At 36.6% G+C, this 144,179-nt stretch overlaps 5 protein-coding genes across 7 annotated transcripts; all 5 read right to left on the reverse strand.

Annotated features, from left to right (window-relative positions):
* Positions 1 to 9,515: 9,515 nt before the first annotated feature.
* On the reverse strand, positions 9,516 to 56,083 carry LOC139696210 (uncharacterized). Of its 2 annotated transcripts, XM_071594870.1 has the most exons (15): positions 55,648 to 56,083; positions 52,066 to 52,145; positions 47,962 to 48,940; positions 45,925 to 46,210; positions 41,398 to 42,366; positions 37,392 to 37,671; positions 35,613 to 36,589; positions 32,130 to 32,367; positions 29,690 to 29,951; positions 27,749 to 28,023; positions 26,062 to 26,430; positions 18,584 to 18,746; positions 17,859 to 18,049; positions 15,738 to 15,912; positions 9,516 to 12,002 (listed from the first exon to the last, which is right to left on the reverse strand). In XM_071594870.1, the coding sequence occupies exons 2-15, from the start codon at positions 52,066 to 52,068 to the stop codon at positions 11,836 to 11,838; spliced, it is 5,334 nt and encodes a 1,777-aa protein (XP_071450971.1). In that variant the 5' UTR covers positions 52,069 to 52,145; positions 55,648 to 56,083; the 3' UTR covers positions 9,516 to 11,835. The 2 variants fall into 2 exon arrangements, with proteins under 2 accessions (XP_071450971.1, XP_071450970.1); XM_071594869.1 differs by lacking the exon at positions 52,066 to 52,145.
* Positions 56,084 to 61,111: 5,028 nt separating this feature from the next.
* On the reverse strand, positions 61,112 to 69,787 carry LOC139696744 (neuralized-like protein 4). Of its 2 annotated transcripts, XM_071595581.1 has the most exons (5): positions 69,457 to 69,787; positions 65,119 to 65,239; positions 62,992 to 63,156; positions 61,720 to 61,810; positions 61,112 to 61,358 (listed from the first exon to the last, which is right to left on the reverse strand). In XM_071595581.1, exons 1-5 carry the CDS (start codon positions 69,782 to 69,784, stop codon positions 61,197 to 61,199), a joined length of 867 nt encoding a protein of 288 aa, XP_071451682.1. In that variant the 5' UTR covers positions 69,785 to 69,787; the 3' UTR covers positions 61,112 to 61,196. The 2 variants fall into 2 exon arrangements, with proteins under 2 accessions (XP_071451682.1, XP_071451684.1); XM_071595583.1 differs by lacking the exon at positions 62,992 to 63,156.
* A 4,043-nt stretch (positions 69,788 to 73,830) lies between these two features.
* Positions 73,831 to 84,004, reverse strand: LOC139696673 (neuralized-like protein 4). The gene is made up of 5 exons (XM_071595496.1): positions 83,695 to 84,004; positions 81,203 to 81,323; positions 79,378 to 79,551; positions 78,120 to 78,210; positions 73,831 to 74,594 (listed from the first exon to the last, which is right to left on the reverse strand). Exons 1-5 carry the CDS (start codon positions 83,975 to 83,977, stop codon positions 74,433 to 74,435), a joined length of 831 nt encoding a protein of 276 aa, XP_071451597.1. The 5' UTR covers positions 83,978 to 84,004; the 3' UTR covers positions 73,831 to 74,432.
* A 38,067-nt stretch (positions 84,005 to 122,071) lies between these two features.
* On the reverse strand, positions 122,072 to 125,260 carry LOC139696861 (neuralized-like protein 4). Its single transcript, XM_071595740.1, has 5 exons — positions 124,978 to 125,260; positions 123,619 to 123,733; positions 123,312 to 123,482; positions 122,783 to 122,873; positions 122,072 to 122,321 (listed from the first exon to the last, which is right to left on the reverse strand). Exons 1-5 carry the CDS (start codon positions 125,258 to 125,260, stop codon positions 122,166 to 122,168), a joined length of 816 nt encoding a protein of 271 aa, XP_071451841.1. The 3' UTR covers positions 122,072 to 122,165.
* A 10,365-nt stretch (positions 125,261 to 135,625) lies between these two features.
* On the reverse strand, positions 135,626 to 139,650 carry LOC139696862 (neuralized-like protein 4). Its single transcript, XM_071595741.1, has 5 exons — positions 139,449 to 139,650; positions 138,999 to 139,116; positions 137,844 to 138,014; positions 137,393 to 137,483; positions 135,626 to 135,900 (listed from the first exon to the last, which is right to left on the reverse strand). The coding sequence occupies exons 1-5, from the start codon at positions 139,648 to 139,650 to the stop codon at positions 135,742 to 135,744; spliced, it is 741 nt and encodes a 246-aa protein (XP_071451842.1). The 3' UTR covers positions 135,626 to 135,741.
* Positions 139,651 to 144,179: the final 4,529 nt, after the last annotated feature.

Raw genomic sequence — 144,179 nt, forward strand, 5'->3', positions numbered from 1 at the left:
CCTAAAATGTTATCAGGGAACAAAACTCTGTCCATCTTTGTCTATTTTTAGTGTACACAAAAATAAAAGTCGGCAATTTCGGAGGCATTTAATGTATGGAGTGAAGATTTTCATTAAAAATCTGCTGAATAGGAATAACACAGCTTTTATGAAATTTATAAAATAATTGCTGCATAGGCCATAAATGATAACTGTATCAAAATGGGATAGAATTTAGTGCATAATATCTTGAAAAAGAACAAGGTATTTGAGAAGACTATGTAAAAAGTGCATACAGCAACATCTATAGTCGTATATTATTGATTTTAAGTGAATAAAGACATTAATAACACAACAGATATGCAAACTGGCTAATCTGCTGTTTAGCTATCTGTGTAGCCATCTACAGAGCCTCTGCAGTTGCCCACACATGCTGTGAAGGCACTTCCTCTTGGGATCCAAATAAACAGCTAAAACAAATAAACTTTAGATTCTTTTTAGCCAATCTTTAAAATAATACACATTTGCAATTTAGAAACATGGCCCTATTTTTTTACTTGCAAAATTCAAATTCATGCCACACATCCTAAGCATGAGCTTGAATGCTTGTTATGAACTATATGCAAATATACACCTCTGATCTTAAAAATAGAATATTCTAATAAAGATTGTATGTACCCTGAAATATTAAAATAATGAATTGGTGCCTGTAATTAAATAAACAAAAATCATTCCTTGAGGAGAGAGAAAAAAATGAAATTTCTGAATGTATCATGCATAGTTAGTGTTAGAGGAGATGTGAGAAACAAGATGTAAAGTAAATACAACCATTGAAAAAGTGTTGCATATCATAAATGTGCCCACTGATAAATATTTCCAGAATGTGATATAAAAGCATAGCTGAAGTAAAGATTATACTTTTTGGGCATTCCAAAATAAAAAAAATTCCACATCAATTTTTATTATGACATAGCTATTTTAAATGGCAATAGCATAATAATAAAAAGACTTGGAAATGGGTAATCATTCTATTTTCTATTAACAGTAGGCCCAATGTTAGGGCACAGTAATTTTTGAGTGATCTCAAGGTACAACATCAAATATGACACTTTTAATAACACTCATTGCATATGAAGTAATATTTAACTATAAGAGAAATATTTCTCACTAATAATAACTACACATTTAGGCCATATTCAACTTCTTTACATTCCAAAACATATATATAATAATGGAAAATGGATAATTGAATTGATTATAATTTACATTACTCTAACAGTCACACTGTTGATGTATAGTACTTCATCATAGTTAATGAAAAAGTATTACAATATTTCAAGTTCAATTTAGTCAGTTTGAACTCTTGATTTCTCCTTAAGTTTCATTACTATTTTAAGTCTTCACAGCCACAAGCTTTCTCCATTTCCTTGCTACTAATTACATGCTTTATCACCACCATTAGAAACATCAATAAATGCTCACTACATCATCATAAGTAGTTAAATTTGTATTTATTAGAAAACTGCATATAAACTGAATTAGTATTACGTAAGATTTTGGTAGGCACCCAAAGAGGACGTGGACTGCATGAGCATTAGACAACAGAAAATATAGAAAACAGAAAAAAAACACAAAATCCCATATGAGACCCACAGATGACATATGCTGACACATAAGACCCATAGATCTCAGTGTAAATTATGTTTCCTCGATAGCTGAATTTGGCAAAATGATGCTTTACTGGGTAAAATAATAGTCAAGCCCCACTTTTCTACTAACATTTCACCAAATGGGTCATTATGATCAAGTTTCCCCCTTCTGAGCTAACAATTGACCAATCAATTTTCCAGGGAATATAGCAATGCCCTTACCCTTATCCTCATTTATCCAAGGTTCTCCTTAAGAGGGAAACCGCTACACTCTCCTTATACAATATTAGTTCCTTAGATTTTAGAAGAGATGGCCAATAGCTAAAGTCATATTTGAGTGAAGGGAATTATATAATTTTCAGCAGCGCTATGATTCATCTAAAGTATAGGATGAAGAGAAACTTGGGACCTTTCAATTAAAGTTGCCCACAGTTTCATAATCCTTCTGATTAACATAATACATAGATGACTTGAAGTGCTCTCCATATATGGAACGGAATGATAATGACAAACCCAACACCACTAATATTTGAACCTACATGTTATTCAGTCATTAAAAAAAAAAAATACTGAACTTTTCAGGCTTTTTAGGAGATTTTTCCTATTATCTGAAAAATTAAGGGTTTAGCAAAACAATGAATCTTGACAAGAATTTCAACAGTGGTATGGGAAAATTAAGTCACCTTGAGAATTTTTTTATAGACGAAAGTTATAGAAAACCTTAATGCCACTAACAAGTAAAATAATATCATTTAAAAGTGTCTCAGATGCAGAGTAACAAAACTAAACATATTATTTTTATAAAATGATTATTTAATCATTTGAGATAAGTAATTAAAATTAATATAAAACTTTTAGGATATAAAATTAAAACATTGGTCACCATAATCCATCTATGCCCCTAGAGGATTGCCACTAGCATGCTGTTCAAAATAGCAAATGGTATATTTTTCCAAAGAAACATGAACTGCAGATGTATCCTGAGTATCATACAATCTGATCTCCTGCCAAGATCCAAGTATCCTAATCAATCCATCCAACTGTCTTTACCAAATAACCCATAGTTGCCATTCTTAACGACATCAAGTACTTTACTCATACTGGCTTATTATGAATTACAGTTTATGACTAAATAAAATAAAGCCCTTGTGTTCTCCTCACCTGAGGACAGGGCTCGGAACTAAATATTACCCACTATATCAATATGATAATCAGCTTGATGCTGTTGTAAGAGTTTACAATATTCCATTTCCAACCCTGCAGCCAACTAAATTTCTTTTCTTGCACACACATGTAAATTATCTGCATTTTCTCCAACAGCCCTTCTACAAATATCCCACTTGATATAATGATATCCCTCATCCTCTCAATATCTTCACCCCTTTGCCCACAAACTCTTTTCCTCTTATTCTGTACAGGTCTGATATGAATATTTGTAGCAACATATTCAGGAACCCCTAGGTTCTGTTTTTTGGGGAACCCTCTACTTAATTTGGAAAAGAAACACTGTAACAGTGACTGCAATAAAAATTAATAACATATCACAGAATTTATAGAATTAATAATAAGCTGATAGGCAACTGCAACATTGCTTTACTTATTTCCACCTTCTGGACCCTAAGATATGTCCATAATAGTTTGAGCAAACCACTATCATGCCAAATTATCTGTAAAAAATTCTAAAGCTCACTGTAAAATGCCACTCTGTAATGAAATTAAATAAAATTTGCAGAGTTATGGAGTGTTTGACTTCTTGAAGCATCATGAAATTGAGTGATAATGAAAATCATAATTTTGTGGGCATAACAGGTTATCAAAGGTTAACTCAGATGTATATGAAAGATAGTAGTATAAGTTGGGATTGTAGCCTTATGAATTACCATACTATTGTTTATATTGAAATATCTACGGAAAGGAAACATAAATCATTATCCCAGAACATCAATCCCAATTCGGAACAGATCTTCTTTATCCAATGAATGTTTAATACATATAATAAAATGAATTCAAACTCTTATCATTCATTCCAGCCATATTGAATGTTGGTATGGCTTGGTACATTCTCTGAAGCTTCATGAAGATTAATGAATACCCTATGATGGTTTAAAGAATATATCAGTCTTAAGACATATCTACAAGGATTCTAAATGAAATTCAGGGAATAAGCGATTAAGTCAATCAAAATACTTGCTAACTTCCTGCATTTTGATTTGTAGCTGCCATGTAATACTGCATGGGAGAATATTTTTCCATTTAAAAGCTAACAGTGCTGTTTTAAGAATTTCAGCTACACTATTATGAGATACATAAACATCAAAAAGTCATGAATGCACAATTATTTCAATTTAATCACAGTTCGCCCCCCAATATCATCACCACATTATTACAAATGTGTATATATTCTAGTATACCTAAGCCTTCATGATGGGCATTATGTTGAGGTTCTGTTTAAACAAGAGAACCACACACAAAAGACATTTTACTGAAATTAAACTTCAATTTAAAAAATGATCTTAAGTACTTCATTAGGCACAATTCTCTTTGTCATTTGCTCTCAGTATTCTTTGTAAATCTTGAAATTATAATAAATTTACAGAATTTGGCCTTACACATTTTGAGGTAAGTGTAGATTTTTGAGATATAAGAATGTAAAGCCTACCTATTAGTTAACCATCAATTTCATTAACTATTATTCACATCAGTGAGTAGAATAATTACACATTTACATTAAAACATGGATCAATTTTTAAAATAATTTTCAATCTCTAACATATTATTTATGATATCTAAATATGTCTAACACACCCATGCTCTCAAAATAAACATGCATTCTGCATTATTTATTTTTTCACAAATATTTTCATTCACAATCCTGAAAACACAAGAATAGAAATTGTCATCTCTTTTAGTCAACAACTTTTATGCACACATTGATCATATTTAGGCCATTTCTTAAAAATAATATAAAAGTGAGAGTCTTGAAAACTGACCATTTTAATTATCCCACAATGATAAAGTTACTACTTGATGAAGAATGGACATATACCAAGAATATGTAGACCACAATTTTAGTTTATGAGGAGTATTTAAATGAGTGGCTCCCTATAATTCCCTAACCCTTCCTAATATCTCGGCTGCAAAACTACTTTACCAAACTACATTTTTCTCCATAAACACAACCAAGAAACTAAAATTTTAATAAAAGTTATTCTTTTCCTATACATATGGATTCTTTAACTTTTATTATTATTTCTCAATAGAACACATCATTCAAGTAAAGACTATTACTATTCCTTTCTTGTTAAAAAGTTAATATCCCTGATCTAAGGAAAATGGATACTACCAATTTCAGCCTCAGTGGCGAGAAGGGTGATATATTGAGGTCAAAAGAATGTGGTAACTGCTTACATTGTCGACTACTATTGTCAGTAAGCAATTAGACCCCAAAACAGGTATAGGAGGTGATCCCATTTCATCATTTTGTATTATTTTCAAAGGCAGTCCAACTTTTTCAACTCATACCATAACCAATATCTCATTTCTAATCTGTTTTATACACATATTTAAGAACAAATTTTTCAATCAAAATTGTATTTTAATCAAATAAATGGTACATTAACAATGTTTCTAGGATGCCATCATTATGAATAGGATTAGATTTTTATATGGAAGAACAATCAAATTTGATGATTATTACTCTTATTCAACCTTTTCAGTGATAAAAAAAAAATTTGAAATGAAATGAAATAATTGACTTCGTAATTCCACACATTTGATTTAAAAACACGACCTAGGTTTCCACATTGAACGTAATCATCAGGTCTTTCATTTCAATATGTTATGCGAATTCCATAAAGTTACGCCAGAGACAACAAACTTTTGAGTGATTATTTGTATAGTTGAAAGTATTAACATTGCTACTAATAAGAATATTTCATGAATTAATTACTGGATTTAATATTTGATTGCCATCAACAGTGATAGAGTGTTGCATGCCTACTAACCCATAAATCATGGGTTCGATTCCCACTTGGGTGGTTCACATTTACCAAGGGCTTGGGTGTTTGTGAATGTCCTTGTTATTTTCATGTTAAGAGTTCATTGTTATTAGGATGTTTTTGGAGGCCCTAAAAATAAATACTATTACTATGTGTTACTCCTTTTTGGATATTCACTGAGGATAATTGGATATTCCCTTTAGCATTATTATTTATTAAATATGGCATGACGACATGTAAAGTGCAAAACCCAGTGTGTAACCAGTGGCTGTTGAAGTAAACGATGGTATATATTTCATCACATTTGATGCTATATTTAATGAAAATATCTCTGATATGATAAATATCTTATAATTAGGTTGGGTTACATCATTCAATCCAAAATGAAGCAAGCTCATGTGCATACTGATTAGTAGCTAAATATCAAGCAAAACATGGTTTTGGATCATAAGATGTCAATTTCAATGTCATTAAAGATGAGATAGAAGATTAAAAGTAACGTTAATATGCAAAATTTTTGATTAAACATTCTTTGGAACATCCTCCTGGATATATCTCGAGTAGGTAATCAAATTATACAAACTCTGTCACTTTACTGCAAATGGGGGTATATCATCTGCATTGACACCTCCAACTGGTAATGATTTGAAATTAGCTACATCCAAGTTACAATACAGCAAAAATTCTCAATGTAGCACATTAAGCGACGCAAAATTTCTCTGCATTTTTATTGGCATAAACCCCCAACCTTATATTCCCACCTTAGGTTTAAATATTTGTGCTTGTCCTCGCAAAATTCCGCTCTATTTCGATCAACATTAAATCTGCTGGCCTTAATTCCCACCTTGTCTTGATGTTATTCCATGTTAAAAACTTAATTAAAATATGCATTCTTGGGATTGTCTTGGTGTATTTAATAAATTATTATAATAAATATAAGCTTATCATCTGAGAGGAAGTTTAAAGAATAATGGAAATGAATTATCCATTAAGCAAGCATATAGTTGTTAATATCACACAGCTGAAACAATTTCTGAGTGTATCTCTAACTATTGTCACTCTATTCATCATTTGGAAAAAGATAGTATGCCTGTCAACTAATAACCATATATTTTAATCCCATATGTATAGGGACACCCTTTTGAATCTGGAAAGCATACATAAACACACAAATATATACAAACATAAATGTATATGTATTTATGTTTGTGTTGATTACCGTTTGTGTGTTTTTCTATATATCTGCCGATCTATATTGGTTTTGTCCAAATATCAAATTGGATAATCTCATTTAGTTCCTCTGAAATAAGATTTTTATGAAATAAAATCTCAATGATTATTTTCCCTCTAGCATAAACAATGATTCAAAAATCCTTTCAGAGAAAACTAATGAAAGGTGAAAACTATCAAGAGATACACTTTAGTATGAGCCTAAGGGGCAAGTTTCTAACATAAGCATGTTATGTGTAGATACACACGAAGTAGAATAACATTTTACTTTCCACATTTAATATTCTTTCATAAATTTTGGAATTTTTGCACGAAATGATATTAATTGTATCATTGATTTCCATTCATATCTTTTTTTAAATTAAGTTTACAGTTGGAACACTTTCAAATGGGGTGTAACCCAAGATGTATGCATTAATGTAAATAATAAATGATGATTCTTCCTTAATTAAAGATAAAAATTATCCCTTAAATTGTGTATTATCTAATAATCAGCACCTGATTTTAATCTCTGGTTACAAGATTTGAGAATTTGTTCAATTTGGTGTAGCCAATCTTACAAATCCTTCCCTCTCTCCCAATGCATTTTATAACTATGATACTATCTTCAATGGCATTAAATGGGAGTGCTTTAGTCCTGCCCCTGAGTGTTTTGTATTAATATTTGAAATTAAGTTTGACTTTGATTGGCTAAATATGTGCCATCTGGTTACGCATAGCTTCAATTTTGGGAATCACTGTTTTGAGTAAACAGTTCACACATTATCAATGCATGGGATGTGTACATGTTAATGCATACTTTACCCCTGCTCTGTTGACACAAGTTCAAAACATATGTTACACACGACTACACTTAAGTTATATGCAGTTGAAGATATAACTGTTGTCATATTTTTATGTATTTCCTATGCCCATACTTGCACCCTGGTTAGATACAAATTCCATATGTAATATCACAGGTCAAACCTGCGTTTGAGAATGTTTCAGTACATCCTCTCATACAGTCAGGTCAAATCCTTATAGTGCCTATTCCTAACTAGATACAGATCTAATTTTGACACAACAGGTCAGATTCATCAAAGATTTACCACAGAACCAGAAGAGCCAATTTATAATGGGTAACTGTAGATTTCACCCAAGAGTCTAAACATAATTGAAAGATTGAAATATAGTCCAATTTAGGCAACTAAGTTGATATTTAAGTAACCTATGAGGGTATGCATTGGAAAAAACCAAAGACGAGGTTGGGTCACCACACTCTTGGCATATGCAACTCATTGCAGTAACTTCTGCAGACAATAAAGTTCTAACTTAAGGTGGGTACAATTTAGAAATAATGCATATATGCATTAAAGAAAATACATTAAGACTAATTAATGTTACCAAAGGACTCAAATGCTTTTTTGAGTGAAATTATCATTTTACTCTAAATGTTTGAGTCAAGAAAAAATGCAATGATAGGCCGATATTTTTACATTGTACTGATAACCTTTGGTATGGAACAATACAGTTGAGTGTCGATTATCCAAGGTACCTCAAGGGAAAGTGCCAGGAGTTAATGCTAAATTCTAGATGATCTGATGCATGCAACACCAACTTTCCCCTTGCAAAATCAGATAAAACACAGCTGAGAACATGGTAGAGAATAAGCACATTTGGCTTCGATGGAGTGTGGTGTATGACCCACTGTGTGATGGCTGTTTACGAGGTCTCTCAGTAATTTCACCCCCTAAGTCTTTACGTTGACCTTCTCCCCACTCAAAAACTACAACTAAGAGGTCACCTACCCCAAACCCAAACATTTAGTAGAGCTAACTTCTGCCTAAAACTTCATTAATTATATCAAGTGAAGATTTAACATCTCCTAGAAATTTTAAACATAAATTAGCCATTCATTTTCATATTTTTCCATCAATATTAAGTAAACTCAAATAAGATTGCTCAAAAATCAGTTAAAGCAAAAAACAAAGTTGCCTGCAAGAGTTTTAAGGATCCTGAGAAATGTATTCTAACACTAATGATATGGAATTGTATCCACAAGTTAAGCTAGTAAAACTGAATTAGGCATAAATAATGTTTTCAGGGTATTAAATCCCATTAGCCGCTAGCACTGGGTAAAGGGGAGGGGTGGGAACAGGATTTCACAAGGAGAAATATCTCCAGGAAACAATGGGTCACTCACCATCGGGCAATGGGATGTAGGATAATTGGCACTCAACTATATATTTTCAGTAAAATACATCAGAATGTAGTCATGACATTTTTATACATATTTTAGTCGTTTATAGTATTTATTTCACCATGGTGTAGAAAAAAGCAGAGCCAAAAACCACTGTGAATGTGGTCAAGTACTACTGAGTTACATCTAGTGATAACTCTTCTAATCAACTTCTCCTATTCTTTAACATTTTGTTAATATCACAAAAATGGGTGTGTGATAAATTTCCCAGCAAGTGACCAATCGCATCATATAATGATACTTTACACATATGGATTATATAACTCGTCACAACATTTCCAAAACATATACATACAAAATCACGACCTGCCATGCATGATAGGATTACCTAAACATAAAATTTATTAAAGAGGGAAGTAACAATGTGTATACTACACATGCAACTACTTACTACATTTTGCATTCAAGTTTCAAAGCATCTTCAACAGATTAGCACAGCCATTTTATTAACAATTGTCAGTACATCACAAGAATAATCAACTAGCTCACATGGTACAATAACTAGAAAATCATTTTATGACCACCAAACAGAAGAAGTCATTCCTCATAACAAAGGGAAAAAGAGAAATTATGTAAAGAGAAGAAATCTGAAAAGAGATACCCAAGTGAGATTATAAAATAAAAATTTACTTTCTCTCAACGGTGAAGATTTTCGCCAATTGTAATAATTCTTGCAAACAAAAACTCTTTGCAGTTCAAACAGTATGGCTGATTACAATCAAAAAGTGATAATCAAATGCAATATACTTAAAATTTCCATACAAACTCATTTTTCAATCATAGTATTACTTTTTAAATTCAAAGATAGTTAATTTGCATTCATTCAAACTAAGTATTTATGCACTCCAAATGATTTTAATTGAAAGGATCTAATTTTACAGTAAATAATATTAACACGGTAGTTTCCAGAGAATAGATAACTTCATCTCCAACTGATCCTATTTCAGGGCCAAAATAGTTAAGTCAAGATAGAAAGGAGATAAATTTAATTTAAAGAGGAACTATAGCCCAACAATATTTATTCCAAATGTCAAAAAAGTAATCATGACAATGAAAAAATAAATACAGATCTATTATAAAAAATCCCTTCCAGTTTATAAACTCCCAAATTTAATTCTGTAAATTTGATAAAAATATCAGATCAAGCAGACAGCAACATCCAAACAGCTCAGTAACTGCTGATTACTTGAGTACAAGAAATGTCCGGTCTAATAACAGGGAGAGTATCACAATTTAGCACAGATTGACATGCATTTTTTTCACAAAAGACAGAAGAGGAAAGTTTTAAGTCCTCTACTTATCTTCCTTAAGAAAGTAACAACACATTGTTTTTGCAATCCCACCACAGATGAACACAGCCAACATGACACAAGAATAGATATTTTACATGTATATGCAGGTATAAATATATTTACAAAGTAGCCCATGCATGCTGCCAAATATGCCCGAATCAACAGAAAATAATAAATGGCACAATTTAAAATACACCTGATTATCACTGTCAATGGAATATGATTAAAAACAAGGGGTTACAAACCCAATGTAAAAACATAAAATTTTGTAATGTTTGTACTTTAACAGAAGGCTAAACACTTGTAACAGATAATGACAGACACAAATTAACATGCATACCATCTAATTGGGTTTGTAATTGCACTTTGAATCACTACAGAAGACCACAATTGAAATTTAACTTGCAACTATAGAGTATAATATCCAATGATTGAAGTGTTTGAAGGGCTGATTTGACTGTACTCATTTTGCGAAAAATTCAAAGCATAAACATATATAGCAAAGATATTACAAAATGAGTGTCATATGAAGTGCAATTGTTCTATTCCACTTCTGTGACTTGAAATTTCATTTATCAACAAAAAATTCTTACAATTCCCAAATTAACATTTTCATTTTGTATTAGAGCATATTATCTCTGTCTAATTGGTACTATATAGCTTTTAAGCTACATGATTACACTTTAAGTATTATTTTGGCAGCTTTTTCTTCTTGAGCAGCTGCATTGAACCTTTAAGGAAGATTATGGCTAGCCTTTTTAAAGTAACCCTCACACATTTATCAATTGCAGTGAGAAATACTTCGCAAACCTACCTAAATACATATAAAGAATAATCATCATGAGCAAGTCAATATTAAGCATTTCAAAACAAAATAGTTACCTTTCATTAACAAACTGATCTGATTGATGAATTTTAAGTTCTTCGTACAAACTTAATGTTGCTAGAACCACATTAAATAGACCAATGAAAAGAAGAACATATTTAAATAATGCCTACTCATAGATTTTATGAATAATACTAAATTATCAAATATCACTGCTAACATTTGCAGTATATTCCACTTGAATAAATGGCAGCACTAATGGACACAAATAACAAAGTTAAAATATATAAAAAATATCATTTCATCTACTGACAACTTGAATCATTCACTGCATTACTGAAAACCAGCAACACACTCACACTGTAACCAAAATCCAATTCCAGTTATTCTCCCATCTCTGAAAACTATATGTCCAACAAAATGTTATGAGATCCTATTATTCGCATGGTAGAAAAACAAATGATAAATTCTTGGAAACAACAGAAAAATTCAAGCTCACAGATATTTTCAGCAAATTTTGCCCAGTCAACAAGGTAAGTGACCAAGACTCTACTTTGGTAGATAGCTCACACAAATGACTCAAGAAGTCTAAATACAAAGTTCTTCAATACAATCCATGCAATCAGTTTTCCAACATACGCCTATTTCCAGTGGAGATGAGATGCATGATGCATATATGAAGTACTTGTAGAACTAGTTCCTTTAAGATGACCTTATTCTGAAGAGACTCGGCAATGAACTTTGCAGCTTCGAATAACTCTCGTTTGCCGATTACTTGCCTAAATGATGCTGAATGAGCAAGAAAGAGCAAGATTAAAGTTTATTATCAGGGTTGATTTCTTCCGATTATACAGTACAACCGCGTATGAGTAGCATAAAATAATAACCAATACATAAGCCATCATCGATTGAGATGAATGCAATCATGATACACTGTTTATGCATAAGGCACTTAAATTATACTCAAGCAATATACTATATTTAATTTGGATTTTTCACAAATATTCAGTATAATAACTCGTGGATAAGAGCAGAAATTACCCAAAATTTGATAAGAAAGCCTCGAGTTATATGTGTTAGTAGACAGAGTGAGCCAAAGAAACTTTTTCTCAAGAGCCTCTATACATCACGGGTCCACAAACAGCGAACAGGACTATCAAGGAAGTAGATTTCACAAGTCTATTTATTTTTTATTATTATGAAAGTCTTTCACAATTTTAATGTTTAGTTTCCTTATATCACTGTAATGTGCATACAATTACATATGTAAATGAGTCTCATGTCATAATAAGAATAAATATACAAATCTATAAAATAAGGTATGATTTCCTAAGTATGTACGTAGCAAGACACAAAATGCCTTTACATATGCTACTATTAACGCACTTCGGTGCACATGGAAGTTGCATACAGGGAGTCCAAATACATAATAAGCAAGAATAAATAAGTAAGATTAAATATACAAATCCATAAAATAAGGTAGGATTTCCTTAGTAAGTACGTAGCAAGACACAAAATGCCTTTATATATGCTACTACCAATGCTCTTCGGTGCACATGGAAGTTGCAAACAGCGAGACCAAATTCAAATGATCCACTGAGAAATGAGGCTCCAGATAGCACAGGTTTCATTTGGCTCTTTGTATGCAAATTTTATTCAAATGACAAAGCAGGTATCTTGTTTATTAAATGAAGAATACAATGTATCTTTCCACTATACTTTATTCACGCACAACTAGTTTCAATGCTCAAGCATCATCATCAGTTGTCTCTTTGGTACATTTCAAAATATGGCACTTCATTTTTCCATCTCTATTGGTGGAGAGTGATAAGCTGAGCAACAAATTGAGTGAATGACACAAACTAGACATGAAGTGTCCACTACAAACCATGTATGACAGTCTGTAAAATCCCACAGTATTGGAATACAATTTAGATTTCACAACCTGGATAATTTGCAGTAGATATTTGAATAATCAAATCGGCTTCTTTTCCAAAATAATGCCTTATGCAAACTGATTTTTAACTTCATCTTTCCCTTACAATTCATTGTAAATTTTTCAGTATGTTTATATGAAATTCTAGCAACTATGCACCTGGGATAGGTGGGTCATCTATTAAGAGTCGGATGTTTAGGGAATGGAAGAAGGATGGAGAGAAACACTGCATCTGCATTACCCTATTCTTAACGAAAGGCACTAAGGGATCCACAATTTAACATCAGATCTGACAGACAGTATACTCACTTAGAGTGTTCTCTACATAGCACCCCACGTAGGGATTGGGATATCACTGAAAACTTAGGCCACCACCTGGATTTGAACATTTTTTTCTTTCTTGATCACTAAGTTAATCAATTTTTACAGAGAGAACCGATTGTACTATCCTTTAACTAACTAAAATCATTGGACAAAAACTGACTGCCTGAGGATGAGGTAAATTCTAGATAGTATTAGGCAGCCATTATAAAAACAATTAACCAAGAATACCAGACCAAAAGATGTGCACAATAGATAAACAAAGTGAAGCCAGTCACCAGGTGCGGCAAGCTACTAAATATAAAATTACGAGGTTTTATGATTAGTCTAAATTAAGAAAATGGAGCGAGCCCCGGTAGGTGAAAATAATGCCCATTGCCAATAATGCACAAAGGAGGGGAGGGTGTTTAGTATATCTTGGTTTGAGTTTTTATTTGCATTAAGTTGATCACTCGTACACGTACACTTCTCGGCAAATCACATCACAAAAGCACTCCATTGGTACCCTCCCCCTGAACACAATGGGCAAAATTATTCACAGCTACAGGGATTTTCCCTATTTTATTATGAATCAAGAGAACAACAAGAGTCACACCACTTGTACTGTATGCACTCACCATGGTCAAAAATAATTATCCTCTAAGATTATTATTGGTATTCTACAGGTAAAGGTAGGTATAGGATGAACACAGACTACACAAATGAACCATGATACATAATCTAGCTTCTCCTAACAAAATATCCTGACATCTGACATTCCAATACGGCTTCAATTCTGCATACTTCCATCATTCTGTCCAACATTCTTATCCTATTCCTTCATCTTCCTTGTTTGCCTGTCTTTCCACTAACACAGATTTGAACATGCCATTGCCATTCAAAATGCCCTGCATCAATCTTTTCCCTCCTTCCCCATACCCACATTTCAAAACCCTCCAAACTATGCCTATCACACAGCAAAAAATCATGGTCTGTATCAAATAAGTCCGTTTTAATAAGTCTTTCCTTTAGATTCTTACTCGATGTCCCTGCTGTCGACTCCCACCTTGTGAAAGCTTCTTCGCCTAATGTAATTCTCCTTCTTATGACCTGACTACTTTGGCCATTTTGGTCAAAAATTCTTTCTAAGTAGGCAAACGGTTCCATCTACTCTGATTTACAAACTCTTACTTTAATATTTAACTTGGCTTTTCTATTTTCCAAAAACTGCAGGACTTTTGCTTTATTTACACTAATTCCCATCCTATACTTATCGCACTGATTTCCCAATGCACTCGGCAAGGCTTGCAATTCCAGCTGCCTGGCAAGCTAAAGCTTGATCATCCTCACACCTGATTTTATTAATACCTCACCAACTTTCCTTCCTATCTCAATTTCTTCCCATACCTCTTTAAACATTAATGGCATAGTTTGCCAGTGAGACAAAACCTAACATAACCAGTAAAATAACTAATAATAATGACTGAACAAATCTCACTGGTGATTTCACATTCCTACAGAAATGAAAGTACCTCCGAGCATGCCAGTAAGGCAATGCCCATTTTCATTTCCTCAAGTGCTCATCTATGATGACCAATACCAACAGTTATATATTCATATGTATTCTTATGCACAACATAAATTTCAGTCCCATTGTCACTGTTACCTAAACTCCAACCAACCATCCAATGGGTGGGTCAGAGGTGTTCAACTCTGGACCAGAGTGTTCATTCCAAATACTTCTCTCTGAAGTAGAGAGCATTCAGTTACAAGAATGGCCTGGCAGTCTGATACCCTAATCCTGGTCCATTCTCTTCAGAATGGCTGAAACAGAGTGCCCATCTTTGATCCACCACATGGAGGTGAGCCTTAGAGATTTTTTAAGTTGTCCTGAGCAACATGGATCCAATACGCTTCAAGTACCTGATCGCATGTGTGGCCATAGCTATTCAGTCAGCTCTGCCCCTTACCCTTCATTGTAGGTTGTTACCCAAACCAATTTTTTGAGCATGCACTGTTTTATCAATTGACCAAGTAAATACTGACAAACTACATCGATTACAGCTATCTCATATATAAAAGTTTTTCTTTTATCAGTCTTCCCAATCCAGATGCACATTTTATTAAAATTCAAGTTTTGTCTTTGGATTATAAAATCTTTCACACAATCATTATAAATTCTAAATTTTATAAAAAATAAATTTTGTGGCTTTAATATCATCTGGATTGTTTCTAATACCCTTTATCATTAGGTAATGGGGTTAAGTATAAATCTATAAAGCACTTACTTGGAAAAGCAGTAAAAATTGCTATAGCTAATTGCTGTCCTGAAATATTTCTGTTTCGATTTTCTTTCAAACCAGACTGGTTGAGGGCGGCAGGTGGGGGATGGAAAAGGACCACCCTAAGAGTGTGTACATAATGATGCCACATATCCTTAGTGGTGACACTCCTCAAAAATTCCTGCAATTCAATAATGAAAACATGCTTAAAGTTTTTACATCAATTTATGCTATCCAGCGCTTTCATTTTTAATAGAATTATTGTATTTATCCCACAGAAAAAAAATAAAATGAAACGTGGAAAAACAGCAACATGAAAGTTTCCATATATGTTTCTTGTCACATCACTTTCCTATATCTCTCATTTGGGAAAAATATTCTTTTAGAACATTAATTTTCATGATTAAGGTTACTCTGAAAAAATCGAGAATCAAAATTTTTTTTTCTTGCTCAAATAGTTTCCCATCATCTAAAGAAATGATTGCCTCTGCCTTAAAGAATATAAACACTGCTTATAAAACAAGCATACCACTACAAACAATTCAACAACTACATTAAAATATTATGTTTGGGAAAGTTTGAAAGGGATGACTTTGGGATAATTGAGGGTGACTGATGAAAGAGTATGGTCAGAAAATTGAGAGGTGATGTGTGGTCGAATGAAAAAGAGACAGTAGTAATGAATGCAAAGAAAGATGGATCGAGGATGAATGCCACTAAAGAGTAAAAAAGAAGCATATTTGGCGATGAACACAAATGGGAAAAGACATAAATGTCATGAGAAGAAATTGTTTTGGAAATGGGGAAAAAAAGAAAACCATGGTAGGAGAAAAGGAATAATTGCAATGAACAATGAGAGTAGTGATGCTGTTATGGAAACACTGAAGGATTGTATACTGTTGGGAGTATTTTATTTATTTAGAAAAGTGTCCACACACAGCAATATTGCCAATTTATGGTGACGAACATGACAAAACGTAGTATCAAAAACTCAGTAGAATAAAGCTGAAAATGGCAGTTCAAAAATCTGCATTACAGGGGTGTGGATTTTGAAATTTGAAACGCATTAGATGGCGAGTTGATTTCTGAGAAGTTCATACGTGTAAAATAACATTGCAACATTGGTGAGAATTTGGAAAATTGGATAAAATGATGGTTGATCATGTGAAAAGCTGATGCAATTTCAGTGATGCATGAAATTAGTCATGCAAATTTCAGGGAAAGAATTTGAGTCATCAGTTTTGAAATAAACAAGAGTGTAAAATGTGGATTCAAATATGAAATAGATTTAAATGATTACATTCTTTAATAGACCAGTTACATTTCAAGGACTCTCATACCTCTTGCAAGGTATCAGAGGAGATCACATTGAGGGTGTGTCCAAAATTAGTTTTATTCGATATGGAGATCATGAAGAATGACTCAGCAATGAGCATAAAATTAAAATAAACTTTTGGATGTGCTGGTGCATTTAAATTGAATGCTAGTGGATAATGGCAGTTAAAAGAGATTTAAAGGAAAACAAAGGCCAGCAACAAAGCTGTTTCTATAATGCAGTGTAAATAAAACATTCAACCTTTTGTCTACGGCACCAAAAATAGCAGTGAGTAAAATGCGCATTCCAATTTGGAAGTGAAACTTAGATAAGAATACATTTTAATAAATACAAATTAAGCTCTAAATATAGCCCTTGGAAAGTTTTGGGAAAAATGGAATGGAGAGAGAGATAGGAATGAGTGCATTATGGAAGACACATAGACACATATAAAGTCAGTGTGTTATGCTGGTTCGACATATTAAGTAAATGGATGAGAATCTAATTACCCTACTGATTTTTAAGAGAAGAATAAGTCATTTGACAGGATAGGGTAAATGACGAGCCATGGGTGAGAGCGGTCAGAGAATCTCTCAAAGAATATTATAAGTCTCAGGAACAGAATACCTTGTATGAAACAATTTATACATTTTCAGAGGTGAGAGGAGTATACAAAGGATAGGGTAATATGGAAGATATTAGTGAACTTGTTGTATGATTCGTAACCTAAAATAAGGCTTTGTTTGACTGCACTAATCCCAAAGGGAACAAAAATAAAGAAATGCATTAAAATTTCCAAAAAAAAAACTCACCTGCAGTGTTTCTTCAATGAAGGAACCAAAAATGACCTTGCTTGCATGGACAACAGTACCTTGAGAAACCCATGAGCCAGTACCACGCAATGCTTCACACAGAATATTTATGGCCATTTTGCTCAATGGAAGAAATGCATCCAATTCTTCTTCTTCGCCATCCTCATCAGCACTATCAACCACATACTGTCCTAGATTAACAAGAAATATACTATAGCAAAAGACTTAGCATGTATTTGCAATTGAAAAATTACCAAATTAAGCATAAAAGTTATTTTTAAAATGCATCATTGAAATAAAGATGAAGAACTGCGAGCTAAAAAAAAACTAATTTACTGTTAGAGAAGTACATGAATTCAAATTAAGCAGCTTAAAAGCTAAGTCTTAAATGGAAGATAAGCATATTAAAGTGTCTTCATGATGACCACAACTTTAACAGACTAATAAAGAAGAAAATTGCTAAGAGAGATCTCAATTAAATAGCTTATTCTTAAATAAATCACAAAGGTCCATCCATTACATCAAACATCAATTCTAACTGAACACAACTGAGCTGTCTAATTTCCAAATAAATATTAATGTGATATACATATTGAACACATATGAAAAACTATTAGATTTCCCAAATTGAATAACTGCAACATGAGATGCTTCACAAATTATCCATATTGACTCAAGAATATCATTACCCTCCAGTGGGAAAAATAAGTTACCTCTCAACTTACTTCCAGGTCCTTTAGGTAAAGGGTGCGCATCAAAAGTTTTAATATCATCTTCAACATTAACAGGATCTAATGCTTCAAAAGCAAATTCTGCAACTTCTTTGACAATTGGAGATTTCCCTAATCTCTCTAAGAATGCTTGCACATCCTCCTCAAGACTGAAAGTCTGTAACAAAATGCACAGAAATGTAAATCCATTTGTTATTTAGGCACAACAGCTTTAATAAACGAAATATATATATATATATATATATATATATATATATATATATATATATATATATATATATATATATATACACATATATATATACACATATATATATATATAGATATATATATATATATATATATATATATATATATATATATATATATATATATATATACATATATATATACATATATATATACATATATATACACATATATATACATATATATATATACATATATATATATACATATATATATATACATATATATATATACATACATATATATATACATACATATATATATATATATATATATATATACATATATATATATTTTTTTTTTTTTTTTTTTTTTTTAAGGTAATCTACCGGTTAAGGTAGGTTTTTGGATGGACACAACTACCAAACAAATATTTTATTTCTCCTAACAAAACACAATATCCATCATCCTACTCTATATCAGGTCCCTCTTCATCTCCGCGTACTTTCTTCCTCCCTTCATCCCGTCCAACATCCCTATCCTGTTCCTTCCCTTTCCTCTTTTGCCCAACATTCTACCCTCCATCACAGTCTTCAACATCCCACTGCCGGTCATCACCCCCTTCATCCACTTTTCCTGCCTCCATAGGATTTCTCCCAACAAACCCCTCTCTTCGCCCACCATACCAAGTACTTCCTCATTTGTTTTCTTCTCTGTCCATTTCACCTTCTCCATTCTTCTCCACACCCACATTTCAAAAGCCTCCAATCTACGTCTATCCTCCTGCTTCAATGACCACGTTTCCGCGCCGTACATAGCTACGCTCCATATCAAAGTTTTTACGAGTCTTTTCTTAACATCCTTACTCAAAGTCCCCGTCATCAACTCCCTCCTCCTTGTGAAAGCCTCTTTGCCTAGCGCAATTCTTCTCCTTACGTCCCTACTACTTTGACCGTGTTGGTCCAAAACACTACCGAGATACGTAAACTGTTCTACCTGCTCTAGTTTTTGCCCTCCTATTTTAATGTTAAGCTTGCCCTTTTTCTTTCTAGAAAATCGCATAACCTTTGTTTTATTAATATTGATTCTCATCCCATACCTGTCGCACTGAATTTCCAATTCACTCAGCAATGCTTGCAGCCCCTTGGCTGACTGACAAACTAAAGCTTGGTCATCAGCAAACCTAACTGATTTTACGAATCCCCCGCCCACTTTCATTCCTACCTCGAGTTCTTCCCATGCCTCTTTGATCATTTCCTCTGCATACAGGTTGAACAGCAACGGTGATAATGGGCAACCCTGCCTTACACCCCTTCCTATCACTGCCCATCCTGACTCCCCGTTTCCCACCCGCACCTGAGCAGTCTGAGACATGTACAGGTTGCGGATTAGCCTCCTTTCCCTCCAATCTATTCCTATTTTCTGCAGAATACTCATTAGTTTTTCCCAATTCACTCTATCAAACGCTTTTTCGAAATCTACGAAACAGGCAAATACCTCCTGGTTGTGTTCTATATTCCTCTCGATTAATAATCTCATTACTGCAATGGCATCACGCGTACCTCTCCCCTTCCTAAACCCAAACTGATCATCCCCTAAGTAATCATTTGCCCTACTCTCTATCCTTTTGTTTATGATCCTGAGAACAACTTTAGCTGCGTGGGATATCAAACTAATTGTCCTGTAGTCCTCACATGACGTGGCCTTTACCTTTTTCGGAATCGGAACTAAAACTGCTCTCACAAAGTCTTCCGGCCAGATTCCCTCCTCATAAATGCTACGGATCAGCCCATATAGCCTCTTCCTCCCACATTTCCCTAAGCATTTTAAAAGTTCCACGGGAATGTTATCTACCCCCACGGCCTTATTTAGTTTCATCTCCCTTAATGCCCTTTCTATCTCATTGTCTAGTATGCCTGGACCTAAGCTGTCTTCCTCTACGTCATTTTCTTTTTCAATGTCTAACTTTGTAGGTCTGAGTTCTTTACTATACAGTTCTTCTATATACTCCTTCCATCTCTCTTGGATCTTTCCTGCGTCAACTATTACCTTACCCGCCTTATCTCTAACTGTTAGCATAGCTCTTCCTTTCTTACTTCCCGATAACGATTTAACTTTGCTGTACAGCGCACCGATTTCACCCTTCCTCAGCAGACTTTCCATATTCTCGCACTGCGTCTTCCACCATGCGTCTTTTGCCTTATTTGTTGCCCGCCTCAATTTATTGTTCAATTCTTTGTACTTCATTTTGCCTAATTCTGTATTTATATTCTTCCATTTTCGCCGCTCATCCATCTTTGTAATCATCTCATCCGTGATCCATGGTTTCCTAGTCCTTTTAGCGTTAACGGTTCCAATAGTGTCTTTTGCGGCTTTAGACAACCCTTTCTTGATCATTTCCCATTTTTCTTCGATAGTACTAAGCCCCATGCCATCCTCCATGATTTCCTCTACCGCCTGTTTGTATTCCTTCCTTTTCAACCCATTTAATGCTTCTACATTCCATTTTCTAATTCGCCGCCCCTGCCTTATCTTTTTGAAACGTACGCTACATTTCATAACAACTAAATTGTGGTCTGAGTCCGCATCCGCCCCCGGGAAGCTGTGGGAATTTATCACACTGTTCCTAAACCTGTGTCTAACCAGGATATAATCTAGCTGATATCTTCCTGAGTCACCTGGCATTTTCCATGTATACCTGCGTCTTTTGTGGTGTCTAAACCAAGTGTTGGTGATGACTAACCCCTGTCTCCTGCAGAACTCAACTGCTTTCTCCCCGCGGTCATTCCTCGTGCCTAAACCGTAGTCGCCCACCTCATCACCATCTCTTCCTTCGCCTACCGTCGCATTCCAATCCCCCATCACTATCAAATGTTTCCCAGCAGGAACACACGCGATCATGTCCTCTAACTGATCGTATATCCTATCGACCTCTTCTTCCTTATGGTTGCTCGGTGGCATGTATACCTGAATAATAACTAAGTTCGTCGGTTCTGCTTTTATCTCCACTAGTAGTATTCTATCCGTTACCTGCTCTATGTTGACTACGCTTCTTCCTACCTCTTCATTTAATACTATGGCAACCCCTCGTTGGCTCTCGTCCCCACCGCTGTATATTATTCTATACTTATCACTCCAGTAATCCCCGCTATCTTTCCATCTCACCTCGCATAGACCTAAAATATCTATATTTCCCCTTTCCATCTCTCGCTTAACATTCTCCAATTTCCCTGTCCTCATCATTGTCCTAACATTCCACGTTCCTATTCTAACTAATTTTGTCTTCTTCTCCTGCGTCTTCTGTCCTGCTGCTGCTGGTTTTCCCCTGCAAGGGTTTCGTGGGATGACGACCGCGGAAGCCTTGCCTCCCCCGCTGCCGGGCACGACACACGGCCGATTGGGCCGAGCCCCGTGGTTGCCAGGACTCAAAATATCTCTATTGTCCATCATATTTTTCTAGGGAATGATAATTGAGGTGGTTTCCCGTTGCCTTCCTCAATAGTGTTTTTAACGTGACACCATCACTTACTGGCCGCCCCACTGGGGTCAGACGCCATTGCAGCCGCCTCACTGAGGAACAGACGCTGCGTGGACTACCTTTCGTCTGGCTCCTAACCTTCGATCTATCTGGCATGGGTGACCCTACCAGGAGCAATTTTTATTACTCCTGCCAGCACAGCTCTAGGGGTCATCGGAACGCACAAGCCCTTCCACCACGTCAAGGTTGTAGTCCGGGGAGGGATATATATATATATATATATATATATATATATATACACATATATACATATATATACACATATATACATATATATACATATATATATATATATATATATATATATATATATATATATATATATATATTTGCATTGGTCAACATTTAAATAAAATAATGTCAATAACTAAATTCAAGGGTGCCCACAAAAGAGGTATGTATAGAACATTGAAAAAGATGGTATTAGGAATGTGAATTAAACTTCTACAAGGGCTACATTCTGAAATTTACTGTGATTACCGCCTGTAATACTAGCACATATTTATGAGTACTCTTACTGCTAAAACTGATGCTGCCTGCTTGTTGTAGTATAGACATTTGCAGCAGTGCCATTTGGACAGTACTTGCAGCATTATGGTGGTGAATATTGGATCCCACTCAAAACCTCACCATTGATAATAATGCTCAATACTTTCAATACAAAGAAATAATTTAAATAAAGTAATATCTCAATTATTTGTGTGCAGATTATCCATTTTTCGGACCACCTATCTCTACTGCTATCTTTTCCTAGCACCTCAAAATTTTGATTTAATCACAATTGCAAAGATAATAAAATGCTTAGAAACCTCATTATACATTTTTAGAAAACAAATTTGAAATACCTGGATTTTTCAAAAAAATGTTTTTAACTTGAATTACAAAATCAAAGGATTTGTAATCCAAATTTAAAAATTTTCCTTTTTTTTTAATAAAAAAAAAGGAATATTTGGATTATCAAAATCAATTTACACATTTTTGTACCATCCATACTTTCTTCCCATTATCACATACCTCACATTCATTAGCCCCGAGAATTCCACATTCTCTTATAAGATACGCAAACAAAAGTACAGCTTTACTATGCAGCAAATAAGTCACTAACTGTCTAAAAAAAAAACCATAAACCCATCATCAACACTATGGTTGGTTGGACAGGTGAGGTAGAGTTTCATCAAGTGCTAAGTCGGACGGCATTTGAACACACAAGTGGCACACATCAGGGTAATAAGGGGGGGCCAGATCCTCACCCTGCACCACTTTTACTTTCCCAGGAAGATCTGGTACCTACAAAATCACACAGCTTGCGTGCAGCTGAGGGTGCCCAGAGAGGCTTGCCTGGGCCCTCCAGTCAGTAGTCCGACATTCTACTCCTGGACTACCACCTCCCTACTAACTACACAGCACTATTTCGATTGGTATTATAAGAAGAATATGAATCAGTGATCACTTCTCAATATTTGCCCTGCACCATCCTTTTGCCTTTTCTCAGTCACTTGTTCATTTGAACCCTTTCACTCCAGCATACTCTCCGGAAACCTACTCCTCACATACAGCAAAAAGGAAGGGTGTCATGTCTCCGTATCCTTTATTATTCCCAAAATAATAAAATAATCTAAATAATAGAAATATGGACATAATAAAAATAATCTACATTCACTGTTTATTTAAACGAAAATTTTTATTTATTTATTTTGATGATCATAATGTCAATAAAATTTCAAAGTATTAAACCAAATCACAGATAGGATGAAAACACAGCTGCCTACCATTCAAACGTACTAGGTACGTTCATAGAAATTAAAGGGTTAACTATAGTATTTCCTGGCCCATGGGATCCACTGTTTTAAACTTTTAAATGTGCTCTAAAAGCTGTTTCTTATGGGCCAAGGGTATATGGGTATGACTTTGTCTTATTAGTTGCAAGCAGATTTGTCAGGAATAATACTTTCCATTTAGTATTTTTTCCAACATCAGGCATAGAAAATGATTGTCTTCATTATGAATTTTGATTATGACACTGTCTTGAGCCAGTAGTAAGCAATTGAGCTTTAAATCTGCCTCAAAAGTATTTCCTAAAAAATACCCAAATAAATCATAAATGTAAACAATACTGGACATTTAGTTTCATCTCACATTCGGTGCTGCTGCAAAACTTATATATCCTGGAGTAACGGGGATGTTACCTCTGCTAAAACATTGCATCTCTCATGATCAAACTTGCAGTCTACTACAGTATCATATTTGAACTTAAAGGCGTGAATTATGCTCTAGAACATGGGAACAGAGCAGCTGAACAGCATACATTTTAGCCCACCTCCAACTAAGAAGATAATATGAGAATGGCGGAAACAGAAAATTGATTTAATGAATAGGAGTAAATACAACTTAACGCTCATGCACTCCTAAATGGTCAAAGCTTGAGGAACATGTTAAGAACTGGATAACACACAGGAGGAACAAGATTACTGTTCCCACAAAAATTATCTTAATTGAAGCGAGAAAATAAATGATAGGAATGTCTATTGCAGATTTTTCTGGGAAAGCATCATGGTTCGAAGGATTGACAAAGAGAAATGGTCTCTACATGCATACCAGAACTATAATGGCATAAAACCTTCCACTTGAATGTGAAGGAAAGATTTAGAGAATTACACATTGAAAATAACCGAGTACATGATTTTAGCAGCAGTTATATGGAATTTTTGGGATTCTGCAATGAATAAATGTTTATATGGTAGCTAATCTTTTAACGTTACAATTCTATTTTCTTCCTGTAACATGTTAGCATTAATATACTTTTTGGTCTAACCCAAAATTTTTTTGCATATTATAACCTTATAAAATCATAGCGAATCTTATGCACTATGCACATCTCATTGGCTGGGAAATATTTTTATATTTAAATTCTGATTCAAACAAATTGAATCCATTTTAATCACAACCATGTTTTCCATGTATTTTGGTTCCCATGTCTAAGGATTACTTAACAGCATTTAATAATTATAAAAAAACTAATGTACACTTGTACATGAGATATGCAAAAAATAGAAATTTAAAGCAAAAATTCAGGGGTCAACCTATACATGAATATGCACAGTAGTACATCAGTAAATCAAATAACAATTTTAACATTTTATCATATTCAAGTGTTATAGTTAACAATAACAAAGATGAGTGTAAGCTGTAACTTTCCTATTTTTTAATGGTGAAAAAACCACCAATTGGCTCATTGCTTGGATCACAACTTGAGGGTGGCTAAATTACTGATGAATGGCCAAACACTGTTTGCCTTTGTATCAGCAGGTTAACATCGTTGCAACCTTAGTTTTTAATTAGATAATATACGTGCATTCAAAATTATCATCTAAAGATGGGCTGATAAGGTTTTCATCATGACAATTATTCTCACAGCCTTAGTTTTTAATTTGGCTATATAAGTGCATTCAAAATTATGATCTAACTATGGGCTGACCAAGTTTTCATCATGTCATTCATTGCAAAAATATTTGCTTGTCACCAAGGGCCAAAAACAAAATATAAATTAAAGAATTAAATCTTTTGATACAGAAGATGCTTAAATATTTTTCGCTTCACACATTTTACAAACCCCTAGCAATAAAATCCTACCGATAAATTTCATAGACACCTTTGTCAGGCTGGAATGAAGAGCTTTTCATCCTGAATCAAACCCGAACACCTCTGACCTAATTCACCGATGTGCATGCATCAAAATACATCTTACCTTCACTGGCATACCCTCCACACTGCCTGATGAGTTATAACATCCAGCATCACGCTCACTGTAATCCATATCCCAATCAACTAGGTCCGAATATGTTGCAATATTACTACTGCCAAACTGCAAAAATGCTGGGAGTTGCATCATTGTTCCTTTGATTGTTCCTGGATGGCCAAAGGTGGTTTTCACTTCACCCAATGCTGCTGGTGCTGATGAAGGATCCAAATGGGAGCCTACCAACGATGATGGCAAAGGGGTTGACGATGCTGAAGTATGACTGCCAGAAGACTGCTGAGTTGATTCTTGGGAGTCAAATCCTGGCAGTGCTGTCTTAAGAGTATTGAACATCCCTGACACAGTGCGAGCAAAAAACTAAAAAAAAAAAATAGCATTGGTATGCTAGTAAGATGTCACATAACAGACATTCATCTAGAATTAGAAGCATTTTATAAGATACTGCCTCAAGCAAGCGTTAATTGGTGGAAGTGTTTCACACTAGGCATAAATGAGACTAACTTGGTTGCAAATACTGTACAAATTTTCATTTTTAATGACCATGGTTGTGAAAAATAAAAATTCTAGTAGAATCTACCAAATTAGCCTTCCTTCATTTATGCCAAGAGGTATTTTCAATGAAATCATTTGAAATTTTATAAATGCTATGTAATATTTTGTTGATGAATTTATAAATGACACATGAAATTACATGAAACATATTGCATCATATCTGATTTGAATAAGTCAGTACAACTGTAAAGCCCAAATACAAATTAATTACTGTGGTAATTTTTATTATGTATATAACAAGAATCTCAGCTAAAAACAAAATCCTGAAAATTATTAGATCTTTCAAAAACACATTCAAATACAGGAAAAAAAACTTGGGTTTGCAACATTGAAGTTTTCCTTTTACTTAAAACCAATTGATTGTAATGACATATTTTGCATTTATTTTGGTTACTGAATATTTTTTACGAATTTAAAATCACCTCCAAACTCTGAGCCAGATTATAAGGGAAATGACATGTCATTTATTCCAAAAATCCTTTATGATACCCTGAATTATTTCCATATACATAAAAGATTGATGGAAAGAGCCTATCTTCTCAAGACTCTCTTGTGAACCAGTCAGCATGTAAGTTAACTTATATGGATCCAGAATGGTCCAGAGTAGACTCGGTAAAGCCAATAACTCCCTCTTGGGCAGATGCTTGACCAATTTGCATAGGTCACAATAACTGAATCAGCCAATCGCCAGGCATGGGAGGCAGAATATGGTGATGACCTTATTGGGTCCCTATTTCTCGTGTGATTTGGCTAACCCTTAGGGGGAACCGAGCAAATTATCAACACAGTAAGGCATGTGACAAAATAATAATACAGGTTTTTACAAGATGAGTGATTCCAATAAAAAATCCAAACTTCACTCAAGCTGTGATTTTATGGACACTTATACATGAAAACTTAATTACTAGAACACCAAGGATGTGGCCAGAGATGGACCAACTACTAACCTTAACTGTTGCATGAATTTCAAATTATATAGGGCTTGGTAAAATGTCAGCTCTACCTTAACCTTTCAAACTTGATTACTATGTCAGCTGCCAATTATTGAGGTGGGTATTTGCTTTTCATGATTTGCTGATGGTTCTCTGATAACATGATAATTGTGGTTGAATATGGCACACACCTTGTCAATTCTTGGGACAGGTCCTTCTCCTCCTTCAGCAGTGATTGGCAGTACCCGTTCAACAGAAGGAGGAAGAGCTTCACCTGAGGTCAAAGCCTTTGATGCACCTTGGTAAGCCATAAAAATTCTCAAGGCTTTAGAGCATGATGCCAGCTGAGGCATGGTTGTGCATACTCCCCGAAGGTATGCCTGGAGCAGAGTCCTCCTTCCGGCTACTGTTGATGCACTTGCCTTTCCAAAAGGTAGGTTCAGCCATCGAGTGGGTCCCTTAAGTCCTTGGATAAGAAGTCATGCCAATGCTCTTAATCATAATAATAAGTATTCAGGTTACAAAAGAGTTTTACAATTCATCTTCACCTGCAAATATCTGCCTGCACACAAACTTCACTAATTACCATTAGCAATTATCAACAAAAATTGCCAAGCCGATTACTTAAGGCTTGGGCTTTTGTTTGAATGTCTTTTTTCAGGCTGAAGACATTTTTCTCCAATTTTTACTTTGCACACACTAATGACCGGCTCCATTCAACAAACACCTGCCTCTAATCATGAACCGAGCTGTACATACTGTCAAACAAATAATGCCACAGGATCAGTTGTCTCTGGATTTTTACTTCAGTAGCTCAAAAACATCACATATTTTAGAAAATGATGATCCAAAGCTGGAAATAAATATTAGTATGCAAAATGTTTAAATGTTTCCTTCGATTTTTAAGCAAATTATTTTTTATTCTACCTTGCATAAAATCCCAAAATGTAATTACTATTTTTTCAACATAAGCTACATTTTGTTTGTAAAATAAGGATTTTTTAAAAATAAATTGAAAGAAAAAATTTATACTGGATATCAATATTTCTGTGCATTAAAATGCTACTAACAAAGAAAGAGCATTTTTAGGTATTGTAAAAGACTTGGGAAATGATGTGAGGGCACTGAAAAATGAGTATTTCAAGATGCATGTGAATTGTTCAATTACTGCTGAATTCTCAAGGGAATCGTTTACTTTGGTAAAATTGATTGGATGCTTCACCCATGCACTAATGCTGTTTAATGCAAAATCGTCATTAAAATTTACATGCCATCAAAATAGAAGCCCATAGGAACAAATTAGAAATTAGTAATTTCCAATAGAAAACTTGTGCAAAATCAGACATAACATTAGGAAATTACTGCATTAAGTGATTAACGCTGACCCAAAGTCAACTGGCTCTAAAAATTATTCTACTCACATCCCATTCGTATTTTTTAATTAATTCAACCACAAATTAGGACATCATAGCATAATGTAACACGGGGAATGTCTTTGCTGAAGGAAGGACAACTTGGGGATTACCTTGCAAACTTTCATTTCAAGCCCTTGAAAAAATCAATCAATTACCTTTATCTTCGATTAATGTGACCCTTTCTAGTCCTATCATGTCTGACCTACCTCATTAATAAGAGGTAAAAATAACTTGGTAAATTACATTTCCAATTTAAACAACCTTATTAACAAAACCCGGTCACAAAATTATAATGTTCCTTCAGATGTATTTTAACTCAATTTTTATCCGTTTTTATCCAAGTTGGGAGAAAAGAGGAAGAGGAAGTATCCACACGGTGATATTACTGGTAAATGGGGGGTGATGATGACAGACATCAGAAAGCAACAAGTGGATACATTACATGGGAGTACCATGCAATTAAAACAATAGTTTTATGGGAAAGGGAAAGTAATGAGACAACCCAGGCAAACACTCACAATTTCCACTAAGTTCTGGCCAAGCGTGTCAATGTTACTACCACATTAATTAAGAAGCTTTATGCTTGGACGTTACGTGGTTATGTGAGAACTCTGGAGACTTTATACTATGTGTACTTATTCACAGGGTATGTTGCAAGTTCGTTGCATTAAATATAAAACATTAATTAAATTAGTCATAATCAAACATTAAAAATACCTTTTAATGCCTCTCTCCAATGAGGATCTGATTCAAGATGTGCATGAAGATCAAGAAACTCTTGGAAATGGCGCTTCACCACTATGTGACTGATTACTGTTCCAGGGGAAGGAAGCACTGCTTCGGTACTCTCTGAATTTTGTCTATATTCTTCACCATGTAAATTAGAACTATTTACTGCACTTATTGAACCTTCCACATTTTCTCCAGTGAGGCCAACAATTGCTGCATCTGCTCCTTCTTCAGGATAAGCAGCATCATACTGAAAGAGATTACTAGATTAATGACATTTGTACTTCCATGTCTTTTGGCATACCCCATTATTTCAATGATATAGTAAGATCTTAACAATTACTCTGTACAACAAATTCTAAGAACTGCTGGAGATATCTTGACAGTAACTTTTAACAGAATCATCCGTTAATATGAATTAAAATGCAGAAATTTCAAAGAGTAAAAAATCATTTGCCTTGACAGGGATTTGAACCTGGATCCCTAGATGTCCAGAAAAGTGCTCCAGCCAGTTAACCTACAGAGGCATCCTCTAACACTCCAAAATTTTGTTAATTTTTGCCCGGTTTCAATGTAAATCAATTGCCTTGACCGGGTTTGCCTGGTCAAGGCAATTGATTTTTACACTTTGAAATTTCTGCACTTTTCGCAAAAATTCAATCAGTATCCTTGGTGATAGAGAAAGTCTTTGCATGTAGGAGTACATTGCTGCAATGAATCCTTGATATCACATACTTTTATTAACTGGGTCTTAGGACTATCTTAAGGGACAATCTTGCTGGAACAAATTCCTTCCACTTTATTTCGCCATCTCATGCCATAGAACTCTTAATAGCAAGGATCAATCAAATATATCATTTGAATATTAATGCTCTTATGTACAGCTGCGGCAACATAATATCCTTTTTTAAAATGCAAAACGCTTTCAAAAAAGGCAGTTATGTTGCTGCACCTTGCACTAAAATAGTGAAAAACAGCTTCTGCCAAAATTACAAAGCTTAATTTAATTTTTAAGTGAGAAATGAATCATTTAAAGTTGGACATGAGCTCCTGCCAAGTTCACTACAGGATATTCATTTCCATTGGCTGAAACCTTCATGAGACAGATATTATGCATGTATTATAGTAGGGAGATGAGCTACATTATGAATGGAAACAAAATCAATAATGAACAATTTTTTTTATCGTTAATTATCAAAAACCAATGCAAAATCCCAAAATCTATTGCTTCATAAACATAAGAACCATTCTTTTAAGTAAACGCTAACATTGTTATCAAAACCTTGGCATAAAGAATCAATTTCTCCAGTTGTGAGATATTTGCTTGCCCTGGTGGAAATGGGGTAACCAAGACGTTATGGGTTCAATTACCACCTAGTTGGGTTTACCTCCACCTGAAACTTAGGTGTCTGTAATTGTCTTCAACGTAATGTTTAGGGGTTAGGTGGAAGAAGAGACTACAAAGTCTTGATCTTGCCTAAATAAAGTCGTTGAATTAATTGTGCTTCAATTATCAATTGTATATTTCATCACAAATCCCAGATATTCATCATCACTGGACCAAAATGCTTTTTGGCGGCCTTGTTCTGTCGGTATTTTTTTGGGAAGTGCTTTCAATGAAATACTAAAACTCTTGTTGCTTACTACTGACTCAAAACAGTGATATTATCGATATCTATAATAACGGAAACCATTTTCTATGCTTGATGCCAGAAAAAATACATAATTGTAAGTATTTTTCTGGTAAATCAGCTAGCGCTTTTGGTCAAAATTATACCCGTGTATCCCAGACCCATTAGATGCAGGCTAGTTTTTAGAGCACATTGCAGTAAAAAAGTACATTTTATGGGCCAGGAAATACCATGTGTTCTGGGCTCTTATGGCCATATTATGGCACTTTGTCCTGCATGTATGTATTCTAAGTGAAGTATTTACAATGGGATATATATATTTACTTTCAGGGACTAATGGATATTTATCCACCCATCATATGACCAAATGTCATATAATCAGCACTCCAATGTCTCAAGGTTTAGCTGTATGTAATTTACAACCCACCAAATTTGACTTTAACTATAATTTATGATAAATACTTATGCCTGCATATGATGAAGAGATGAGCACAAAGAATATCTGAAAATAGTATTAAATACCTATGACAGGATCTGCTAATTCACAAATTTATTCAATTAAATTTATAATGTAAACGGATCATTTTACTCTAATTATATTATGTTCTTCTACCCCTGAGAACAATGTTTTTACTAACACATTGGAAAGTCACTTACTGGATTCAATAGGTACCTTTTGGATGCATATTTGGAACAAAAAATCATTACATTTTTACACGTTATAGACACCTGTGATATCTGGATTTTCCAGAAATGTCTTACATCCAACAAAGACCCGGAAAGCAGAAGTAACTTACCTCTATACAATAAAACACTTGTGGACTGTTGTGCAATAGAGAGTTGGAAGACTGAGACGATGCAGTCCCTTTGCAGATTTCTGTGTAGGGTATGCGGACATTAAGAAATATCCCACCATCAGCAGGCCATGTGAATGGCCGTTCTTCTAAGGGTGATGCCTGAGGTTTAGGCATTTGCACAGAATCTTGCTCTAGGGACAGATCCAAACTAGAGAGACTATCAAATTCTTTCCTTCCCCTGTAAAAGATAATCAAAATTGAACACAAATGATTCCTTTTCCTGTGAGATAAGTTTTGATCACTCAAATGGCATTGCCACCATCTGGTGTTCAATAGTTTATGTAAAAGGTTAAGTGATTTCAATAGCTCATACGTAATGATGATTTTGGAGACTTTTTGCGGTTGAAACGAATGGTTTTTAAGTGTGTTGCAAACTGGGAGGGGATCACATGAGGAGGAGAGGGGTAGATGTTTGGTAGATGACACCTATAGCACTTTTTGTATAATATGTCACTTTAGGAAATATCAGAAGGTGGGAAGGTGAAAGGAGAGGGAAGGTTGATACAGAGTGAAATCAGGTGCCAATGGAGTAGGAGGGTAGGAGAAGACCAGAATGAACACCTTTTTGCAATCACTCCATGAATTAATCATCATTTTTCTCCCAACAGTAAATTTAGCCTAATGAAAAAAGATAACCGTTTCAGGTTTAACTTTGTGGAATTCCTTCATGATGAGGGTAAAGAAAACGACACAGCAACCATTCGATTCCCTCCACTATTTCTCACGCAACATGAAAACGGAGGTTACTTTATGGAGATCCCTCCTATTTTCTTCAAACACAACTGCAATTATTCCTCTAATCAATCATACAGCCAGTTGACTTCTTTCTCCCAATGATTACTTGATAGTATGCACACCTGAACAAAAACAACTCAACTTTTACTTTGACAAACAATATTCTATCAGTTGCTTCCTCCATTTTTACTATGCTTCTTCCCAATTTTTGTTCAACATTATTAACATCCCTCACCGGATCTCTTACCCTCTGCAGTATCTTAGACTTATAACTATTACTCCAGTGATCCCCACAACCCTTCAATCTCACCTTACACAGCCCTAAAATATCTATATTTACCAGCTCCATCTCTTGCTTTATACATAGGTCCTTCAAAAAGTCCTTAGATAATGCAGGAGATGGCCCTTGTAGCATGGAAAAAGGTTTGCCGTTAGTAAGCCTAAGTTCTCACTAGACTGCTGTTTAAGGTTCAGTTAAATTCATCACGTGGTTATATTTTCATAGTTGATTGGAGAAACAAACTTTTGCAGTTTATTTAGAAAAATGAGTTTCATGAATTGATTGGACACTTCTTTTTAAAGTGTAGTTGGATGAAGTTTGTGGCACATCTGCTATGCCCTGTGTTTGCGACTGTTTACAACTGGATGTAAGAGTTCAAAAGTGGCCATGCATCCACAAATAAAGAATAACGTTCAATACATCTAGCAGAAGCAAAACCCTCCAAAATGATTGTTAAAAACCATGATATGGCTTTGAGTGATCGAAGAATCAAAGTTCACAAAATAGTTGGGGCCATAAGCATATCACAAAAGTGTTTTCAATTTGCACAAACAATTGAGTGTGAAAAAAATCTAGGCAAGATGGTTGCCATGTTTGCCCTCAGGGGAGAATAAACACAATTGTATCACTTTGGTGACTGACCACTTTTCCATCGCTGTAGATGAAACATGTCTATACTAACATGCCCCAGAGACAAAGGAACAGTCAAAACAGTGGAATTCCAACGGTGATCCGGCTTCGGGGGAGGCAAAGATGGTGACATTGGCCAACAAGGTGATCGCCATGGTTTTTTGGGATGCATACGGATTCATCTACATTGATTAATTGCAAAAAAGGACAAACGATAATTGGAGAATATTTATTTTATTGCACTGGTTGAATGAAGAAATCAAGAAAAAATATCCTCATTTGGCAAAGGAAAATATTTTCTTCCATTAAGAATGCATGGGCGCACATCTGCACACTTTCAAAGGCAAAAACTATGGAATTCAAGTTGTATTATTGCAACATCGACTGTATTCACCAGTTTTGTTGCCACCAATTAAATTTTTTTAATTTCCAAACTTGAGAAAATGGCTCAGCAGAAGATGATTCATACTGAACAAGGAGGTCATCACCGACAAGGATAAAAAGAGATGTTTCAGGCGTGATATGGTGGAATATCAAAAATTATTTAAAAATTGGCAATTTTTCAAAATTATCTGCTAGATGAGTGCTGTGACTCTTGATGCAGGATCACAAATGGAAATTTCTTAGCAATATTTGACCAGTTTTAAGCGCACTCAACAAGAGTTTTAGAGGCAGTTGGTAACCACAGAAGAAACTTGGGTTCACTACTATACCCCAGAGACAAAACAGCAATCAAAGCAGTGGAAACATGTTGATTCAGCACTACCGAAGGCAATACAGTTGGTCGAAAAGGTGATGGCTTCAGTTTTATGGGATGTAAAAGGGATGCTGCTGATAGATTATCTTATCACTGGTCAAACAATTGCTGGACAATACTACAATAACCTTCTGGACCAACTACAGCAAAAGACACTGGAAAAAAAGGTCAGGTTTGGCAAGGAAAAAAGCCATCTTTCATCAAGAAAATGCACGCCAACACACAAGTGTCGTTGCCATGGCAAAAAAACATGAACTAAGATATGATTTGTTGCCACACCAGCCTTATTTGGCTCCATCAGATTTCCATCTCTTGCCCTAGCTCAAAAGTTTCCTCAGTGGTTAGAGATTCTCTTCAAACAAAGAACTAACAGCCCAAGTAAATGGGTATTTTGCAGGCCAGAAGGAATCTAATTTTCGAGATGGATCAAGATATTTGAACACCAATGGACCAAGGGCCTTACTGTGCAGGGAGACTACAAATAAAAATAAAAAGTTTCACGGAGGCAAGTCGTTTATTTCAATTCCATTCCGAGAACTTTTCAAACTAACCTTGTACTTTCAACTTGATTTTACATCAGAAAAACGTAAAACGCCCCCGGAAGGTAAACATCAACAGTGGAAATAATACCAATGACTAATCAGTGCATATAAAAACAAAAAAACAACCACAAAACCCAGAAGAGTATGATGCCCTCATATAAATACTTTCATACCCCCTGAGAAAGTAATTCTAGGTTTGCAAAGAACTATTCTCAAAGTGTCCAAAAGATTACAATTTATCCATTGCCTCTTAACAAGGATATTTATTCATTTATTTTTTTCTGGGCATTATTAAAGCATGTTCTTCATCATGCCTTTGATTTAAATTCACACAAAGAATGTGGATAATATTTCATGCTTACATGCAAAGTTTACTTTGACATTGCTGAGCTATCACACATGGCAATTGAATAATTTCTAATCTAGTAACTTATATATTTAAAATTAACTTTAAAAAAATACTTTTAGACTACACATACCCTTCAGCAGATGATGGAGCACTCTCTTCACTCTTTTGACTTCCATTTCTTTCCTTCAAAAAAGCTTTTAACTTTGCAACAGTTGATGGCAGATCTTCTACCTCCTCATACACAGGGGAAATATCTTTGACAATTTCTTTTGCACTACCATCATCTACATCAGTCACTGGTGAGGATGGCAAAAGTTCATCCGACCTCTTCATTCCATCCAATTCCATTAATGAATTAGTGTTGTGGTCCATTGTTTCATTTCTGACTGCCCCTGCATCATCCCCGGCTATAAGGAGCCTTTCCTCACTTTTTGAACCATCAGAAACATAATCATCCGAAAGAAATTTCACTTGATTTCCGACAACAATTCTCTCACCCCTCCCCACCAAACTTTGGGATGAATTCAAGCCCACAGCATCATCTTGAGCTGAGTCTTCCTCCATGCTATCTCTAATGATATTTTTTCCTGTGGAGTACTTCACCCAATGTGTACGTTTACCCTTCCCCAGCTCAATGGCATCATCATAGAATACCTTATCATTTTCTTCACCTAAATTATCCTCAGAAGAAGTAGCCGTATGCATTCTTTCCCGTTTGGAATCAAACTTCAGGATGATACCACCATCATCAGCATTGCTGTTAGCTTTGATTCCTTTTTGTTCAGATTCCCTCTTTAGATATCCTTGTTTTTGAGCAAACCTTGCACGAAAGGCTTCCCGTTGCCGACTATAGTTCATTCCATGGAATGACCTACTGCGTGCTGACTTTCGACTGAAATAATCTCGGTCCTCTTTGCTCCCATCCAAGGGGGATCCGGCATCATCACTGAGATAAACCCCCTCGATCATCTCTGAGCCTTCTTCAATGTGCCAATTACCATCATTTGATGCCTGGACATCATGACTAGACTTGCTTCTGAAAAGTCCACTATGTGGGGTAACATCAGCAGGTTTCCGTGAACTCAATGGAAGACCTAGGAATTTCTTCTGTGTGGTGGTATGGAAAAGTAAAAAACGTTCATTTTAAATTCCAGTTCATAGAAAAACAATGCACAAACATTACTGAGTATTTAAGCAAGGTAGGTTTTTATTAGCTCATCCAATTACTTCCTCATCATTTAGTAAAATTACTAACTTCTCCAATTTTAACTTCTCAAAATAAATTGAACCAATGAAAAATTTAACCATATGCAAATCATTCATGGACAATAAAATTGCAAGTGAAATAAAATTAAAATTAACGGAGCATTTACTGATGAAATGCTTTCCATTTTTTAATAATGACCTGGTGAACTGTACAGAGACTGTTTTAGAGTTGGAGAGCTGAGCTACAAATGCAACCGTGTAAAGTCATAATTAATTTTCATTAGTATTTCAAAAAGTTAAAGCAAAGGTGTAAAGATAAGAGACAAAATAATTTTGGAAACTACTTCTGTATCACAGCTAGTAAAAGGAAATATATGTATACACATTTATCATCTTTGCATACACGTACCTATTACAGGCTGAAATATATACGTAATATGAAATATATGTAATGCTTGCTTGAAACAATGGAAACAGACAAAATAGTAAAAACATAACTTAGTATTCTTATTCCATGCTTCAGAATGAACAGACTTTCCCAATACAGCAAAGACTACTTATTCTTCCCATAAGAGACTAACAAAAATAGTTTACCTTAAGCAAAATAAATAAACTAAAACCCTAATACACATGATGGTCAGAAAATGATATTTCAGAGGAAGAAAAATTTTTCTAATTCATGAATCTAGTAACAAAAACCAACCTTGGCGGGCTTTTTAGTAGTTGAGCTAGATTTTTCATGGGCACTCTCATGCAAGCTTTTGGAAACAGCTGCAGTATGAATTCCTTGCTGCCTGCCATCACTCGGCCCTCCAACATTAGATGTTGCCAAGACAGCCCTTCCTGAGAGTGCAGTGCTGTAGACAGGGAGGCCATCAACAATATGCCGGCCAAATTGTCGGACTTTCTTTTTGTATTCAGGTTCTTCATCCAACTCTTTTCCCTCCTCAACGCTTGGGCTGCTCCACATACGCTTGACAGGCCTGAAGGAGCATCCATTTTAGTGGCAAATCTATATTAATAAAACTTCCCTCAAACCATTATTACTGTCTTTGATACACACACAAGAGTGCATGAATGCATGCATGTGTATTTTCCTCTATATATTTAGACTAATTCCCTGAAGCGCCAAGCTACATGCCATTGCAGCAGTCTGCCAGGTATTTTACTAACTAAATGCAATTATTTAGGCAACAAGTAACGTCATGCAATTCTTTTCAAGGTGAGTCATTCATCAATAAAGAGTGGTAATGCATAAAAACCTTTAAGTTTAGGTGGACAAGGGGTTTGAAGCTAAGCTTCATTCCATAATGCTGAATTGAGATTTAGATATTGTTCCAAAGGCCATTATATGGTGAATTAGGTACTTGAGAAATCTAAAATTACACTCCTGTTATCTTCCACCTTGGCAAAAATGAAAAATGAGAAGAAACAATAATAATGCCAAAAAGGTATTTTTAATTTTTCAATTGATGTCTGAATAGAAAGTATTCTTGCCATTCAGAATCAATGATAGACGAGGCATATTCGTTAGGAAGAAGATCAAACTGAGCCTAGCATGGCCCAGTTTGATGATTAAAAGATTACATTCATTTGAAAAAGTTTTTATTGATGGTTTTCACTTCCTACAAACCTAGTTAACTTTCCGACATAATCGCCATTTACTTGAAAGCATTTTCTGCAATGGTGCACCACCTTTTTTTAATCCCTTAGCACAGAACTTTGCCAACTGGGTATTGAACCAGTTGACAATGGTGGTCTTTGAGTTCCTCATCATCTTTATAATATTGTCCACCAAGTCACTGCTTCAAGTGCAAGGAACAATGTGGGAAAAAACCAGTGATCTCCATCTCTTCCAAAGTGGTTCAACACTCATCCACTCAACATTCTTTGAACTTTGTGTTGGTCAATATGCATTTTTGGAACCCATCTTGTACACAATTTGTGATATTCAACTTTTCCGTGGCAATTGTCTAAAAAGTGGTGCGTCCACAAAGAGGAAATTTATCAACCAGAGCAATTACCACCAATCGTCAATCAAATCGCATTTCTTGTCCCACTCCTTGAATGATTTCGTCAGTTAGGATACTCGGCCAGACTATTACTCATATTCTACACATTAGGAAGAAACTTGCACGAGCCTTATTTCTGCTCAGAAAATTGAAATTATATGTGAGTAAGGACTACTTAATTAATGCCTACTATGCATTCTTTCACTCACATATTACTTATGGCATTAGACTTTAGGGGCATGCATCTGATATTAAGCTAATCTTTGCGATGCAGAAAAATGCAGTCTGTACCTTATCTAATTCATGTTCACCTGAACACTGTAGACCTCTCTTTTTAAATTTAAAAAAATATGACTGTCTACAATTTATATATATTCTATTCATTAGTTCATGTGAAAGAAAATACGAGTAGGTACTCCAATAGGGCTGACGTTCACAGCCATAACACCAGAGCAAAGTCTAATATGGATCTTCCATACTGTAGGCTAGATAGGACTTACAAAGTTGAAGGTCTACCTATCAAATTGTTTAATATGCTTCCAAAATCTCTAAAGTCAGCCCACAATGTAGTGTTCAGCAGGGTGCTGCGTGATTGGCTTAACTCCAATCCTTTATACTCAATAGAGTATTATGAGCTCGACTTTACTAGCCTAAAATTATAAGGTCTAGCATGAGTAGAATACTAGGTGTATGTATGCAAATATTTTCAAATCAGTATTTTATGTGACTGTATATTGTGCTGTATATTATATTATCTATGAAGAACTGTATGTTCCTAAATGACGACATCTACCACATGTGAATATGATTATAAGATGAATAAAGTTTATTATTATTATTATCTGTTCTTTATCATGCACATTTGTGTGGCCATTTTGAAGTCTCTAGACACTTGTTCAACCTTTCCTTCACTCAATACAGTAGACGCAAAAACTAGACACAACTCCTAATGAATTTGGAGAGCAGAATATCCTTTTGCACACAATATTGAAATCATAACATGTGCTTTGCAACAGGCAGGAGCACTGAATTTTGTGGATATTGCCATCTGAATTTACTAGCAGGCAAACAATTACTGAAGCAAAACAAAAACTTCAGGGGCTTCAGAAACAATTAATAGATGATACCTCATATGTGCAACTTTTTTTCAGACCCAAAAATTTTTAAATATAAGAAAATGGCCCTTATTTTTCGAATATGCCTTGTATTTTACCTCTCATAAATTTTTACTGCAAATCCAAGTGAAAGTATTTACTACAGATATCTACATGTACAATGAAGTATGATGATAGATAAGTAATAAAAGCAAGCATCATTAGCATCACTTTGTGGCTAAATATACAAACATGAGACTTCATAGTGGATTTACACTAAATGCTTCACATTTTTAAATTTCAAAAAAGACCCAAAATAATAAGATTGCTCCATCAGTGCCTAAAAATTAAAAAAAAAAAAGAAAGAATGTGTAAAAAAATATGCTTTTAGTACTAAAGTTTTTGTTTTTATGGGGCTCTCAAGGCTAAGGCCATGTCATTGGTACATTTTGCTACAGCCCTAATTGACTGTAAAGCCACAAATTGAATAAAATTTTATTTTCCTATCAAAAGAGAAAGTAATAACATTGATTAAGACAAATATGACATGCATGTAACATGTTGGATAACACTAAATGGAAATATGAAATTACTAGCATAATGCTAACTCAATGGAGCCTTGTGTTAGTGATAATGATAAAGAACATTGGTGCAGCTCAAGAAGCAGAAAGATCCACTTAAATTAGAAAAATTATATCTTAAGAAAAAGACAAATGAAGAAAGATGCATATTTTAGTGATAAGCGGCATTTAGATTTTTAGCGGCATTGATATCTACTCTGAAAAAAGTAGTTTATGTTAATTTTGTGGCCTAAGGCAAATGGTCAAGTCAGTGGTGATAGGTCCACAGTTTGTCAATGCACACCATGGATTTAAGCATTCATTTTCATATTGTTTCAATAAATAGTCACGTAAATCACAGCACAAGAGTCACATTGATCACATAGTCACAAATCACCACAGCAAATTCTTAAACATAGAGGAAAGAACCTGAGAACGGAACTGTAAGAATAATGTTTTCAAAGTTTTTTTCATTTTTAATCCAAGTATTAAAAATGTTTAATTGTTTTAACCCAAGAATTACCAAGTAATGAGATTTAACTGTACATGCAATAAGAGAACTAATTGAAGATGTGCCTCTTGCATCCTTGTCCATCCCTTAAGTATATTCCTTACCTCTCACACCCAGTTCTTCCCTTACACACCCCTGCTTCCAAGATATCCCTACATTAAATACCAAATTTCATAGACCCTTGGCTATGGAAACTATGAGGGTTGAATTTTAAAGTGCATTTTAGAGAAAAAAGTGCATCTTATGGGCTGGGAAATATGGTACCTCTTCACTTTAATGACTAAACCGCCACCTCCATATACAGATGAATACAACTTTAAAAATTTTTTCAGCTGAAGCCTCATTAAGGTGAAATTGGCACAAGAGAGTTTTAAAAGTGATTCCGGTAAAGTAAAGAGGGACTAATTTCAACTGATTCTCAGTTTTAGTGCTGAAATAAATATAGGTAGGTAATGCAAATTAATTAACCTTAAAAAAAAAGCAAAAAAGAGGATTTAGTCTACTTTAAGGATAATTTTGGAAGGTAACATACTTGTACGAAATGCCAACATTGTCAGGGAGAAGTGGCCCGGCTGTTGTAGAAATGATTCCACCGAGGACAGATGATATTCGTCCATCTATTGGGTTGGTAATACTGCTACTGCTGACCTCTAGCGGCAATGAAAGACTCTTCCTTCTCTCCTCTCTTGAGTTGCCATCTTCATTCTTTGCGCGTACATCTTCAAATTTTTCAACATTAACAGCCACATTAGAGTGATGGCCCACTGATAATACTTGACCACAATCACTCTTAACGTTGGCTACGCAACTGGTGGAAGTTGAAAAATAGGAAATGTTCTCTCCTTCATTTTCAGACGAACCCAGAGAGACACTTGCTCCAACGTGATCAATCAGCAAAGAGGTTACCCTAGCATTCAGCCACTGAGGGTCACTAATGGTATCCACAAGAGGGAGGAAAACTTTCCGAGATATCATGCTTACAAGTATTTTTCCAGGTGAAGACTCGGCCAGACTAGATCCAAATTCCCTAAAATAATGCTTCACCTCTGGATCAATTGGTAACCTTTCCACCATACAAACAAAATCTTTAACTATGAGCATTGCAAGATTCACTAAGTAATTCCCGTGCACATTTTTCTTACGCGTACTTGAACCAAAGCGGAGTCGGTAATAAGACTCTTCGCCCAGAGAACCCTCAATCCATATCTTTGGCCTTGTTGTGCTCGGAGCAGGACTATCTTTCGGGGAGGTGCTAGACAGTTTTGGTGAACCTTCTCTTAAGTTTTTACCACTGCCCTCTTCCACTGCCATCACTGCATTTCTACACTCTGTTCCTGCCACATCTGATCCGTCAGGGGTGCAGGGATGGGACCCAGAGCCATCACCCAGAGCAGTTTCTTCTCTGGTAGAGTGGATCTCCATAGGTTCTTCAACTTTTGGTTTAGTCTCCTCATCTTTAGCAGTATCATGTACCAAGGCTTCAGCTGCACGTTTTTTCCGTCTAAAAAATTAATGTATGAAAGTCTTACTCTAAGAACAGAAATAGATTTATCAAATGTCAAGCTTCCCAAAAAGGGTAAAATAATTATCCTCATACTTTCCACAACATGAGGCATAAGTTTTAACTCATGTAATTAATTAAATCATAAGTATTCATGATTTGAGTCACTATAACAGGTAAATGTTACAATTTCAAATCCCAACTGAATCTTGGTATTTCTTCTATGAATGAGAGTTCAATAAACTTAAATCCATGAGGAACATTATGCATGTAATATAATGAATTTAAATTTAAGTTAGAAATGTTTCTCACAGGTTTTTAAGGCACATCAATTCACAGGATTTTGGCCAGCTAAAATTAACTGGAAGATTCAATTTTTGGATATTTTGGTAAAATAATACCATTATTTTATATAAATGAAAGAGTTTCATAGTGACTTGATAAATAAGTAAGTTTTAAATACAAAGAAGATGCATTACATTTTAAATGGCAAATAAAATCAGGTGGCAAGGTTTCCTTCCAAGGTAGTGCAAAACTACATCACATTTATTGGAGGAATTTATGCTTATGAACCTTAACCTTTACTGGAGCTATTCTGTTAGGCATAGCATAGAAAATGGGAAAAGTTGTAAGAAGACATTAAATAAAGAACAGATTTAACAAAAGTAACTGCAAAGAAGAAGATATTGATGCTGGGGATTTTATGGACCACATCACACAACGAACTACCTAGCAAATAATTACACATAACTTTATTCGCTAATTAGTTCAGTCTTTGACCAGTAGAAATATTAAATATTAACAACGTAACAACATAACAAAGTAAATCAGAGACAGTCATTTGATAAAATCATGCCCACAGTTGGAGAACCAAGCTGATGGGCAATGACTTTTGACAAACTTGACAATCATATTCCCCTGAACTCCAAGCACAGACATAACATATTTGATGACTGGGTTTTGTTCATCGAAAACGCACAATTAAAATAAAAATAAAGACTGCTAAGAGTAATATGGATAGATAAGTTAATAAACAAGTATATAATAAAGAAGATGAAGAGACAAACAACCAACACTAGAAAAAATTGCAGTAACAAAGAAATGAATTAATATGGCTCACAATGGAACAGGAGAGCCTCTTAAGGATCATGAGAATCGAAATGACAGGAAGTATGAATTGTAGATGAGGCCCAGGAGAGGAATACATGAAGCATATGACGTAAGATACAGCGTGAAGCTCATGGGTGGATATGAAGAGGCAGGCTGAAGGTAGAAACTGCCAGAATAACTTAACAGCCACAAAAAAATTAAAAACGTAGATAATTAATTTAAAAGGTGCATATAAAGTGAGGAGGAAAATCAAGAAATTTTGAGGAAGAATAAATGACTAGAAGAGGGACTTACACATTGTAAATATGCAAGCACGCTGTAGGCAACAAAGGATTATGAGTCAATGACTGAACTGCTTCAATACAGGCAGGAAGACGAAGGGATTGAATTTTAATCTTTTTCTTGATCATGCGAACGGAAGCCTAAGGTGCAGGTCAGGTTCTCTAATTTAGTGAACATTGAACTACCTTGTTTACAGGCTAAGACAACTGGAGTTATTCAACCAAAGGACCATGGATGAAAAATACCAACACTCTCACCAGTTGATGTTTGATCCAACAAACGCAGATATAACCATTCCATTATTGGTATAGAACTGGCTAAGGTAGGCTTTTGATGGACACAGACTATACAATGGTACAACGATACATTTCTAGCCTCTCCTAACAAAACGCAATGTTAAGTCCAACAATACAATTGACCCCTTCTCAATTTTGTTTACTTCCTTCATTCCATCCAAAATACCTACCCTATTTCTCCTCATTTGTTGCTGACCTAACATTCTCTGGCTTAAAAAAGTAAAAGAAACACTGGGAAATGTGTATTAGGCTATAAGGAGATTACGCTGAAAAATAAAAAAATTTATCCAGGCTAAAGTTGCTTTTCTATTTTTTCCAAAGGGCTTATTGAACCCATGCACTTTTTCAATTATTCTATCCTCAACATTGCCCTGACATTCCAAGTCCCTATTCTAACTAGTTTGGTCCTCTGTGTCTTCTAGACCTCCACTATTTCTTTCTCTTCGCAAGGATTTCTTGAGATGATGTCCTGAGAAACCTAGCCTCATCCAACCAACAACACCTGGCCCAGCAGGTCAAATGCCATAGTTTCCAAGCATCATACTCTGAAACGCATTCATCATAGTAGCATAGAACACTTAATTGAGGTGGTTTCTCATTGCCTTCCTCAATAGTGTTTTTTATGTGACATCATCACTAAATGGCTACTCTACTGAGGTCATGTGCCTTTGCAGCTGCCTCACTGAGGAACAGATGCTGCATGGACTAGCTTTCGTCTGGTTTCTAACCTTTTATCTATCTGGCATGGGGGGCGGGAGCAATTATCATTGCTCCCGCCAGCACAGCTCTAGGGGTCATCGGAAGGCACAAACCCTTCCACCACATTATAGTTAACGTCCATAGGAGGGTAGAGGTAATATATTTTGTCAAAAAACCTTTCTAACCTATAGAGGAATTTAAATATACAGGTACATGAGCATAATACAAGAATAAAAAAACAGTATCCATGTTTCCTTTTGACGATATGAACAAAGCAGCGAAGGTCCTTACCACTATGGTATCAAACTATACCAATGTCTACCCAGAGCAATAAAAAATGTAGATTCTGATTCTGGCATTTAAACAAAAACTTGAACTTTTCTTGTTGGAACCACTGCTGTATTCTGTTGATAAATTTTTGGAACATAGCAGGATATATTTAGTAAAATAAAGAGATGAATAGGGAAACAGTATAATGATAAAAGTACAATAGGAAACTGAATTCTACTGATGTTTATACAGTTAGTGATGCATGCAGGATAAACTGTATTCTATTGATTATTCATAGAACATTGCAGGATAAACTCCTGCCTATAGATTTTGTGTGTCCATACTTGTATTCTGATAAGATCTATGTTATGACCTAACGCATCAATAAATATTATTGTCATTGTACTTGTATAATTTTTGCCAAATATTGAGTAAGGTCTAATAAAATATAAAGAATTGAGATACCCCTTTTCAAACAACTCAGTATTATGGTTTAATCTCCCTTGCAATATTGATCTACGTTGCACTAAGCTGAAAACTGTCTTATCCACAAAAATGTCTTGCTTCAATCAGGTTCCACTCAGACAAATTTCACTCTACATTATTTCACATTTAAATAGAAAAAATGATAGCACAAAACATTATGCAGTCTAGGTATCCTACGTAATTACATCACTGGTTTTACTTCAAGGACTAATGCTACCACTTCGACAATAATAATTATATGAACAGCATTGTAAGTAATCTGTTAATTTCACTAAATTGACAGATTATGAAAAATTTTATGTAGTTTCAAAATTGGTAATTTGCATGGAAAGTGAGGACAGATAAGGGAAGCTTGGGTATCATATAATACAATCAAATTTCCAAGGATATGTTAAGAATGCTTTGTTACACTTACCTTGACTTTCGAAATTCCCGGAGATGACACAAAAACAAGGATCCCAATTTCAATGAAAGAGTAGAGACGTTACTTGCTTCCCCAAGAGAAGCTGCTCTTTTGACACACAAATCCAATAAAGTTTTAAATTCAAATGGGAAGTCCTCGTTTGTGCTCAAGGATGGATACCAACTCTCCAAACATTTTGAATGAATATCCTCAACAAGTAAGGATAACTCCTCTTCAAGATTTCTACCCTTAACACACCAACTATGAGAACTGCACCCTGGAATACATCTTTCTTCACCTGAAAATCAAAACCAATAGACAAATTGAAGTATGTTTAGTCATTTTCCCATATCCATCCTAAAGTGATTGCTCCCTGTTTTAATGATAAATGTATGCTTAAGCTGTACCTTCCCAAAATAAATCTGAATAAGTCATTTACAATAATTTGAAAATTTATCTTGTCCACCAGATTTTTAATCTACCAACTGAATCTGAATAAATCATTTACCATATCTAAAACTCTCAAGTAATACTCAAGTTTGCTGCATACATATATTTTCCTTTACAGGTAATCTGGCAGTCCATGTATATAGCCCATAATACTAAGCCTTGAAGCTTTGCAATGGTGGATGTGGAGGCTGCATGAGAGACATTGCGTAACAACTAGCAGGGGAGATGACCCTCTAAATTTTGCATTCCCATAGATTTTAGGTTTACAATAATTTGAAAATTTATCTTGTTCACCAGATTTTTAATATACCAACGTTATGTAACAGTAGAAAATGACATCCTAGACAGAGAAGTGCGGGGAAGATGAGGCAAAAGGAAGAAAATTTGTTAGTTTTTAGTCCCCTATGAATTTCAATCAATTGGTGACCAATAATAAAAGCTAAACTACTACAGCTGTTGTCAACAAAAATAGGAATAATTTATATTATAGCTCAGGAATAATTTGACAATGTTCAACTTAGAAAATGTTACTAAGAATTTTTGTAATCAACATGTGGAGGTGCTTAATTGATTATGATGTAATGTATGATATCACATTGATTACCACAACAGTAGAAACAATCATTTATTACACAACTAAATCCACCCAAACATAAAATGTTCGCTAGTATTAAAAATCATTAATTACCCAAAATACTGTCAGCCTAACATCACTATTCTCTTGTGGCATATTGTAAGCTAAGATGTAAATGTAGATAAAGAGGTATTTTTTTATCCCTGGGTATGTGATTTCTTTTAGTGCTGAAGAAGTGGACAATAGCATGGTCTTACAAACTTCATGATGAGACTGCTAATAAAAATCTGCACATGTGTAGACACATTTACTGATGCAATTAATCATAATGCATACATTAAGCCTAACAAAGGAGGACAAAACTCCATCTTATATTTCATACAAGTACATGCACGTAGTTACCACATTGAAGAAGTATGAACTTGGGCTTTGCAATAGCCAATACCATGGCAGCCATGACCACTGAGAGCATATCAAGCGGTGAGTTACCGGAACAGTAAATACTAAGGTTTATCATGTGCACTGCTTTCATTTTACCAATGCTTTCTTTCCATAAGACTGACAAGTACTCTGCAGCCCACAATTCTAACACCTACAAACGCAGTAGATGGTTTCTGCAATTACTTTGTTGAAGCAATTCACAGCAAAACAGAATATTTACTTTTTCCCACATAAAATACTAAGTGGCTTTAAGTTCTAAGGCATCCCAATTTTTTCTTTGGGCCTGAGGAGTAGACAGAAACGTATGGTTGAGCTTAAAATATCCAGACACACTGAATGCAAGATAATGATGGCTGAACTGTACAGTGCACAGGGTTTATATAGCCACCATTCGACTGAGAACTTAAAATAGCATAACTAAGTGTCCAAGAACAACAAGCAATCGTCCGTTTTCTTTAGTCATCACCTTTTGATTTTAGAGAATTATGCACATGCTTTCAGGAAAATTGACTTGGGGAGGAATATTGACTGAAATTTTCCCACGCCTGAGCCATAAGAAGATACACAAACAATTTTCAACTCACCCATAATCTCCCTTGGTCCCGCATGAAAACTCCAATCATCACTCTTGGTTGAATCCACCAGAGAATCTGTTTCACTGATGGCCTTCTTTTTAGGCTTCTGCAAACTCGCATCACTCAAAGACTCTGGCTGGTAGGCTCCCTTGGGTGAATAATCGTTGGGCGAAGATAAATTACCAGAAATATTCACATTACTAAGATCTTGTCTGCCTTCCCCACATTCCATAACATCTGTGAAAGGCTTCCTCTCTCCATCTTCCTTTCCATTGCCGGAGATATCCATTGTTGACCGATTGCTATGACCCCTGGAGAAATGCACAACATTTCTTCTCCCACCACTACTTCTCTTTATGGAAGTGCTACCTGCATCTATCTCACTCATGTCTAACATCCTCTGCCTCTCTAAGCTTTCCACATCTTCCACTTCACCACTGTCATCCGTTACCTCTCCAAAAGCCACTTGACCTGCTTCACTGAAGTTTGGACTCAGCAGGCTAGCTGAATCTACTCCACCAATCAATACTTTCCCTTCGGGAACCATACTGCTACTTGGCGCACGACTTGATATAATTCCATGGGGTTCTCCAACTGCTTGAGAAACCTTAGACTCAAAAATGGTTTCTGTGGATGAAAACCAAGCCCTTGGAAGTCTGTTAATAAATGGAAAGGTTCTAAAAATGTGGACTCCCATAGCTTTTATAAGTAACCTGAGGCATGAGGAAAGTGAGAGTGGAAAGTGTAGAGGGATTGTGTGCTTGAGCACCATTCTGGAGGCTTTCACAGAGACCCATGCAGCAAGAGTACCAACCATCGTGGCAGAAGACAGGAGGAGGAGGATGAGTAGGGGAGATAAAAGGAATGGTGAAATCAACAGAGGTGGGATTAGGATGGTCAGAGAGAGCATGAAAGCCTGTTTGTAAGGTGCTGACTCTATGAGCCAGCAAGGAAGACAGAGCTTGATAATGGCCCATGGCGTCCTTGCCTGAAAAAAGATAAAGATTTGAGATCTATGAGTAATTAAATGTTTAATCAAATACATTGAATATTTTTAATGCAGTGCATACATAGTTTGATGAATAACATTTATAAAAAATAAACAAAAAATATGAACGAAATAAAATTAATAAAAATGAAAAGAAGAATAGCAAAAAAAAACCAATATTTCAAATCATTAAAAATGCACAGTTTTAATGGTTCAAGCCATTATATGGCTAAAAATAATATTTTTGCACTAGAGCCACAATGCATCAAAATCAATATCATTGATCTAATTTGCAAAAATTTTAATTCTAGATTGGAAATTGTGAAAACCACAAATTGAAGAAGAGGTGATATATTTTGAAATGATAATTTTTATAATGATAAAATTCATAATTTTCCTTCTCTTCCCATGCATAAGCACACTAAATACCAACAGAGTCTGAATATGGAGTACTGCATGACATTTTGCATTCAAGTTCACATATATCATTATTCATTCAGTATGTCACATTATTTTTCCCATCACTTTCACCTTGAGTTAAATGCATGAAAGGGAGACAGACAACCAAGCAACTCTGGACATAATCAAACAAAAAGAGTTTGGCAAATAATTTTTAAGTAGTTAAGATGCCTAAATTACAACTAGATCATTTCCACTAAACAATACTGTAGTATCGTATATAAAAATAATTACAATCAAGTTTTAAAGTTAATAGCACCATGACATATTATAAATTGGCAACATATGTTCTCTTTGTGAAAATATATCTTCATGGAAAGCATTACCCATCATCTGTTATAATTTATTCCAACACCCTTGCTCGTTTTCAGTTCCTTTCCATTGTATTCTCTTTTTTGGCTAACTTACTTGTTGACTTAACATTTTCACAATTTGGTTATTACATGAATTCTTTCCATATTGTTAGAATATTTTCTGATTTTTAATACTTTGCAAGAAATATCTCGAATTAATTGTTACCCATTTTCCTTCCTCATTTGCAGATAGCTCTTTCCCTTTCCTATGCACCTGTCTAACCTTGTTCCTGTAAAATCTTGATAACCTCACACTGCCCTTTCCACCATGTTTATTTCACCCCAACAATTTCCCATCTTAGTTTATTACCTCCATACTTTTACCTACCCAATTCTGATTTTACATTATCCTATTTCTATAACTTATTGAGCTATCTAACCATCTCTTCTGTAATCCATTACTTCCAACTCCTTTCTCTATTTACCATTTTAAGAGTTTTATTTGTAGCTTTTGTTATGCCTTTAAGATACACATTCCTATTCTTCCACTATACCCATCCCCGTGTCTTCCTTCAGGTTTTATCTACTGATTTCTGGCATTACTTCCTTTATATCACATCTAAAACTTCTACATTCCATTTTCTTACCTCCTCCTTCATTCTCTCAAATTTTACTTTCAACTTAGAGCATTAAATTAAGATCCAAGGCCACAAAACTTTCTTTTTGACCATGTACATATGCGTACTATCTTTTTCTTCCTACAATCATCCATTTTTCCTAAGCCATACTTTCATACCCATTTCTCTCTTCACCCACCACCTGTTAGCAATTTCCTATCACTACCAGGATTTACTACAAGATCACCCACAATCATTTAATTAGGTGCTTATGCTTATTCCCAGTGACTAATAGCTGACATACACATCTGCATTACAACTAAGTTAGCTAGATCTACTTTTGTAAATACAATAGGATTATATCACCAATTTTCTATGTATTTCGCCCTCTTCATTCTAGTTCCCTGCTCATTACTACTGCAAACTGACTCTTCACATTACACGACACTCCAAATTAGAAATCATTCTATCTCACATAGCACAGCCCTAACATATCTATATTTCTCTTCCTCATCTCCTACTTCATATTTTCTAACTTCCCCATCTTCAACTTTGTCCCAATGTTTCAAGTCCATATTCTGTGGTGTTCCTCTTTTATTCTACAGTCAATTCAGCTGGGCAAAGATCGGACTAGATGAAGACTCCAGGGGCTTGGCCATCCCTTCTGCTTGGTACAACAACCTCCTTGGCAGGTAAGGTTTAGTAGATTTCAGGACTACTTCCATTTACGTCAATCATGATTTTGCAGAAGAAGTTATTGATGTGATTTCCTACTGTCTTCCTTAATAGTGTTCTTAACAAGACACAATCACTTTTACTGGACATCCCACTGGGATTTGATGCCTTTACAGCCAGCTCATAAGGAACAGATACCACCTTTTGTCCTTACTCCTAACATTTGATCAATCTGCAATGGGTGACCCTTGAAGGATTAATTATTATCGTCTCAACCAGCAAAACTCTACGTCATTTTACACCACTGTTCATCAGAACATGTAAATCTTTCCATTATGCAAATATGGTAACCCATGGGGAGAGAAAGCAATGCAAGTTAGAAGAGTAAAATGGGGGAATAGGCTAAAAGAATGGGCAGAATTTCATCGGACTAAGTCACAACATATAAGTACACCTGTATGAACCCTGCATATGCATAGAATCTAATGCATAGAGTAGTAATAGCTGGCTAAATATTTTGTGATTGCGCTGACGTGTTTCCCAAGAAAGAGTATAGCTTGAAGCATTTTTCTATGTCTTTGACAATTGTACATTTCTTCTCTCGTTAGTTTCTATGTCTTTGCCATCACACAACTTTAAATGCAACATTTTTATTTGTTAATGGGAAATCTTGGTCCCAAAATAAGCATTTATAATTTTTAAAATTAAAGCTCAGCTGCTTTACTAAAAAAACTTCCTTTGAGTCTTTATACGAAATATTAATGTCAACAATTTAAATCCTAAGCCAGCTGAAATAATTTTCTAACAAAATTTATTTAAGTTTGTTTTTTTTATCTTCTTGAGCTATTCATAATACAAGTATTTTCTTATGCACAATTTTTGCCAGGAACATAATTACCTATGGTAAAATGATACAGCCAAAAATTTTGGCATTCTTCAATATCGTTTTTTTGTAGGGGCTTTAACTTTTCAGGTTTTGCAGCCTGAACGTTTTCTTGCCTATCCGTACAGAAGAAAGGTAACGGACCACATCCTTCTCTTTCATAGGTAAATGCAAAGTACGGACGGAGAGGACCCTTACCATCCCCGGGGTACCTTTTCTTTTCTTGCATCCGAAGGAGCAGTCACCACAGACTGCACTTCAATGGCTCATCGGTGGTGCTTTAAAGGCAATAAATAAAATTTCAATATTTATATGACTCTCGTAACATGTATTTTCCTTGTAATAATCTAACCCATTTGACACCAAACCACATAAAAATCTATAGTTTCAGCTACGCAATGTTGACTCAATGAAAGTGATGGACAGATGGAAAGAGTGGTCATATCTCACAATAGTGGAGAGCAAGTCATTATTTATTTATTTATTATTTACATAATTACGTTGCAATTAGGCGAATTTCCTGGTGGCAACGGTCAAGTTAGGTCAAATATAGCTCTTGCAACGAAAATTACATATGAACACATAAAAACAGATAAGAGACAAAATATTTTTACATAATGACACTTCCACATCACATACAAAATGCCGTCCACATCACATACAAACAATATTTTCATGACTAAAATGAAGTTTATTACTCAGCGGCTGCTTTACATTTCAACTTAAAACTTCTAAAATTAGATGGAAGGGGCTCAAACAAACCTCCAGGCAGCTGATTCCAATCAATTATAGTTCTATTTAAAAAAGAGTATTTTTTCTTATTTGTTTTTTGAGTCCTTATTTTTATTTTGAAGCTATGGTCGTTTTTCCCTTAAAGTTAGGCTTTTCTATCCCTTGCCATAAATCTTCCCACGCTTTGTCCTTTATAACAATTCTATACATCGCGCCTAACCTACTCCTTTTTCTTCTATTTTTCAAACTCTCCCATTTCAGTATATCTAACATTTCTGTGACACTATCTGTTTTTTTGTACCTTCCGAGTACATATCTTGCTGCCTTTCTTTGATCTTTTTCTATCTTTTTAATATGTCCCACCTCATATGGATCCCATACTATGGAGGAGTATTCTAGGATAGGGATAACCAGTGCCTTATATGCTTTTTCTTTTGTGGCTACGCTACTTCCTTTTAAATTTCTCAACACCCAATGCAATACTTTAAATGCCTTCCGTGTCAAGTTATCTACTTGGACTCCCCACCCAAGATCCCTAGTTAAATAAATGCCTGAATATTTGCATTGACTGGTACATGGGATGCGCGAGGGAGGAACCATATTGGGGTAAGGAGGGAGGAGTTTACCCTCTCTTGTTAACAAAGAGTTCAGGCCTTAAAGATAAGAAGGGGCTCTGGGCCCTTATTCTCTAGCTTAAGGGTTAAATTAAAATGCAAATTTTTTCTTTGTCCTCCACGTAATAATTTTTGAGGAATGTACGCTATAACAGAAATCCATCTTATCTTGAAAATCAGCAGCTTGCTAACTCTTCTCTAGAGGTAATGACAAAAGAATTAACTAATTCTCACCTAGTAAAACGTTTAAAATAAAATAATTTTGTCTCACACTTCATCCATCCATAGGGGGATACTTGAAAAAGCACATTATGCAAGAATAATAAATGTTTTAAGTTTGGAACCTGGGATAAAAAGTTAGTCCATATCAATGAAAGCAGGAAAAATATGACAGTGAAGATACAAAAAAATGAGTGATGTATACTAGGCATTAGTAAATGAAATGGCTGTGGGCAGAAGACACTTTGATTGGCAACTGCAGGGTCTTACTTTCAACGTCAGCAAATGGAAATGATTGAATGAGGACCCGGAGAAGCACTCATACTTGAGTAATGGCCTTATGCTAGGGACTACACTTTTATCCATCCTCAGTAGTAAACAAGGAAGTATATAAAAAAGAGCAATGCAAAACTTAGGGAACAATTCCTTTCAGCCATTATTTTCAATATTTACACTGTAAGAAGAATAATTAAATAGCATATAATGCAGCAGGTCTACACATCCACTGAAACATGCTAGCATGTTTTGTTATAATGTCATTTAGCTCTAATGATAAAGAATGATGAGGATCCAAAAATGAAACCACATTTTCTATGAAAGCAGTGATCAAAAGGTACCACCTGAATAGAAATAAAAATAAAGTGAATAGCCAGGGAATGTTACTCAGGCAGCAGGGGTATCAGAAAGAGAATATGTAATGAAGATGTACTTAAAGCAGAATGGTACAAAAAGCTTTTCTTTAAGAACAAATATTCTCAGGGATGAAAAAACATACACCTCAACAAAAAACCTCTTTAAGAACTGGAAGTACAGTTCTTTGAGGATATGAGACATAAGCAAAAGGCAAGAACAGATATTGAAAGCAATGGCAACTTTGATCACTGGAAATAAAGATTATCAAATGGATAGATCAAATGACATTGGAAACCAATTTCTAATGATTGAAGCATATAAAGAACCATGCCTTGGAATGGAAAGTCAGGAAGGCAGCTTAAGAAGGCAGTTGAATGATCAACTAGCCTTGAAACCTGAAGGCAATGGGTTTGAATAAACAATGTATTCATCATTGGATCCTTTACTTAGGTCAAATGGTCAGCAACCTCTGCCATTGGAAAACCTTACATTGAGTTTAATATCTGTAACTTAAAAAACATAAAAACCCATTGAGCATATTTTTTAGGCATAACTGCTTCATGACACTTTTGGAGGGCAAAGTGAAGAGGAAAACCCATAATTTAGAATAAAGGACAATAGGTGATAGGAAAATTATGAAGATGTGAATATTTGAGCAGATATGAGAGTCAAGTGGAGAGATGCATCAAACCAATTTTACAACCGACATGTATTAGCGATGAAAATTGTGATGCATTAGTGACGAAAATTGATGTTGCAGGATTACAGTTAAGGAAAAAAATATCTTGATCTTCTTCACTAGAATGGCGCCCCATTCATCTTTAACATATGCCAACAACTATTCTCAACAAGGGACCCAAATTAATCAATATCTCACATGTTACCCTCAATTATTGATTAAAACAGTTTAAAATAGGTCAAAAATCTAACTTGAAGACTCACCACCGGTGTAATTGAATAAGATTTATTGGTGAGATTTTTTAAAACAAACACTGACTTCTTTTAAGCTGCCGTAAAAACTGTGACATATGAGACCAAGATTTATGCGGGGGATAGGATATATCATGATCAGCGAATTAAGAAAGTATCAGGTCCAGCCAAATTAGATAACGGGAGGTAAAGTTTTTTCTGGCTTGATGGCAGTCTGTAGATTATCTTCAGTTCATTTCAATTGCATTTAACTGTCCATCAAATATATAATGAGGGAAACTATTTTCAACAAGCTAGAAAATTTTTCATAATAACCCTTAAAATATGTACGGTTATTACTATTTCCTTAGAGCTGAAATCGAAATTCAAGACAAGTCGGCAGAACAAGATTGGAATATTCTTTCCACTACTAAGTACTGAACTATCACAGGCGACAGCTGTTATGAATGTTAAAATACTTAACTTCCCGGTCGAGAGCGGAACATTCATTCAACGTGCAAATATCAACCAGCCTTAAATTGTAACACAATAAAAATACGAATTAGTTGATCATACAACCTAGTCACTTCTTTTTAATGAATAAACCTATACCATATTTGGGGACAATCAGTAAAACTCCATGCACACACAAAATGTTCTCACGTATACGTACCATTTATTGTCAGTTTCAAAGAATATTCTCCAGCCTCATTTTAAATATCACAGCCAGTGGCAGTCATGGAGCTTCCGCATTTTGAAATATCTTCTTAAGCATGCTCTATTCACACACTAAATTAACGCTGAGATCATTTGAATCTACAGAAAATGTTTTCACTGCCTGTGAAACTGAGATAAGACGAAACATTTCAGAGGACAATTATCAGTTTAACCCCGCGTACTTCGGCGAAGATAGCTCGCAGGTGGGTGGATTTCGTAGTTATGAAATCAATCCAATGCTACGAAGCGCCACTTCTTGAACGAAATCACAACATTCTGTTCCCTTGCAGCGAAATAGGAAAAACAAATTTGGCGATATTCATCACTAACAAATCGTGGGAGGTAAATAAGTATTTCATACCATTGAACAAGGACTATCGATAGAATTTTGCGTTTCGTCCCTTTACAATTATGAATGTGACGGCTTGCGTGCGGCAATTCTCAATTAGGTCATATCATTACCGCCAAAGTTCAAATTAGTAGATTCCGTGTACAAATACCTTGGGCGTAGACAATCAATACTTGCGTGTATCTATATTTCATTATATGTATATGTTCCATTTATTAGTCAAAATATTGTAAAAATCCTCGCTTATCCTTCCGCTTCGCCAATTGAAGTCAAACAATAGGGTCGTGAGCATTTTGAGGCGTATGTAATAGACACTTCTTTGTGAAGTATTTAATTGAATTCTATATTTTTCCCAGGAGAGTCAACAGTCAATCAGGAGAGAATATTTCTTCCTCGTAAAACTTATAACATATAACCCTAAAATATTGAAAACTTTTGCACTGGTTAACCTTCTTTTTCTATGTGATTAAATTTGTAATTTGTACAGTTAGAGTCCGTTATTGGCATTAAGCCTATGCCACTCCAGAAAAAAATACAGATGAATAGATAGACTTTTTCACTACTGTCTTAATGGCAGAACTGCACATTTAGGAGCACCACCATTGTGAGCACTCTTACATATAAATGGAAAAGAAGATCTCATTTTGAGAACTATACACGAGTATATTTTTGGACCAGATAACTTATAAAACACTGTGAGAGATTGCAATTTTTATATGAGACAAAGTGTGGTGTTGACATGGTTTGTGTTTTACAGCATCTTGGCCATAGAAAAGGTAGATACATATGACCCCAACAAAATTGTGTATTAGTCCAAACTATTCAGATGGCCATTTATCCTTAGCGTTATTGATAATTATCATTTTTGTATACTCCAGCAGGCTTGAAGCAAAGGTAGGAGGAGGAGTCCAATTTCAAAGGACTGAAATAACATTTAAGTAATGTCTGACCCTTGGCTAGATAAGCTATAAAGCGAAAAAATTTCCCAAGTAAATTAAAATCATACCAGTATAAGTGAAATTCAAAACAAAAATTTATGACTAACTTGAATTAAGCTTTCTTCAAATGTTTTGAACTTTAATTAGCTCAAATCAAGTTTCCAGATCAAGCTAAATTCAAATAACCTTCATGGAGACTAGGTGCCCAATTCAAATGACACAGGTTCAGGTGTAACATGGTGGAAATCCTTCATGATGAAAGAATACACTTTGCTTTTCGACATAGACTTTTTTTATTAGGACATAGGTTTTGTTACAGCACAGAATCTTCAGGTAAATTGGAAATTTTTCAACTCACACATACAGGGTTCGTCCGGAAAATAAGTGTACTGATTTTTTCCCGCCGCTCCAGGCGCGCCCAGCACCGCTCTGACGGGCTGCGATTGGAGGGGGGTATGTTGGCAAGCGACGCTGAAAAAGGCAGTCGGCTCTGAGCTGTGGTGTAGTGAGGAGCTCTGTTAACGCGAACCTCCACGCTCGACCCACGTCACGGAACGCGACGCCGAAGTTTTTGGAGCAGCGTTATTCCATCAAATTTGCGGTAAAGCTTGGGAAATCGTCTACCGAAACTGTCGGTATGATTAACCAGGCTTACGGGGAGTCAGCCATGTCCAGAAACATGATCTTTCGGTGGCACAAGATGTTCGTGGAGGGCAGAGAAGAGGTCGACGACGAACCACGGCCTGGACGCCCATCAACGACACTCACCGACGAAAATGTGCGAAAAGTTCGCGATGTACTGAACTCTGATCGTCGTCTTAGTGTTCGGATGATAGCAGAGCAGTGTAATGTGCCATTTTACGTCCAAGTGCTCGACAGGCTTCGAAAACGAGTCGCCCGCGTCCGGCCAGCGATCAAAAACATCTGGCGGCTGCATCACGACAATGCGCCGTCTCACACCGCGCTTGTCGTGTCGGACTTCTTGGCCAAGCACGGCGTGGCAACGCTGCCGCACCCGCCCTACAGCCCGGACTTGGCACCACCGGACTTCTTTCTGTTCCCGAAGATAAAGAGGAGTTTGAAAGGAACGCGATACGGGACTTTGGACGCCGTCAAAGAGGCTGTAACGACGTGTCTTCGAGAGGTTCCCGATGATGCCTTCGCGGGAGCGTTCCAGGAATGGGAACGCCGCTGGAACAAGTGTATCGACTCACAAGGGTCCTATTTTGAGGAATATTAGCTTAAGATATGTAAAAGTGTAATATTTTTTTTTTTTCCTGAGCTCAGTACACTTATTTTCCGGACGAACCCTGTACACACCCAAATGCTGGAAAAGAGGGGAGGGGAGGAGATAATAAAAATAACTTGATCAATGTTTTCTACTATTTACAAATGTGATACTGTAATTGAATTTCCTTGTGATAGATGATATCAAACCTCTCTTAACTTATGAGGGAAATATTTGCGCTAACTTATTTTCCTGCAGAGTATGCTCGTTGATCATAAGAGCAACATTGGTTTCACACTTGGGATGGAAAAATATTTCATCTGGTTCTCTTTCCTCCTCAGGGTTGTCAAAACTCAGGTTCTTCTCTGGAGAAGAGCAGAGAAAATGATCTTATCACATAACCATCATGAACATGAAATAGAAAATTCATGAAACTGACAGGGAAACAACTTTCTAAAGCCACTGATTTCATGCTGATTCATTTCAGCTACCATTGTGAATCTTGAGGAATTAACTTATGGCATTAAAAGAATGTAACTTCAAGGAAATTATAGCATTTCATTTTAAGAAATAGTTACTAGTACTATCATAAAACTCATTTCATGAAAAATACATACGCAAACAAGACAAAAGTGACATTCCCTTTCTCTATTGCCTCCGACTGGCTTCCGGAATAACGAAAACTTCAGTTTAGCTGGGAATTACCTGAAGCACAACCTGAATTTTGAGGTTCGTAAACAGTGAAAAGATGACTCATGGGGCCCAACCACTCATTGGACAACAACGATTGGCACATGCAGGACCAGCTGAATATTGGTGACACTTACTCTGTGCCCTTGCTGCACAAGATAATGGATGGTCTGTTTGGGATGAGGTGTGGTAGAATGTACATAGCAAGGGACAAAATCTATTTAAGGAAGGATCAAAGGAAGGGAAAGGAGAGAGAAAAAGAGGGAGATGCGATACTGTTTTGATGTCAAGGTCATTATCATCTGGTAAAGAATGGATACTGAATGGATGCACAACAGATTGTGGGGAAGTAAGACAAGACGAAAACAGGGTGAGGTAGGGGAGGGGACGGGAGAGGAGGAGGGTTAAATCCATGATGATAAATGGAAAAGGGTTGAGAATAGGGCTCAGATCTGAATTTAAACTATTGACAGATTTGTGGTTGAAAATGTATTGCAGAGGCCAATGAGATGCACAAGGGGTTCTTTAAGAGAGGTAAATCTGTGGGAGATATAATAGTCTTTTTCTGGTGAGGATTTGGTAATGCTGTATTTTTATGATCTATTGCATTTGAAGGGTACTAAATGGTTCTTGAATCTAATGAGGCGTCGGCACTTATTTTGTTTGGTAAATGTTTTGTTGTAAGGAAGGGCACTGATTTTGGTACATGTATTAGATTTCAAAAGAATTGTGATAGCATTTTTGATATGGGAGAGATGGTTTTCATTAGAATTTGTTTGGAAAAAATTAATGTCCAAAAATATAGGGAAGTCAATAGGTTAACGATGGATAGAAAGAATTTTAAAGTATTTTTTGTCAGAAATCAGAGACTGAGGTGGTAGACTGAATTAGTTTTCTGAGAAATTGATAAATCTAACAGGATTGGTAACCTAGGGTGATGGTTAGGTTTTCTATGAGTTGGGGATCATTATAAAATGTGTGTACATTAAGTGGGATTGAGAGGAGATGGTTTACAAGGAAACGGAAGGTGGTATTTTTGTTTCCGCAGTGGTCATGGGAATCAGAAGAGGTTTAAAGGTCTGAATTAAATGACTTTCAAAATATTTTGTGGGACAATCCTTTTTTGGGGTTCTTTTCCATTAAAATGCCTAGAAAGGGTAGGAAATTGTAGGATTCCATTTCTATGGTGAAAGAAATGCATGGGGAGAGATTCTTAAGTTATTGAGGAAGTCGTTTAGGTTGGTATAGGAAGTGTCAATGATAAAGTACGTGTATGTCATCAATGTAGCTGAAGTAAGTCGATGGGAAATAATTGAAGGAGGATTGATGGTGTTTTCAAAATTATTCCGGAAAAATTCAGCTTAGAATGGGGCAAGTGGGTTGCCCATGTCAGTGCCAAAATATTGCTTGAGAGTGTAATTGTTGAATTAGAAATCAGTTTGAGACATATAAGAACTGGTAAGGAATTTATACTCAACTGTTGTGGTGGTATAAATGATTTTGGATTTTGACCAAATTCTAAGGAGAGGAAGAGTTTCATTAATAATACCGGGGAATGAATTTTAGCATTGAAAAAGGAAAGCATTTTTGGGTATTAAAGAGTAAAATCCTTAAATTTAAGGTTAAATGAAAAAAGTCAAAAACCATTTTAATTTCGGAAATAACCTCAATAATTTAGAAACATCAACGCATTCTGTGGCAGACATTATTACATTTAGGGGAAAGAAGGTAATCAAAAGCAATGCTGGGCAAAATTAATATGTTCATATACATGCACACATAAAATTACTGACCCACTTATGTCACCCCCTTGTATTTGCCCCCCTGCATTGAGTATGTAATTTCCAATGCTTTCAATCATTTTCCTGATTCCAATATTATTCCCTCTCATTTGCCACCATAAAGTAGCAATTCCCTTTATTGTAATAAATTGAAATTCTTCCAGACTTCCAATTTGTAATATAACTTTTCTACTGGTCAGATATGTTCTTTAACAAAGGTAATCTGATTATTATTAAATTCTTGCTTCAAATAAAAACATCTTCTCTTCTTATAGCTGTGTGGGTTGGAGCTTAACATTTACATGGTAATCAGTTAATTTTCCATAGGCTAGTAATGGTGGAAAGGAAATACAATATTTCAATCTGTGACAAAGGTATTGAAAAAAGCCTTTCAAGCTATTTCAATCAAATCAATTTTCATTAGGAATAAATAATGTCTAGGAACATTTTTAATGGACATTATATTACATTCATTTTTAACAGATAGCATGATATAATTCAAAGCCGGTGATAAAAACGTCAGGAATCGACAATGGTTGCCTTGCCGGCATTTCCCCAGAGTTCAACCAATCCATAAACTGATTGCGGAATATTAGATGCTGCTGGACCTTGATCAACTCCATTAACAAAGAAATGTAGGCTGCCAGTACTGCTCCTCATTACACCTATTCGATCACCCACCTGAAAAGATTTTTTATAAGAGTCACTTGCTAAAATATCAATTCGAAATTGGGTTGTGCAATTATTGTGTGTGTATGCATGTACACATAGTCACATGCAAACACATGCATGGAGACTTGAAAGGTTGTTCTTGATGTTTTTAGAGTAAGAGAAATGCTAGCAGCATTTAAGCAGTTCCACGTCATTAATACTAAATTATGATGTGAACCTGCATCCACTTACGGGAAACTGTGCAAATTAATAACTCTCTTCCTAACCGTAACATAGCCCAACTGATATATTTCTGAATCCTCAGGCATTTTCCATGAATTCAAGAGTTATAATTAAGATTAAATATAATACAATAATGCGGGATACATACCACTAGGCTATTTAAATTTTTTCCATAGTTATTTATGTTTACTGCTCCATTTAGGTATGTGTTGCCATGATACATTCCCCATGAGGTTTTTCTGAAAGTAAACATGCTCATATAAGATAATTAAGCATAAGAAATTATATTTCAAAGTATATATTGCAATGCAAATATTTATCAAGTTTAATTAAATCTATTACAAAGAAATAAAGAGTGGATAGTAGCAGTTTTGCTGTGGAAAAAATTTATCTAGTAGAAAATTGCTACTGTAAGTTGTTTATTATGTTCTAATTCCACTACATCACACCTAAAACTACTCAATGATAAAGAAAGTTATGCCAAGAAATTTTATCATCATAAAGAATAAAAACTGAACATATGATTTGACTGACCATGATGGCAGTGAGGTAACGTCCTCGCCTGCCAACCTAGGGGTTTCCACCACTTAGAGAATGACTGTTTGTATTTATGTCCATTTATTCAAACATCATTGTTAAAAGTCCAATGTAAATGCCAAAAAGTGCTGCTTTTGGATTAATGCTACACACAGTCACATGCATAGAGACTTGTAACATTGTTGTTGATGTTTTCAGAGTGTGAGAAATACTAGCAGTATTTAAACATATTTTCACATAATAATGATGAATGCTATAAATACAGAAAGTAAGTATAAAGAATTTAGTTGGTGAATTTGCTGTGAAAAGTTTTATAATTGTGTAGTGTAGCTATCCTTTAAGTATGATATGAATGATGTCTTCTACCCATTCATCTGGAACAATGCCATGCTCAGCTGATAGGGACAATACAAGGAATTTTTACAGCACGGGTTTCCATTTAGGTTGGAAATGAGTACAAGTAATGAGTTACGAGTATGACTAAACCACTGGAATTACATTAATTCATTACAAAGAACAAATATAAAGGAAAGGTAAACTATCATATTAAATGGTAACTAAAAATTTAGTGTTAGTAATTCAAGCCTAAGGATTAGAATTCAAAATGTAAATTTGTATCATTTCAAAAGACATCAATGTTAGAGCATTCTTACCGTATTTCCAAAGATTATGAAAGTGCATTTGGTTCATTCATTGAAATTTGGGAAATTCCAAAGACCACTAAAATTATGCTTCTTAGAGGACAGTGACTATGAGATACACCAACTCTTCAGTGAAAATCATGTTGAAATTAACTTACCACTGCTGATATTTAAATATGGGTGAAAAATTTGCAATTATATAATTGAGAGCTGGTTCTTGCATTACAAATATAGATACTCACGAGATACTGTTGATATGTTGGTATTGAGCTGGAGGCACTGTAGTTAGACCAATGGCAAACGAATGATCAAATTTAGCATTCTTTTCTTCCAACTTAACTTCCAGTAATTCATCAACCTCTAAAGGCCGATGAGTAAATGCAACAGAATGCCCATCTATCTCCGCGCTGCACATGCAGAATAGAGGGTTTGCAAAAATAAATCTATGTTCAAAGATTAGTTCATGTGACGGTTATTTTTCCAGAAAAAGAATTTTCTTAATTATTCAGAGTAATGTAAGAACATTTAATAAAACAAATTTCTAGCAATACTCTATTAAACATCATCCAGATACCAAATTTTACATGGATTTTGAAAAATATAACATAATACCATGTTTTCCTGAGACGATTAGCAGTTATGAGCACAATTCAAAATAGAAATCACTCAAATTACACCAGTGCACATCATTTATACATCCCTACAATCACCACAGTAATCAAACCAAAAGGTGGTTTGATAGATGTGGGTAGAGCTCATTTCATACCTCATACCATACAAACTGCCAATTAATTTCCCTACCCTACTTCACCCTACACAAGTTCACCCATGTACCTTCTATAACATCCTCAATATCTTAAGTTTTCTACATACTTCTATCACACACCTTCACGACCATCTTCAATGTTCTCCAACAACATTAAATCTACCCCACCATGCACACACACATACAGTCCCTATTTTTGGTCCATTTCACTTTTTAAAATCATCCATTAATTAACCATGTAATGCCTAAGAAGTGCCTAAGCTCTACACAACTTTTCCATTCCAAAACCTTAGTTTGGGGCCATCAAAAGCTGAATACCTCTTTTTGAATTATACCATGCCTTAACCATCATCGCTTTTTAATTGCTTTCTTACCTAAGGTGATTCTATTTTCAATGAGCTTGTTAGAGTTTCCCATTTTTATTCAAATCACTATATGAATATGTGGACTGTTCAACCAACCTGAATTATTGCCCTCTTCTTTAGATGGCTAACTTCACCTTATATATGGAAGTTTCTTGACTTTCATTCTACGTATTATGATTTATTTTCATAAGTCATGCAGTCATGCTGAATCTATCTATCATTACTTCTGTACCGATGGCCTTCTCTTGGATACCTTATTTCCCAAAGCTTTATCATTAAAAACATGACATTATCATTCTCCAGCCTACTTTTATTTCTAACGACAGCACTTCCAATTATTCTCTTAAAAGGATGAGGATGTGGATCCTGTCTTGCTCTGCCCATTTTCTTGAATGGCAGTAGTAGTGGTATTTAGGGAAGGCAACTGACAGCTGCGGTCAGTTGCACCATTAGGGTTGGACAGTAAAGGATGTAGGGTGGAGAGAAACCCAGCCCACCACAAAGCATCTCAAGTAGGGATCAAAATACCACTGGAAAATATTCAACACCGCTATGGCATTTGAACCTGGGCCCTTTGGGTGGGAAGCCAGTACAATAGCCACCACACCATCTTGATCCCCTTCTTGAATATTTTAATGTGGGGACGAAAGTTTCATAAGTTCGAGGAATCAAAAATTTTTAATTACTAAAAAGGACCTCTGACTTTGGTAAATAAGGAATATTATTAAGTAAAGGACTGCAATCATTTATCGTTGACCACTTAAATATCTCTAAAACATATGATTGATGGATGTAAAATGAAATATATTGAATAACACTTTTAAATATAAGATTTTCACATCCCTAGGATGATCTTAAATTTTATGAATTAAAATGGGAGCTTATATTTTATGTTTATTTTACATTACAAAGAAATATGCATTGAAATATCTTTGGATAGCTTTGAAATACAGGTGCGAAAACTTCCTGTCATGGAAAAAAGTCTCAATATCCAATGATCACAAGTTCCCCTTATTGTATCTCAATATGAAATTTTCCAAAAACACCCTTAGGTAAAAACACCCAGATAATTGTGGTAAAAACATATAATAAAGTTGGGAATTGAACAGTTTGCATGAGATAGCATTGATTTTTTATGCATGACACATGTTGAATACTTGCTCAAGAATAAAGAATCATAGGGTAAAGTCTTGGGAATTTCCATGAAATACATAATAGTAATTTATACAGATACTTACTTGATCTTCTTTATTGTTCGACCATCATTTATTACTGCTACATTGGTTCCACAAGTTGTATGAAATAATAGCCTATTCTTCCAACTTCCCTTTTGTTCATCAAAGTGTTGGGATGATATTCCTGAAAACAAGAAATATTAACAATAATGTAAATCATTCATATTACCAACAAAAATCAAACAATTATCATCTTACTTAGATAGAGTATTAATTGATATATTTGCTGAACACCAATTCATTCATGAAAATATAAATCCTTTAAGAAAAACTAATGCAAAGTATATCAAATGTGTTCATATAAATATGTGAAGCTAATGCAGAGTGAAACAGAATAGGCTCCTCTAAAATTTTTCAAAGTAGATGATTCCCGTGCCAACGGACTGACGTGCTGAACTAAAAGTAGCAGTACACAATGATGGGTAGAACAGGTAATACTCTTAGCTATTTGGATTGATTGCCGAATTAGATTGCGTGAAGCATCGAGGAGCTAGATTTGTAAAACGTTGTTATGATGAACTTAGTAGCGTATCCAAAATATTAGAGCAGCTAGGCTGGAAATCACTCACGGAGCTAAAGTTAAATTATAGATTGAAGCTCTGGCATAAATTGGAAGGATGTCTCCTTAGAAGTGATGTCGAAAATGTATTATTACCCCAATCATACTACGGTAGGAGAGATCATGTCAATAAAATTTATTTATTTATTTACACAATTACGTTGCAATTAGGCAAATTTCCTGATGGCAACGGTCAGGTTAGGTCAAAGATAACTACTAACAACGAAAATTACATTCGAACACATAAAAACAGATAAGAGACAAAATTTTTTACATAATGACACTTCCACATCACATACAAACAAACTTCCACACCACATACAAAATGCCGACCACATCACACACAAACAATATTTTCAAAACTACAGTGAAGTTTATTACCCAGTGGCTACTTTACATTTAAACTTAAAACTTCTAAAATTGGATGGAAAGGGCTCAAACAAACCTCCAGGCAGCTGGTTCCAATCAATAATGGTTCTATTTAAAAAAGAGTATTTTTTCTTATTGGTTTTTTGAGTCCTTATTTTTATTTTGTGGCTATGGTCGTTTTTTCCCTTAAAGTTAGGCTTTTCTATCCCTTGCCATAAATCTTCCCACGCTTCGTCCTTTTTAACTATTCTATGCATCGCGCCTAACCTGCTCCTTTTTCTTCTATTTTTCAAACTCTCCCATTTCAGTACATCTAACATATCCGTGACACTATCTGTTCTTTTGTACCTTCCGAGTACATATCTTGCTGCCTTTCTTTGAACTTTTTCTATCTTTTTAATATGTCCCACCTCATATGGATCCCATACTATGGAGGAGTATTCTAGGATAGGGATAACCAGTGCCTTATATGCTTTTTCTTTTGTGGCTACGCTACTTCCTTTTAAATTTCTCATCACCCAATGCAATACTTTAAATGCCTTCCGTGTCAAATTATCTACTTGGACTCCCCACCCAAGATCCCTAGTTAAATAAATGCCTAAATATTTGCATTGACTAGTACATAGGATTCTTTCTCCGAAGAGAGTGTAAATTTCCTTTTCTGCATTCTTTTTATTTGAAAATTTAATATGCTTACTTTTACTTATATTAATGCCCATATTATTATTTGTAACCCAGTCACCAAGGCGATCGATATCATTTTGTAATATTACGTGGTCATTTACATGTTCTATCCGTCTGTATATAATGCAGTCATCAGCAAAGAGTCTTATTTGGGAATGTAAGTTGTTTGGTAGATCGTTTACGTAAATTAGGAAGAGTAATGGCCCAAGAACACTACCTTGTGGAACTCCTGCTAATACGCTCGCCTCATTTGAAAATGTATCCCCTAATTTTACTTTTTGAGTTCTGCCTCTGAGAAAATTTTTTATCCATTGTTTTACCCTCAAGTCCAATGGTAACGAATCCAACTTTAACAATAATTTATCGTGAGGCACTCGGTCAAAAGCTGCCGAAAAATCAACAATTACTGCATCCACTTCCTTTCCTTCGTCTATTGCGTCGCCGATGTATTGACTTAAACCCAAAAGCTGCGTTTCACACGAGTATCCCGTTCTAAACCCATGTTGGTGTTTGAATAGCCATCTATCTCTTGCCCACCATTCCCGAATGTAGTCAGCGATTCTTTTTTCCATTATTTTGCAAACAACTGAGGTTATGCTTACTGGTCTATAATTGTTGGCTATTGTTTTATCCCCTTTCTTGAAAATTGGTGTAATATTTGCTTTTTTCCAATCATTGGGCAAGGCATCATTATTTAAAGTTACTTTGAATAGATGACTTAGGTACAAAGCTATTGCGGTATCACCCAGTTTTAGAATGTCAATTGAGATATTATCCGGTCCCACTGACTTATTTTTCCTCATCCTCCTTATTTTTTTCACAAAATATGAGTCCTCCAAGATAATACCGTTTGTCGAGGGCAGTAGGCTATTTGGTGCTGTTATGTTGATGAAGTTCTCTGTCGTTTCTGAGCAATTTAGGCAAGCCTTATTTTCCTTTTGTTTTCTATTCCCGGAAAAACATCCGTAAAGCAGGAGTTGAACATATTTGCTATTTCTACAGTGTCTGTTACAATACCATTTTCCTTAGTTTTTAATATAGTCACGCGTTCCCTGTTATCTTTCCTTGTTCTCATGTATCTATAAAATTTCGTTGCGTTGTCTTTTGAAATTGCATTGATAAGAAATTTTTCCTTTGCCTCCTTCTTTTCCCTATTTAGGTTCCGGACCAAGGTCCTGTAATGGTGTGACATTTCTGTACTTTCATTCTTTAATCTGTGTGCCTTTCTTACCGCTATCTTTAGTTTTTTTATGGTTTTGTTGTAGCACTCCGGATCCGAGTTCTGTTTCAAATTTTTTATGGGAACATACTTCATTTGCCCTTCAAGAATTATTTCTTTGAATGTTTCCCATATTTTCTCCACGGTCGCTCCACTAGCTGCCCATTCAGGAAACTTGCCCCTTAAAAATTCCTGGAACCCTTCCCTATCTGCCCGGGTATATTGCCAAATTTTCTTTTCATCCCCCATACCTTTTGTTGATCTATACCAGTCCATTTTAACACACACTGCTGCGTGATCACTTATTCCCGGAAAGACATCTACACTAATGATAGGGTTTGGAGGTCTAAGTAGAAAAACGTCGAGGGTATTTTCTCCCCTAGTGGGCTTATTTACTACCTGGGTAAACCCTTCTTCGTTAATGAGGCGATTTACCAGATCTTGTGCCTGCCCGCCACCCGCTGTTTTGCCCCCCCACCCTATTTCTGGAAGGTTTAAATCCCCGGCTATGATGATGTTATCTTGGGGGTTTTCAGAGCAATAGTCAGCAAGGATCTCCAACGAGTGCATACCTTCGCTTGGACTTCTATACAGAGCAATTATTTTTAACCATTTTCTACTTTCTGCTTCTCGTATCCTTACACACATCATCTCACAGTTACTTTGTTGCCAATCTAAAAAGCTTATTATGTTGCTACAAACACAAATGAATACTCCTCCGCCCCTCCCACCTCGATCCCTTCGATAGACATTGTAATTTGACGGAAAAATTTCGGCCGATGTAATGCTATCGTGAAGCCAAGATTCTGTGCCAATTATGATGTTGGGATTACAAGCATCTATTACTGTCTCAAATTCCCTAGATTTGTTGTGAAAATGTGAGAGAAAATGTGAGAGAATAAGTGCAGAACAGATAAATTTAAGATGCCATTTTTTCCAAGAACGATAAGGTATCAGAATAACATTGTTCAACCACAGTAGGGTCATATTCGAGTCAAAATTAGTATGGTGTGTATCCACCCCTTGCTACACACCCTAGAGATGGCTTTCGGGGTACTGAAATAAATAAATAAATTTTGCGGAATAGCAGTGTTACCTTTTCTACGCTTGCAAAGAAAGATTTCCCGGTGTCCTATGCCAAGTGTTTCCGGGTGCTGCAAGTTGTTCAATTTGGCTGGTTGGCCTTAAAGCTAGTAGTACAGTCAGCATCTTCAGGTCCAAAGGATCCTTCAGCACCCTTTGATATTCCGACTTGAAGATGTTAAATATAGCGAAACCATCGCCCAACAAGCCGGAGCAGTGTTGGAGTAACACGATAACCCCAGTGTCAATATTGGCTTCTCTAATGTTAGCGCAAAAAGCTGCGTTCACACAATCGTGTGACGAATTCGCACGAAAATTCATTTGATCAAATTGGTGTTAAATTCTCTGTGATTGATTACCAAAACGGTTTCTTCAAAGGTTTACGCAATGTTGATGCTATCATTAAAAAAATAAAAGTTGACCTTACCAGTCAGAACGCCACGTATGTACACTATCTTTTTTCCTCTGCATTCCGACACATCCTGAGAGAGGAGCAGTGTGACATTGTTGTGTTCGTTGTTGGGTGAGTCACCCCTGCTGAGGGAGAATTCAGTGACCCAGTCTCCCGTCCGATTTCTCTTGCTGCTCACGAGGAGGTCAACTGCCTTTCTGGAGTCGCTGTCTTCCCTGCATTTCCCTTCGCTGGCTAACGTATTTGGGACGCAATACAACAAGAAGAGAAGCACAGTTGTAGCCGCTGAGAGACACATTCTGCAGACTGGTTTTCCAAAGCTGTATTTGCGATTTGTCACCATAATGCCTGGTTTTATATCCGAATCGACATATCGGGACTCCTTTTATACCCATCAGTACTGTTATTACGAACAAATAAATCGTATTTAGGAATATCAAAACCACTCCACTTTAGAAATAGCGTTGACCTCTCTACTTGGCGTAAAATTCACTGGCCTCAATAAATAGGACAAAATTCAATAGACTCTTTTGTAAGCATTGATTTAATCATATAAAATGAATGGAAATGAGTTACATCTATTTCGATGGCATCATCAACTATCGTTATTTCGATAATATAACCGGAAACTTTTATTTCATAGCTTAATAAAAATATGCCCTCTTTCTTTGGGTTATTTCCAGACGACATAATTTTTTTATGTATATCACTGCTGATGTCATAGGGTATTGACGTAGCGTTTGGGTATTCCAGATCAGCTTTCATTGAGGTCTTCATTTTAAAAAAATTGCTCAGGAGATGACGCAATGTCATTTAACGTTCGTGCTAGGCACTAAGTCCACGTGTCCAATCGTCAGCATGCATGTCATCGTCGTGAAATACTTGTTGACGCATTATGATATCATTTTACTGCACGCGAACAGTGACTCTTCGTTTTCCATAATCACTAAAGAAAATGTCCAAACGGATTCCGATATATTATTATTCAGAGATTACGTTCATTTAGCTTTGAGTGACACCTGTCCTCAACCTTAAATGTCCCAGTCGCTGAAATCAAGACCAATTTAAGATCTCCGTGAACTTGATTCTATGGATGTTACTTTATATGTTTGACTCAAGGGAAATATATCTCATGACTAACTTCGTTATTTGGATGGGCACGAATAGCTACCTTCCGTTTTCCATAAAATATGCAGATTATGGCACAAAGGATTTTGCTTTTGGTCTCTTAACCAGAAATACAATACAATATTTTGAAACGGCCCGTCGGCCGAAATCTGAATGAGAGCAACAGCCAATGGAGGACCACTTACTCTCGGCTGGGGGGGTCAACTCAAGTAACTCCCCGGCGGACTTGAAGCTGGAGGTCACACATACGTACGATGGTTCCTTGGAATACACAGGGAATCGTGTGATGCCAGAAATCCGCCAGATTCGTTGAAAGTTGTTATAAGAAAAACACAAGTGTGACAGATCTTTTAGAGGATTATGGCTGGGAGCTACTTGCGATACGAAGAGTAGAAGCGAGACTTCGGCTTTTAGAAAGGATCAGTATAAACCATTTTAATAATTACACTAAAGGAATCATTATGCCCCCGCACTACTTAGGTATATCAGACCACAAAGATAAAATAAGGGAGATAGATTTCAGTACAGATAGATACAAATACTCGTTCTTTCCTCGAAAAATCAGGAATCATAATAGTAAGAAATGGAAGTCACTATAGAAATATTAAAAACATTTAATTTACAAGTCGGAACAAAATTAAACATTGCAAAGACAAAAGGCTTATTTGCAGGTGGATGTGTATGTTAGTTGGTAGCTTATGTGTGGGTTGTAAGGGTTTTTGTATGAATTTATACTATGTTTCCTTTGTGGATTGTATAAATTTGTGGCTTTTTAATGCGTTTTTTCTTAATTACGGATGATTCCCTTACGCACGCCCTCGCGGCGGCTTGCGGTGTATTATCTAGATGTACGAGATGAGATACGCAGATATAGAGGCACATGCAGAAATGACCACGAAAGGTATGTTACTCTCCAGAATGAATGAGTAAATTAAGAGATGCGGAGGGACTGTTTATATCTTCTCCCATGAACTACAACCTTGACGTGGTGGAAGGGCTTGTGCGTTCCGATGTCCCCTAGAGCTGTGCTGGCGGAATCAATGATAATTGCTTCTGGTTGGGAGACTCATACCAGATAGGTCGAAGGTAGAAAGGTAGTCCACCTAGCGTCCTTTCCTCATTGAGGCGGCTGCAAAGACGTCTGACCGCAGTGGGGCAGCCATTGATTGATGGTGTCATGCTAAAAATTCTATTAAGGAAGGCAACGGGAAACCACCTCAATTATTATTTCTAATAATACATATAATGATGGACAAAATATCAGTTCTGGCAACTACGGGACTCGGCCCAATCGGCCGTGTGTCGTGCCCGGCAGCGGGAGAGGTCGTCATCTCACGAAACGCTTGCAAAGGGAAACCGACAGCAGCAGAACAGAAGACGCAGAATATGACCGAATCAGTTAGAATTGGAATATTACTTGAATGAATCAGACACCTGGAATGTTAGGACAATGTTGAGGACAGGAAAATTAGAGAATATAAAGCGAGGAATGGCAAGAGGAAATATAGATGTTATGGGTTTATGCGAGGTGAGATGGAAGAAAAGCGGGGATTACTGAAGTGATCGCAATAGAGTAATATACAGCGGCGGAGACTAGAGCCAACGAGGGGTTGCCATAGTATTAAATGAAGAGGTAGGAAGAAGCGTAGTCAACATAGAGCAGGTAACGGATAGATTATTACTAATAGAGATAAAAGCAGAAACGACGTACTTAGTTATTATTCAGGTATACATGCCACCGAGCAACCATAAGGAAGAAGAGGTCGATAGGATATACGATCAGTTAGAGGAAATAATCCCGTGTGTTCCTGCAGGGAAACATTTGATAGTGATGGGGGATTGGAATGCGACGGTAGGCGAAGGAAGAGATGGTGATGAGGTGGGGGACTACGGTTTAGGCACGAGGAATGACCGCGGGGAGAAAGCAGTTGAGTTCTGCAGGAGACAGGGGTTAGTCATCACCAACACTAGGTTTAGACACCACAAAAGACGCAGGTGTTCATGGAAAATGTCAGGTTACTCAAAAAGGTATCAGCTAGATTATATTCTGGTTAGGCACAGGTTTAGGAACAGTGTGATCAATTCGCACAGCTTCCCGAGAGTGGATGCGGACTCTGACCACAATTTAGTGTTATGAAGTCTATGTAGCGTCCGATTCAAAAAGATAAGGCGGGGGCGGCGGGTTAGGAAATGGAATGTAGAAGTATTAAATGGATTGAAAAGGAAGGAATTTCAGCAGGCGGTGAGAAAATTATTGACGAACCAAATAGTGGAGTACTCTTGAGAAAAAATTGAAATATATCAAAAAAGGGATATCGAAAGCAGCAAAAGAAACTATGGGAACCGTTAATGGAAAAAGGACAAGGAAAGCACTGACCACGGGTGAGATAATTGAATAGATAGGTGAGGGAAGGAAATGGAAGAATGCGAACACAGAGTTAGGCAGAAGGAAGTAAAAAGAGATCATAAATTATGACAGGCAACAAATAAAGCAAAAGTAGTGGCATGGTAGAAGGCGTAGTGCGAGGACATGGAAAGTTTAGGTGCCCCAGGAAAGTAGGCGGTAGTTATTTTGAGGTGTTCAATGCTGATTACAGTCTTGCTTCTTGGAAAGTAGTGGTGGGTGGAGGAGAAAATATTTGTATTTATCAATCAACAGGATAGAGCATTTAGTGCATGATGGGTGGTAACTATTAAAATGGAGGTATTGTTGGTGATTGGTCGGTCGAATGTGAATGGAAGTGCTGCACTGGTTGTTTTTAGGTGAATGTCTATGTCTAAGAAGGAGATGGTGGAGTTAAGGGTAGAAGAAGTAAAGGAAACATGGAAGGTTAAAAGGAAACATGAAGTAGGGGAATGAATCATCTCCATGGGGTAAAAAAGTGAGATATCATCTATACAGTGGGCCAAGATTAAGGTTTTGCAGGAAATTTTGCTTTAGGTGGCCCATGCACAGGTTGGTATAAGCTGGGGTCATGTGAGTGACCATTGTCGTGCGATTACTTTGGAGAAAAAAAGGTTTTTTTTTGAAAGTGAAGGCCTTTTTTTGCCAAGACGAATTTTCACCAAATCTTTTACGTGGAAACAAGAGGAAATATTATCAAGTACTCATTAATGCTTTCCTTAGAATGGTCCCAGACCTTTCCTCACTTTTAACTGGTCTCTTAATATGAAGCATGATAAATGATCTTCAAAGAATTTTGGAGTTGTAAAAGACAGAAATTACAGTTAGATTATATTACAAATTTATTCCAGCACAGTTTTCATGAAAATTCTTAGAATCAAGTATATGTCCTTTTGATGAAGAATCTATTCCTACAGCTATAAGGAGGATTATGGAATATTGTTTCAATAGATATGGGACTAGGTAATGCCTGTTTTCAGTATCTACATGTTATAGGAAGCCTTAAGATTCTACATTATCATAAAGGTGGTTTTTGGCACTTCTGCTAGTACATTAGTAGTGTTTGTAGTAGTTTGACCTTCAGCTGAAAGCATATTTATGAGATGCATCTCCTAAATAGATAAGTTGTTTCACATCAACTTACTAAAAAACGTGATGAAAAAATTGACTCCTTGATATTTTCATACATTATTCAAACCACCAAGTTTCTCTGTTTACTCCTCATCAGAGTCCCACATTATCTGGTTTATCCATTACAATCAAAGACTGCTACAATAAGGACCCAAGCACCACTCACCCAATACCATGAAATACAGATTAATCCATGGGGAAGAGAAGAGCTAACAGAGAAAGAATAAAAAACTTATCGAGGAATAATAAAACATGCATTGGATATTGGGATTACAGGAAAAGTAGAGAAATTTAATTCAACACGTTTCCCAATATCTGCATAGAGATCTCATGAGTCTACAATGCTTGGGGCTATAACAAACCCCCGTAGTTCGACCACACCAAAGACAGGATGAGGAATGTTGGACGCTGCCGGACCTTGATCGATTCCATTCACGAAGTAATGAAACGTCCCAGTGTTACTTCTCATTACGCCCACTCGTTCGCCAACCTGAAAAAGTTGATAGAGGAATGAAAATACATTAAATGTGATTCTTTGGATGATTCTGTTCTACGAATGATTTCATTAAAACTATTTCAAAATGTTGAAGGCTAAACTGAGCATGTTGTAAAAAATCATCACCAAACAAACACGAGGTGTGTTAAAAAAATATCGCGAATTTTGAATTTCGGCGGGTTATGCATATTTGATTTTCGATTTATTTTGTGGCGTTATGTTGGTACCGCTGGCTCTCATTTATGATGAAAAGTTCGGCCATTTTGGTATTCGCTTTTGCCGGTGTCAAAAAATGAATTAAAGAATCTGTATCAAATTTTGTGTGAAAAACGAAATTAAGTCCGCGGACGCATTCCAACTGTTGACTGTGGCATATGGAGCAGCTCCCTTACACCAAAGCAACGTTTATCGGTGGTACAAAATGTTCTCAGAGTGCCGAGAAGATGTGAACGACGAAGAGCGTGCCGGACGCCCGAGCACGTTAACAACAGACGAAAACGTTGATGAAGTGAAGAAAATAGCATTGGCCAATCGTCGAATCACCGCTAAAGAAGTTTCTGAGAACCTTAACATATTGACTGGCTCATGCCATTCAATTTTTACCAATGATTTGGCCATGACACGAGTCGCCGCGAAATTCGTACCAAAATTTCTCAATTTCTACCAAAAACAGCAACGCATTATCATTGCTAATGAACTCTGTCCGCGACGACCCAAATTTGCTCCAGATGGTCATAACTGGTGACGAATCATGGGTTTATGGGTTATGAAGTGGAAACTGAAGCTCAATCATCCCAATGGAAGCTGCAGCACGAGCCAAGGCCGAAAAAGCGCGCAGTGTTCGGTCGAATGTGAAGATTTGCTTACAGTTTTCTGCAATTGCAGGGGCGTGGTGCATAATGAGTTCTTGTCACAGGGTAGAACGGTAAATAAAGTAATATTGCCTGCAAGCTATGCGCAACTTGCTCGAAGCAATCCGCCATAAAGGTCCGGATTTGTGGAAGAACAAAAATTGGCTTTTGCAACATGACAACGCCCCTGCTCACACATCATTACTTGTACGCAAATTTTTGGCCAAAAACAACACACTAATGATGCCGCAGCCACCCTATTCCCCAGATCTGGCCCCCTTTGACTTTTTCCTGTTCACGAAACTGAAGAGGCCCATAAAAGGACGACGCTACGCTGCGATTGACGAGATAAAGACTTCATCTAAGGAGGAGCTGAACAAGATCACAAAAAATTATTTTTGAAGTGCTTCGAGGATTGGAAAAAACATTAGCACAAGTGTATAATATCTAATGGGGATTACTTTGAAGGGGACAAAATGGAAATTCGTGAATAATAAATAATTAAAAAAAAAAACAAAAGTCGTGATACTTTTTGAACAGACGTCGTATATGCTTTTTAGAATTCTTAACCAATTATTATACATCCAATAATATGCTCCGACCTGAATTTCTTTAACATGCTTGTCACTTACCGATTGGAAGAATAAATATAAACCAAATGGCATATACAACTCCAGTTATTGCTTACGGTGTTTTAAACTGTTGCCCTCTTTCAAAATTTGGCAAACCAGCTCATGTACTTATTGAACAGACTTTATTGATAGGCATGTAATTTGAAAACTGTATAATGGGAAGGATGTGATAAATAATGATGTCACATTTTGTATGAAGCTTTTTGAAAATAAAATATCTCATAGTATAGCGGAACCTCGCTTAGCGAGTACTTCGCACAGGGAGTAATTAGCATGACGAGCAAAAATATCATGTACGTTTGAAGTGAGTCGCTTAATGAGCGACCTTTCGTGTAACGAGCGATGAGGAGAGAGGCATTCCCGGATTCATTGTGCGCCTGTTACTGCAGTTTATTTCTAATGATCGTTCCCCTAGAATCTTTGCGTCACTAGTGATCATACATTTTTTCAAACCTATAATTAGTGATTTTTTTGTGCAAATTTCAATAATATTTTTTGCATAGTTTTAAAATTGACCCCGAAGAAAAATTCGTGAGAAGAAAGCCATTGGAGAATAAAATTAAGAGTAGAAATGAAAAGTAAAATAATTGAAAATCAGAAACAAGGCGTGAGCGTGGCTGATCTAGTAATCGGTCTACATCAACGATTGGCCTTTTCTTCAACGGTTACGTATTCTCAACGATGTTGAATGGTTGCCTCTCATATACATAGACGAAAAGCAATTGCACTGCGACACCATTAACTAAAACTATTATTGAGAAGGAGAAAGTGATTTTCGCCGACCTCGTTAATAAGATGTCAGGATCATCAACGGCCGAACAAGTATTTAAGGGGAGCCGTGTGTGGTTAGAGAAGTTAACGAGAAGAACCTTCATCCACGGTGTTGTGAGACATGATGAAGCAGCAAGCTCTGAGTCAGAAGGCAGCAGAGAACTTCATCGTTGTGTTCAATAAGCTCGTAGAATCTGAGGGATGCCTACCACAACATCTTTTTAATTGTGACGAGACTGTTCTCTTCGGGAAGTAAACGACAAAGCGAACCCAAAGTTGTGCATAGAAAAGTAGAAGAGAATGCATTACCCGACCACAAAGCAATGAAAGTCCGTCTCAACGCTCTTATTTTGCACAAATCGGAGCGGCGATTTGAAAATAAAACCCCTGCTTGTTTACCATACAGAAACTCCATGAGCCTTCAAGCATTGCTCAATCCAAAACAGGAAGCTAAATGTGATGTGGAGGTCACGGGAAACTTTTGCATCGTACCATGCGGATGAGGTATCGACCTAATAAGACAGTGGCTAAATACATCTATTTAACGATCATTCCGAGTCGCATTTTTATCAAATTTTGAAACATCGACGGAATTAAATGTCTCTAGACAGATTTCTAGTAAAAAGTAATTTGGTACGTATCGTAAACAATTACAAATTTATTTCGGTTCTTTTTTGCTTTTACAAATCGAGTTCACATTCTCGGTTGCTTCATTACGCGATAGAAGAAAAGATGAACGTGATCCACGATCCTAAGCAATGCATGCATAATTTTCTTTGGATAAACCTCACACATAATTTATTTTTTTCGGCATGGAACGCATTATCGTATTTTGCATCAATTCATAAGCAAACAGTTGTTTCACTAAACGAGTATGAGAAAGATCGCGGAACGGATTACGCTAGTATTATGAGGTTCCACTTGTCTTTGGTTTCAAATTATTTTTTTGTATAAAGCTAACTAGCAACAACAGGTTATGTATTAAGTTGCCTGGTTATGTATTCTAGATAGTAATGATTAAAGTGATGTTTTAATGCAAAAGCCACTCATTCAATGAACTCCAATCTGTCCGATCAATTTTTTTACATTTCAATTTTATGAAACGTAGCATTCCAGAACAGGCTCTCAATACACTCCAAATGTTGCGGTATAAATCAAATACTGTAATCTATCCGATGGCAATTATTTTCTCAAAGCATGGAAGTAATATGAGGGATACTCACCTCCTTCTGTTATTAAAAATTCGATATTTATGGAGTACGTACCGAGAGCTTATCGGCGCCTTTTCCAAATCCATCCAAGATATGTTTCCCGCCATAGAATAATTTTCCGTCATATATGGACCATGACATATTTCTAAAGAAAAAATTTCCATTGAGAGAGAGAGTAGTTATTTTTTTTAATATGAATCTTTCTTCACACATTGATCAGTAAAATGATGGCAAAATTCATCAAAATGTGGAAGTTAGGGAAAAGTTTGAAACAGTACATTTAAGCTTATTCTAAGATATTCTTCTTTTGAGGTGATGTAGAAATTTTGCAAGAGACCTGGTTAAGTTAGTCTTTAAAAAATATGCTAATTTGCCAGAAACAGAGTGGCAGTTATAGTTGTAGGGGAGGTGACCGACAGCTGAGGTCATTTGCGCCATTAGGGATGGACAGGAAAGGAAACGTGACGAGAAACCCGGCGTTGAAATTAATTTACTCTTAACGAAAGGCACCAAGGGGTCCTCAGCTTAACGTCCCATCTGACAGACGGCATACTCATTAAGAAGTGCCCTCCACAAAACACATCAAGAAATCTGAAAATATCTGCCGCCGCCGGGATTCGAACCCGGTCCCTCTGGGTGGAAAGCCAATACGTTAGCCACCGCAGCATCTCGATCCCCCCCATAAACAGATTTTATTGGAATAAGAGCAATTGCAACTCACTGTATATGGTTTATATGAAAGAAAAAATTTCCATTGAGAGAGAGAGTAGTTATTTTTTTTAATATGAATCTTTCTTCACACATTGATCAGTAAAATGATGGCAAAATTCATCAAAATGTGGAAGTTAGGGAAAAGTTTGAAACAGTACATTTAAGCTTATTCTAAGATATTCTTCTTTTGAGGTGATGTAGAAATTTTGCAAGAGACCTGGTTAAGTTAGTCTTTAAAAAATATGCTAATTTGCCAGAAACAGAGTGGCAGTTATAGTTGTAGGGGAGGTGACCGACAGCTGAGGTCATTTGCGCCATTAGGGATGGACAGGAAAGGAAACGTGACGAGAAACCCGGCGTTGAAATTAATTTACTCTTAACGAAAGGCACCAAGGGGTCCTCAGCTTAACGTCCCATCTGACAGACGGCATACTCATTAAGAAGTGCCCTCCACAAAACACATCAAGAAATCTGAAAATATCTGCCGCCGCCGGGATTCGAACCCGGTCCCTCTGGGTGGAAAGCCAATACGTTAGCCACCGCAGCATCTCGATCCCCCCCATAAACAGATTTTATTGGAATAAGAGCAATTGCAACTCACTGTATATGGTTTATATGCAGAGCTGATGATGCAGCATTTGGCGCTTGTGTACTTAACCCTATACCCAATGAATGCTCAAATTTAGTATGCTTCCTTTCCAGTATTACTTCCAATAGTTCATTATTTTTCAATGGCCTATGGGTGAAAGCCAATGCATTTCCATCCTTTTCCGCACTGAAAGGAAAATGAAACTATTCAGTGTTAATGACAGGATAATGTAAAAGAGAAATAAGAGTAAATGTGGAAATTAACTCATTATACTACCTGACAAGAAAGACGTTTTTTGTGCTTATATGAACGTCGGATGCCAAGGTACTTGGGCAAGAAATATGAATGAAATGCATACCTAAACATTAGCATCATTTATGTTTCCCTTCTACTGGCCAACTTTCGGTCTTTAACAGGAAAATACTGTTCAAACGGGCATTCTAATGAATCAACAGTATGTTACAATATTTATCTTTAAAAAGCATAGTAATTCCAAGTACTAATTAATATAAAAACAATTATTTTATTGTTCAGATTCATATGATTTAGATAAAAACGACTTCGTGTTTCATGTAATCAGAAGGAGGGTGTCTTCTGTAATTTGAAAGCAATTATGTAATCAAATGGTTTTCTTATAAACTTTGCACCGTTTAGCATAAATTCAACCTGCATTACACTAAATAATTCTTCAGATGCGTATAACTTACGCCAAAGTTCATAGAAACTAAACATCAAATCCATTTATTGATCCAAGATTATTTATTTCGTCCCAATCTTCAACATCCAATTGCCTATTACGATAGTAACCACTTTCCCCACCATTCTTTCTTCCTCTACCATGCATATCATGCCCCATGTGTGACATCCTCTCTGCTCATTTCATACCTCATTTTTAATTAACAAGAGACAAAAATCTTCAGACCCCACACTGCAAAACACTCTGCTCCAAATCATACATAATTGCGACTAATCTTTTCATGGCATATTTACTCGTGATCACTGTAACAACTCCCACCCCTTTTTAAATGATTCTTTGACTTTGACACACTTCCCGCGCTCTTCGTTGTTATCAAACAAAGAGATTTTAATTTTAACAAAGAAATTTTTGATCCTTTTCATATTGTCATTAATATTTTATGCATTTTGGTCTAATGAAATTGGGTGTCCTCAGGATTGGCAATGAAAATCTTAGCGTGATATTTGATACTAAGCAAACGCTCTTACCGAGTCAGTGTGTCAGAGAGACAATGCAGACTCGGATGTCTTATGTCTAGAGATTTTTTAAAGACAACTTTTACAGATTCCACGGGAGGAATATGAAGTTGCCATGAGCTGTCATTGAGTAAACTATATATTTCAACGTATCAGACTGCTACTTAACTCCACGTAAAATATCAGCCGCATGAGCTACCGTCGCTCTAATGCTCAAAGCAACGTCAGTCAAAATGAATATCTGGACCAAGTTTTGTCTTCTTTCTGAAGATTGAATGAAAATGAAATCCTAGATTACTGAAGGTTATTAATCTGAACAGACTTGTGATTCTTCACCAATAAATTACTGGATTTTCTGTAAATTATTTCTTGCATACTATAGTTCATAAGAAAACAAAATTTCAGTTACGAGGCACAGAGGGTTGTTGTTAAAACATTTTATGAAATATAATCTTGACATTTTACATAAGAGACGAAATAAATATGAGATTATTTCTTAATAGTAGTTCTCTATAAATAAGCTAAGAATGGCAATTGAGGAGTTCATAATTGGAATTTAAAATGGAAAAAAAATATGCTCACGCCAAGATAAGATGAAATATTAATGTTATCTTAGCGCACTTACTTGATTTTCTGTATTGTTCGGCCATCATTTAAGACTGCTATATTACTTCCACATATGGTATGAAAACGTAACTTTTCCCTTATAGTTTTCATTTGATCGTCCGATTGAAATGTGGAAATCCCTGAAAATAACATATTTTATTCAAAATGTAATTGAAATATATTATTTGTAGTTGTTTGAATTTAGGCTTGCAAATTTCGATTGAATTATTTTATGTGTTAGTTAGTCATAATCTCTTTCTGACCTATCAAATATTTGGATTTCAGGTAATGATCGAAAAGGCGGGGTTTCTTCCACATGATTCATAAAGAAGGGTAAGTAATAAATTCTCAAACTTTTGGTTTAATTACTGAGATTAAAACAGTAAATTTATGTTATCCAGATGTACGTTCAGATTATTTTAAATTATTATGAGGCTGTACAATAGCAGTTCATTGAATTAAGTAGGCTCAAAAAAAATTCTCTTTTGTTTTGGGAACAAGAGTCCGTAAAATTGCATTAGAAAGCAAAAAAATTCTTCGGCATATGAAAAGGTTAAATAAATGTATGCTGTCCATCACAGTTTGCTATTTTAATATACATAGGAGTAGTTACGTATTCCGATTTATTTGCGGGGTTAATAAAAGAAAAATAACCATGATATACAATAAAATACGTAAAATACGAATATTTTAGTAGTCATATATTTCATACCTATTAAATTATTGTTCAATTATAAATTACCCTTGTAGACCTTCAATAGCGTTTGATTACAAATTCATCTCTCAGCCATTTTCTATATGGCTTGAAAAATCACTAAGCGCTCGGCTGACGAATACCTGCGCCTGTTCTTTATGCCTATTTATTGTTAAACAAATATAAAATTAGAATATTGCGTCACTGGCAATATGAAATTACACAGCAGCATCAGCAGCATCAGTTTTGGGGAAGCCATTGATTAATTAATGCATAAAGAATTATTTTTACGTATTAAGGCTCACATGTCACCCAGATGTGAATCAAAAGTATTTTAACCATAATTTTATAATGTTGTAAATAAATGAGTAATAAATTGAAAGGAACCAATGCTCGGAATGGAGAAATGCCTAGTCTTGGAATCACGTGCTTAAAAAGTCAATCTACGGGGCCTAATTTTATCATAGTCTGACTCAACTATGAGAATTGACACAACTAGACGCCTAAAATCCGAAACTTCATACTTTTCTAATATTACGGATCAAATAGTGAGATAGTTCAAATTAGTCTGACATTTTCCGATTTAGACATCCGGATTTTGAAACCCTATATTTTCGAATAATCGGGTTAGAAAAAAGACGTGGTCGGCCGGTGAGCAGAGCAATAGAGCTCCTCATAAAGAGCCCGGGTTTCAATTCCAGTGGAAACCTGTGGGCAAACCTATATTCTCCACACAAATGCTTTCGCACCAGGTCATTGGAAACCGCACGTGGAGTAAAAGAAGGAAACTGGCCCATTTCCCCTAACTTGAGCATTACACACGTCGTGTAGGGCATAGTATTAAATATATTTTACCAAACCAATTTTCAGGCTGATTCCCTTGGTCGTGGTGGGGATAGGAAACTGGTCATTAGAGTTGGGGTGATGACAATAATCTTCGTGGAATCCATTAAAACAATTAAAATCAGCGCTCTTCCAAAGAATTATTAATGAATTCTAAAATTACTCTTACCGCAAAAAATCATCATCAGAATCAAACGCAATAATTAAAATTTGGGAGTACAGGGCATTATATTATTAATTGTATGTTTGAATGTATATTGTACATAATAATTTAAGCCAAGATAGCACTATCGAACAAAAACAAAAACACAGAAACACACAAAAAAAGAAAAGAAACTCACACGTTTCCGAATTTTCGGTGGTCAAACCAACTTTCTCAAGGGAGAGAAGGAAGGAACCTCCCTTGAGACAAGCTACTTTTTTCCGTTTGCCAACCTTAAAATTTCGCCTGGAGGATAGAGATTTTTATCGGATAAGGAGGTTATCGCATACGTAAATGTCTTTTTTGCGGAGAAAGACTTCAAACACTATTTGGAAGGATTAAAAAAAAGTTAGAGCATCGCTGGACAAAGTGTACCGACTTTAAAGGAGTATATGTTGAAAAATAAAAATAAATGCAAAGAAAAAATGTCTTAATTAAATGAAGAATCCAATGTATCTTTCCACTGTCCTTTATTCACGAACAACCAGTTTCAACGCTCAAGCCTTATTATCAGGTGTTGAAAAAATGTCTTGTTTATTTGGTGGGACGGAAAATTTTCAGACTATCCTCGTATTATTCCCATCGGAAAATATATTTTAACGTTTTCAACAAACTGGAGTTGAAAAACTAGAAGGCGTTTCCAGCACTTAATCGCATTAAGCTAGTCGAAGTAAAACTTTTGGTTTCCCAATATCGATAAGTTTTTTCTCTGGTTATCTATTTAAATGCTGAAAGGATGAATATTAATAATAAATATTTTCTTAAAATTCACCTGATAGAACACCCCGTATGTGCACCTTTCTCTTCCCTTCGCATTCGGTTGCATCCTGCGACAAGTCTAACGTGATGCCATCTACTCCGCTGCTGTTGGAGTCATCCTTGCTGAGGAAGAAATTAGTCATCCAGTCTCCCGTCTGATTCCTCTTGCTTCTCACGGAGAGTTTGAATATATTTGTGCAGTCACTGCCTTTTGCGCACTCTCTTTCACTTGTTGATATGATGGCAGAGTGGCACAACAGACAGATCGCTGAAGATGCAATTACCGTGTATTTCATTGCGCAATATTCCGCTAATTACTGGCATGAGAGTTTTTTAAACGTCGGATAGACGATCGGTGCCCATACGAAGCTTTTATATGATCCATCACGGACTTACTCCGGGCGTATATCACCGGTTCCGGTTTAGTTACTGACCTTGATCCGTTTTCTCTGGACTTGTCACACAATTTGATATGAATAATGAAGGATTATTTTTGATTTCTCGCACAGGCAAAAAAATCTCTACGTAAGACAAGATCAAGTTTTTTCCGCACCATGACGCTAGACTTCAATCCGGACCCCCTTTTACAAATCTACAATTCAGCTTGCAAGTCCTTGTAATTTCCGTACAAGGAGTATTGCAGTAATTTTTCCGTACTATATAAAATAGTGATCGAATTTGAAAGCTACGCATTATATTAAAAACTGTATTCAAATGCTCCTTCGGTCGACTTACAGCTTTGAGAGACGGGCCCCGTAATATTTTTAAGGAAACAAAAATATGGATTTTGCCCTCATGTGAAATGGCATATTACTTAAGTCTTTTGACAAATGGTCAATTCCAAGGATAGGATTGATATTTTGAAATTAGCTTACGGCCACATGCCAATTAGATATAACAACATGTTCACATTATTAAACACATACTTTTGAAAGTCAACACAAATTAACACTAATTTCCATTTCGATTTTCTCTCATTACTCCTGTAAAGACATTACGAAAGTATGGTAATAATTATAATGTCTTCTTTCGACATTTATTGTTTTGTGCGGCATGTTTTTTTGCCTGGAAAGGTCGAAATTACAAAACGTGTAAATGGGAGAGTGTTTATTCATGAAAGGGTACATAAATGAAGACTAAGTTTTGTTTAGTTGTTATCCAGATGTAAACGCACGTAAAACTTGCAATATAAATATAGGATAAGTAATTAGAAACAAATGTGATATATAGGAAAAAAAATCCTCTCCTTCAAAGAATATTGATAGAGATACGTTTTCCCTCTACTTGACATTCTCTTTCCTCTTAATTAAAGAGAACAACCCCTTTTAGTTAGATGAATGCGAATCACTCGAATTCATTCTGTGAACAAATTGTGGAAAATGGTATGAAAAAACAGCCATAAGACTTTAGATAGGAACTCAACTAACGAAACCTAAAGAGTTTCGGGAAATGCGGTAAACACAGAAGAAAATTACTAAAAAGAATAAGTTCGCCCAAAAGTCCGTGCATTTAAATGCCCAACCCGAAACTTAATTCCGCTACAGTTGATTAAAAAAATTATACAACGGTCGATTTATTTTCACACATGAGGAAAGATGCCGATGAAAATGATAAACGTGAGAATGCAAATCTATACAGCGCTATACCGTATGGTAAGGTATTTTCTAATCTGTTCTTTATGAATTTACTAAGCACATCTATCATCAGTTCCTTCGTTCAGAATGTTCTCTAGCCAATAAATTTTCCTTCTATCTCTATAAATGCGCCCGTTTCCACAAAACACTGCTTAAATACATGAGCTGCTCAATATTTTCTAATTTATCACCCTGATATTTAAAAATACAACAGCACATCCCTACGCTTTGAAAATTGCATTGCTTTGTTATTCTTGTGGACAGCCCTCATGCCATGCTTTCCAGAAAGGTTCTGTAAATAAATTAACATTTACTGCATTACCTTGGGTGTCTCATTAACCATTTCTTAATCAACTGCAAGCCTTACTGGATAATCAACTCTCTAAATTCTTTAATTCACGATAAATCATTTGCCATTCCACCGTAGGCGTCTCCCATAAGTAAAAAAAATACCGGCTAAAACGAAAAACCCTGTCTCCATCATTTTCCATTCCGACTCTCCCTCTGCTACTGTTACTTGAGCCATCTGATTCATATGCAGGGAACAAATACTCAGCCTTCCGGTTGGCGCCCATAATGTTCAATATTTCCATCAACCGAATCTACTCTATGGGAAAACTATGTAATGTCTTTTCGAAGTCCATAGTGCACACAAAAACATCCTGTTTGCATTCTACATTCCTTTTTATCAATTTTATCACTTATATAATCGCACTCCGTTTCCTGCCCCCCTTTCTAAAGCCGGACTGATTTTTCATAGGAATTTGTTTTCACTATATAGCTATTTTCAATTAAAGAGTCTCCGTACTATCTTTGCTGAATGTGAAAGTATACTTAAGGTCCTATGGTCTTCAATTACTTCAGTATTCTGGCCAAATTCATGAATGCTAGGCACTAAACTATAATGAAAAGTCTCTTTTCTCCAATTTTTTCGCCGTTATGCATTCCTGTATTTCGTATCAGCAAACGACGTGATTGGTTGGTTTCTCCAATTTCCTCTGATCTTAATTGATTTTGTGATACTTTAATTATTCTTACTATATTTTTCGACCTTAATACCAGTAGCCTAGAATTCAAATTCTCTTGCACCCAAGCTATCTTCGTCTGCATCACATTCCCCTCCTATTTTTGTCTATTTATCTATTACCATTAAATCCTTTCAAACTCCTTCCGTCATTCCCGAATTTTTTCTCTCACCGTGAATAACCTTCCTCTTACATCCTCATAGCCAGCGTAATGTTTTATTAATTACATCGTAACCATTGGCTCACCTTTTGCTAACGCGCTTCTACCTTTACATGTAGTTGAGATTTCTCCACATACTCGAACTGATCCTTTCATCATTTCTCCTTGCCCATGTTGGCTCCTCAGCTCAGTTGATTATTTATTTCTTTTTATATTCCTCCATCTAACCCTGTACTTAATGATGTTTCTTTCATTTCCTACACCCTCTCATCCTCTTAAGTAATATCCTGTGATCCATGCCTTCTTAAATAGGTCAGTGTTTACTGGTCTTACCGTTGCATTAATGAGATTTGTATTCCGTTTTCAAAATCTTCCCGTCTTTCCTCAACAGCTCCCATATCCAAATTCTTACTTGAATTTATATTTTAATTGAGGCATTCAATCGGTAGGTAAGCATAGGGTACCATTTATTTCGGCCAATAAAATTTTATTTCTTACCTACCTGGTCTATATTCACAAGCCTTCTCCCTAAAGCTTTCCACTTACACGTAACTCCCTCGATTCATTGTAGACTCTCCTCCCCCCGTTGCTCTTTAAGTATTGCTCCATTGAATTCCGCTGTCTCGCCTTACATCATCCTCTGAAGCATCTTCCGCACTACAAGGACTACGTGTGATAACGATCTTAAAGCCCTTGCCTTCTCCGCTACCGAGAACAACACCTACCCCATGTGATGAGTCCCGTAGTTTCTAGTATTCATATTCAATGTACGCCGTACATATTTTCATAAAAGCGACAATTGAGGCCCCCCTTCAGATCCCGCATTGAATATTACTGATGCAACTTACGAGTAATCACACTTTAACACCCTCCTCAGTGGCATCAGATGCCTCTACAGTCACCTTATCTGAAGAATAGGCAGTAGTTGATTACGATTCGTCTGTATCCATCGGCCTGTCTGGTATGAGCAACCCTATCAGGAGCGACTGCATTTACTTTCTCCTGCCTTTACTGTTCATCGGACGCGGTAGTATATAGGAAACGTAAAGGATGTACTCCAATATGGGAGCATCATTAATTTGTAATACGTATACACGTACATATACAGCTACGTCATATTCTATTTAAAAAGTGCTCCATCAAAAGGTCATCATTTGAATTTTGAATCATTAATATATACATATATGTACATATATATTATATATGTTTAATAATATATACGTTTAATATATATATATATATATCGTATATGTTAAACAGTAATGAGATTATTAATCGAGAGGAATATAGAACACAACCAGGAGGTATTTGCCTGTTTCGTAGATTTCGAAAAAGCGTTTGATAGAGTGAATTGGGAAAAACTAATGAGTATATTGCAGAAAATAGGAATAGATTGGAGGGAAAGGAGGCTAATCCGCAACCTGTACATGTCTCAGACTGCTCAAGTGCGGGTGGGAAACGGGGAGTCAGGATGGGCAGTGTTAGGAAGGGGTGTAAGGTAGGGTTGCCCATTATCACCGTTGCTGTTCAACCTGTATGCAGAGGAAATGATCAAAGAGGCATGGGAAGAACTCGAGGTAGGAATGAAAGTGGGCGGGGGATTCGTAAAATCAGTTAGGTTTGCTGATGACCAAGCTTTAGTTTGTCAGTCAGCCAAGGGGCTGCAAGCATTGCTGAGTGAATTGGAAATTCAGTGCGACAGGTATGGGATGAGAATCAACATTAATAAAACAAAGGTTATGCGATTTTCTAGAAAGAAAAAGGCCAAGCTTAACATTAATATAGGAGGGCAAAAACTAGAGCAGGTAGAACAGTTTACGTATCTCGGTAGTGTTTTGGACCAACACGGTCAAAGTAGTAGGGACGTAAGGAGAAGGCAAAGAGGCTTTCACAAGGAGGAGGGAGTTGATGACGGGGACTTTGAGTAAGGATGTTAAGAAAAGACTCGTAAAAACTTTGATATGGAGCGTAGCTATGTACGGCGCGGAAACGTGGTCATTGAAGCAGGAGGATAGACGTAGACTGGAGGCTTTTGAAATGTGGATGTGGAGAAGAATGGAGAAGGTGAAATGGACAGAGAAGAAAACAAATGAGGAAGTACTTGGTATGGTGGGCGAAGAGAGGGGTTTGTTGGGAGCAATCCTATGGAGGCAGGAAAAGTGGATGAAGGGGGTATTGACCGGCAGTGGGATGTTGAAGACTGTGATAGAGGGTAGAATGTTGGGCAAAAGAGGAAAGGGAAGGAACAGGATAGGGATGTTGGACGGGATGAAGGGAGGAAGAAAGTACTCAGAGATGAAGAGGGACCTGATATAGAGTAGGATGATGGATTTTGTGTTTTGTTAGGAGTAATAAAATATTTGTTTGGTAGTTGTGTCCATCGAAAAACCTACCTTGACCGGTAGATTACCTAAAAAAAAATATATGTTAAACAAGTCGGATCTTTATTCACAAGACTAGAAACCTTGACCTAACGGTTCATTGAAAATAACCAATTCATAACCGTCAGAGACATTTGATTAGGTTAGTGCGTATTTCATCCATTTAAAGATAATTGAGGGTATATATTTGGCTTGATTTAAAAATTTTCAGTCATCCCTTCAAGTGAAAAAAGACCCTCGGTTTTCCTTTTAAATTACAGAAAATGTCCAAGCAGATTCTAACGTTATACTTTTTGCTCTTATGCTCTTAATATATGTTAAACAAGTCGGATCTTTATTCACAAGACTAGAAACCTTGACCTAACGGTTCATTGAAAATAACCAATTCATAACCGTCAGAGACATTTGATTAGGTTAGTGCGTATTTCATCCATTTAAAGATAATTGAGGGTATATATTTGGCTTGATTCAAAAATTTTCAGTCATCCCTTCAAGTGAAAAAAGACCCTCGGTTTTCCTTTTAAATTACAGAAAATGTCCAAGCAGATTCTAACGTTATACTTTTTGCTCGAAACACTGCGAATATTTGCAGTGGGAACGAAATCGGAGGGAGAGTGCATGGTCGGAAGCGGAAGTCGCAATGTATTGAATCTGTCCGTCGACCGAAAGCTGAACGAGAGCGACGGCCAGTGGGTGACCACTTTCTCAGCAAGGAGGGTCGACTCGAAGAACGCAACGGCGGGCCTGAAGCTTGAAGTGACGCATAGCACGACGGAATGCCGAGGGAACCAAGTGACGCACGTGGAGATGATCGTGAAAGGTATTTCTCGACAGGCTTCATTAATAAAATGAAATTCTATTAACAATTAGATTATTCCCTTTTAGTATTGATTCACATCGGATTTGCACAATTGGTTGTGGAAAACATTTATTATTGATTTAAAAATTGCACCTATACGAGGTTTATCCGAAAAATATCCGATCTGCGTTCATATCGTCGCATCGGTGCTATTCTTCGTCATCCGGGCCGTGGCATCCTTCGAAGTAGTCCCCATTTGATTGAACCACTCGCTCCCAGCGGTGCTTCTACATTTTAAAGCAGTCCTCGAACGCAGATTTTGGAATGGCCTTCAGCTCGCGGGTTGCATTACTCTTAATCGTCTCGATGTCGTCAAACCGCTCTCCTTTGGGCACCCTTTTCAATGTTGGGAACAGCCAAGAGTCGCAGGGACTGCACGGAGGCTAGAAAAGCTGTACAATCTTGTGTTTCACCAACAATTGCTGCATAAGGTTCGATGCGCTGGCGCGTTATCGTGGTGAAGAAGCCAGTCACCGATTAACCAGAGACGCAATCGATTTTTTCTCACGGAATCTTTTCAAAACTTCAGCGTAATATTCTTTGTCCATCTTCTGACCTCTTGGAGTAAAGTCGTAGTGCTCAACACCCTCACAAAAGAATAATAAAAAACGCAGGTCGGATACTTTTCGGACACACCTCATACATTTATTTGATACGCATAACTTTTATCAGATGTGTTCAGCTCCTTGCTCATCCTACTTTTTCCAATCAACTTTTATTTATGAAGGTAGCATAATTTTTTAGATACCCTTTGATTTTTTTCTGTCGAGTATGTATGTATACATTTAAAATAGGATCCCAGAGAATTTCGTGATGATTGACATAGATTTCGGCAAAAATATTTTCACTTTAACCATTAAGCATCTGCTAAATTTCATGAAAATCCCATTAGTTGGTAAATGTAATTAATGTCTCTACTCCTTCTCATAGATGGTCTTGCGCATTATTTACCTTCGGGGAAATCCAAAAATGATGGCTTATCGTTTCACCATCGCCACGGCAGAAATGTCGTCTTGTTCAATGGTGGAAAGTCTGCGCAAAGAATCAAGTGAGTACTTTCGTAAAAATAGCTTGTAATATAATGCCCAAAATTTCTAAACCCATCTAGTGTCAGAAGTGACCTTCGGCGTCATATTTATATTCCTAGCTCCCTACTGTCCAATATTAAAAAAATAGACTGGCGGAATCGATACGTGTTTTTTGGTACCTTCATTGTGAGACACAATTATGCCAATGTGTTCCAAATTCTTCAAATATGGGCTAAATCGGCTGAGTAAAAAAAGTTCACGTCAAATTCATTTTACTATCTTTTGACGAAGAAAAATGCCTGAAAATTGACCAACTTCTGTGCACGTTTTGTCAAATGAAAATATTTTGAGCTTAAAATTAAGAAAATTTCATCGCAAATGAAAGTAAAATCAATTCTAATGTTTGAATAATTGATACAGTTCATGCCTTCGCAACGGATGTCCATGCGTTCTTAAATTCTGACTCACTGCTATCAGTTTATATATTTCTGTCCTGACACTTTGGGTTCTCGTAGGGTTATATTTTACTCAATAACTTTGGGAGTAAAAATTGCATGTAAGTGATAAGAGTAGCTTTTTTCAAGTGGGATAGGATATTCCGCGACATTTTAAAAACGATGGTCACAATGCCTTGCCTCGAGGAGAAATGGGAGTGTTTGACAACGGCCAACAGATGGCCGTTGTGTGACTGAAAAATTCATCATTTATTATATTGATTTGTTTACCTGTCTAGTACCTTCTCTCTACGAAACAGTTGATATCTTTGTGACGCCACGAATCTATCATTGTAAATCTGGAGCAGTGTAAATTTAATGGAATTATTATTGTTCTTTTACCTCCACTAGTACTTGAGTGTTTATTAAAGTTTATTTTTCCACTTTGTATAATTCATTCCCTAATTAAACAGTGCTCTTGCCGGCGTTCAAGACGTTTTAACCTAGATTACATAATTCACCATGCAAAAAGATTTTTTTTCTCATCTACTTCATAGCAGGAATTAAAGTACGTGCTGGTGTCGTAAGTAATAGTTTTTGGTTGTAATTAATGGAAGGATAAATTTTAGTTTGGAGGAGATTGTGAAATTCGTGGATGGGTTCATGATCGAACCACACACATTTCTACTTTTAAAACATTCATCGACCATACCACACTCTTGGAAGTAAAATTCTACACATTTTCTCACACTCCAATAAATTAACAGTCAAATACCTTATCCCGACCTGTGCAAAAGCTCACGCCTTCACCCTCCTCCACGTTTTCAGTGCATAGCTCACAAATTATAGATCTCCAGCCATTTAAATGCGAAAATTTCTCAAATCAGAAATATTTTTCGATCGCAGAAATTGAATTCGGATTCCTCGATAACGATTGCTATAGCCAGTTAGCTTTAACGCCGTTTATTTATTTGAAATATGTATAATACAGTAGTTCCAGGCACGCAAATGCATTGGACGTCCTAATATTCTATCCTTCCATTGCAAAAATGGAACATTAGCAATCAATTGAAGAAAATAGATTAATATCCCTTCAATGTCAACCCCTGTCATTCGTTACTTGGCTCTTTTTTAAAGAAATTCCTAAATATATTCCTCTCACGACATTCTTGTTTCACAAGCTCAAATCTATAAAGGTCTACCCAACAGAACAATAAAATCGTCCTTCACCTTTGGGGAGAGGTTGATATTTAGATTTAAAAGGTTTTTTCATTAACTATATCTCCTCCTCCAGAATTGTCCCAATTTATGTATATATTTTTAATGCCCTTCCATTGATACAATCAGTATGTGTTTCCCTATTTCGTTGATTTCGAAAAGTCGTTCGATAGAGCGAATTGGGAAAATGAATGAATATATCGTATTTCAGAAAATAGGGGTAGATTGGTGGGACATAAGACTAATTCGCAACCTGTACATCTCTCAGACTGCTCAGGCACGAGTGATGGATGGAGAGTCCGGATGGGAAGTGTTAGGAAGAGTAGTAAGGCAGAGTTGTCCATTATCATTTATGCTGTCCAACGTATGCGTGGGATAAATGATTAAAGAGGCATGGGAAGAGCTGGAGATAGGAATGAAAGTCGATGGGGAATCAGTTAAATTTGCTAATGACCAAGCTTTAGTTTGTCAGTCAGCCAAGGGATTGCTAGGATTGCTGAGCGCATTGGTGATTCAATGCGATGAAAATAATTGTAAGTAAAAGATTATGCGGTTTTCCAGAAAGATAAAGACTAAGTTATGAGTTAAAAATAGGACAAAAACTAGAATAGATGGAATAGTTAACGTATCTCGGAAGTGTTTTGGACCAAAATGGTCAAAGTAGTGGGGAAATAAGGAGAATTAAAGTGGGGAAAGAGGTTTCCACAAGGAGGAGGGAGTTGATGACAGCGACGTTGAGTAAGGATAATAAGAAACGACTCGTCAAAACTTTGATATGGAGTATAATTGTGTATGTGCGAAAACATGGTCATTGAAGCATGATGATAGGCGCACGGTGGTGGCTTTGAACTGTAGGTGTGGAGAAGGATGGAGAAGTTGAAGTGGACTGGAAGGAAAACAAATGAGGAATTGGTAGGTTGGTTAGGAGAGGAGAGGGGATTGTTTGGATAAATCATAAGGAGATACGAAAAATGGATGAATGAAGGGTGTATTAATCGGCAGTGAGATGTCGAAGAATTAAATAAAAGGGAGAATGTTAGGCAAACGAGGAAGGGTCAGGAATTGGATATGGATGTTGGAAGGAATGGAGAGAGGAAGAATTCAGAGGTCTTCATCTTGTTGTAGAAAAGGATGTTGGGTTGTGTTTAGTTTGGAAGAGAGTTACTCGGTTGTTAGATTGTCCATCTAAAACCTAATTATACTGGAAGATTACATATAATGATGATAGATTTTTCCAAGAGCGTAGGAGCTGTCCATACCTCTGGCTTTCTTTTTGAATATTATACGTCGATGTTTCCATCGGGAGGCCAAATGTTTTAATATGCAGTATATTGGACTCCCTGACGTCTGTTCCATTCTGACTGTTGTTCTGTATATTTGGAAAAGATAATTACTTGGGTAATTTCTTTAAGACTTAATTTGTAGCTTCGGCGCTAATAAACTTCCGTAAGGTCGTGCGCCTTTTGAATCCAAAAATGAATCGTTTTCGTCTCTTTAGTCGTGAGGCCCACCATCATTTATACAAAGAGATGGATCTCAAACGGGGTCGAGGGTTTTCTTTTTATTCTGTTTTCAACGCCAGGTTGTTCACTTTTTGGTTGGCATCTCGAAATAATATGACGATTAACAAAAATTAGAAAGAATAAAAAAACTCAAAGGTGTAATAAAATGAACATATACCTCCTACCCGCATGAACGAAGGAAAGTCATACTGACTTGGGGGAAATCCTCGATACCTTCAAAAGAAAAGGAATTCGGAACGTCTAAGCAAATTTTCTGAATCAGAACGGCCTGACTACTTCTTCGGACCGGTAGAATGCAACCACAAAACAAAACAGACTTGACTCCCATCCTCAGGGGGAGTGCCGCTTGCTTGCCCCCGGCAATCTAGGCTCGTATCGCCGGGCAAAATTCAACGCTCGGCAAACGGAACATGTCCGAATTAGTAAGCTACAGGGCGTCCTGTTAAAATTCAACTATATTGCGAGAGATCCGGGTTGGAACTCCGATTGAGGCAAATGATTTTTATCCTGGAACTTCGCATTTACTTGTACGTGGACATCAGCAGCAGACTCCACTAGAGTAAGCTTCCTTGCAGAAATGGAAATTTCTCCAGCTGATCATTAAACCAATCCAAAATAGCTTTCTTCATTGCAGTTGAAGATATGTTACTAATCCGTTGTAAAAAATGAAAACCGTTGGCAATTAGAAAGCCACTCCATGCTTTATTTTTCGCTGAGTTATACCAGTTTAAGTCATCAGTGAACATTTACAGAAGGCCACCACACCGCAGTTATTAACCAGAATGTCCGTTTGATAGGTGAGGGTAGATATCACCTCGTACTAAGCCCAGTGGCATAGGGAATCCATACATCAGAGTAGGGGGATCAGTTCCTATTCTTGTCATATGGTTAGGTATGGAAACCATAGATGCTACATTTGTACTATATATGGTTTCCATAAATAAACCATAGATACTATTTTCCTATGGTTTCCCAGTAATTTCTGGTACCTGAAAAATCACACAGCTCGGGTGAAGCTCTAAGAACCCAGAGGCGGCCCCGGGAATCGAACCCGGTACCTCCGATTAGTAGTACAACACTGTTTAAATGTTTCAATTTGGTGCTTCATTTAGAGATGCTGATATGGAACAAATGAATAATGTGTTTCTGTTTGTGTTTTTTTACAGTTTGGAGGACCTGTTTAACTGTGCGGTATTTACAAATAGACCGTTGGAAGATAACGAGAAATTCGAAGTAATATTGGAAAAGAGATACAGTGATAAAAGTCACTGTCATGGAATCGGGGTCATGGCACATTCGCCAGACGATGTCAAATTGTTTGAGTCCATGTACCAAAGGTAAAATATATTTTAAGTTTATTTCTCGCAACATAGAAAACCTTCATTTAATTTGTTACTTGAGATTCTCAGGAAAATTTACCATAGTTTCATCAATCGATGCTTCAATTATTACGAGGGTAGGCTACAAAAGTAATGCACACATGCTTGTATAGCGCGAACAAAAACAAATAGCAAGATCGGACAAAAAGTACATTCAAGTAAAATTCTTAAGTTTCAAAATCATATATTTATTTTTCACCATAGTCACTGTTAAGGCTAACAAATTTCTCCCAACGAGTAACAAGTTTTTACATTATGTGACTTGAAAAACTCTTCCGACTTTCCTCATATCCAGGGCTTGACAACTGCCTCCACATCATCGCCCGAGGTGTAATGATTACCCTTGAGATGTCTCTTGAATTGAGGCAAAAAGTAAAAATCGCAAGGCGCAAGATTGGGGGAATTAGGAGGGCGTGAAATCAGTGCAAATTTCAGGTTTCGCAGAGCCTCTCAAGTTGCGCGCGAAGTGTGTGGACGAGCGTTGTCATGTTGCAAGAGTAATGGCGCCAGGCTGCCTTTAACACGACAAACTCGATGTCGGAGGTGTTTTAGAGTCTGTAAATACTGAGAAGAATTTACCGTTGCCCCTCGTTCCAGAAAATCGGTCACATAAACTCGGCGAGCATCCCAAAACACATTCAAAAGAAGTTCTTTTGCAGATGGTTGTCTTTTGAACTTTTTTGCCTGAGGGAAAGACGGATATCGATATCCAGCGCTCTATCTTTTCTCTTCCGGGTCATAATGGTGGACCCATGACTCGTCCCGCCTCACAATATTCAAAAGAAAGTCGTCTTTTTCGCCACGGCAGCGCTGCAAAAGTTGCTTGCAGAATTCCAATCGACGCTGTTTGTTCTCGTCTGTGGGACGGCGTGGTACTTATCTTGCAAAGATTTTACGGTATCTCAATCGTCCAATAATGAAGCCCACACGTTACTTGGATATTCCAATATGGTTTGCGATACGCTTTTGAGCGATTCGCTGGTCATTTTGAATCAAATCTTGGACGAGTTTGCTATGTTTATCGTCTGTGGCAGTGATAGGATGTCCGCAGCGTGTTTCATCAATAATTATGACTTTTCCAGGCTCGCAACGACGAGATATTACTACTCATCGATTAAGAGTAGACCTAATGACAACATTGTCAACATAAATAGCCTTTAAACGACGATGAATCTCAGTTGGAATCACTTTTTCAGCAGTTAAAATTTCGTTAACAGTACGCTATTTAACTCGCGTTGACATAGCACTAGAACACGTCTCCATACTTCCGCTTCTGAAAAAAACCTGTACAATGTAACGACCTCAAACCTGCATCCGTGTGCGGGGGGGGGGGGGGAGAATGTTACTCACAAATTTCACCAGGAGTGTTTCTAAAGATCATTTTGTTTTGGGGTCTACGAGCATGTGTGCATTAGTTTTCGGCCTATCGTTGTACAGGTATTTAACATTCTTACTTTATTTTCACTTTTAAGGGTTTTCTAAAAAGTTTGATTAGGAGTAATTTTTATGCTTAGAGAAAAGTTATTTTATTGATTTTGGACAGGGGATTTATGTCCCTTTATTTATAAATACTGCATCAATTCCAAGGTAGATATAGAGTGTATTCATCATCTACCAATGTCTTTCTTTTTGGTATATTTTATGCGCTCTTAATTATAATGACTTGCATTTGTCCTCATAACACTATCATTGCTCTTGCAGTGTAGGAACATGGGTTTTTTACAACGCGAACGTGTACGGTGGAAATAAAGTCATTATACCAAATTATGGCACCAGCACATGCAATTCTCAGGTAAATAATAAGATAATTACCATATTCGTATTTCTACTGCTAACTCATAGAGTCAAAAACTTGTTGATGGTGAAAAATGGAAAGATCCAGAGTTCAAGTCCCAGTCTAGGAAATATTTTTGCACTTGTGATCTGCTTAATTCAGCCTTCTCCACCTCTACTGTATTCATCCTTCATACGTGCTCCTATGATGATAATTATATATATATATATATATATATAATATAATTATCATCATAGAACAATTGAAGTCTAATGAATATTATGAATTGCTAGAAGGGAAAAAATCTTCTTATGATAGCTTATTTTTAACTTTAATAATATTGAAATCAATATGAAAGTAAATTTCAATTAACTGTTCTTCATATGATGAGGTTTGATATCCTATCTGGAATACATTTTTTTCTTTCAACTGCCCTCAATCAGTAAAACTTTCATCATAGCCTTTAACACTGTGCTTCCCACAACTAAATGCCTCTTCAGATCAATTTACAGATTTCATTCAGTGGGCATCACCATTCCTCTCTTCCCTTCCTCCTGTTAAGCATTTGGTCCTTCATTTTTAATATCCCAATATTAATAGGCCAATTCTTCCAGTCAACCAACTCATTTGACAGTCAACCATATCTCGGAATGATCAAATGGAAACAAAGTCTTCTATGACAATAAATCAACTGTTTTCAAAACAATTTAGGAATTACATTCATATACCATATTTCCCGGCCCATAAAACAGGCCTACTCATAAGATCCAGTATGATTTTCCAGGTCAGAATATATAAAATATTCTGGCATCAGACTAAAAAGTATTTAAATGCTAACGTTTCAAGAGAAGAAACTAGAACTTTGACAGTAAATAATAAGCATTTATGTAAACTTTTATTGTTCATATAATCCCAGAAATTCATCATAACTTCTGCTAAAATGATACACACCTGTATGTTGTTAATTTCATTGTGAAAATCTATAAAACTTTCCTTAATTTTCAATTGGCAGATTTTGTGCTATTGTAGTTCTGATATGCATGAAAACTATTTTTCTTTGTCAATATTTTGCACAATAACGCTGAAAACCAGTAAAAACTATAATAAATACACACCTATCACTATTTTTCTCACTTCAGTTAAGATCATTTTTGTGGAAAGAGTAATCACATCCTTCCTGTTTTTAATCCAGTTCTCAGCACATTCCATGAGATTTGGCCATTTAGGAATTCAGGTTTTTTTATTTGTGGCTGAATTAACTAAATCCACGTTTTGCTTCCTCAATTCTCGTATCATCTTCTCAGTTGGATGTGAACCAAAATGCCTTTCAGCTGCCCTGTTACCATGTCTAGGAGCATAATTCACAACTTCAAGTTTAAAAATGATACTGTATGACATTCTGGTCTTTCCTCCTCCTTTAATCTACAGGGTTCGTCCGGAAAATAAGTGTACTGAGCTCAGGGAAAAAAATTTATTACACTTTTACATATCTTAAGCTAATATTCCTCAAAATAGGACCCTTGTGAGTCGATACACTTGTTCCAGCGGCGTTCCCATTCCTGGAACGCTCCCGCGAAGGCATCATCGGGAACCTCTCGAAGACACGTCGTCACGGCCTCTTTGACGGCGTCCAAAGTCCCGTATCGCGTTCCTTTCAAACTCCTCTTTATCTTCGGGAACAGAAAGAAGTCCGGTGGTGCCAAGTCCGGGCTGTAGGGTGGGTGCGGCAGCGTTGCCACGCCGTGCTTGGCCAAGAAGTCCGACACGACAAGCGCGGTGTGAGACGGCGCATTGTCGTGATGCAGCCGCCAGATGTTTTTGATCGCTCGCCAGATGTTTTTAATCTCGTGCACTATTGTGTTTGGCACATTACACTGCTCTGCTATCATCCGAACACTAAGACGACGATCAGAGTTCAGTACATCGCGAACTTTTCGCACATTTTCGTCGGTGAGTGTCGTTGATGGGCGTCCAGGCCGTGGTTCGTCGTCGACCTCTTCTCTGCCCTCCACGAACATCTTGTGCCACCGAAAGATCATGTTTCTGGACATGGCTGACTCCCCGTAAGCCTGGTTAATCATACCGACAGTTTCGGTAGACGATTTCCCAAGCTTTACCGCAAATTTGATGGAATAACGCTGCTCCAAAAACTTCGGCGTCGCGTTCCGTGACGTGGGTCGAGCGTGGGGGTTCGCGTTAACAGAGCTCCTCACTACTCCACAGCTCAGAGCCGACTGCCTTTTTCAGCGTCGCTTGCCAACATACCCCCCTCCAATCGCAGCCCATCAGAGCGGTGCTGGGCGCGCCTGGAGCGGCGGGAAAAAATCAGTACACTTATTTTCCGGACGAACCTGTATGTGGTTTTTCTTATTTTACCTTTTTATATAACACTTAGTTCCTGAGTGTAAAAGCAGACCTACAGGATATATATAGCTTTACATACTAAATAGAATGGGACATATTAAGTATTGGATGACACTATGATACTACTTACAGTTTGTGGACTCAGAGTTTACTGAGAGAGATACAATGTTTGAGCAAAGGGTTGACATCCCAATTAGCCATATGTTTCACAGCAAAACCACATTTGACATGAAACTAAATGCCCTACATTGTATACATGTACGATTCATTTGGGAGTTATAAGATAGTAATGTCCAGGAAATATTTAATCTCAATTGCTTACTAGTAGCTAAAACGTGTTATTATCGAAATTTAAATAATGACAATCATTTTCTACCTCTGATGAGGAAAGAATATTTAATGGAAAATATATTCCTTGGCAAACTGATTTGTAATTAATAGGACAAAGTCATACTTGTATACCTTCGGCCCATAAGTTGAAGGTGGATTTTAGAGCATATTTTGTAGTAAAAAGTGCATCTTATGGGCAGGGAAATATGGTGATTCATACCTGTCCAACATCTTGATTTTACATTATTGTCACTCCCAAGGAAGGCGGAATGATCATATTGCATTCAAATTCCTCTCCTTACACAACATATTGTGTTATCATGCTGTCATTGAATCATCCCTAATCTACCCAGTTGATAAATGTTCCCTATATGTAATTTTTACTTTATTTTTCATCCAATTATCTAATTCATAATACTTGCTTCTTTCTCAGGTTGGGGATTCAATGGGAGTGATGAAAAGAGACAACGGAAGCCTTCATTTTTTCATTAATGGTGTTGATCAAGGGCAAGCAGTAACAAATGTTCCTTCTGTGGTTTATGGTTTATACGAAGTGAGAGGATTTGCTGCCATAGCATCAATTATCAGTTGACATTTTTTGTGACTATGTTTTATTTTTTATATCCAAATAATTGAAAAATAAAATAATAATCATGTTAAAGACTCATTCCTATAATACCTTTAGAGTATGAGTATGCTATCACCTATGGAAACATTCCCATAAATGGCTATATTTATGTATGTAGTAGTCTTCAATTTAATAAATATGTAGTAGTCTCCTGACAGCGTTAATTCAATAAAATAATCATGCTTTACTTTGATCCTGAGCAATCCTTGTCATGATCCTGAGCAATAGTTTCATTGATGTGATGATCGATAATGATAGTTTGAGCCAATAATATAAAAGCCTAAGATAACTTAATCTTTAAATGTTCTCATTGCCTAGCAACTTGATATTAATAAAAATTGATTTATACAATTAAAAAATGGAATCTGAAGAGGAAATCTGTTAAAAATGTAATGCTTTTTTAGATCAACTGATGATTTATCACATCTGTGATGCTCCTCATGAATATTTGAAGTGGAATTTAGTTCATACCATTGGCATTAAGTTAGTCCTATATTGTAATACCCTTTCACAACCCAAATCTTTTGTGAACCTATAAACAGATATGCAAAAGAAACAATGAGTATTGCATGATTTTAGGAACAATTGTAATTATTCCATACAGTGTTCACATCAGGAATGATTTTGTGAGCAGTCATGTTACTTAAAAAATTAAAAGGAAATATATATAAGAGCAATCAGAAAAATATGGAGATAGGTCTAATGTATCTATCATTGGGCTTGGCTACATCGACACCTGGATTAGTAGTGTGGGTAACTTGCTAACCCAAAGGCTTGGTGTTCAAGCCCTGCTGTCATAAGCATTGGTCTCACATCAACCACTGTGGTTTGGCCCCTGGGAAATATGTTGACCAGCCAAAAGAAGAAAATTTCCCATGGGGCAGACAGACTATCAGTATACCCAGAGAGCAAAACATATGAATGATTTAATCATGAGTTTTTACCCATATGCTGTGGAGATAGATTTACATACCAAATATAATAATTTTGTTTTCAAAAACAAAAATCAACACCTTCACATAAAAATATATATCATATACCATAGTTTTTTTTTTCTATTTTAAGGTCAAGATATAATAAAAATATATAAATTTAAACTTCCTGGGTTTCAAATAATAGAATTAGCTTAAAGAAAAAAAATTATTTGTAATCCCATAGGTAAAACATGTTATTATTTTCTCTTTTTCTTTGCAGGAAAAATACTGTTAACTGGCTCAATTATTTGTTCAATTTTATTGGTTTTGTAGATTTTTAAAGGTACATTTCCTAAAAAAAACACTATTAAAATATAAATAAGGGCAAATTTTTGACAATTGATTGGCATATACTTGCTCATTTTCACATGTACATAATTAATTCTTCAAAAGTTTTTCAAGGGAAACTTTACCCTGTATATTTTGAGATTTACAATTTATTTCAACTTTTATGTACTGTGAATTAAAAATCTCCTTTCAAGAATAGAAACTGAATGCTTAGATTAATCCATACTTCAACAGAATTAATAATGATGCCTTGAAAATCCACTAGAAGACAGACAATAAAGACAATCTATTAGCCCAGAGTCCAAACAAGGGAGTTTTAATATTTTGCCAAGGATTAATGTCCCCTTCCATGCTATATAATTACATTTCTCTAATGTCTTTCAACTCCTCAACTTAATGCCGATGTCTTATTAAGTTTCAACTCCTCAATTGTGCATTGTGCAAGAAGAGTTATATTTTATCAGATTATATTTTGATTCTACTGATATATTCAAGTCTTTGATGGATTATAATTCTTTTTCCATTCTTCTAAAAAAGACAGATGCCCCACATACACACACGTACAAGTATTCATACAAGACAGTGTCATGCAGGGGTCAGGAAATAGTGTTAAGTGATCTTGATTAGCAGATTATGTATTTGTGACTCCATGTCATCCCAAAGCATCATGCAAACCCACTCATGCTGTTTGTAAAAAAATGTTCACAATATATTTCCATATTGAACTCCATGAAACAATAATGGCAGTGACAGGAAATACTTTGTCCCGATTACCCCAGTCCAAAGAACAGAGAATGAAATGTACTTGCTCGTTAATCAAAAGATTGGGAATAAGCACACGGTTGGTGGAACAAAAAAGCTTAACAATTAATCTATAAATGTCAAAATTTATCAATAATTTGTAAGCAGGGCACATAAACTCAGTGAAGTCTGCACTAAAGGTGTCGTGAAAATCTTTGAACATTTACATACACTCTTTAGATGCAAAATTACATTAGATGCACATGGGAAAAAGTCGCCTGTATTAAGGCAACCTTCAGTATGAAAGGTAGACATTTACACAAGTAATACTGATACTGAGCTATGAAAATGAAATTACTTGTAAATCCTCACTACTGAGTTGTTAGGATTTAAAAGGGGAATTGATGACAGGTATCAAAATTAAAAAATTGAAGACAACAATAATGGCAATTTAACTAGCATATACAGGGGCCCCATATCACATGTCCTGTAATAGATTTAAATTTATTGAAAACTTTTGTTGGGAGCTTGGTACTATATGAGTAATTATCCAATATCTCTTCTTGAGACAAAAGGATGATCATAGGTTATAGCCCCTCAAGATGGGAATCTAGAGCATCATCAAAAAAAATATGAATGAAAACAGCAATAAATGAGGAAGTATTAGATATGACGGGAGAAGTGAGATGTTTTTTAACTGAAATTCATAGGAGGTAGGAAAATTGGATGCATTGCATTTCTATTGATGCAATATTGAAGATTGTGGTGATGTTTCATTGTAATGAAACACTGAAGGAATTAAAAATATATGCATAATTTGAAAAACCATTCATTTTTAATTTTTTATTCATTATATGATGAAAATTGAATAAAATAGGTTATTGAACATGAAAATTGCCAAACATTTATTGAAAACTCTTGCTTCTTAGATTGAAAACAGAATACATAAAATTTTAAAATTGAAATTTACTTGAAAAATACACATCAGTACTCATTCAATTTGTTTATTATAGTGTTCTGTCAGTTTGGCACGTAACATGTATGCTTAAAGCTTACTTTAGTTTCTGTTAGGGTGGTTCAAAGATTAATTACAATCACATTGAATATATTTTTTGTTACCTATATTGTGGATCCATAAGGGGAACAGTGGATATTACCATGCACTTTTTATGTTTTACGAGAAATCATCTGAAGAAGAAAAACTGATTTATCAAGTAGGTGATATGGTCTTTCATTTGTAAATATTGCATACACAAGTAGGAACACTTTGTGGAAACAATTGCAGAAGGGAAGGTTCATTGTAGGTTAGTCTTACTAGGTAAGTTTTAAAAATACAGCAATAATTTGTAGGTCATCTGACCAGCCGAGCCGACCTCAACCAACAGATTTACATTAATAAAGAGGTATTAAACCAGTATCTACATCATTATAAAAATCTGGTACATACCAATGCAAAACAAAATGTTCACAAAATGGAATTGACATAACATGTTTGATGACAATTAAAAGTTGAATATCCTTTGATGAAAAGAGGAATGCCAAAGAGATATTTGTTTATTGAATTATGATTACAATTAAAACAACATATTAAACATTTTCATTCCCGGGAAATATTCCTATGATATAAAATACTCTGAGGGTATTTTAAGAATGATTTCAGCCATGATTTAGTACTAATCTAACATTTGACTATATCCAATTAAATTTAGTCAGTCAAAGAAAATATCAACTGACTATTGATGCTATGGCAGCAAATCCTCTCACTTCATACACACCATACACCACGGAGGGGGCATTTGTTATTGCCGGTCCTTGATCAACACCATTCACAAAAAAATGAAGACTTCCATTCTATCTTTTCATTACTCTAACTGTATCCCCAACCTTAGAAAGGAAGCAGATCAACCAGGTAAGTTTGCGGGCAAATAAAATAAAACAATTTTAAGTTTAGCTGAAAGTTTTGCTGCACAGAGGAGAGTGAGCATCACTGAGTAGTTTGTGAACTGAATAAATTAATTTTACATGTTCTTGAAACAACCAATGAAAACTCAATAGAAGTTTGAGTCCATGTTTTGTTATGAGAAATACCTAATGTCCTAGGAAAATTTATGGAGTTGCAATTACTGAGTGATTCTTATTTGCAGCCATAGGCTATTCTAGAGACTTAATTAAGTGAACACATCCTCATATCCAGTTGAGGAAATGATTCCAAGAATCATTATGACAGCATAAATACTCTTATATAAATATAAGAGTGATTTAATTTCAGCCTAATCTTTGTGATTTCATAAGAGTAAGTGTCTGAAGAGAGAGGATGTAAACTGAAGAGGGGACTTTGAATTTATTGACTCATTCACCTTCCTTGAGGGTTAAAATATCATGCAACCAAGAAGTAGAATGGGTAGAATTTGTTCAATAATCTCCATCAGGGTCCTATGTTAGATGCTACCACTGCTTTTAAGGAGGATTAAATCAGCAATATGACTGAAAAATGTGAAAATGATTACAAGGCTTATGGTCAGCAATCAAAATATTTGACATTACTTTTCCTGATGATTTTTGATATTATTTAGACTTTTATTAATCTGCAAGTGGGCATCATTTATGTATTTAATGTTAAAAAATAATACCAGCAATTGTAATTCTTCCTAAATATGCTAAATTAGTTGTCACAGGAGTCAAAACTTATCACAAAAGAGTTGAACTTTCACAAACTATTTTAATAATGTCCTTGTCCTGAAATGGGGCATTCTCCACATCACCTCTTTGTAAATGTAACTCAATTCTGTTTTGAATATCAACAATGATGCTGACCATGATATGGCATCAACTCAAGAAAGTTGACCTAGATATTATTAATAGCATCAACAGTAGCATGGCCATTTATATCATGGACAAATCTAGGAAATAAAATCAATAAACAATCAAATTGCTTCAATTCATACAGATGTGACAAAACCAGCATAAATAATTTGAATTTATAGCAAAATTTCCATTTTGAAAAAAATGCTTTTCTATTAAGTTTAGACAGGCTTTCATGGTGTACAAGACGTTAATTTTTAAAGTGTAGCAATTCTTACAAATTTCTTGTTTGTGTCATATATTTCTTATTTCTGATTCCAGACATTGCTATGATGGTAATTGGTTTTTATGAATACCCAAATAATTATATTTCATACATTATGACATTATTAATGATGTTTATTATTGTCAAGGATGATTTCAAAATCCAAGTGTGTTTTTCTGTCAAATGTTCAATTTTGACAAAATGTAAATGAGACACTTTGAATAGGTTTTTCCTTGGGCGGTTATTTCCCCTATGGTGACAAATATTTGCACAAAACCTTTGTGACATCAAAAGCTTAATTTAGTAGGAGGAATAAAATGTTCACATTAATTCACCTACCTGTGAAAGGCACATGCTGGTGCCATAGTTTGCAACAATGATTTTTTTTCCGCCATATACATTTCCGTCATAATTCATCCATATTCCTTCACTGCAATACAATAATGGTGGTTTGAATACAAGCAAAAGTTCTTATGCATAATTTTACATGAAATATTGCATAATGGAAGAGTGATCCATTGGTAAAATATATGTTACTTTTTTCTCTAAGTTATGAAAGATTTTGATATATTGGTGGGGGGAACATTTTAATAAAAAACAAATAAAAATAGCCCCCTTAAAAATGACTCAATTTAAAGTTTTGAATAAGGTAACATAATGAAAATGAATATTATAACCAATAAATTAAATGAAGACAATAGCTCATTATAAATCTTCTCAAAAATCTGAAATAACCAATTATATTACAAACTTTTTAAAGTTTGTTTGATATTAACTTCACATTTATTTTACCTGAGGTACATGGATTCAAAAAATTTGACATCATCTGGAGAATGTGACATGACACCAATTCCATGGCATTGAACCTTCTCATTATATCTCTTTTCCAATATAACTTCAAACTTCTCATTATCCTTTAAAGGTCTATTTGTGAATACAGCAGAGTTAAATAGGTCCTCCAGGCTGGAAATAATAGACAATTGAAAATTATTGATGTATTTGATACCAATATGTTTAAATAGTCCTTATAAAATGCATCGGCTTCTTAACTTAAGTTTCACTTATGAATTATTCTGATACAGGCGAGTGCAAAATACCACTTTTGATAGAAAGATAATTTATATTTGTCTTAATGACCTATTCCATATGTATGCATGTCCTTATCAGATAAATTGAATAATGTTACTATTAATGCAGTATGAAATAGCTGGAAAAAAGCAAATAAATACAAAAAACTTAGAATGCTTCTCATATGGAGTCTCCTTCACATGGTATGTGAATAATTCTAAAGTAAAATCATTTTTCATGATCTGCATTTTTCCCATATCCCAATCCAGATGAATAATTTTCACGAACATATACATGCATTGTAAGGCTGGAGGTGTGGGGATTGTAGTTTGGTGTGGGCTATGTGGAATAAGGTTGTGATATGAGATATAGCGCAGATGTTGGATCACATATTTGTTACATTTGTTTCTGGAAAGGGGAAATGTGTGGAAGTTAAGCCTTGTGAGTGGCCGATGGTTGCTAAATGACATATACTTTAAAATTTGAAATTAAATGGAAGTGGTCATGCATCCATTCACGAATTAATTCATATTTATAGAAAGCAAAAATATGTATCCAGGAGTTACTGCCTCTAAACATTACTCAAGGCATTAACTCCCATTTTGGACCCTTTAAAATATTATTAAAATATAGCCTATTCTATTATATTGTGATCTAAGTAAGTTTTATTAAAACACCTTAAACGATGCGTTAAAGGTTGAAGAAATAAGTAAGAACTTAGCTATATGAGGGAATGAAAAAGACAAAAGAAAGCAAATTCCAATGAAAATTTAAGTAATGGAGAATATGTAATTGGGTTATAGTAATAATTTTAAATTTACATTCTCCTCATTTTTTAAACGGCAACCTCTAAGACTTACAGAGCCTTACCTTTTTCACCAAATGAGAAATTATTCGTAAATGATGCGTCCATCGAACGAATTCACCGCCAATTGCATTGTAACTTGTCGGGCCTCCCTTGCCCGCTGTCAAATGCTCCTGCCTCTTCAGCAAGGTTGGGTGACAGTAGCTTTTGGTAAGTCGCGGATAATGCCTTGATCACTGGCAGGACATTTTTACTCTCACTTATTTTTTATCAATATAATTCTCTGAGGGTATATAGTTTCAAGTGAGAAATTTATAAGCTCATAGTAGTGGAACGGACTTTACAAACGCATACATGTGAATCGTAGAAGCACAAATGTATGCCTAATCCAAAAATCAACATTTATTTTATATTATTATATTATTTCATATTTTCGATTAATAAAATGGACCACATGTTCTAATTTATGAACGCTTAGATTTGTCAAAATCCGCAAATCAAGTTATCGTTTGTCCAATTTTTGTGGCATTATTTCAGTTAAGAGATTGTCACGTTAAAATGACGTGAATTATTTCACACGACAAAATTTAGCTGAAATTTGAAGATTTCAGGCCACATATATATGACTTTGTCCCAGAAGTACAGTGTCCTGAAACACGCTACAAGGCCTTCGAGCTATCCTTCTCATTAGTTTGAGACTGTGGATCCCTCGTAATATACATTAGTAATCAATGTTCTGTGCTGTGAGTAGATGTGATCGGGTATCTTTTCTCACTGTCGAATTTTACAATATACTAAAGTACTCACTTGATCCTTTGCGCAGACTTCCCACCATTGAATAAGACGACATTTCTATTGTGGCGATGGTGAAATGATAAGCCATCCTTTTTGGCTTCATCCACGGGTGTATTGTGCGCAAGGCCATCTGGCGGAAGGAGTGGGGACATGAATCAAATTTCCAAGAAAAAATAAATTGCCCAAATATAAAGATAGTATGTCGTCAAAGTAAAAGTGGGTATATTTTTGTGGTTTTCTCATATTAAAACTTGTGAAATTTCAAACGATCGCAAACGATTATTCGAACGACAATCAGTAGGCATCAGAACACTGAAAACAATTTATTCAAAAAATTGGTTGTTAAGAATTTAATTGAGGGTGACGCCAAATATGTTTGCCAGGATCAAACTTTATAACAGTCCATTTGAAAAAAAAGGGTTAAACGAAATATTTTCCATAGCTATTTCTGGGTGAAAGAAATGGTAACCGAACTAGAGATTTCTCAATGCAGCATGCCGAGGAATACCTTTCACGATCATCTCCACGTGCGTCACTTGGTTCCCTCGGCATTCCGTCGTGCTATGCGTCACTTCCAGCTTCAGGCCCGCCGTTGTGTTCCTGGATTCGACCCTCCGTGCTGAGAAAGTGGTCACCCACTGGCCGTCACTCTCGTTCAGCTTTCGGTCGACGGACAGATTCAATACATTGCGACTTCCGCTTCCGACCATGCACTCTCCCTCCGATTTCGTTCCTACTGCAAATATTCGCAGTGTTTCGAGCAAAAAGTATAACGTTAGAATCTGCTTGGACATTTTCTTTAATTTAAAAGGAAAAAATAGTGTCTTTTTTCACTTGAATGAATGACTGAACAGTTTTAAATCAAGCCAAATATATAGTATACAGTAAATTATCTCGCATTTGATGAAATACGCAATAACTCAATCAATCATTCCTTAACGACAATGAGATATTTCCAGCGACCTCTGAGGTTAATGTTTCTAGCCTTGGGGAAAAAAATTCAGTTTATGCACAAAAAAATACATATATCCTTCAAATTCATCGACAAATCCCGTTATGTATGCACACACAAACACACACACACAAGCACACGAACACAAACACATACACACAAACACACACACGTGTGAGAGTCCCACACACCACCAGTCCCGATGGCTCGTGATGGTACGTAAAGCATTCTCCAACTCTTCGGGAAAAAAAAGATGGAGGAGTGGCAGCAGAGTTGGGATGCAGCCAAGGAGGGTCGACGGACACATAGAATTGTCCCGGACATCTTAGCATGGATTGACAGACGACATGGCAATGTAACGTTCCAGCTCACCCAGGTACTTACCGGCCACTAAACTTCTGCAGCTTTCTACATCGCATTGGGGGGTATAGTAGCGCGGAGTGGTGAGGACGAGGATGTGGAGCACGTTTTGTTTCAATGTCCAAGATTCACCGAGGCAAAAGACGCGTTTCATAGCATATGGCAAGGTCCCATGACCCTGGAAGGTTTGGGGTCCTGTCTGCTTGGATCAGAGGCAGACTGGAATGCTGCGGTTACTTTGGCGACAACTGTAGTAGAGGAGCTGAGCCGCATCAGGCGAGTTGAAGAAGGGAGAATCGCAGCAGCGTCATTAGAGGACTGAATCAACGCCAGAAGTGGCCTAAGAGGCATGACTGCCCTACCGAAGTAATGCCTAACGGCGGTTTCCGGTGTGCAGGCACAAAAAAGAGTTGGAGTTTAGTGGGTAGGCCGAGGGATGGACCACTGGTGGCAGAAGTGCCCACCCTAGGAGAGTCCCAGACACCGCGAGTCCCGATGGCTCGTGATGGTGCGTAAAGCATTCCCCAACTCTTCGTAAAAAAAACACACACGCGCACGCACGCGCACGCACGCACGCATACACACACACACACACACACACACACACAAGAATGCATATGCATAAAGGTGATGAAATGCAAATGCATAAAGTATAAGTTAACTCCATAAAGGTACTTTCTGTGCCATATGTACATAAATATACTAGTCTATAAATACTAATAAAAGTATTATATGTCTAAACATTGATTAGGATTTTAGCATTTTTAAAACAGAAGCACAAAGAAAGGACACTCACATATGTAGTTTTGACGTTTCGACGGCTCAGCCGTCATCTTCATCATGCTCGGGGGAAGAGCGGAGAGGATATATGTAGGGGTATTATTATTATTAATAGATAAAAGGGATGAAGGGGATCCCTCACCCCCCCACTTAATTAAGGGGTATGGTGATCCTTAAACCCCCCCAACCTAAATCATCTCCGCTTCCATTCCAGATAGGTCGAAGGTTAGGAACCAAACGAAAGGTAGTCCACGCAGCGTCTGTTCCTAATTGAGGCTACTGCAAAGACGTCTGATCCCAGTGGAGTGGCCATCGAGTGATGGTGTCACGTTACAAACACAATTGAGGAAGGCACCGGGAAGCCACGTCGATTATTATTGTCAGGATTTTTATGATGGAAAATGTAGAGAATATGAGTTCTGGCAACTACGGGACTCGGCCCAATCGGCCGTGGTTCGTGCCCGGCAGTGGGAGAGGCAAGGCTTCCGCGGTCGTAATCTCACGAAACACTTGCAAAGGAAAACTGAGAGCAGCAGAATAGAAGACGCAGCGAAAGAAGACCGAGTAGGTCAGAATAGGAACTTGGAATATAAGGACAATTTGAGGACAAGAAAATTAAAGAATACATATTATGTACAATGAATGCGCGAACTGGTGCAATCTGGCTGCCATGACGCGGACTATAGCCCGGCCACCAGCGGCGCTAGTCGCCGAAGACCCATGAGCCGTCTGTGCTTGGCGGATCGTCGGGCTGTGCTTATGGTACCAGTTATGTTATTTTTGGATGTCCTTGTTTTTACTGCTTGTCGGAAATGGAAATTGACGAAATCACGGAGCAACAACTCAACATCAAGTTTTTTGGTGAAGTGCGGTAGACGTTATTAATATATATTACTGAAATGCTGACAGCTGTTTACGGCGATATTGCCCTGAAGAAAACATCCGTTTTCAAGTGAAATAAGCGTGTTAAAGATGGCCAACAAGACGTCACAGATGACGCAAGGCTGGGACGACATTCAACCACCTGTTTGATGGCAACATTGATCGTGTGTGGTCCCTTGTCCTTACCGATTATCAAAAAACAATCCGCATGATAGCTGATGAACTGAATTTAGAAAAATAAACAGCGTACACTATTTTAACCAAACATGATGGATGGATCCTTCATCATGAAAATTCGCCTGCACATTCAGCATTGATTGTTCGCCAGTGCCTGGAAAAAAATTAAATCACCATCCTTGATCAACCTCCTTATTCGCCAGATCTCTCCCCCTGCGACTTTTACCCATTCCCAAAATGCAGAAATTTGATGAGGGGACATCACTGCGAAGATGTGGACACAATGAAGCAAGAAACGACAAGAAAACTAAAAAGCCTAAAACGGCCGAGGCTTCCAAGGGTGCTTAAACTAGAGGAAAATAAGATGGAATAAGTGCATGGCAACGAATGGGGAGTACTTGGTAGGGAACCAAATCGATGTAGACAAAACTTTGCAAAATAAAGTTTTTACGGCCTCAGTTTGCGTATTTATTGGACAGACCGAGTATAAAGCGAGAGATCGAAGGAAGAAATATACATGCGAGGTGAGATGGAAGGATAGCGGGGATTACGGAGGTGATAGTTATAGAATAATATGCAGTGGCGGGGACGAGAGCCAACGAGGGGCTACGATAATATTGAAAAAGGGGTAGGAAGAAGCGTAGTCAACATAGCATAAGCAACGGATGGAATATTACTAGTAGGGATAAAAGTAGGATCGACGAACTCGGTCATTGTTCAGGTATACATGCCACCGAGCAACCATAAGGAAGAAGAATTCGATTGGATGTACGATCAGTTAGAGGGCATAATCACGTGTGTTCCAGCAGGGAAACATTTGATAGTGATGGGCGATTGGAATGCGACGGTAGGCGAAGGAAGAGATGGTGATGAGGTCGGGGACTACGGTTTGGGCACGAGGAATGACCGCGGGGAGAAAGCAGTTGAGTTCTGCAGGAGACAGGGGTTAGTCATCACCAACACTTGGTTTAGACACCACAAAAGACGCAGGTATACATGGAAAATGCCAGGTGGCTCAGAAAGGTATCAGCTAGATTATATCCTGGTTAGATACAGGTTTAGGAACAGTGTGATAAATTCCCACAGCTTCCCGGGAGCGGATGCGGACTCTGACCACAATTTAGTTGTTATGAAATGTAGCGTCCGTTTCAAAAAGATAAGGCAGGGGCGGCGAGTTAGAAAATGGAATGTAGAAGCATTCAATGGTTTGAAAAGGAAGGAGTACCCACAGGCGGTAGAGGAAAGCATGGGGGATGGTAAAAAGCTAAGTACTATCGAAGAAAAATGGGAAAGTATCAAGGAAGGGTTGTCTAAAGCCGCAAAAGACACTATTGGAACCGTTAACCCTAAAAGAAGTAGGAAACCATGGATCACGGATGAGATGATTACAAAAATGGATGAGCGGCGAAAATGGAAGAATGTCTATACAGAATTAGGCACAATGAAGTACAAAGAATTGAACAATAAATTGAGGCGGTCAACAAATAAAGCTAATGACGCATGGTGGAAGACGCAGTAAGAGGATATGGAAAATCTGCAGAGGAAGGGGGAAATCGGTGCGCTGCACATCAAAGTTAAATCTTTATCGGGAAGTAAAAAAGGGAGATCTATGCTAACAGCTAGAGATAAGGCGGGTAAGGTAATAGTTGACACAGGAAAGAACCAGGAGAGATGGAAAGAATATAGTATATAGAATAGCTGTATAGTAAAGAAATTAGACCAACAAAGTTAGACATAGAGAATAAATGTCCATGATTCGTGTGGGGATGTAGATGTTTGGTGCCTTCTCCGGTATTTGTAGGTTTGCACCGTATGTCATGGTGTCCCTCGTGGAGGCGCATCTGTAGGGGTATCTTCCCGCTGGGGGAAAGTGTTCCTCTTCGTCACTCTCGTTCGTGTGTTCGCCGCGGTCGGTGACATCCGGCTGGTCTCCGGGCGGTTCCTCCTCCGCTTCCGGTTCTACAGTTTCAGGCAGGTATCGGATCGGGTCCTGGGGCTCACGCTTCCCGTCTGCTTTTCCTAGGGGCCCCGGAATTCGCCACGCGCTAGCCTCTACCTCACTTTCACTGTCACTTCCGGTATTACTGCCCACCCCACTCTCTTGATCGCTTTCTTTGTCACTTAACGGTGTTGGTTCGCTTACCGTTGTGGTCGTTGAATCGGATGCCGTCTCCCAATCCACTGGGTCCTCAGGTTAGCCGCTGTCCCTGAACAGCAGGAACTCTCCTAGCTGTTGGATGGTCGGGTTCCCGCCGTCAGGGCTGCCATCAGCCGCAGGTGGTGTCGGCTGCGGCACGGGTACGTCCTCAATTGTTGAATTTGGTAGCTGGCCCACGGCCGCCGCCTCGACGACCGCGGCCGCGAAAGGGCTACTGCAGTGGGCCTTCTGCATTCCTCGCCCGGCCTTGTCTGGGCTGCTGTTGTTCTGCGTACCTTGTTTTCTGTGGCGCCTGGACTATAATGGTGGGTGCCGGCGGCGGGATGGCGTTCGCCGGCAGCCGGAGGAGTGCGTTTCCCGCGGTGTCGGTAAGTCTCATCGCCGTCTCCCACCCGTGGGCCTGTACTATCGCCATCACGCGTATGCGATTGTAGACCACGTGGCGACTCGTCTCTGGCAGCGTCTGCCAGTCTGCCGCTAGCCCCAACATGGCGTCCAACTCATGTAAGTCTCTTTTGGTCAGGCGTGGTGACGCTCTCGCCGCCTTGACCTGGTGACAAAGTTGTAGCACCTCCTGGTCGTTCTCCGGGGGGTTTATCCATGCCGGGGGGATGCGAACGTTAAATCCTCTGGTGGGGCTGGTGTAGCAGGTAGTGGTGCCTGACCATGGAGCGGGCAACCAATGCGTTCCCCCTCATCGCCATCCCTAAAGCAGGGGGAGGCGTCAGAGTGATTCAGGATCTATCGGCTTGGACGAGGTTCATATGCACGCCACGTTTCACATTAAAATCCGCGGCCCAAGCCCTAGAGTCAATCCCGCCCAATACCCTTTTAATTAAGATCACCTTCCTAAGAAGACCTCAAAGACGCCTTTTGGCAGGTGCCGATCGAGCCGACTCATCGGCACAATTATGGCGTCTATTACCGGGGAACAACGTATGTATGGACAAGTCTCCCGATGGGACACGCGCTCGCGCCTGCAATCATGCAGAGGTGGGCACGTGCGGTAATAGACGAGATATATCGGAAATTTAGCATTATAATGATCGCGTATTTCGACGACTGGTTGCTGTTGTTTGATCAAAATAACCAAAACTTTTTTTTTTAATTTTAAATATCGTAGATTTCCTACGTGAGGAATTGCAAATAAGAATTAACTTTAAGAAAAGTCGCTTGACCCCGGCAACCAGGATAAAGTACTTGGGAGTAAAAATCGATACGGTAATCATGACCTTGAAGCTGACCAAGTACTCCCTCCGCAGAATTCAATATATTATCCAAGTGATCAAGCGCATTCGCACACGTGACATCCCTATAGCAGCGGGATTCGTATCTTGGTTTGTTTATGTACTCCGCCTGCCGTTGTTCCTGATCACTCAGACAGCGCAACGCGATACCACCTGGTTGTCCCGCCTATGGGATGACGGAGTCTGGCACGCCCCCAGAGAGTTTGTCAATTATAAATATATATTAGATGTGTACTCCGATGCCACTCCGTGGCAGGTCGCCTGGGTAATCCCACTAGTCCAGGCCACGGAGATTTGGGCATTGGAAACTGAGAGACCCATTTTAGAAGCAGAGGCACTGGCCGCGCTGATGGCAGCACATCATGCAATAAGCATTACAGAGCCAGACACATGTATCAATGTATTCTGCGACAATCAAGCCATTGTATTTTCTTTTGTCAAGGGCAGGGGAGTGGTGTTCTCCTGTCCGGATATATTGTATTTGTACATAACCCTAATAAAAGAACTGTATGGATGATGTACAACGAAGATATTTACGTAAATGGAAATAAAAAGTTGAATAAGTACGCAAAGAATCTTTCTAACCTCCAGGCAAGTTTTATTTGGGATGAGTACTTTTTAGGTGCTTTGGGCCTGGAAGGTGAACTGCCGGGAAATATTTGGTAGAAGGTGGTAATATGACATTGGTGATTTTTCCCAATCCTATTTTACAGATTCAGACAGCACTGGCCTGTTCACAATAATTAATATTACTGTGCTCTTAAATAACACTATATCAGTTATAATTTGAATGTCCCCAGGTTAACTTTGAGTAAAAAATTTATCATTTTTAAATTATCTTTTAATCTTGCTACGAAAGTCAACTTATAACCAAATCATTAAATTTCATCGTGTGAAATTAACTACTCTATATATATATATATATATATATATATATATATATATATATATATATATATATATACATATATATACATATGTGAAAGTTCCAGCGTAATTTATTCTCCTGAAAATGAAAAATATACTTCTCAAAGTTTCTGATTTGGAGACATTCATTCTTAAATTTTTCTATCCAAGTTTGCATTGTATTATTTACTTGATACTATATAGTTGCAAAGAAATTATCAATAAAAAAACAGAAATTAAAATTTATTAATTAAAGTTTAACTCCAATCGACTACAACCAAGAATAGTATGAATTATGTCTAGCTATTCAAATTGTAAAAAACCTTTTACCGAATATGTTTAACGTGTTTAACTTTAAGTCGGTGTCACTACGTAAGTAAGGAGGTGTCACTACGAGATATTTGACAGGGCATATTTGGTGATGCATTAGGTTGTTGACAGGATTTACGTGTCTCTTCGGTTGTATAACTAGGGTTGGAGTGGACCCCCAATCCTAATAATTTTTCCGCCACTGCTAAGTTTATATTTCAGTCACATTAATTTTATCTTTTTTCACCTCTTTCAGGTAGGGGACAGATTGGGCGTGATGCGGAAGAGCAACGGACAATTGCATATATTCATCAACGGTGTAGATCAAGGGATTGCTGCGTCCGATGTTCCCGAATCTGTCTATGGTGTAGTCGATATAATTAAGGATACAATCAGTGTAACCATAGTTTAGAAATTTTTGCGCAAATCTCCGCAAAACCCTGCGGAAAAATGAATTTTGAGACAATATATCTATGCATTCCAAATACAACTCAATAGATATAGATGATTCAATCTATGTCCAGCCTGTTTTTGTGACATAAAGATGTGATGTACTCAATTAAAATGTCATCAATTGAATATAAATTTATACTATTGTATTCTCTCTTCCTGTGAAAAATGCGGTTATGCCACCGAAACATTGCAAAAACAATATTATGAGTGTCGTTTGTTCGTGCTTTGTGCCATCGTCACAACTGTGAAAATACCTTCGTATTGTACAATGGTCAGGGTCTATTAGCATTTTACTCCGCCTCTGTCGTCTGCAGTTGACCGATTCGGCGTGTCTTGATATTTGTGAGTGGCAAGTCAGAATCAGGTTGCGCCTGGTGGTTTAGCAGGTGACGAAGAAATGTGGACCCTTATGTCAAATGGATGAGCCGCATTTTTCGTTTTTTTTTTTACATTTGTTTCGCGTGAGCGTGTGCTACCTCCCCTATTTTTTCTTTTACTTTGCTCAACTGAGACTCTAAAGTTTAAAATTGGTGTACGCCGATGCACTTTGGCCGTAAACTTAAACTACCAACTGGCACACGGACGGAGATAAAGCATGAGAGGAGACGCCAAAAGTGGAAGGGAAAGGTCACGCAGCCACAATTTATGGCTAAGGCTGCCGTGGTGAAGGATAATTGGTACCTTTCTTCCTCCTGTCTTCCCTAGAAAGAACAGATTTCTCCCTCTGGATTACTGACGACGACGTGTGAAGCAGCTTGTTGGGTCGTATGGTTGACCGAGAGCCGTCCTCGAGCTTCCCAGGCCGCCGGGGGCATAACATTTCCCTCCCGCCACCCTCTCAGATCGCATTGCCTGAAAGCCGCAAGGATATGAGCACGAGGACCCAGTCTCCTCTCTCAGCATTATCCCGGGATCGATCGAAATCCCGTCTGATAGGTAAGCAAGTCGTCATTTGTGAATCAAAACCACCTCTTACATTCTATATTTATCCCTCCACCGCATCTGGACGCAGTCCTCACCAAAAAATGTCTAGCGGCTCTATTAAGGTTTTCTTTTTAACCCAAGTTAAATCATGAATGATCGAAAGAAAGGATCACTTCTTCAATTAGTCAAAATTTTGCCTGAAAGAGGAGCTGAAGGAATTTGCAAGGCACTTCCTGAGTGGCCCATTCAATGTGCGTATCTTCTGGTTATTTAAAAATGATTATAGTCGAATGAAATAGCGGATTAATTAATTATGAATTAAACAAAATATTTAATTTTAATGTTGACGATTATTATGTTTTTTTAATCATTTGCGGTCACGCGAGTGAAATGTCTTTCGATGTTCCGGATTTCAACCATCTTCATGTAAAATGTATATGATAATCGGTTAAATGGGGCCATTTGGTCTTAATTTCGCCCAAATAAAGATATCTATGTATGCATACATATCACCATTCACCGATATTGTGTTCATTCAAGTAGTAGTAGTATTTAGGGGAGGCGACCGACAGCTGAGGTCATTTGCGCCATAGGGGACGGACAGGAAAGGATGAAGGGTGGAGAGAAACCCGGCGTCGGCATTAGCCTACTCTTTACGAAAGGCGCCAAGGGGTCCGCAGTTTAACGTCCCATCCGACGGACGGCGTACTCACTCAAAGTGCCCTCCACAAAGCACCTCAAGTAGGGATCGAGATACCTCTGAAAAATATTCAACACCGCCGGGATTTGAACCCGCGCCCTCAGGGTGGGAAGCCAGTACGTTAGCCCCCGCACCATCTCGATCCCCGTGTTCATTCAAATTTATCAAAGAAGTTTAAGTGGTGTTCGCTCAATTAAAGCCCGACATATTTTATTTCGATTGGAAGTACGCGATTTGGTTGAATTATTCCAAAGTTCAAGAGGATGGCGCTCTCCTCAATTTTCCTGCATATTATCTCCCCTGCACTCCAGTCAACGCTCGTCTTTTTTGGAAACCAAGGTGGATCGGGAATACCTTTACATTTTCATTCAATCAAAAGGGAAAAGGCGTTTTGCGAATAGAGAGAGAGAGAGTGGGGGGTAAAGTGGGGACTCCGAGTAGATCCCTGTGCTCCCATTTCTCTTTTCCACCAGCCGTTTGTCCGCGGAATGGAATCTCTCAGTTAATCGGAACATTTTTCCAGATAAAAGTGTCTGCCCTTTCGGCTCCGTGCATTCCCCGCCGTGGGAGTGAGTTTCGGTGTATTTTATTTCTTCCAACCACCCGGACAGACTGCGGTAACCGTTACAATATATATCTGGTCAAATAAATCGTTTGAAATGCAAGCGTGCCTAATCGACTATCGCCATAAAAACTTAGGGATTCGCATGAGGAATTAGGCTAAAAAAAGGGATAACTGGATGACATTACTGCACAAATATGTTTTTCAGTCTTCAAAGAACTGCAAAACATAGGATATTAGTATTGAAATGTCACTGCTGGTATAAGCAAATAAATTAACCTTCCTCTACAATATAACTTGATTTTTTTCCTTTCCGTTTGGTTTTATACGAAAGGGAGTATGTCACAACATTCGGCTCGTAGTATTATTAAGCAAAAAATTTTCCACCATGGTACATAATATTTAGATATAACGATTAGCGAAAAAAAATTTAGAATTTCAGGGAATGCCACCGTTTCCGCAAATCTAATATCGTAACCTAATTCCGTAAAACCTAAAGTGTTCCCTTTATATCCTTGATTCATTCATCTATACTTTTGACGGTAACCGTCTAATCAGCCGGAAACGCCGATAAAGCGGCCACGCTGCTATAAGTAAAGGGTCTTTTATCATTGCCTCCCGATAGCTTTGAAGTTATTCTATATCACACATACCATTTGGTGCTTGAACTCCCAACTACACATCTCTTTGGTGGATGGTGGAGTATTTTTGTAGATGTCGGGAATGGAGGGCGATGGAAGGTGTTTAAGGTAAAAAGTATTTTCCGGAATATTAGAGATTAAGTTAGGTATCTTAAATGTATGAAAAAATGCCTTTTTTTGTAGAATACCACTAATTATTAAAATTAAATATAGACAAACTTACATTATGCTATTGATTTTCGAAATATGTGGAAAGGAAGACCCCATTGGTGAAAGTAGTAGTTTTAAGGGGAGGCGACCGACAGCTAAGGTCATTTGCGCCATAGGGGATGGACAGGAAAGGATGAAGGGTGGAGAGAAACCCGGCGTCGGCATTAGCCTGCTCTTTGCGAAAGGCGCCAAGGGGTCCGCAGTTTAACGTCCCATCCGACGGACGGCGTACTCACTCAAAGTGCCCTCCACAAAGCACCTCAAGTAGGGATCGAGATACCTCAAAAATATTCAACACCGCCGAGATTTGAACCCGCGCCCTCAGGGTGGGAAGCCAGTACGTTAGCCCCCGCACCATCTCGATCCCTTTGGTGAAAGTGTAGTCATGCTAATAGCCAGGCAGTTGCCGAATTTAGTATGCTTTTTTCTTCCAGTTTCACCTCTGGGATCCCATTATAATTCAAATGTCGATTCGTAGAAACCAGTTCAGTTTCACTTTCTTCAAAACTTCGAATAATATCATTGGTTCGGGGATCATTAGTCGTCGGAAAATGATAGGGATAGAAAACGGAATTCTTTATTGAAGATCTCACGAATTCGGAAAATAAAATACTTTGTTCTTCCACATATATTTTATTATGTACCACATAGGTATCGACATATAAAGTCATCATCAAGTTGTAATTCAAAACCTAGGTCTTGCATACTAAATTGTATGTAGAAGAACAAAGTATTTTCTTTTGTGATATGAATCGCTTCCACAATTGAAGCTTCAAACCATTCTTTTCATGACTTCGATAAAGATAATTTCTATTGCTTATAATCCAAGCTAAACTCTTGGGCAAAAAATGTACTCGAACTCCTGAATGGAGGAAATAGACCTCGAATTTTTCCACTCATTTGATCCTCCTTATCGAACAGCCATTGTTCAACACAGAGACATTTGTTCCACATTTGGTATGGAGTGGGTCTCTCTCCTCACACATTTGGCCCTGGGAATGGGACGGTGGCGGTCCTTAGTGAAAAATACATCGTCAAATGAAGAATGCTAATTCTTTATTCAGTACATCATGCCAATTCTAGGATCATAATGATGGAAAACAAATTAATTGAATGTGTTTTCAGTAAATTTGAATGAATTAGTATTGTTGACAAATAAATTAGCCTTGCTTTAGTACTGAACATCAATATTAACATAAATATATTTTACAGAAAATGTAAGTATAGAAATCGTCCTAAAATAAAAATGAATCATTTTAATAAATATAATTTTAATGTGATTTATTATCCATATTTATTGGCCATATTTAATCATAATCTAGCGCGGAAAAAAGACTTATTTATACATTCTATCTTGGACTTTGAAACATTGATTGATTGATTTTGAAACACTTTCGGCCCACTCAGGGTAAATACATTAGCCAAAAAAAATAACACTACTGCTGTGCATTCTACGCATCAATCAAATCAGTTCTAATGTTGATTGGAAAAGCATAATCGGTATCAAATGAATATTTTTTATTAGAACCAGTGGTTATGTCTTACACTGAGATGGAAATTAAGCAGTTATTTTTTTGTAATTTTACGTATTTAATGCAAGATTAATGAGAATAAAATCATCCAATTTATTTTATAATATCTCAGCGATTTAAATGAAAATAATATTCAAAACAGATATGCTTAACATTTTTATGGATGTCTGGAAAATATTGCACTTTGAAGGCCACTCGGTGCAATCATAGAACCCAGAGAAATTAAATTTTAGGAAGTATTTAAATACAACTTTTGGAAGGCTTTAATTTTTGGTTCATTTAGTTATCCTTGCTATCTAAAATCCTCTGGGGCATGGAACGTGAGTGATTTAAGTGTGATTGTTATTCAATGTGCAACCCGGATCAGATGTTCGAATCCCGGACAAGGCGAATGGTATTTACAATCTGATATTGGTGCATTAAAATGAATATTAGCGGATGACTCCGTTAAAAGTTCCTGTTGCGGCATCTCCCGCAGTTTCTATGGAAATTGTTAAAGGTAAAAACAGCCTAAGTGTTTAAAAGTTGGCTTTAACCTCGTGAACTGTGGCTCGTCTCGCACGAATCGGTATGCCTGTGACATTGTGTGTACCGCATTTCGTCGCAACATTTTGCTACTTTAAATCCCCCAAAAGTTCAGAGTTTTTGGGTTATCAACTTTACAGAGTACCTTAACATTTATCCTCTTCTTCTGTGTTTCCCCTCCGTCACGGGCAAATGCCGGGCGAATACTACCCCGAAGAAAAGAGTTACCAGCTATTTTCAAAAGAAAATTCTTTCTGCCAAAGCTCAACGCAACACTTCAACAGCGACCATTCTAGACCCTGAAGAGGCATTTGCATGGAACAGGGCTCCCTTGTCAGTTGTTCTGTTTTATTTATAAAATGTTATTGCCATTCTTGTTACTGTTACTCCGTGCAGCTACTTGGATGAAGAAACATCTCTGAAACTGAGAGATAGTTTCAGAAAATGCGTCGATAGCTTCTTAGTATTATGAAAATCATACTATTATTGTTATTAAGTATTCCATAAATGCAAATTTTAATAAATGAGTACTCGAGAATAAAAATAATGAACTCTTTTATTTTTCCATAAAGTTGCATTTACATGATCAGTAGAAGGTAAATGAAATTTGTATGCATGGAGTAAAAATTATGATTTCAAAGTGCTCGTTAAAGATTTCGCGTTAATGAATCAAGGCCCCAAGTTGAGGCCATTAATATATAATCCGAGCTCTGTTTGCATCATGCCAAAGCTCCAAAACTCCGTAAACGGATTCAGGGACAACTGAGGCGACACCTTGATCGACACCATTAACAAAAAAGTGAAGTTCGCCGTTGTCGCGCCGCGTAACGCCAAGTCTGTCGTTAACCTGAATGTTAAAGCCATGGTAAACATTACTTAACTGGCAACAAATCACTTAAATGTTAAACATGCATATAAAACTTATGATTGCAACTTACTGACTCAAGCAATGAGAAAATTTAGAGGTAAATCTCGAAGAATGTATTTTAAATCTTGAGAAATCAACAGTGATTCCCAAATTTTAATCATTGGAGGATACTGTATTTCAGATGGTTTTTTAATGGAGGCATGTTTACCGCGAGAACATTTAACTTTGATAATTTTTACAAAGTTATTTTCATTTTGTTCATTTTTATCTTTTCACGAGGACTTAAATTCTTTAATGTCAATAGCGAAATGTAATATGATTTAATAGTAGAGAAGGTGATTTATTCAGGAAATTCCACTTCAAATTTTGAGGCAGTATTTTATTTGGTACCCCAAAAGCCTTTTATACCGAAAAAGAAGTTAGAATTAGAATGTACATACCTCTAGTGTGTCTAAATTCTTGCCATAATTCGATTTAAATTCTTTTCCACTTTGGTATATATTGCTGTGCTTCATGATCCATGTTTGATTCCTGTAGTTCATAAAAAAACACGAGTATATTAAACAAACATGCTTCTTAACTGTTAGTAATAGCATTAATGAATACACATTTGCTGTTTAATAGACTATTAGATCGTAATTCATTATTCAAATAAAGAAAATCCAATATTGATGAATGAGACCAAATAAAACATTTTACCACAAAATAGAATGAGTATTGAGGAGTAAAATAATGGAATCAGACAGACAAACATGGAGAAGTTATTAGAAGAGAAGCGAAGAGGAAAAATTAATAGTGATAACATTGTGATCACCACAAGAGTTAATAATAGACCGTGGTCAGACCTAGAACTTTGATAAAAATCAAGGTTAATACACAAATAAATGAGGTCACCAATCACACAACTGTTTAATGTTAAAAAATCACTTTTTCCAAAATACATGTTACAGATGATTATAATGCACCCACCAGATGTGAATTTCTGGAAGAATCTCGACCTCATCGGGAGAATAGATTGAGACTCCAAATCCCAAGGCGTGATTGGTTTTCTTCACTTTCTTTTCTAATCTTATTTCAAAGATTTCATTATCTCTGAGAGGTCTGTTTGTAAATAGGACTGCATTATGTGGGTCATCAGGACTGTATTCAGAAAAGAGAATAATTCTGGTCAGCGCGTAAAAAAATAAAAAAAAGGTAAGCATGAAATTACTCCATATTGTTTCCCTCAATAAAATCTGAAAGGAGGAATATTTTATTCAATATTACTAGTACTTACTTTATTTTTTGAGCTGTACGTCCGTCATCAACAACAAAGACATTTGTGCCATGCCTCTTGTGAAAGGTGAGAAAGTGATTCCATTTTTCTAGAGTTGACAGATTGCTTCTCAGCTCTACGAAAGAAATTATTTATGATAAGACCCATAATAATCGTCTGACTGCCGAAATTCAGGCCATGATTTACTGGATGCAGTGATTTTTGACGCCGATTATTAATACTGAAAAGAAAGGTCTCCTATTTTCTTGCACAATCAAATTAATTCCCAACTTTGCGTACGTCGTTGGAAAGGTTGAGCATTTAGCATTTTTTCTACATAGTTGCCTTGTCAATCACTTTTAGCATCCTTGTAACCAGCTTTTTAATACCGGTTTCGTACCTTTCTCCCGCCGCGTCTCAAAGCCAATTGACTACTGCTTCTCCGATAATCATTCATCGCCTTCTAGTGGAAGTGTAAGGTGAGAAGAGTATGGGAATCAAAAACGTGCAAAAGTGGTGCAGGGAGTTTTTTGATGGCCGGGAAAACGTCCACGATGAGCATCAGTCGGGGCGGCCGAGTTTGTCGGAATCAACGGTGGCTCCAATTGACGAGATTGTGCGCAATTACCGGAGAATTACCCTTCATGAGATGAAGGAAGGCCTCAATGAAGAGAGTGGCTACTTGTCCGTGCAGAATATTGTGTCGGAGGTCCTTGGTTACAACAAGGTGTCACGTCCACATATGTCACATCAAACGACCACCCTACTCAATGAATTCGGCTGGGATATCATCAACCACCCTCCTTACAGTCCGGAAGTTGCCTATAGCGACTACCACTTGTTTTCTGCTCTCAAAAAACACCTTAGGACGAAGGTGTTTTTTGAGTGCCGGAAACCCCAAGGGAAACACCAAGTCAAACGAAGGAAGTGCAAGAAGCCGTCGTCAGTTGACTTCGCAACGCGGCGTGAGAAAGATACGACGCCGGTACTAAAAAGCTGGTCGCAATTAAGCAAAAATTGATTGATCATCAAGGCGACTATGTAGAAAAATAGCTAAATGCTCAACCTTTCCATCGATCAACGCAAAGTTGAGAATAAGTTTGATTTTCCATGAAAAAAATAAGAGACTTAAAAATTCGCCCTCGGATATACGAACTGAAAAGCGGAAGAATATTAAAGGTGACCAAGAAATAGGCCTTAGATATATCGAATGAAGGCCACGAAGGAGAACGGGACCTCGCACTGGGCAGATAGATGTGTGATAATGAATATGAAGCTACTTTTCATTGAGCAATTCTGCACTAAGATTGTTAAATTATTTAGAATATGGCTGGCAAAAATATAGCATGTAAACAACTCTCTTTTACCATGTATTCATACCTCTCACTACTACCTCCAGGCGAACCAGGTTCTTTCCTTGACACTCCACGTTGCTATGGGTGGCTTCCAACACTATATCATCGCTTGGCTTCTCCGAGTCGGTGTTCTCCACGGAAAATGTTCGAATCCAGTCCCCGCTGCCTTGATCATATCTTCGATTGACGGAAAGGGTGAAGAAGCGTCCCTTTTCTTTTACCGTACTGCAATGATTATCCGCAGGGAGACACACAGGTGTCAATAACAAAAGGCATGTTGCCGTGCTGAGATACGACAAGGCATTCATGACTTCAGCCGATCTCAATGTTTCGCGTACTTCGGGAAAGTAACGACAATGGCTCTTATAAGCTACGTGATTCGCTCTTATATCACGATAGGGGTATATTTTTAAGATGGCGTCATCTGAAACCACTGTCGATTATTTATGAATTCAGAGATAAAAATTGGAAAACATATGAAAGGACGTTCTTTTTGACCTCTCCTCGTTTTCCCATTAATTTTGTTTCCCGCTTAAAGTCATTCTGATATTGAAGTGATGTCAAAGTTTATCGTATTAATATTCCCAGAGTTAATAAATATCATCATATATTTTAGGATACGCAACTTGAGAAACTAAGGTGATGACTCAATCTCTAAATTGATGCAATGATATTTTTCATTAGTTTAAGGAGACAGAAAAAACATCTTAGATTAGAAAATAAATATGAATGAATACACCAAATTGATACAAGGCTGAAGAAATAACGGGAAGGATCTTAGAGGAATCAGACTTCGTCAGAGCCTTGGAGAGATATAACGCGTAGTGTGTATTATTTACCATAAGATTTTTTGGAAATGAGAATTATTTGTTAGAAAAGATTTACCTGTAAGATTTTACGTTGACTCAAGAACTAATAATTTTCCAGATTGAGGGAAATATAGATATCTATAGACAAATTAATACATATGTATATGCATAAATAAATAAATAAACATTAATATTCATATATATATATGTATATATATATATACATGTATATATATATGTATATATATATATATATATATATATATATATATATATATATATATATATATATATATATATATATATATATATATATATATATATATATATATATATAACAGTACGATAAACACAGTAATCAGCCCGAAGATCAGTTTGGTAGGTGATGATAGAGTCCACCTAGTACTAAGCCCGACGGTGTGTGAAAGTCACACATGAGGGTAGAGGGGCCAGTTCCTTTCGCTGTGCCGGTTATGGTTTCCCAAGAAGAACTGCTGCCCGAAAAATCACATAACTTGGGTTCGAAAAATCAAGAAATAACGTGTGAGTGTTCTTCTTTTTTTGTGTTTCTATATTGTGTGTTACTGTGTATTGTACTATTCGGCACTTCCGTGTTACGTCTAAAAAAGCATATATATATATATATATATATATATATATATATATATATATATATATATATATCTTCTGAAGACGACAGCCGTGCTGTCGAAACGTAAAATAACAAATTGTGAGTGTCCTTTCTTTGTGTCTCTATATTCTAAAAATCTACATCTGTGTTTTTATATATATATATATATATATATATATATAGATGATTTCGTCGAAGTAACACGAAAGTGTTCAATAACAAACTTGGACAGCAACAAGCAATATCAGAATACATAAAAAGATCAATCACAAGTCATTTCTTGATCATTTCGACGGAATTCAGCTCCGTCTTCATCGGAAGAAATAGAAGTATGACCTTTACTTCCATTTCTTCCGATGAAGACGGAGCTGAATTCCGTTGAAATTATCAAGAAATAACGTGTGAGTGATCTTTTCGTGTGTTCTTATATGTTTGTTTCTGTCCAAGTTTGTTATGTATATGCCTCAAACCACTCTTTTGGGCCCGCTATATAGATGATATTTTCCTTCTTTGGTCCCACGGACGCGAAACTTTATCCTCTTTTATTTCCTCTCTCAACTCCTCCTCCTCAGTATCATTCACTTCCTCTACATCCGACTCGAATATCACTTTCCTAGATATCAAAATTCGCCTCCAAAACAATACGTTTCACACCTCAGTCCACATTAAACCAACTAATAAGCAAACATATCTTCATTTCGACAGCTGCCATCCACCTCATACAAAGCGTTCCATCCCAATCTCACTCAATCCGTGGCTTCCGTCTCTGCAACAACACCCCCTCCCAACAGAAATACTTGGACCAGCTACATGCCTCTCTTAGAAAATGTGGGTACCCTGGAAAACTACTAAATAGTAAAATACTCTAACCGTCAACCCAATACACTCCCCTCCCCAAACTAAAGCGCCCAAAAACTAAATCACCACTTTCTTCCCGGAACACACAAAATTAAACATTTAATCCGTGACCTATTCCTAATTATCAATAACACTCAGTACACATCACTTTTATTCCCACATTGTCCCTCTGTTTCGTTTAAACGCCCGTCGAAATTGCGAGACATCTTCAAGTCCACAAAATCAACTACGAGTACCCCCGTCTCTCCCCCGCCCTTATCTGCACCATGCAACCGCCCACGCTGCAAATGCGGTCATCTTCTATGACCCTCCCCCTCCCAGAGTACCAACTCCCAACCGCTCGCTACCTGTACCTCAAAAAATATTATATATCACCTCTCCTGTAACTTCTGCCCTGCCTTCTACGTGGGCATATGCACGACCGCACTCTCCCTCCGCATGAATAACCACCAATATTCCACCAAATCTCCCACATTTCTTAATTATCCCATCCCAACTCACACTGCTTCCCACAATCAATCTTTTGACGACTGCTTCTCCGTTTCGGTGATTGAAATCCTTCCCAAATCTGCTAGTATAATAGAGGTGAGAACCCCCGAGATGGCGCATATCTTGGTGGCCCAATCATTCAAACCGCCCGGGCTGAACCAAGCCCACTGAATGCATCATATGGCTCCCTGCATACCCCCCCCACCCCCTTGTTCATTTCCTATTGGTCCCTTACCTCTCCTTCTTTCACCTCTCCCCCGCACATGTCCTCTCCGCACTTCCCCGAGAACGCCATTCTGAAGACGACAGCCGAGCTGTCGAAACGTCAAATAACATACTACCTTGATCAAAAAGTTCCCGGAATAACCACCGTGTGGCGCTCCCATCGTTCCGATTTGAGTTCTTTTTTTTTTGTTAAATTGGTACATCTGTTGTTGATATTCCCTTTAAATCTTAGTGTCATAACTTGACATTTGCAAAAGTTACGTAGCCAAGAGTACATCTATCTCTGTGTGTGTTGGCGATTTTTTACAATTGCAGAAATGGATTTAAATTTGCAACAACGAACTTGTATTAAATTTTGCGTAAAAAACGGATTTAGTGGCGCACGGACGTTGGAAATGTTGGAAAAGTGTTTCGGCAAAGATTCTCTAAAAAAAAACGGTCGTTTACCAGTGGCACGAGCGGTTCAGAAGTGGTCGTGAGTCAATCGAAGATGATGAACGCAGTGGCAGACCATCGACATCGAAAGTCGGTGAAAAAATTGATAAAGTAAAAGAAATGTTGGTCAATAACCGCAAATTAACCATCAGAGAAATAGCGGAGGACTTGAACATTGCCTATGGATCCGCCCAAGACATTGTGGTTAATGATTTGGGTTTCCGTCGTGTAGCAGCAAAGTTGGTGCCAAAAGACCTCAATTTCATGCAAAAAAGAGACCGTGTTGACGTCGCAAAAGACATGATTTGCGAGGCTGAATCCGATCCCACATTTATCAAAAGGATCATTACTGGAGACGAGACGTAGGTTTATGAGTACGACACGCAATCCAGACATCAGGCAAGTGAATGGCGTTCACCAAATGAGGCGAGACCAAAAAAACCACGTCGTTTTCAGTCAAAAAAGAAGGCAATGCTGACGGTTTTCATGGATTACAACGGTGTAGTGCATCATGAATTTTTGCCAGAAGGCCAGACAGTAAACAAAGAGTATTATTTGGGCGTTATGGGACGTTTGCGTGAAGCAATTCGCCGAAAGAGACCAGAAATGTGGGCAGAAAACTCGTGGATTTTGCACCATGATAACGCACCGTCGTACAGTGCTATCATTATTCGTAATTTTTTGACGAAAAATGCAACAAATACCATCCAACAGCCACCGAATTCACCTGATTTGGCTCCCTGTGACTTCTTTCTGTTCAATCGAGTTAAAAAACCATTACGGGGAACGCGTTTTAGCAGCCGAGAGGAAGTAATGGAAAAATCGCAGGAAGCACTGATGGACATACCGAAAACCGAATATAAAAAATGTTTCGAGGATTGGATCAAGCGCTGGCATAAGTGTGTTGCAGTCGATGGGGATTACTTTGAAGGGGACAATATAGATTTAGATGAATAAACTTGTATTTTTAATTTTCTGAATAAATTCCGGGAACTTTTTGATCAAGGTAGTATTGTGAGTGTCCTTTCTTTGTGTCTCTATATTCTAAAAATCTACATCTGTGTTTTTATATATTTGTGCGTAGCCGAAGAGCGTTCCATTTCGAAGATATATATATATATATATATATATATATATATATATATATATATATATATATGTATATATATATTTATATATATATATATATACATACATATATATATATATATATATACATATATATAATATACTTCTACCCTAAAGCCATGTCGATCTGTATTATAGTATGCACCTCATATATTTAAATGAATCAAATCATGAGAGAATTGTTTGCGAATATGTGTACAATATTGTGGCCGTGGTGGAATATGCGCGTATAATATATCACCAAGTCCTTCAACGACATTGTTAATATATTTCGACTAAATATGGGCAATTTTTTAAAAATCATGTACCCTCATTTCAATAGAATAGGGATTATATTCGTGAAACATTTCTAGATTATCTATTACCCCCAGGGGAAAATAATTTTCCTTCGTCATATTCTTAAAGACTTGACAGAAAATAAAAACAATACAATTTATAAACCACACTTCTCTGACGAATACTATCAACCATTTCAAATTACCTTGGTTCCCGAGATGGTTAACATTATTCTCTAACGCCTAGTTAGATTGTTTATCAAGATCAATTTCTTTACTCTCAGAGGCATATTTTCCCACTAGTGTTTGAATAAATTCGTCAAAAATCTCAGGAGTGGGTTAATGGGAATATCTCATGCTAATTGCGGGAGTAAAATTAAAATATGATGCCCTGCTCTTAATTGTAACGATGAAGTGGTGTCATAATTTGACCTTAAATATAATATTTCATTACCAATGACATAGCATATCGTAAGAGTGAATTTCAAAGCTAGAAAATAGTTACAATTTGGTCAAATCATTTCCATCCGCCATGGAATTAAGTTTTCACTATTACTTTTGCGGATTAGCAATAAATATTTGTAATTCCATTTTTAATCTGCGTCATTGCCGAGAGGACTATGTCAATGTCTATTCCACATTAATAATTGCCTTTGTATTTACTTAAAATTGTGTATTACTTTGGTTATTTAATTTATTATTAAGTTATATCTATCTAAATTTTTGGCAATATAACTAAGATAGCCGATGTAGTTGATATTTGGTAGCATAGGAAATGTATCAGTTGAATTACTAATCGGTGGTTGCCGTTTACTCAAATTATTTCTATTGACCGTGTCATCTTATTCCAAACGAAATCGTTAAGACCTTCCTCCCATCCAGTGAATGCAATACAGGACAGTTTATCACTCTGTACCCTCATTCTAAGAAGAGCCTAAGAGCAAGAATGCCATTGCATCTTCCTCGACGTCCTCAAAATCCAAACTGGTTCTAACTTCAACACCCTCCAGCGTTCTTTTCCTTTCTTCGACAGACCTTTCTAGCCAGAATTAATGAAAAAAAAATCACGGTCGACAAAAATATAATGCTATATTTATAAATATAAAGTTTTTAAAAATTTTTCCTTTTTATTTTATTGAGGGAAAATCAATTATTTCTACAGTCCATTGGTAACTTTCCTTTGAAGATACACCAGTGAATAACCAATCTCTGGAACTGAAACGGAAAATTAGTTTCGTTTGTTACATTACATCCTGGAAGATATTCATTTCATCCTCACATTAAAGCAGAATGACTGCATATAATCAAGGATACAGGGATTCTATCTCAGAAATTACTCAAGGTGAAGATTAGGGGTTGCATTTAATTTGATACAATATTAATGTACATGAGGTGAAAGATAAACATGATTCGAAAGATACATGTTCTGTACCATTTATTTCAATCGAACTTTTAAAAAAAGTCATGAAAGGGAACATTGTTGCCTTTCATGAATTTTGTACCCCCTTGTTTAGACTCGGGTCCAATAGATTGACATCATTGTCTCTCCTCTATAGGCAAAGAATCGTCATTAATTCTATTAAAGCGTTAACTAGATAAGATAATCGTTAATTTGAACGTAGGTAAGTTACACTCACAGTTACATTCTTTACTTATATCAAAGAAATTACTAAATATATTCAATATAACACATGCAGTCATTTTAGGAAGCCGTTTCTTGACTCACATAAAAATTGAACTACATTTTAAATTTCAAAAACATTCTCTGGTTCCTTGAATTTTCTTACTGGCTCTCAAATATAAACCTTATACAATGGAATATGGATTATTCTGTTATCTCAAGCACTTTTATTAAAAGAAAATAAATTCTACTAGAGCATTATAATTTGTGAGTAAGGGAAAATTGAAAGTTGAGATTTTGATAGTGACTGCTTTAACTCTTGTTTCAAATGTAGACATAAATGTAAAATATTGAGTGAACCTTTTTTGAAATATTTTGTATTCAAAGAGAAAGTTTACATTAAAATTCAACACACAATGAGATTACTAAAAATGTTCTTTATTTTAACAGTTTTATTATTTCAAGCCCAGGGAGTCTATATCCATATTTTCGTTGCTCCTGGAATTCAATAATACACAGAAAAACCTTATATTTTGAGATAAAATCTGTTCTTAGACAAAGTCGCTGATTTTTGTATTCAAGAAAAAAATTACTATTTTCCCAAGTGTTATCTCCTAATTATTGGGGTATATGCTTTCCCAGATTTTGAGTTAAAGGTGATGATAAACTAATGTGCATATCCTTTTTAATATCCAGATATCTCTGTGTTCTCAAAAGGATTATATTAAATTTTTGGAATGCCATCAGGTTTCCTAGGGGCCCAGCCAAAAGAGTTCACATGACAATCATTCCCATGTTATGTATCAAACCAGGGTCTCTTATTACATTACCCACAAAACTAGGCCAGATGCCAATGCTCAATGATCTAGTACAGTGATATATTGGGAAGGTCTCCTCTAATTTATTGAATCTAAATTTACTTTTTCTTCGTAAAATAGATTATTTATCTCCTTGCCTCTTTCTGTCTTCTTGGCATCCAGACATGAATTAAGGTACTCTGTGGCCAACTTCCATCATTTTTGGGCATCTTTTGATGTGAAGGTCGAAGAGAACTTGAATCTTGCAGTGCTTTCATTTTATAAAAATATTAAAATATATTTTTTTTAAGGTAATCTACTGGTTAAGATAGGTTTTTGGATGGACACAACTACCAAACAAATATTTTATTACTCCTAACGAAAAACCAAATCAATCATCCTACTCTATATCAGGTCCCTCTTCATCTCTGAGTACTTTCTTCCTCCCTTCATCCAGTCCAACATCCCTATCCTGTTCCTTCCCTTTCCTCGTTTGCCTAACATTCTCCCCTCAATCACAGCTTTCAAAATCCCACTGCCGGTCAATACTCCCTTTTATCCACTTTTCCTGCCTCCATAGGATTGCTCCCAACAAACCCCTCTCTTTGCCCACCATACAAGGTACTTCCATTTTACCCCCCCCCGGACTACAACCTTGACGTGGTGGAAGGGCTTGTGCGTTCCGATGACCCCTAGAGCTGTGCTGGTGGTAGTAATAATTATTGCTCCCGGTAGGGTCACCCATGCGAGATAGGTCGAAGGTTAGGAGCCAGACAAAGGTAGTCCACGCAGCATCTGTTCCTCAGTGAGGTGGCTGCAATGGCGTCTGACCACAGTGGGGCGGCCAGTAAGTGATGGTGTCACGTTAAAAACACTATTGAGGAAGGCAACGGGAAACCACCTCAATTATCATTCCCAAGAAAAATATGATGGACAATAGAGATTAAAATATATATTCCATAAAATGACTTCTTTATTATACCAACCAGGTCCCCTCCGGATAAAAACTCTAGCAAATTAGAGCATAATTTGTGTTCTTGTGAGAGTGCGCCAAAGTTTGACACAGAATTGATTGTTTTGCATGTATGTTTGAAGCAAGTATACTTCAAACACGACAACACCATAAATGACAAATGGCCATAAAGGACACACGGCCACATATGTATCACATGTTAATTTTAACTATATTGCTCCCCAAAAAATTATTTAATTAGAGGTCACAGCTGGCAATCACATAATTTTAATACATATTTTATAAATTCTGAATATGGCTAACAATGCCATCGTTTTTAGAAGTTGGCGGGATAATCAAACTCAAAGTTTGTCGTTTGGCTACATTGCAACATTGTCCTATTGTAAGGAAATGTAGGAGATTTATTCCTTCATTAAGTTCTATTCCAAAAAAAACCCATGTTTCATATCCAGAAATGGAATGAAATTACCACTTCACTAATTAACAATTATTAAAAATTACTTGATACAGCAGGATATGGATTATTACAAACTTTTATTAATCTGTGTTAGTCTGAACAAATACATGATGATTTGAACAGGTTTACTAATACAGCAAATATTTCCCCATCAACTGAGGAGTCAACATTAGATACAATAGTACTATGGTTGTAGCAAACTGTTTTAAAGTCATTTTGAGTTTACTCCCAACTAATTCAAGTGCTCCTTTCATAGGGATACAACATATATGTGTGTTTCCTTTTGGTGACTTTAACTTGCAAACAAAAGGTGTATCTGCGGTTCCTACAGCTGGTATCTATTGACCCCTTTGTATTTATTCTCTCTTCTTTTGAAATCAACTCTGAGGTGACTCTTACTTTTGCAGCAATGACACACTTTTGCAAAACTTGGGAAATAAATTATTGCCTGGATTGTGCTCAACTTCAAACACTTATTACTAAGTTGGTATCACTCTAATTTTTGCACTCTCCTTTTCTATCTATTTAGGCCATGCATCATTGTTGGGTATTTATTTGAATAGTTTTCCTAAATGGCACTGAATTCCATGTTAACACTTTGCAATTACTGTGTCTACATCTTGCTTGTTTCTCTAGCTCTGAAGTGGTTGATGGAATGTACCAAGTTCAGACGATTAAGTGAATGGCAAAGGTGAATTACTCAAGTTTGAAAATGAACACACAATAGTTAACAACACAGTGATGGAATTACAGAAACATTATTATTATTATTATTAAAAACGTGTTGTTAGAAATGTAGGATGAAGAAAATTTGGGAGGAATAAACTACATCATTTTGAATATTTGAGCAGTAATTTGGAGGAAAAAATGAATGGTAATACAGGCATCAGGTGTAGAATTGCATTAGATAAAGAGTTGTAAGTAAGAAGATGGAATTGATGACAGGTATCAAAATTAAAGAGTTAAAGACAATAATAAGGACAACATATTTAGTATGTACATCAGCCCCAAATTATATGTGCTATAATAGGTTTAAATTAATTAAAAACCTTGGCCTAGAGCTTGGTATTGTACGATAATTTATCCAATATCTGTTCTTGAGACAAAAATGAGACCCTTGGTACAGCCATTCAAGATTGCAATCTGGAGCATTATAAAAACACCATATGGATGAAAAGAACAATAAATGAGGAAGTATTAGACATGGTAGGAGAAGAGAGATTTCTTTTAACTAAAAGTCATAGGAGGTAGGAACAGTGGATGCATTGCATTTCTATTGATACAATATTGAAGACAATGGTGTAGTTTCATTGCAACAAAAAACTTAAGGAATAAATAAATATCATCAGAATTTGAACAACAAGTGATTATCATTTTTTATTCATAATATATTAAAAAATAGGTTGTTGATCATGAACACTGTCAAAATCATTTATGGAAAACTCTAGTTTCTTAAAATGAAAACAAAAAAAATAAAATTTTAAAATTGAAATGTACTTGAAAAATACAGATTACTATTGATTTAATATGTTTATTATATTGTTCTGTCAGTCAGGCAAGAAACGTGTATGTTTAAAGCTTACTGCAAAGTACTCTGAAGGTATTTTAAGAATGATTTCACAAGTAGGAACACAGTAGGAACACTTTGTGGTAAAAAATGCAGACTTAAAGGTTCATTGTAGGTTAGTCTTACTAGGTAAGTTTTAAAAATACAGTAGTACTATGTAGGTCATCTCACCAGCCAAATCGACATCAACCACCAGTATAACATTGATAAAGAGGTATTAAACCAGTATTTACGTCATTATAGAAATCTTGTACATATCAATTGCAAATTAAAATGGAAAACTTAGGATGTTTGATGACAGTTAAAAGTAGAATATCCTTTCATGAAAAGAGGAATGCCAAAGAGATGTTCGTTTATTGAATTATGATTACAATTGCAATTACATATTAAAGATCATCATTCCTGCAAAAGATTCCCATGGCTTAAAATAATACAAAGGTATTTTAAGAGTTATTTAAGTCATTATTTAGTACTTGTCTAATATTTGACTATATCCAATTAAATGTAGTCAGTCATAAAAAATATCAACTGACTATTGATGCAATGGCAGCAAATCCTCTCACTTCATATACACCATACACCACGGAGGGGGCATTTGTTATTGCTGGTCCTTGATCAACACCATTCATAAAAAAATGAAGACTTCCATTCTCTCTTTTCATTACTCCAACTGTATCCCCAACCTTAGAAAGGAAGCAGATCAACCAGGTAAGTTAGTGGGCAAATAAAATGAAACAACTTTAAGTTTAGCTGCACCGAGGAGAGTGAGCATCACTGAATAGTTTTGGAATGGAATAAATTAATTTTACATGTTCTTAAAACAACCAATGAAAACTATAAAAATTTGAGTCCATGCTTTGTTATGAGAAATAACTTTTTCCCTAGGAAAATTTATGGAGTTGCAGTTAATGAGTGATTCTCCCATGCAGTCTTAAGCTACTCTAAGGACTTAATTATGTGATTACTATCCTTATATCCCATTAAGGACATGATTCCAGGAATCATTATGAAAGCAGAAAGATGTAAATATACAAGTGATGTAATTTTAGCCTTATAGTTGTGATTTCATGAGAGTATGTGTCTGAAAGGAGGGGATGTAAACTGAAGAGGGGACTATGAATTTATTGACTCATTCACCTTCCTTGAGGGTAAAAATATCATGCAACCAAGAAGTAGAATGGGTAGAATTTGTTCAATAATCTCCATCAGGGTCCTATGTTAGATGCTACCACTGCTTTTAAGGAGGATTAAATCAGCAATATGACTGAAAAATGTGAAAATGATTACAAGGCTTATGGTCAGCAATCAAAATGTTTCACATCATTTTTCCTGATGATTTTTGATATTATTTAGACTTTTATTAATCTGCAAGGGGGCATTATAATGTATTTAATAATAAAAATAAAACCAGCAATTGTAATGCTTCCTAAATATGCTAAAATATTTGTCATAGGAGTCAAAACTTATCACAGAAGAGTTGAACTTCCACAAACTATTTTAATAATGTCCTTGCCCTGAAATGGGGCATTCTCCACATCACCTCTTTGTAAATGTAATTTAATTCTGTTTTGAATATCAACAATGATGTTGACCATGATATGGCATCAACTCAAGCAAGTTGCCCTAGACATTATTGATAGCATCAACAGTTCATGGCCATTGATATCATGGACAAATCTAGGAAATAAAATCAATAAACAATCAAATTGTTTTAATTGACAGATATTTGACAAAACAAGGAAAAATAATTTGAATAATAGCAAAATATACATTTTGAAAATTTTTATTACGTTTAGACAGGCTTCCATGGTGTACAAGACGTTAATTTTTAAAGTGTGGCAATTCTTACAAATTTCTTGTTTGTGTCATATATTTCTTATCTCTGATTCCAGACATTGCTCTGATGGCCATTGGTTTTTATGAAGACCCAAATAATTATATTTCGTGCATTATGACAGTAGTAATGATGTTCATTATTATAAAGGTTTTTTTCAAAAAACAAATGTATTCTCCTGCCAAATGTTCAATTTTGACTGAATGTAAATGAGAAACTTTGAATAGGTTTTTCCTTTCGCGGTTATTTCCCCTATGGTGACAAATATTTGCATTCTATCTTTGGGACTTCAAAAGCTTATTTTAGTAGGAGGAATAAAATGCTCACATTAATTCACCTACCTGTGAAAGGCACATGTTGGTGCCATAGTTTGCAACAACGATTTTTTTCCCACTATACACATTTCCGTCATAATTCATCCATATTCCTTCACTGCAATACAATCATAGTGATTTAATTACAGGCAAAAGTTCTTATGCATAATTTTACATCAAATATTGCATATTGGAAGATGCATTGGTAAAAAGTGTTACTTTTTTTCTCTGAGTTATGACAGATTTTGATAAATTGGTGGGTGGAGCCCTTTAATAAAAAACAAATAAAAAGAGCCACTAAAACTAACTCAATTTAAAGTTTTGACTAAAGTAAAATAATGAATATGAAAATGGATATTATAACCAATAAATTAAATGAAGACAAAGGCTCATTATAAATCTTCTCAAAAATCTGAAATGACCAGTGAACTATAAACTTTTAAAAGTTTGTTTGTTATTAACTATACATTTATTTTACCTGAAGTACATGGATTCAAAAAATTTGACATCATCTGGAGAATGTGACATGACACCAATTCCATGGCAGTAAACCTTCTCATTATATCTCTTTTCCAACATAACTTCAAACTTCTCATTATCCTTTAAAGGTCTATTTGTGAATACCGCCGAGTTTAACAGGTCCTCCAGGCTGTAAATGATAGACAATTGGACATTATTTATGTATTTAATACCATTATGTTTAATTATTCCTAATAAAATGCATTGGTTCTTCACTTAAGATTCAATTCTGAATTATTCTTATACAGGTGAGTGCAAAAGCCAATTTTTTTAGAAATAGATATTGCATTTAGCTACATGGCCTAATCGATATATATATGCATGTGTTTATCAGATAAATTAAATAAAGTTATTAATAATGCAGTAGCAAATAGCTGGGTAAATGCAATTAAATACAGAAAACTTAGAATGTTTTTCATATGGAGCCTCCTTCACATGGTATGTGAATAATTCTAAAGTAAAATCATTTTTCCTGATCTGCATTTTTCCCATATCCCAATCCAGATGAATAATTTTCACGAACATATACATGCATTGTAAGGCTGGAGGTGTGGGGATTGTAGTTTGGTGTGGGCTATGTGGAATAAGGTTGAGAAATGAGATATAGCACAGATGTTGGGATCATATGTTTGCTACATTTGTTCCTGGAATGGGGAAATGTTTGGAAGTTAAGTCTTGTGAGTGGCCAATGGTTTCTAAATGACATATACTTTGCAATTTGAAATTAAATGGAAGTGGTCATGCATCCATTCACGAATTATTTCATATTTATGGTAAGCAAAAATCATCCAGGAGTATCCAGGAGTTACTACCTGAAACCATTACTCAAGGCATTAACTCCCAATTGGGACCCTTAAAAATATTAGTAAAATATAGCCTATCCTTATTATACTGTGATCTAAATAATTTTTATTAAAACATCGTAAATGATGCATTAAAGATTGAAGAAAAAAGTAACAACTTAGCTATATGAGTGAATGAATTACACACAAGAAAAGAGCATATTCCAATGATAATTTAAGTTTTAGAAAATATATAAGGGTTATAAGCAAAAATTTTAAATTCACATTGTAGCCAAATTTTAAACGACCAACTCTAAGACTAAAGTGCTCACTTGATCCTTTGTGCAGACTTCCCACCATTGAATAAGACGACATTTTTATTGTGGCGATGGTGAAATAATAAGCCATCCTTTTGGGCTTCACCCACGGCTGAATGGTGCGCAAGGCCATCTGGCGGAAGGAGTACGGACATAAATCAAATTTCCAAGGAAAAAATAAATAAATTTTCAACGATCGCAAACGATTATTCGAACGAAAATCAGAAGGTATCAGCAAACTGATAAAAATACTCTTAAAAAAATAGGTTAATAAGAACTTAATTTACGGTTAAGTTAGATGAATTTTTCAGGGTTATATGAGTTTATTTTGAAGAAAAAGGTTAAACGTAATATTTTCCACAACTACTTCTGCTAATCAGACGTATATATACTATATTATAAGGGAATAATGAAAAAAATGATAACGGAATTAGAGCATTCCCGATGCAGCGTGTCGAGGAATACCTTTCACGATCATCTCCACGTGCGTCACTTGGTTCCCTCGGCATTCCGTCGTGCTATGCGTCACTTCCAGCTTCAGGCCCGCCGTTGTGTTTTTCGAGTCGACCCTCCGTGCTGAGAAAGTGGTCACCCACTGGCCGTCGCTCTCGTTCAGCTTTCGGTCGACGGAGAGATTCAATACATTGCGACTTCCGCTTCCTACCATGCACTCTCCCTCCGATTTCGTACCCAACGCAAATATTCGCAGTGTTTCGAGCAAAAAGTATAACGTTAGAATCTGCCTGGACATTTTCTCTAATTTAACAGGAAAACTGAGAGGTTTTTCCCACTTGATGGAATGACTGAACAGTTTTAAATCAAGCTAAATATATACTGTAAATTATCTCGCATTCGATGAAATACGCAATAACTCATTCCAATGCCCTTGGCCACTGTGAGATATTTCCAATGACCCCTGAGGTTAATGTTTCTAGCCTTGGGAAAAAATCCAGTTCATGCACACAAAAAATATATAGATCCTTCAAATTCATCGATTAATCTCGTTATGGGGCATATTTTTAATCTAATATCAAATATATGTGTGTGTTTATATATATATGTATATATATATATATATATATATATATATATACTCATTTATATAGAAACAGATATATGGAAAAGGGATAGGAACACACACAAAAGACGAACACAGGAGAGGTGGGGAAGGTGGAATCCAGAGATAACGAATGTAAAAATATTTCCTAAACCGGGATTTGAACTCCGGATCTTTTTACTCGCCGGGCGGAGGCTCTCGCGTCAGTTCCTCAGTGAGGAGGCTGCTATGACGTCTCACCCCATTGGGGCGGCCAGTAAGTGATGGTGTCACGTTAAAAACACTAATCAGGAAGGCAACGGGATACCACCTCAATTATCAATCCCAAGATTTAAATGATGGACAATACAGAGAGATTTTGACTCCTGGCAAATACGGGGCTCGGCCCAATCCGCTTTGTGTCGTGCCCGGCAGCGGGGGAGGCAAGGCTTCCGCGGTCGTCATCCCACGAAACCCTTGCAAGGGAAAACCAGCAGCAGCAGGACAGAAGACGCAGGAGAAGAAGACCAAATTAGTTAGAATAGGAACGTGGAATGTTGTGACAATGATGATGACGGGGAAATTGGAGAATGTTAAGCGAGAGATGGAAAGGGGAAATATAGATGTTTTAGGTCTATGCGAGGTGAGATGGAAAGATAGCGGGGATTACTGGAGTGATAAGTATAGAATAATATACAGCGGTGGGGACGAGAGCCAACGAGGGGTTGCCATAGTATTAAATGAAGAGGTAGGAAGAAGTGTAGTCAACATAGAGCAGATAACGGATAGAATACTACTAGTAGAAATGAAAGCAGAACCGACGAACTTGGTTATTATTCAGGTATGCATGCCACCGAGCAGCCATACGGAGGAAGAGGTTGATAGGATATACGATCAATTAGCGGACATAATCTTCAGGGAAACATTTTTAGCTGGAGGGATTGGAATACGACGGTAGGCGAATGAAGGGATGGTTATTAGGTGGGGGATTACGGTTTAGGCACGAGGAACGACCGCGGGGAAAAAGCAGTTGAGTTCTGCAGTAGACAGGGGTAAGTCATCACCAACACTTGGTTTCGACACCACAAAAGACGCAGGTATACATGGAAAATTCCAGGTGACTCAGAAAAGTATCAGCTAGATTATATTCTGGTTAGACACAGGTTTAGGAACAGTGTGAAAAATTCACACAGCTTCCCGGGAGCGGATGCGAACTCTGACCACAATTTAGTTGTTATAAAATGTAACGTCCGTTTCAAAAAGATAAGGCAGGGGCCGCAGGTTAGAAAATGGATTTTAGAATGGAGGCATGGGAGGAACTGGAGGTAGGAGTTAAAGTGGGTGGGGAATTCGTAAAAATCAGTTATGTTTTCTGATGATTTAACTTTAGTTTGTCAGTCAGCCAAGGGGTTGCAAGCATTGCTGAGTGAATTGGAAATTCAGTGCGACAGGTAAGCGATGAGAATCAATATTAATAAAACAAAGGTTATGCGATTTTCTAGAAAGAAAAAGGCCAAGCTTAACATTAAAATAGGTGGGCAAAAAATAGAGCAGGTGGAACAGTTTACGTATCTCGGTAGTGTTTTGGACCAACAGGGTCAAAGTAGTAGGGACGTAAGGAGAAGAATTGCGCTAGGCAAAGAGGCTTTCACAAGGAGGAGGGAGTTGATGACAGGGATGTCGAGGAAGGATATTTAGAAAAGAATTTTATATGGAGCGTAGCTACGGCGCGGAAACGTGGTCATTGAAGCAAGAGGATAGACGTAGACAGAAGGCTTTTGAAATGTTTGTGTGGAGAAGAATGGAGAAGATGAAATTGACTGAGAAGAAAACAAATGAGGAAGTACTCGGTATGGTGGGCGAAGAGAGGGTTGTTGGGAAAAATCCCATGGAAGTAGGAAAAGTGGATGAAGGGGGCATTGGCTGGCAGTGGGATGTTGAAGACTGTAATAGAGGGGAGAATGCTAGGCAAACGAGGAAAGGGAAGGAACAGGATAGGGATGTTGGACGGGACGAAGGGAGGAAGAAAGTACTCAGAGATGAAGAGGGAACTGATATAGAGTAAGATACTGGATTTTGTATTTTGTTCGGAATCACAAAATATTTATTTGATAGCTGTGTCCATCCAAAAACCTACTTTAACCGGTAGATTACCTAATAATAATAATATATATAGATATATATATATTTATATGTATATATTATATTTATATATATGTATATAGTTTTCACGTTTCGATGGCTTCGGAGGATACAATCACCAAATAAATATTTTGTTTTTCCTGGCAAAACAAAGCCCATTATCCTACTCTACAAGTCTCCATTTAACTCTGTGCACTTCCTGTCTCCCTTCATCCCGTCCAACATTCCAACCCTATTCCTGCGCTTTCCTCGTTTGCCTAACATTCTCTCCTCTATTACAGTCTCTAGCATCCCATTGCCGAACATTACGCACTTTATCCATGTTTCCTTCCTCCTTTGGATTTATCCCAAGTAAACTTCTCTCCTCGCCCACCAGATTTGAAACGTCCTCATTTGTTTTCCTTTCCATCCATTTCAGCTTCTCCAACCTTCCCTACAACCAAATTTAAAAACTCCCAAATCTACGACTATTAATTTGCTTCAATGGCCATGATTCCACGCCGCACGTAACCACGGTCCATGTCAAAATTTTAACGAATCTTTCTTAGGATCCTTACTCAATGACCCTTTCATGAACTCCCTCCACCTTATGAAAGCCACTTTTCCTAGCGCAATTCTTCTCCTTACGTCCCTACTACTTTGACCGTGTTGGTCCAAAACACTACCGAGATACGTAACCTGCTCTAGTTTTTGCGCTCTTATTTTAATGTTTAGCTTAGCCTTTTTCTTTCTAGAAAATCGCATAACCCTTGTTTTATTAATATTGATTCTCATCCCATACCTGTCGAACTGAACTTCCGATTCACTAAGCAATGCTTGCAAACCCTTGGCTGACTGACAAACTAAAGCTTGGTCATCAGCAAACCTAACTGACATTATAAATTCCACTCCGACCTTCATTCCTACCTCCAGTTCTTCCCATGCCTCTTTAATTATTTCCTGTACATACAGGTTAAAGAGCAACGGTGATAATGGGCAACCCTGCCTTACACCTCTTCCCAACAGTGTCCGTCCGGACTCCCCGTTCCCCACTCGCACCTGAGCAGTATGAGACATGTACAGGTTGCGAATTAGCCTCCTTTCCCTCCAAGCTATTCCTATTTTCTTCAATATACTCATTAGTTTTTACCAATTCAATCTATAGAACGCTTTTTCGAAATATACGAAACAGGCAAATTCGTCCTCATTGTATTCTATATTCCTCTCAATTAGTGATCTGATTACTGCAATGGCATCGCGCGTGCCTCTCCCATTTCTAAACGCAAACTGATGATGATCATCATCATACGTAATCATTTGCCCTACTCTCTATCCTTTTGTTGATGATACTGAGGACGGCTTTAGCTGCGTGGGAAATCGAACTTATTGTTCTATAGTCCTTACATAATATAGCCTTTACCTCTTCCGGAATAGTAACTAACACTGGTCTCACAAAATCTTCTGCCCAGATACATTTCTCATAGATGCTACATAGACTCTTCCTCCCACATTTTCCTATCCTTTTAATGATTTAGCAGGAAAGCTGTCTACCCTCACGGTCTTACTTGATTTCATCCACCTTAATGCCCTTATTATCCAATCGTCGAGTATGCTTGAACCCATGCTATCTTCATCTATTCCATGTTCTTTTCCTATGTCTAACCTTACTGGCCTTAACCTTACTAACCAAAGAATTCTTCTACATATTCCTTCCATCTATGTCGGCTATTTTTGGTGTCAACTATTTTTTTACCCGATTTACCTCTTACTGTCAACACAGATTTTTTCTTCTTCCCGATAGTGTTAACCTTCTCAGATAGCGCAGAAGTTTCAAATTTCTTCTGAAAAACATTTTATTCTCCATTTCATGTCTTCCGCCATGCTTCTTTTGCTTTATTTGTTGCCCGTCTTAATTTGCTATTTAACCCATTTGACTTCCTTTTTCCTAGATCTGTGTTTACATTATTCCATTTCCTTTTCTCATGTATCGTTGTAATCCTTGGTTTCCCAGGCCTTTTCCCAATAACAGTTCCTATAGT

Source organism: Hetaerina americana, unplaced genomic scaffold (genome assembly GCF_022747635.1).
Source record: "Hetaerina americana unplaced genomic scaffold, ioHetAmer1.1.p SCAF_7, whole genome shotgun sequence".
NCBI lineage: Eukaryota > Metazoa > Arthropoda > Insecta > Odonata > Calopterygidae > Hetaerina > Hetaerina americana.

Bases quoted from the DNA above. Each gene is read 5' to 3' on its own strand.
- LOC139696673 (XM_071595496.1), bottom strand. From the start codon at position 83,977: ATGAAATACACGGTAATTGCATCTTCAGCGATCTGTCTGTTGTGCCAC. The intron at 81,324-83,694 runs GTGAATTTTAAG...TGTTATTTTCAG, and splicing joins CATACGGGGTGTTCTATCAG to GGATTTCCACATTTCAATCG. The intron at 79,552-81,202 runs GTAAGTGCGCTA...TTTTCCTTTCAG, and splicing joins CGAACAATACAGAAAATCAA to TGCGGAAAAGGATGGAAATG.
- LOC139696744 (XM_071595581.1), bottom strand. From the start codon at position 69,784: ATGGTGACAAATCGCAAATACAGCTTTGGAAAACCAGTCTGCAGAATG. The intron at 65,240-69,456 runs GTAAGGTCAACT...TCTTGTTTTCAG, and splicing joins CATACGTGGCGTTCTGACTG to GAATATCATCCCAACACTTT. The intron at 61,811-62,991 runs GTGAGTATCTAT...GTTTACTTTCAG, and splicing joins CAACATATCAACAGTATCTC to AAAAACCTCATGGGGAATGT.
- LOC139696862 (XM_071595741.1), bottom strand. From the start codon at position 139,650: ATGGTAGGAAGCGGAAGTCGCAATGTATTGAATCTCTCCGTCGACCGA. The intron at 138,015-138,998 runs GTGAGCACTTTA...TATCATTTACAG, and splicing joins AAGTCTGCACAAAGGATCAA to CCTGGAGGACCTGTTAAACT. The intron at 135,901-137,392 runs GTAGGTGAATTA...TTCCTTTCTAAG, and splicing joins CCAACATGTGCCTTTCACAG to GTTGGGGATACAGTTGGAGT.
- LOC139696861 (XM_071595740.1), bottom strand. From the start codon at position 125,260: ATGAATGCCTTGTCGTATCTCAGCACGGCAACATGCCTTTTGTTATTG. The intron at 123,734-124,977 runs GTATGAATACAT...TTTCTTTCGTAG, and splicing joins CCTGGAGGTAGTAGTGAGAG to AGCTGAGAAGCAATCTGTCA. The intron at 123,483-123,618 runs GTAAGTACTAGT...TTCTGAATACAG, and splicing joins CGTACAGCTCAAAAAATAAA to TCCTGATGACCCACATAATG.
- LOC139696210 (XM_071594869.1), bottom strand. The intron at 29,952-32,129 runs GTAAGTTACTTC...AATCTCTTTCAG, and splicing joins AAGTGTTTTATTGTATAGAG to TATGATGCTGCTTATCCTGA. The intron at 18,747-26,061 runs GTAAGATGTATT...ATTTTGTTACAG, and splicing joins TGGAGGGTATGCCAGTGAAG to ACTTTCAGTCTTGAGGAGGA.